This window comes from Cervus elaphus, chromosome 5 (genome assembly GCF_910594005.1).
Source record: "Cervus elaphus chromosome 5, mCerEla1.1, whole genome shotgun sequence".
In the NCBI taxonomy this organism is placed as follows: Eukaryota; Metazoa; Chordata; class Mammalia; order Artiodactyla; family Cervidae; genus Cervus; species Cervus elaphus.
This window is the reverse complement of record NC_057819.1, coordinates 21,483,912-21,624,855: the sequence shown is the minus strand read 5'-3', so window position 1 is coordinate 21,624,855 and position 140,944 is coordinate 21,483,912. Positions and strand designations below refer to the sequence as shown.

Genomic DNA, 140,944 nt, shown 5'->3' with positions numbered 1-140,944 from the left:
CACTTGGATTTTACATTTAGACAGACTTTGCCAAGTCCCCCTTCAAAGAGGTTACTCAAATTTACACTCTGCCAACAATAATCAAGAACCTGTTTCCCACAGCCTGGCCAGAACTGGGGCTTCAACCTTGGATCTTTGCTTGTCCACTAGGTGAATAATGATATCTTATAATAGTTTTAATTTGGAAACTAAGTTTCTCCCAGCACCATTAGGACCTCATTCATTATTCCACTGACAAAAGTGCTTTCAATATGACAAACATTTTTCCAAGTCATTTGTATCTTAGTTGGGGACTTTGTCCTTCAGGACAGTGTCTACTGTTTATATTGATTGCCTCACCCATCACTGGTTTTGAACTGTGTGCTGCTAATTATTAGCTATGGTGGATGCAGAGGGAAAGGCAAAATTGGATATGGAATGCCCAGAGCTATGAAACTATAAAAGGGCCTAGCTGTCACTTAAAAAAAGAAGTATGATGTTTCTCATAAGAGACTCCATTTCACATACAGCTTGTCCATTTAACTGGACAGATAAGGGGCTATCACCTGGTTCTTATCCTCAAGTGGTTGACTGACTTGCTCTTGGAATGCAAATCTGCAGAGACGTATACATAGGACTGTTGTTGATTTTTAGGACTGTTGATTCTTAAACTGTATAGGGACTTCCCTGGTGGTCCAGTGGTTAAGACCCTGTGCTTCCAATGCAGGAGGGGTACAGGTTTGATCCCTGATTGGGGAGCTGGGATCCCACACGCCAGTCGGTCAAAAAAAAAGACCCCAATGAGGTGGATGAACCTAGAGCCTATTATGCAAAGTGAAGTAAGTCAGAAAGAGAAAGACAAATATTGTATGTTAACGGATGCATAGGAACCCAGAGAAATGGTACTGATAAACCTACTTGTAGGGTAGCAAATGAGACGTAGACATAGAGAACAGATTTGTGGACCCAGCGAGGGAAGGAGAGAGGGGGACGAATTGAGAAAATAGCGTGGAAACATATACATTACTATATGTAAAATAGATAGCAAGTGAGAATTTGCTCTGTAAACCAGGGAGCTCAACTCAGTGTTCTGTGACAACCTAGAGGTGTAGGATGGGGTGAGAGATGGAAAGTGGGTTCAGGAGGACGGGACATATGTATACCTAAGGCTGATTTGTATTGATGTGTGGCAGAAGCCAACATAGTATTGTAGGGCAATTGTCCTCCAATACTTGCATTTGGTTCTATACTTCTCAATATTGTACAATTATAATCTTGATGATTATTAGTTACTCAAGATCAGTTGCTTTATGAGTATTGTTCAATTGTCATCACCAATAGAATGATACTCAAATGTGTTCTTTCTATAAAACTTTATAAGTAATAAAAAAAGACCCCCAAACTGTGTAACATTTAAAGATAGTTATGAAAAAAAAAAAAATAAAGATAGTTATGGTACACCCGTGTCCATAGCAGCAGCATTCCATAGCCAAAAATGTGGAAAGAATCAAAATGTCTATCAACAAGAAAAATGGATAAACAAAATGTGGTATATACATACATTAGGATATTGCTTAGCCATGAAAAGGAAGAGGATTCTGATACAGGCTGCAACATGGATGAATCTGGAGTGCATTATGCTCAGTGAAGCCAGTCATAAAAGGACAAATACTGTACAAGTCCAGTTATATAAAGTTCTGCTGCTGCTGCTGCTGCTGCTAAATCACTTCAGTTGTGTCCGACTCTGTGTGACCCCAGAGACAGCAGCCCACCAGGCTCCTCTGTCCCTGAGATTCTCCAGGCAAGAATTCTGGAGTGGGTTGCCATTTCCTCCTCCAATGCATGCATGCATGCATGCTAAATCACTTCAGTTGTGTCCAACTCTGTGCGACCCTATGGACAGCAGCCCACCAGGCTCCTCCATCCACAGGATTCTCTAGGCAAGAATACTGGAGTGGGTTACCATTTCCTTCTCCAATATGAGGTCCTAGAGAGGTCAAATTAATAGACACAGAAAGTAGAATGGGGGTTTACCAGAGACGGGCACGGGGAACGGGGGGTTGTTGAAGTAAGACAGTTTCAGTTGTGGGGAAAAGGAAAAATTATGGAGATCATGGTGATGTTTCATGAAAAGTGTGAATGTACCTAATGTCACTGGACTGTACACTTGGAACATGTTAAAATGGTTATTTATATGTGTGTATATACATGGAAAAGTGTTTAGGAAATAGGTGGAAAAATAGAAAATAGTCATAGAGACTCCCGCTTGGGAAGATTTTTTTTTCCTTTCCTTTGGACAGGCCAAGTGGCTTGCGGAATCTTAGTTCCCTGACCAGGAATGGAACCTGGCCTTGCAGAGAAAGCACTGAGTCCTAACCACCGGACAGCCGGGGACTTCCCTGGGAAGATTTTTAAATGTTGTCTGGAAAATGAACCATCTGTGATTATCCCAATGTATAGGTTTCTCCCAGATGCTCAAGGGGATGGAGCATCGGGGTGGAAGAGGGTGCTGGTGAAAAGCTTTGCAACCTAAATGGAGAGTCCAGTTCTCTCCAAGGCCAGCCCCAAACTTCAGCAGCCCCACCAGAGGCCATGGTAAGGGGCTTCATACCACAGTACTCAACACCACTGCCCTATACACTTATAAGTGGTTAGATGGTTCATTTTATGTTATGTGTATTTTTAAAATTACAATTAAAACTTTTAAAAAATGTACTTTCAAAGAACAAGCACAGCAAACATGTTGTACTAAAGGTTTGAGCTTCCCAGGTGGCACTAGTGGTAAAAGAACCCGCCTGCCAATGCAGGAGGCAAGAGATGCGGGTTTGATCCCTGGGTCCCGAAGATCCTCTGGAGAAGGAAATGGCAACCCACTCTAGTATTCTTGCCTGAAAAAAATCCTATGGACAGAGGAGCCTGGTGGGTTACAGTACATTGGGTCGCAAAGAGTCAGACATGACTGAAGCAGCTTATCACAGAGCAGATTGAGGTTTGTTAGAGATGGGTGCTGGTTATATTCTCTGTCCTTTCTTGAATGTTTAAACTATTCCATAATTAGGAAAAAACTCTCAAAGTAGTTCTTTAGGATACATGGGCCAAAAACTGATCTAGAATCCTTTTAGTTTTTATGCAAATCCTTAGACTTTAAAAGGAGCGATAAGGCTTTGATTATCTTTTTCAAGTTAAAAGCCTATGTATTCTCAGGTGCTGCAGTGGTAAGGAATCTGTCTGCCAATGCAGGTGGCAAAAGAGGCATGGGTTTGATCCCTGAGTCAGGAAGATTCCCTGGAGGAGGAAATGGCAACCCCACTGAAGTTTGGCAGGCTGTAGCCCATGGGTTCACAAAGAGTTAGACACGACTGAGGACAGTGGTGGTCCAGTGGTTAGGAATCCGCCTTGCAATTCAGGGGACGTGGATTTGATCTCTCCTCAGGGAACTAAGATCCCATGGGCATGGGCAACATGCCATGGGCAACTAAGCCCATGCACCACAACTAGAAAAACCTGTGCACCACAGGAAAGATCTAGCATAGCAACCCGCACCCATCCACCCCCCAAAAAAAAAGATCAACAGTATGGCTTTGATTATCTATTGCTGCTTCATAAGCTATTCTGAACTTAGTGGTGGAAAATAATTATGATTGTTTATGATGATATCGCATGGTTTTTGGGCTCAGCAGGGCAGTTACTGCAGGAATCTCTCATGTGCTTGGGATGGAAAATGGCTAGAGGAATCAGGGAAGCTTCCTCACTCACTCGTCTGACATTGGGAGCTGGTTTTGGCTAAGACCTCAGTGGTGGCTGTTACCAGAACACTGCATGGATCAGCTTCATGTGGTTGGGGGTTCCTCCCAGCACGGCAGCTGGCTTCCAAGAACCAGCCACCGTTGAAAGCCAGGCGAACAATGCATGACTTCTACCACATTCTATGCATTAGAATCAAGTACAGCTAGAAGGTACAACTTCAAGGTTACATTATTAAAAAGGAACTGATTGTCTTCCACTCTCTCTTTCCTTCTTCCCTTGGGCTTGAAGGTAGACAGGGTGCCAGTGAGCCAGCTTTGACCTCAGGGAGGGAGTGGCAGAGCTGCGAGACAGCTCTGCCACATTCAAGGGCAGATAATTCAAGGGGAATTCACATTCAAGGGGAAGATAATTAGTTTCTACATTTTTATTCTGGTTTTTGCCTCCCCTCACCACCACAATGTGGTTAAAAAACACATAACATAGAATGTACCATCTTAACCATTTTAAAGTAAGGAGCTCAGTACTGTTAACTGTATGCACATCATTATAACAGAATCCCAGAACTTTTGCATCTTATAAAACTAAAAGTCATTAAATAACAACTCCCCACCCACTTCCACCTAGCCTTTGGTAACCAGCATTCTACTTTCTGTCCTTAAGAGTCTTGGCTACTCTGGAGTCTTCATGTAAGTGGAATCTTACAGTATGTGTCTTTTTTTTGTAACTCTCTTATTTCACTTAGCATAATATCATCACGTTTCATCCATGTTGACAGGGTTTCTTTCCTAATTTTTAAGGCTGAATGATACTCCATTTTATTTGTATACATTTTGTGTATCTGTCTGTCAATGGATACTTGGGCTGCTTCTGTCTCTTGGCTGCTACAAACATGGATGTACAAATATCTCTTTGAGATCCTGCTCTGAATTCTTTTGGGTATATTCTCAAAAGTGGAATTCCTGGATCATATGGTAGTTCTGGGCTTCCCAGGTGGCCCTACTGGTAAAGAACCTGCCCACCAATGCAGGAGACATAAGAGACACAAATTCGATCCTTGAGTCAGGAAGATCCCCTGGAGGAGAGCATGGCAACAAACCACTCCAGTATTCTTGCCTGAAGAATCCCATGGACAGAGGACCCTGGCGGACTATAGTTCATAGGGTCCCAAAGAGTTGGATACCACTGAAGTGACTTAGCATGCATGGTAGTTCTATTTTAATTTTTTGAGAAAGTACCTTACTGTTTTCCATAATGGCTGTACCATTTTACATTCCCACCAACAGTTCCCAAAATTTCCAATTTCTTCACATCCTTCCCAACACTTGTTATTTTCTGTTTGTTTTTTTTTTAAATATAGTAGCCATCCTAATGGATGTGAGGTGGTATCTCACTGTGGTTTCGATTTCCATTTCTCTGACAGTCAGCGATGCTGAGAATCTTTTCATATGCTGGTTGGCTATTCGTATATCATCTTTTCAGAAATTGCTATTCAACTCCTTTGTCTACTTTTAAACTGGGTTATTTGATTTTTTGGATGTGGAGTTGGAAGACTCTGTATATTTTGGATATTAACCCTTTACTAGATGTAGGATTTGCAAATATTTTCTCTCCCGTTCTATAGGTTGTCTTTTCACAACCTCTCCCATCTTTTCATGGAGAAATGTCCAAGAATTTACAAATATGTTTTAAAGTCACCACAACATGAAAGGGTTTGGGGGAAAAAAATTCTTTCTGTGCTCTGACTGCCCTACCTAGAGATCACCTCTGTTACTGGTTTATTGTGTCGCTTTCCAGAGATTTTCTTTGAGGCTTTGGGATATCATGTCTCTATAGAAATTGTGCAGAGTTTGTATTTATGCAAAGTGAACTGTGAATGACACTGGCTTCTCTGGGACAGGTTTCTCCGAACCTCATAATTCTGATTTGTAACATAGGACAGTTGGAGTGGGTGATTTGTAAAGACCCTACATCCTGAATGAACATGGGCCACATGCTGGGGAAGAGTGCTTTCTCACAAGCTTTTGGGCCCTCCTTCACTCAGTTGATGGAAGTTTGGGCTTGTCTTGGAAGGTGATTTCTTAAAGGAGAAAGCATTTACTCTGAGCAGAGTCTGAGTTGCTGTTCTGTGAGAATCTGAGGCTGTGTTTCATTTCTTTTAAATAAGAAAACAGTTCCTCTTGTCAGTTCTTCAGTTCTGCACTGGGCGAAACTCTCATTTCAGTTCTTATTTTTCAGAAATTACAAAGAATGTGAAATGTGGCACAGGAAGAAAACAAATCTGCTGCTTCACCCTAAAATTCTTCCTCAATCTGAGATTCATAGTGTTGAATAAAAAGTTTCTCAGACTCCAGTCAGGGAGCATCACCTTGGACTGCATCTTGGATTAACAGTGCAGAATTCTTGGAGTTTTGACTCAAACCTGCAGAATCAGTCTTTGGACTTGGCTATAAATATACAATTTTACTAATCATGAAAGAAAAGATCCAATTTGCAATAGCAACCATAATGATGAATATTTAGTGGCAAACTTCTCAAGATATGTGGAGGATATAAATATAGATGATGTTAAAATTCTACTATCACATATAAAAGAAAGCTTGAATGAATAGCTAGATGGTCTTTGTTCTTAGAGAGGACGAATCAATTTTGGAACAATGTTGGAGTTCCTTAGATTTAGCCAGAAATTGACGCAATCCCAATTAAATAACCAACAGAAAATTATGGGGGAATTTGAGAAAATGATGCTGAAGTATAAAAAAAAAAAAATGAATGCATAAGGATTGCCAGGAAAAGTGGGAAATGGAGAATAGTGAGGGGAAATTCGCTTTACAGAGCAAAGATTTAAAAATAGAAACACCAACTAAACACTGGAAGAGAATTCTTGGTTTGGGAGCTTTTTCTTTTCTTTAGCAGACTGTCTTTCAAAACGTTTTCTTTCTTTCTTTCCTTATGGCTGTGCTGGGTCCTTGTTGCTGGATGCAGGCTTTCTCTAGTCGCAGTGGGTGGGAGCTACTCTCTTGTTTCGCTGTGCAGGCTTCTCATTGTGGTGTCCTCTATTGTTACAGAGCACCACCTCTTGGGTTCTCAGGCTTTAGTAGTTGCAACATGTATGTTCAATAGTTGTGATGCATGGGCCTAGCTGCTTCTTGGTGTGTGGGATCTTCCTGGAGCAGGGATTGAACCCGTGTCCCCTGCATTGCAGGCAGGTTCTTAACCACTGGACCACCAGGGAAGTCCTGGAAGGAAGCCTTATCTGAATGTAATCCAAAACTAAGAATTCATAGCAATAAATCTGATCATGAGAAAATAAAATTTTGTCTTTTGCAAAATATCAAAAGCAAAGCCAACTTGGAAAATATATTCAGAATTCCTGTTTCAGGCAAAGAATTGTATATGTCCTTCATATACAAAAAGTGAGCACTAACAAACAAGCCAGTAGAAGAAATAATCACGGGAGGTCAAAGTGAACTTCACAAATGGCTGATAACTATATGAAAAAATGTTCAGCCTCATTTATAATGAAAAGAAGTACAGAGCAAAGCAATTAGTAATCTTTTGTGTATCCAGTATGTGAAAATAAAGAGTTCGATGATAACTCAACTGTTGAGGATACAGAGAAAACACTGCATATATTGTTAGTGGGAGTATAAATGGTGATACTTTTTGGAGACTGGCTTGGGAAAGTTTTTCAAAATGAAAAATCCAAAGTGCATACTTTGGATTCAGTGGGCTCACAGTTGGGTATTCAGCCCAGGTGGCATTGATGGTTGCCCCACCAGAATCTTTCTTTTTTTTTAATTTTCATTGGAGTATAGTTGCTTTTTTTTTTCCCCCTGCCAGAATTTTTCTCCTCCTGCCTTCTCTGGAGCAGAACTCTTTCCTCTACAAGGCATGTATCTGTGTGAATGCCGATGTGCCCATCCAGCGAGACATAGGCAGGGCCTCCAACAAGCCCCTAAAAGAAGACTTTCTGGTGACTTTTAAACACAGGCTGAAATAAAAAGAATGGGGAAGCCACAGCTGATTGGAGAGTGTTTCCAGGCAGAGGGAATAGTGTGTACAGATGCTCATGGTTGGAAGGAGTAGTAGCTGTAGGCATGTGGGTTGCAGGGCTGTAACACTTTGAGGGCTCTGAGTGGCAAATAAGAATAAATCCAATCAAAATTGACTTGAGGGACTTCCCAGGTGGTCCACTGGCTAAGACTCCATGTTCCCAATGCAGGGGGCCCAGGTTTGATCTCTAGTCAGGGAGCTAGATCCCACATGCTACAGCTAAGACCCAGCGCAGCCAATAAATAAATAAAACAATTTTTTAAGAGACTTGAATAACAAGAAGCCAGAAATGAGGCTGCTCCAGTGGGGGTTAATTTAGTATCTGAATATCACCACAAGGACTCAGGTACTGGTTTTTCTCAGTTGAATGTCAGGGCATAGAATTGAATGAACCATAATTCATGGTTCATAGCACAGTTTCATCATTTGGCCCATACAAGGTCTGTTTATATTTTAAGAGTTAACTGGATGCTATTTATATTAACTGTGCAGAATAAGCAAATCCACAGAGAAAGAAAGTAGAGTGGTGGTTGTCAGAGGATGGAGGAGGGGGAGCAGGGAATGACTTTGAAATGGTATGCTGGGGTTTCTTTTTGAGGAGATGAAGATGTTCTGAAATTAAATGGTGGTAATGGTTGTACATCATTATGAATATACTAAAAGTCACAGAATTATACACCTTAAAAGACTGAATTTTATGAATAAAATTGTTTTTTAAAAGAGGAAGTTAAGGGACTTCCCTGGTGGTCCAGTGGTTAAGACTCTGTGCTTCCACTACTGGGGGCACAGATTCAATCCCTGGTCAGGGAGCTAAGATCCTGAATGCCATATGGTATGGCCAAAAAAAGGAGAAGAAAGAAAAAAAAAAGTTGATTATTTTATTTAAAAATTTAAAAAAAATTTGCCCACACTGTGCAAATGCACATAAATATACAGATATGCAAACTGTGTGTATGTGTGTTTTAAAACTTCCATTGTTTTTAACAGGGAGGGATAAATTGGGAGTCTGGAATTGACATACACACACTACTATATTTAAAATAAATAACCAACTAGGATCTACTGTATAGCATAGGAAACTGCTCAATATTCTGTAGTAACCTAAATGGGAAAAGAATGTGAAAAAGGATAGACACATATATACATAAAACTGAATAACTTTGCTGTAACCTGAAACTAACACAACATTGTTTATCAATTATAATCCAATATAAAATGAAAATTTAAAAAAATTCCATTGCTTTTACCTCGGCATTATAATGGTTACCTATAATATCATAAGGATGCCAGATCCTAGGCCTGTGGAGGGCTCAGCAAACTCTGCTGGTCAAATACTGTCAGGATTCTGTGAGATGGGGAGGAAGGGAATGAGGAATGGCTACTGGGTAGACCTCTGCTATTGGAGTTTGGAGTGAAGCTTTTGGAGGTTTTAAACTCTGAAAAAAATTATGGCCAAAGAAGTGATTCAAAATAACCCCATGGTTTAACAGTAAAGTGAGTAAAGCAAGTTTAACAGCTGTTTTTTTTTTCTTGTTTGTTTTCTCTTTGGCTCTACCTTGTGGCATGTGGCAGGTATCGAACTTGTGTCCCCTGAAGTGAAAGCCCAGAGTCTTAACCACTGGATCTCCAAGGAAGTCCTCTAACAGCTTTATAATAATCTCACGCTGGCCACCTGGTTGTGTTTTAAAAATAATAAATACCAAATTCTTCAGAATTAGAAAAAGATATTTATTGGTTGCACTGGGTCTTTGCTGCTGCAAGCAAGATTTCTCTAGTTGTGGCCAGCGGGGATTACTCTTCTTTGCAGTGTGCGGGCTTCTCATTGTGGTGGCTTCTCTTGTTATGGAGCACAGGCTCTAGCACCTGCGGGCTTTATTGGTTGTGGCTCACGGGCTTAGTTGCTCCACAGCATATGGAATCTTTCCACTAGGGATTGAGCCGGTGTCCCCTGAATTGGCAGGCAGACTCCTATCCACTGTACCACCAGGGAAGTCCCTCAGAATTTGTAAGAGTGGAACAAGTAGCTGGGGGACAGGCAGGGGAGGGGACTGAATTCATCAGATAGGCCTTTCTGTTTATCTTGAATCTTGTAGCACTCAGGCTCTAAAATCTGAAGACTTGGCTTCCAATCCGGGCTTGGTCACTTCTTGGTTGTGTGACCTTGGACAGGACACTTCACTGTTCTGTGCCTCAGTTTCCTCATCTGGAAAGTAGGAATACTGTGGGTTCTGACATCAGAAGGTCAGTGTAATGATTCAGTTAGCTAAGATCTAAAGCATTCAGAATAGTACCTGGCACAGTCCAGGGTCCCTAAGTGTCAGCTATTGTTATGATCAACATCTGTTATGCATTGAAGTGTGTGCTCCAAGAAACCATATGAATGCCCTAACCCCAAGTACCTCAGAATGTGACCTTATTTGTTTATTTATTTGGGGCCAGTACTGCACAAGGTAATGCTGAAAATTCTCCAAGCTAGGCTTCAACAGTACATGAACTGAGCACTTCCAGATGTCCAAGCTGGATTTAGAAGAGGTAGAGGAACTGGAGATCAAAAGCCAACAACTGTTGGGTCATAGAAAAAGCAACAGAATTTCAGAAAAAACATCTGCTTCATTGACTGTGCTAAAGCCTGTGACTGTGTGGATCACAACAAACTGTGGAAAATTCTTCAAGAGATGGGAATACCAAACCACCTTACCTGCCTCCTGAGAAACCTGTATGCAAGTCAAAAAACAACAGTTAGAACTGGACATGGAACAACAAACTGGTTCCAAATTGAGAAAGGAGTATGTAAGGCTGTATATTGTTACCTTGCTTATTTAACTTATATGCAGAGTACATCATGTGAAATGTTGGGCTGGATGAAGCACAGGCTGGAATCAAGATTGCAGAGAGAAATATCAATAACCTCAGATATGCAGATGACACCACCCTTATGGCAGAAAGCAAAGAGGAACTAAAGAGCCTCTTGATGAAAGTGAAAGAGGAGAGTGAAAAAACTGGCTTAAAACTCAGCATTCGAAAAACTAAGATCATGGCATCTGGTCCCATCACTTCATGGCAAATAGATAGGGAAACAATGGAAACAGTGACAGACTATTTTCTTGGGTCCAAAATCACTGCAGATGGTGACTGCAGTCATGAAATTAAATGACATTTCCTCCTTGAAAGGAAAGCTATGACCAGCTTGGACAGCATATTAAAAAGCAGAGACATTACTTTGCCAACAAAGGTCTATCTAGTCAAAGCTACAGTTTTTCCAGTAGTCATGTATGAATGTGAGAGTTGGCCCATAAAGAAGGCTGAGTGCCAAAGAATTGATGCTTGATGCTTTTGAATTGTGGTGTTGGAGAAGACTCTTGAGAGTCCCTTGGACAGTAAGGAGATCCAACCAGTCCATCCTAAAGGAAATCAGTCCTGAATGTTCATTGGAAGGACTGATGCTGAAGCTGAAGCTCCAATACTTTGGCCACCTGATGCAAAGAACTGACTCAATGGAGAAGACCCTGATGCTGGGAAACATTGAAAGCAGGAGGAGAAGGGGACAACAGAGGATGAGATTGTTGGATGATATCACCAACTCTATGGACATCAGTTTGAGCAAGCTCTGGGAGTTAGTGATGGACAGGGAGGCCTGGCATGCTGCAGTCCATGGGGTCACAAAGAGTCTGACACGACTGAGCTACTGAACTGAACTAACTTGGAGGCAGGTGGGCTCTTAGCTGCCAGACCAGGGGTTGAAAACACATCCCCTGCACTGGAAACACAGTCTTAACCACTGGACCACCAGGGAAGTCCCAGAATGTGACCTTATTTGGAAACAAAGTCAGTGCAGATTAGTGAAGATGAGGTCATACTGGAATAGGGTGGGCCTCTAATCCAAGGTGACTGATGTCCTTGTGGGAGAGGAGACAGACACCTTTTATCAAATCTGTGGGTCAGCACTCTGGTACAGCTTAGCTGGGTGTTTTGCTCAAGGCCTCTGAAGACACAAAGGGAGAAGACAGCTACGTGATGAGATGTGTCTACAAGTCATGGAACACCAAGGAAGCCAGCAACCACCAGAAGCTGGAAGAGGAAAGGAGGGTACCTCCCCTAAGAGCCTTCAAAGGGAGTGAGGCCGAGCTCACGCCTTGATTCCAGATATTAGCCTCCAGAATTACATCTCTGTATTTTAAGCAGCCCCTTTTGTGGAAAATACTTTGTTACAACAGGCTTAGGAGAGCAATACTGTATCTATTTGAAATTATTTGATAAATTCAAAGAAAAGTGATTCTTTATCTATTTCTTCCTATGTCTGGGGTGGGTAAGGTTCTGAGTTCTCACAGCTGAGACCAGGTAGTGAAAGTGGCTTTTGAAAGTGTTTGGATTTTGTCCTGAAGGCCCTGAGAAGCTCCTGGGGGTTTTAAATTAGGAAATGACTGTTTCTGAGGTGAGTTTTAAGAAACTGTCTGCCTTCGGGTCGAGGGCGGAGGAGGAGACAGTGTAGGCCAGTTGGGGGATGAGTCTGTCATCCAGGCAGCATGACTTCAGTGATGCTCAAAAGTGTGGTCCTCGAAGTAACAGCACCAGTGTCTCCCAGGAACTTGCTACAAGTGCAAAATTATAAGCTCATTAAAACCTACTGAATTTGGCACCCTGGGTAACGGGGGGGCAGTACTCTCAACCCTTCCCCTGCCCCCAGCCCCAGGTGACTCTTCTTTTTTTAATTTATTTTATTTAAAAAAAATTCTTTTTTATTTATTTAATGAATATATTTTGCTGTGCCAGGTCTTAGTTGTGGCATATGGGATCTTAGTTCCCTGACCAGGGATTGAACCCAGGCACCCTGCATTGGGAGCATGGAGTCTTAAGCCAATGAGCCACCAGAGAAGTCCCCCTCTCCTCTTGTGTGAACACCAGTCATTGGATTTAGGGCCCACCCGAATCCTGGATGACCTTATCTTTACTTGATCACACCTGTAAAGACGCTGTTTCCAAATAAGGTCACACTCACAGGTCCTGGGGGTTAAGACTTGAACATAACCCTTTTCAGGGCACACAATTTCACACACAACTGATGGGGAGAAATGAAAGGATTCGAGAAATATCAAAACGAGAAATCTTAATGATTATTTGGGGGGAAGAAGGAGGGAAAACAGAACAAAGAGTAAAATGACTCAAATACTGTTACATAAATAACAAAGCCTGGAATGATGCTGTCTTTCTCCTCTCTGAATGAGTTCCTTAGGGTAGGGTTTCAGGAACTTGATTCCAATATATTGGGATCAGTAAACATCTTGCTGAAATAAACTTTCTGCCTGAGAGCCTGTCTCCCTCACCCGTGGGGCAGGTCTGGGGAGGGAGGAGCTGGAAGGGCACATGCCGTTCGCCCATGGAGTCCCCAGCTGATTGCACTAACTTCAATTCAGAACACACTGGAGAGCCGAAATCAAGATCACAGGGTGCTGGGGATACCTGAAGCTGCTCCATGTCTTAGCAGCCTCAAAGAAAGGATGGAATGGGAGACCATGGGCCTTTCTCTAGGAGGAGCGTCTGGAGGACTAGTGGATGCGGGAGTCCCTCCTTCCTGACTAAGGCTGGACTCAAAGCATTTACTCTCCTGGAAGCTTCTTTCCCTCCCTTCTTGCAGTGCCCAGAGGTTCTGATCCCCTGGAGGACTTGGGAAGACACAGATCACTGGGCCTCACCTCAGAGTGTCTGATTCAGCAGGTCTGGGGTAAGGACCCAAAGTTTGCACTACTGTGTTGTTCCCACTTCTGAGAATGGAGAACTGCAGGCAGAGATGAATGGCTCTGAGCCCTGGTTGCAAGTGGGGGTCGCTGTGCTGTGCTGTACTTGGTTGCTCAGTCGTGCTGGACTCTCTGTGACCCCATGGACTATAACCTGCCAGGCTCCTCTGTCCATGGGGATTCTCCAGGTAAGAATCCTGGAGTGGGTTGCCATGCCCTCCTCCAGGGGATCTTCCCAAGCCAGGGATATGGGGAGTTAAAAATACTAATGCCAGTCCTGGACCCCAGACTGCCAGAACCTTCAAGGATGGAGCATTACTTCTGACTTTAGAGCACCCCAGGTTGGTGTTTTCTAGTACTTTCAACTGAAAGCATTGCAATCGCTACAGATGTGAAATCTTTTGGCAAGTAGCCAGCAGCCACAATCAACAGCTTTATTGATTTCTTTATTCAGTGAAAGTCTACTGAGGGCATTCTGTGTCAGGATGGTTCTGGGTAGTGGAGAGCTTGCAAGAGGGCCTTGCTCTCATAGAGCTGTGTTCCAGTGGGTGAAGACAGACACGAAAGTAATAATTTCAGATAACATTCAAGAAAGAAAATAGAGTGGTTTGAGAGTGCGGGAGACTGGGGTTTCTCTGGGAAGGTGACATTTGAGCAGACAACTGAATGAAGAAGAGCCAACCGTGTGAACATGCCTGCAGGAAGGATTCCAGGTAGAGACATAGCAGGTGCAAAGGCCCTGGGGTGGGAGTGAACTTTGTTCAAGCATCTGAAATGTGGGTTGTGAAGGTGGCATGATTATGGCAGAGGTTTTCAGGGAAGTAGCTAAAAGCACACAAAAGCTCCACAGTCCAAGTTTCTGTCTCAATTTCTTAGGGCTTTTGTTCTTAGGCCCAAAGTGTATGAGCTCTGGTTTGCTGAAATCTGAGTGGAGTTATTCAGGCTTCTCTTCCTAACTCAAGAGAACCACTTAACCTCTCACTGTGTGTGGTCTGCTGTACACTGGTTTTTTTCAGTGAAAGCCAAGTGTTTGTGCTTCAGCCTAACTAAAACGACTCCATCTGTAGTAAGTCTCCATCTGTTTTGCTATTTTTTCCTGCCAGAGCAACATTTTCTGTCTTGCCCAGAAAACTTCAGCTCCTGTCATGGCCCCTTCTTTCCAATACCCACCTCCTTTGCCTGGGGCCTGCTGAGGCCTGGGGACATATCCCACAGCATCAGAGCAAGAGGATGGCCAGGGCTTTCCTGGTGGCTCAGTGGTAAAGAATCTGCCCATCAATGCAGGAGACACGGGTTCGATCCCTGGTCTAGGAAGATGCCGCATGATGTGGAACAACTAAGCCTAGCTATTGAGCTCGAGTTCTAGGGCCCAGGAATGGCAACCGCTGAGCCCACACACTCTAGAACCCATGCTCCACAATAAGAGAAGCCATTGCAATGAGAAGCCTGTGCATCACAACTAGAGAATAGCCACTACTCACTGCAACTAGAGAAAAGCCTGTGCTGCAACGAAGACCCAGCACAGCCAAATATAGATAAATAAATAAAATTATTTGAAAAAGAAAAAAAGAGGATGGCCCGGCAGGAATGTTGTTGAGGCCAATGTTGGTACAAAGACTCCTTTAGGATAGAAAAGTCCTTTGCCCTTTTAAAAAATTCATTCAACTTCAAAACAGCAAAGTCGCCAGTTTCTTTCCTAAGGGGGACATTGTTTCTGGGCACCAGGCTGAGATGTGTGTGCCAGAGGTGGCTAAACCTGGATACAAGCAGGTTCCAAAAATATTGTTTGGCAACCAATGGATGGCGACACTATTCTGCACATTGCAGCCAGCTGCTGAAAATCCTTTAGGCGAGATGTGGTGGTGCCAAGGGGGACCAGTGTACACTCACTCACAGGGCTTTTTAACTGTGTTTGCTGAGAATCTCCTATGGGCGAGGGGGACACAGTCTCACACAGGTCCCAGACCTGTGGTGACAAAAGTATTATTTTCACATCAGTGAGTCTATAATGCCATCTGAGAAAAATGCTCTCAGGGAAAGAAATCTGCTTCGGGGAGGGTGTATTACAGAGGTCACAGAGTGGACCTGTTTCAAAGCAAATAGGATCAAGTTACTTCCTGCTTAAATCCCAGGGATAAAACCCAGACCCCTCCCCAGGGCTCACAAGGCCCTGAAGCTCTGGCCCTGGCCCAGGTCCCCCACTTTTCCCCCTGCCACTCCCTGAGATTCAAGCTTCCTAGCCTCTTGTGTGGATCATCTGTTGTGTTCAGGCTGTGCTCACCCCAGGACCTTGTTAGGCGCTGTGCTGACTGCTCTAAACACTTTTCACAGGTCTCCATTAAACTCTGGCTCCAATGCCACCTTCACAGAGAGACCTCCCCTGGCCGATCCATCTCAAATAACTCTCCTGTCGACGTCTTCTTATCTTCTTTTCATGACACTCTGACTTTACCCTGCTTGATTGCTTATGTCTGTCTCCTCCACTGCTATGAAAGCACCACGAAGGCAAAGACCTCTCTTGTCTTCACAGCAGGGCCCAATGCAAACCCATTCCATGGTTTGAGGAATGAATGATGGAGGTACCAGACCCCATCTGGACCAGCCAGGGAAGGCTTTCTAAATTGACATTTAGTGGACAAGGAGGGCCTCTCCTCTGCTTAGTTTTGTTTTGTACTGTGCAGCATGTGAAATCTTAATCTTCAGATATATGAGCTTATTTGATTCATACCACAACCCTCCAAAATAGGTATTATTAGCCCCATTTTACAGATAGGACAATTGAAGCCCAGAGGAGTAAGTGTCAAGTTGAGCCAAAATTTGAACCTGCACTCTCTGGATACAGACTCGCTGTTTTTCACGACGATGCTTTCTTACTTCCAGGCTTTTCCCCTCAGAACATTGTCTCTAGGATTCTCTTCCTCTTTCCTAATTAATTCCTTTTTCACCACAGTATCAGTTCCTGTATCTGTAAGTTTCCAAGACGGAAGAGAACAGTGCACCTCAGATAGAAGATTTTGAAGAGGGTTTAATACAAGGACTGTTTTAAAGCTATTAGGAAAACAAAAGGGGTCATGAAGCTGTTCTCCCTCCTCGGGCTGAAGATTGGAGGGGAGGGAATGATCTTGGAAACTGGAAGGAGAGGGTCTGCCTTGCCCGGAAAGGATCACTAGCAACCTGAGTGTTTCTGTTATCTGTTGCTGCTAAAAAAAAAAAAAACAAATAAAAAAAAACATTCCAAAATGTAGTGACTTTGAAGCAACAAAAATTTAGTATTTATTATCCTCTGGGTTGAATAGTTCTGGAATGCTGAGATGCCTGACAGGCCCACAAATGCTCCTTGCTAGCTGGGAGTTCAGCTGGGCTGTTGTCTGAATGTGAGGTCCTCACTCACAAGGCTGGGGCTTCCTTACAACATGGTGGCTGAGTTCAAGAAGGAGTGTTTTAGGGACTTTCCTGGTAGTCTGAGGTTAAGATTTCACACTCCTAACACAGGGGGCCTGGGGAACTAGATCCTGCATGCCACAACTAAAGATTCCACATGCCACTAGTAAGACCTGGCACAAACAAAAAAAAATTTTTTTTAAGGAATATTTTAGGAGGTGAAGGCAGAAGCTTGTAATGGCTTAAGGTCCACTCTTGGAGGCGATACAGGGTCACTTCTGCCACAGTTCAACCTGTGACTGAAACCAGCCACAGTGTCGACCCAGATTCTGGGGGAGGGAAAATAGATTCTCAATAAGAGGAGTAAGAAGGGGATTAGCAGTATACATTTTTAAAAGTATTTATTTGTATTAGCATGGATAACAAGCTGTCTGTTAAATTCAAACCTTTCATTTTTATTGTATTTATTTATTTATTTTTGGTCATACCATGTGGCTTGTGGGATTAGTTCCCTAACCAGGGATCGATCCCACATCCCCTGCGTTGGAAGCATGGAGTTTTAACCACTGAATCACCCCGGAAGTCCCAGGGTGACTATGGAAATACAGCTGGAGGAGGCTGGAGAACATCTCATTTTCCATCACTCACCTTCTTGGGTCAGAACCAACTAAAAAACAGAGGAAAAGGGAGCTTGCTGACCTGGTTCCTGTGGGTCATCTTCTTAAGGAAGAGATTAGGGTGGAGAAGCAGAAGGTGGTTTTGAGGGAGAGGATAATATCCTGGCATAGGACCTCCCACTTTCAATTCTTCAAGAACTCTTTTTCCTTTGTTGTGCAATTTGTAATTCTAGACCTCTGTGATTATTTGTCTGTCATCAGTTTTCAGGACCGAGAGCTCCAAGAAGACTGGAACCATGGCTGCTTTGCCCACCGTTGGGTTCCCCCAGTCCAGCACTGTTTTCACTCTTGACTTTCAAGTAGCAATCAGGGAGATGTATTGCTATTATTACTATTTTTAAAAAGGAAATTATCTTAGACTGTTCAGTCTGCTGTAGCAGAATACTACAGATTGGGTGATTTCTAAACAGCAGACATTTATTTCTCACAGTTCAGGAGGCTGGAAGTACAAGACCAAGGGGCTGGCAGATTCTGTGGCTTGTGAGAACCCCCTTCTTGGTTCATAGATGGTTACAGGTTTCCTGGTTCTCATGTGGCTGAAAGGGTGAAGGAGATTTCTGGGGTTTCCTTTATAAGAGCATGAATTTCATTCAAAAGAGCTCCAACTTCACGACTTCATCACCTCCCAGAGGCCCCATCTCCAAATACCATCACTCTGGATGTTAGAATTTAATATTTGAACTTTTGGGTGGGGAGCGGGAGATGGGATGCAAACATTCTGTCTATAGTAGGAACATATACAGAAGTAGAGAAAATTGTACCATGAACTCCCATGTACCTGTTTCTCAGATTCAATTATTATCAACTTTTTTTGTTAAAGTTGCTTCATCCATTCTTTTCTCTTTTAGTGAATTATTTTGAAGCTAAGCTTAATCATTATGGCCTTTCCCCCCTACATCTTGCAGTATGTACCTCTAAAAAGTATGAATAGGGACTTCCCTGGAAGTCCAGAGATTAAGACTCCACCCTTTCAATGGAGGAGACATGGGTTTGATCCTTGGTCGGGTAACTAATCTTCCATATGCTGTGTGGTGTGGTCAAAAATAAATAAATAAATAAATAACCACAATGCAGTTATCACCTCTTCAAATTAGCAGTCATTGAAATATATATATCTATATATTGTAGGCTGTGTTGTGTGGCTTGCAGGCTGTTAGTTACCTGACCAGGGATCAAATCCATACCCTCGGCAGTGAAAGTGCCAAGTCCTAACCAGTGGACCACCAAGGAATTCCTGAAAGATATTTTAAAACCTAAATCAGTTCAGGTTACTCTTCTGCTATGAGACCTACATGACTAAAAATTGGAATTTTTTACCATGGCCTAAGGAAAACATGACAACTTAATTTATTGCACAAACTTTGAGAGTAAAAGGGGGGTGCTATCAGTAATGATGTTGGGACAAGAGATATAAACTTGGTGGTCGTGCTGAGGGGCCAGCCCTTCATGGCACCATCTCTGTTTATCTGATCCTTGTACAGATGGGACATCTCCTTGCCACAGGGCCTTTGCACTTATTGGCTATTTTGCCAGAATGTCCTCCCTGGTATGTCTCATCCTTTTGTTCTCACCCTTCCACCCCCTCATTTCTCTGTAGTGTTACATCATTTGTTTCTCTCACTGGCACTTTAGCATCATCAACATCCTTATTTATTTGCTTAGGCATGTTTTATTTTGTTTTAAGATCTCTCTCCCCTATTGAAAAGGAAGGCCAGGCCAGAGGGAGGACTGTCTTGTTCTTTGTTCTGTTCCAGTTGTTTGTACACAGTAGGCCTAGCACAGACGGGGTGCTCGCTGAATGTTTGCTATATAAATGAATGGATGGATGTAGATTCCTTCTCTGGGCCAGTCCAGCAGGACCAGGTGACCTCAGAGGAACCTTCTGGGTCTCAGGACTGGAACCATCCTCATGTCTCCAACTGTTGTGGGCTATGGGACTAGACAAAGGCTCTTCTCTTGCAATCTGGCAGAAATAGAGCAGAGTTATTAGCCCCTGGCATCTGGTTGAGCCCTCCCACACACTTATACCTTTGATCTGGAAGGTGGTTTTGTGTTGGAGGCTTAGCTCTTGCCAGGGAGACATGCCTCAAGTGCTGAGAGGCGGGAGCAAGGGTGTTCAACTGCCAGCTCTTTCAGAAGGAAGGTGTCTGGAGATGCCCAAGGTGGTGGATGATTCTGCAGGAGGTGGGGCTTGAATGAATCTCCTAGGGGATATGGGGGGCAGTGGTTTGGAGACCTCCACTAATATTAATATTCATACAATTGCAAGAGTCTGTGTGTTTCCAAAATGGTGTCAGTGAAGTAGGTGAATACCCAGGGTGACATCAGCATCAGCTTGGGCAAGAAACACTTTGAAGTGCAAAAGGGGAAGGTGGGAGTCCTCTGAGCCTGGGTTATTGTGGTTGGTAACTGTGCCACCAGCAGGAACCATGTTGTGGATCCTTGCATAGAATGTCAAGCCAACCAGGTGTCTACTACTTCTGAAGAGTGCACCGTTGCCTGGGGAGTCTGTAAACACTATCACTGTATCTCCTGCTGGTTTAAACACAGCAGGTGTGGGACTTCCCTAGCAGTCCAGTGGTTAAGGATCTGAGTTTCCACGGCAGGGGGCACGGGTTTGATCCCTGGTGGGGAAGTGCAGCCACAAAAATCAACAAAACACAGTAGATGTGTTCATTAGACAACAGAGAGTGGAAATCACAAGAGTGTGGGCCCTAGAAAAAGGGAATTCTTTCATGAAGCTCAACTGTTATGTTATTCATTTAATGACTTGTCCCCCTCCTCCCCTCCACCGTTACTTAATTATTCCATAGAACTGTGTCTCTCCTCCTTTGTTTTTTCAGTTGGCTATTCCTGCAGCCCTATTGTATTGATAAATACAATAATAATCTACTTTCCTAAATTCTAAATAAGTGTTTTCAGATTGTTAAAAAACAAAACAAAACAAATGCAGGGGTCATTTTCACCTACTGAAGAGAAACAGCTCCTAAGAAGTCATTTGCAGCACCATGAGAAATCAGCATCTTAAGGAGAATCTATCCAGACACACTTCTTCCTCAGGACCTTAATGACCGTTGCCAGGGCCTGGAAAAGCATTTCCCCAGATATCTACATGGCTCGTTCCTGCACTTCCTTTAGGTCTTTGCTCAAATGTCATCTCACAGAGGTCCTCCCCCCAACCACTCCCCTCCCCACTGGGAGCACTTATCCTGTATTTTTCCTTCTAAAGCATGTGTCATGCTCTAACACAGTTCAGTCCAACAGAAATGAAATTTAAAAAAATTTTAGTAGCTGCATGTATATATATATATATATTTATATTTTGGTCCATGCTGTGCAGCCTGGGAGATCTTAGTTCCTTGACCAAGGATCAAACCCAGGCCTCAGCAGTGTGAGCTCAGAGTCCTAACCACTGGACTACAAGGGAATTCCAGTAGCTGCATTTTAAAAAGGAAAAAGAAACAGGCAAAATTCATCGTTATAGTATATTTTTATCTAGCCTAACATATCTCAATGTTGTCATTTCACTGTGTAATCACTATAAAAATATTGAGATATTTTGTGATCTTTCTTCCACAGTAAGTCTTTGAAACCTGGCGTGTGTGAAGGACATAGCAATTCTCATTTGGGGCAAGCATGATTTTGAGTGTCCTGTCACCATGCATGGTCAATGGCTATCGTATTGAATAGTGTGGCCCTGGCATGTTATATAATTGACCAGTGATTATGTTTACCATTTACTGATCTTGCTTGTCTCCTGGAACAGAAGATCCACAAGGCCAGGGAGTTTTGTCATGTTCACTGCTGGGTCCCTAGTCACTAACAGAGTGACTGACACATAATAGGTGTTCACAGTAGGTGTTCATCAACTGAGTGACAGACTGCCCTGATGGTCCAGGGGCTAAGACTCCGAACTCCCAATGAAGGATGCCCCCAGGGGTTTGACCTTTGGTCAGGGAGCTAGATCCCACATGCTGCCACTAAGAGTTCCCATCCTGCAAAGAAGATCCCACGTACCGCAGTGACATAGGCTCCAGATGTGGCCCAAAGTGATAGTTTTCGCTTCCTGGTTGACTTTTTCTTTCTCCCCTGTGCCTTCTCTCACTCTTCCCACCATCTACCCAGCTACTTCCTCTTTTCCCTCTCTCCACTTTTTCTTCAGCAAAGAGAGTAGTAATTCACATCTGGGCTCTGGAGCCAAGCGACTTTTTCCATCCTGCCTCTGCCACTCACTGGCTATGACTCTCTGAGTCAAGTCATTCAGCTTCCCAGCAACACTTCTCATGCTTTGCTCTGGGGGTTAATGATTCTTCCTGGGCTGGGGTGGAGCAGACAACATGTGACAGCCTGCACAAAGTGTTGATCCCCTGTATTGCTGGCACCGTGTTAAGCATGTAACCAGGATAAACTCACACCAGGCAGTGGGCACTGTTGAGATGATTTGTACTGCCTAGATAAGGAAGAAGCCAGGGCACATAGGGAGAAGGTAATGGCACCCCACTCCAGTACTCTTGCCTGGAAAATCCCACGGACGGAGGAGCCTGGTAGGCTGCAGTCCATGGGGTCGCTGGGAGTCGGACAGGACTGAGCGACTTCATTTTCACTTTTCACTTTCACGCATTGGAGATGGAAATGGCAACCACTCCAGTGTTCTTGCCTGGAGAATCCCAGGGACGGGGGAGCCTGGTGGGCTGCCGTCTATGGGGTCGCACAGAGTCGGACACGACTGAAGCATCTTAGCAGCAGCAGCAGGGCACAGAGAGGTTAAGTGACTTGCCCAAAACCAACCAGCTATGCAACCTGGCTGCAGAGGTGTGTGCATGTGTGCGAAGTTGCTTCAGTCCTGTCAGACTCTTTGTGACCCCATGGACTCGAGCTGGCCAGGTTCCTCTATCCATGGGATTCTCCAGGCAAGAATACTGGAGTGGGTTGCCATGTCCTCCTCCAAGGGATCTTCCCCAACCAAGGACTGAACCTGAGTCTCTTAGTCTCCTGCATTGGGAAGGAGGTTCTTTACCATTAGCGCCAGCTGGGAAGCCCAGGTGCAGAGGTATGTTAATTTACTTATTTATTTGTCTATGCTGAGGGAGAGGAGAAAGCTAGGTCGGGGAGATGAGGGTAACCTTGTGGGCTGTGATGAGGACTTTGACTTTTACTCTGAGTGAGGTGGGAAATGTAGGAAAGTTCTGTTGTTTGCTTTGTAACAGCTTTATTGACATATACTTCAATGATGCTATAGTTCATATAGCATACAACTGACTCATTGAAAGTGTACAATTCAATGAATTTAGTATTCACACAGCTGTACACCAGCCCCACAATCAATTCTAGAACATTCTATTACCCCAAAAAGAATCCTTAGCAGTCACTCCTGGTTTTTTCTGCCCCCCACCTCCCCTCCCCTGCAAGCATAGGCAAACACCAATCTGCTTTCTGTCTCTATGGATTTGCCTATCCTGGACATTTCACAGAAATGGAATCACAAAGTACATGGTCTTTAGTAACTGCCCCTTTCACTTGGGGTAATGTTTCCAAACTCATTCCATGTTGCAGCCTGTATCAGCACTTCATTATTTAATGCTGGTATTCCACTGTGGGATATTTCATATTTTATTTATTTATGCATCAGCTGGCAGACATTTGGGTTGTTTCCACCTTTCAGCTATTGTGAACAGTGCTGATGTGTGCAAATTTTGGTGTGGACACAGTTTTCATTCCTCTTGTGTAGCCCCAGCAGAGGAACAATGGGGACTTATGGTAATTCTGTGTTTAGTTTTTTATTAGAAAATTAATTAATTTATGTTTTGGCAGTGCTAGGTCTTCATTGCTGGGCTCGGAGTTTCTCTAATTGCAGCGAATGGGGGCTACTCTCTAGTTGTGGTGCACAGGCTTATTGGGGTGGTTGCTCTTGTTGCGGAGCAAAGGCTCTAGGGCACGTGGGTTTCAGTAGTTGCAGTTCCTGGGCTCTAGCGCATAAGCTCAGTAGTTGTGGTCCATGGGCTTAGTTGCCCTGAGGCATGTGGAATCTACCTGGACCAGGGATTAAACCCCGCTCCCCTGCATTGGCAGGCAGATTCTTAACCACTAGGGAAGTCCTGTACTTAGTCTTTTGAGGAGCTATTTCCAGACTGATCTCCACAGTGGCTGGGCCATTTCACAATCCCACAAGCAGTGGATGACAGTCTCAATTTCTCCACGTCTTTGACATCCTCACCAATTGTCTTTTCTTCATGGGAGAGTTTTGAGCCAAGGAGGAACATTGTCTGACTTGGTGTTTACAGGTTGTCTCTGAAATTGACATCGATTATGTTTTGTTGCTGTTGTTCAGTTGCTGTCTTGTCCAACTCTTTGCAACCCCATGGACTTCAGCACACCAGGCTTCCCTGTCCTTCACCATCTCCCAGAGCTTGCTCAAACTCATGTCCATTGAATTGGTGATGCCATCCAACCATCTCCTCCTCTGTCACCCCCTTCTCCTCCTGCCTTCAATCTTTCCCAGAATCAGGGTCTTTTCCAATGAGTTAGCTCTTCAGATCAGGTGGCCGAAGTATTGGAGCTTCAGCTTCAGCATCAGTCCTTCCAGTGAATATTCAGGATTGATAATACTGTACTGTCTTTTATCTTTCTTTTTCTCCTGCATCTTTGTTTTGCCTTGTCCTGGCAAAGCCTCTCCCTGAAACATTATGAAACATCTTTTCTCCAACTTCTTAGGTCACTGCCCACCTCCCCCCATCGGATGTGACTACCCCCTAGCAAGGTCATGGCTGGTCACGTGTCTCAGATATCCTTTCATCTCTGTCTTTCTCTTGTCAAGTGACAGTGTGGCGTGACATGAAAACACTCTTGCTGCGGCCTTGGGGGCTCTCTTGGGTAAGCGTCACGTACATTTGGACCTTGAAGATTTGAAAGTTAGATTGGGTGAGATGGTCAAGGCGAGTCAGTCCTTGCTGAGGGAAGCTGGGTATCAAAGAAGAGGGTGGTGTCAGGCTAAGGACAGACCCCAGATTGTAGTTAGTTAGTTAATTTCCAAGAACTCCAAAAATCAGCAAACATAAGTCAATCCCCAGAGCTGATGGCCGCTGAAGGCCTCAAAGATTTCAAGGCAAGTGTATTAACTAATTAATGAGTTGGTCGATTAATTAAAGAAGTAATTATTGCAAGTCTTTAATGAGTATGTACGAGATGGGAGGCATTGTTCCAGGTGCCGGGGATACATCCATGAGCAAATATGTCTCTTTTGGGAGCTGGAGAGAGAAAGAGGCAAACAGATAAATGAAGAAGACAATTTCAGATAAAATGGGGTGAGTTGACAGAGAGTGATGGTACACCTACATGGGAAGGAAATCCAGAAAAGAGGGGCTATACATATATGTACAGCTGATTGACTTTGCGGTTCAGTAACAAACACAACATTGTAAAGCAGCTATACTCCAATAAAAATTAATTTAAAAAAAAGAGTGACTGGTGGGTTGGGACTTTCGTTTTGGACAGATTCAACAGTGAAGGTCTCTCTAAGGAGTGAGGTTTGAAGTGAAACCTGGAGGAGGAAGAGTCACATCTGGGCAAGGGCAGGCAGAAGGAAAAGCACATTCAAATGCCCTGTGGCTGGAACAAGCTGTTTAAGGAACAGAAAGAAGGGCCAGGAGCCCGGGGTACGGAGAACAAGCTGGCGAGGTTGGGAGATGCAGGCAAAAAGGTGGGCAGAAGCCAGAACAGTTAGGACCTTGGGGCAGCAATAACAAGAACAGTTAACTTTATGATGCTTTCATCTTGGGGCACTGTTGTATGTCCTGTTACATCTTCCCACTCATTTAATCCTCATAACAGCCCTTGAAGAGAGGCTTTTATTTTTATTTATTTATTTAGTATTCTTTTGACATGGACCATTTTTAAAGTCTTTATTGTATTTGTTACAACATTATTTCTGTTTTACATTTTGGTTAGGAGGCATATAAGATCTTTGTTCCCCCACCAGGGATTGAACTCACACCCCCCTGCACTGGAAGAGGCAGTCTTAACCACTGGACTGCCAAGGAAATCCTGGAGAGAGGCTCTTATCCCCATTTGATAGGTGAAGGAACTGAGGCGCAGAAAGGGCCAAGCCACTTTTCCCAGGACCCTAGAGTAGGAAACTCTATAGCCACTTGATGCAGCCACTTCTGCCCCAGCCACCCTGATCTAGGTCAGGGGCTGGGTCTCTGTTCCTGGTAACCCGAACAATGGTGGGTCCCCTGAGGAGAAGACAGTGCTAGGCAAGGCAGTCACAGCAGGTGCTTGATATATACTGACTCACGTCACCCTGTGTTGCTTAAGGATGGGCCTGGGAGAAGGCTGTTTCCTACCAGGGTTGAAGAAGAATTTCATTCTGAGCCCTCAGGGACTGGGCTGCCTTACCCACGTGTTGGGGCTCCCTGCGTGACCCCCAACTAGACAATGAGGGGACTGACCTACATCAGGGGTCCAGGACTCAGTGCAGGGTAGGGGTGCTGCAGGTACTCTGAGCAGGTGGGGGCGGAGGGGCTTGTGGAAGACGGCAGGGGGGCACATGCCCATGTTTTACTATTTTGGAGGGGGTGTCAGTAATCCATTGTTCATTTCCTCACTTGCCCATCCTCTGTCTTCCTGTTCATTAGAAAGCAGAGACTTGGATTTGTTGACCTAACCCGCTGTGCGTGTTTCCTTATCTGCAAAATGGAGTCGGTGAGGGCAAGGCTCTTAGCACAGAACTTGGCTCACAGAAGGCTCCTCACCGCTTCATTCTAAAAGGTTCCTTGTGAGCAGACATTCCTAGCCAGGCAGCAGTGAAGCTACTGAGAGGGGGAGGGCGGGGGCAGAGAGACAAAGCTTCGGCCCCATAGCATTTTAGGGCCTGGCAATGGTCTCAAAGCAAGAACAAATGAATGTGGCACATGCCTGGTGGCGCCCCTTGATAAAGGTGAGGGGAGAGCTGACGCTATTCTATTTCACACAGGGTGGCTGGGAAGGCCTTTCCGATAAGGTGGCCCCAGCAGTCCTGAAGGAAGAAGCCAGGCAGATATCTAGGGGCGGGTGGGGGGCAGAAAGAATTCCAAGTCGTGGTGGGTATGAGGTCCTGAGGCAGGAGTCTGCTAGGCTTGTTCCAGGGAGAGACAGGCTGGAATAGAACGTGTGTGCACGTGTGTGTGGGGGGGGATGGGGTGGGGGTGTGGTGGGGAGTGGGAGCATGGGGCCAGCTGAGGACGGAGAGGTGAGTGCGGGGGTGGGGGGGTGGGGAAGCTCTGGAGTTCCTGCAAGAGTTGGGAAATTTCTACTAAATACCAACAATGATGACGGTCGGGACAGAGGAAGTGGGAGGGGAGAAGGGGCGAAATGAGGAGAGAGGAGCGGGGGAGGGAGACAGCGGGAGGAGGGGGAGAGAGATGCGGAGAAGAGAGAAGATGGGGGTGCTCATGGAAAGGGATGAGCGGGGAGCAGGCGGGAGTGAGGAAAGCGGGGAAGGGTTAGGAAGTGGAAGGGAGCCAGGTCCAACTTTGCACGCGGGCCACGAGGCCCCCGGGGCTCCCTCCGGCAGAAACGGAAGCTAGTGCGGCGGGTTCCCGGCGATGGCCCCGCCCCAGTCGGACCTTCTGATCCGCGCCCCGCCTCGGACACGCCCCTTGCTAACTTAGGCCCCGCCCCCTCGCCCAAGCTCGCCCGCGCCGGCCCGAATCCCGGTGCCCAGGGCGTCCCGGGGGGCGGTCCGCCCCGGTGATGGCGCATAAAACCGCTGGCCACCTGCCGGGCCGCTCCTCCGTGTGCTGCGGGCCTCGTCCTCGGAGTCGCTGCCTCTATCACCTCCGTCCCCGTCTCGGTCCCTTCACAGGCGCGGAACCCCGCGAGCACCGCGCGGGCGCCGGGGCGCGCAGACATGGGCAACCTCTCTAGAGCGCGCCGGGTGACCGCGGCGCTGGGTTTCATCGGGCTCCTCTTCGCCGTGCTGGGCATTATCATGATCGTGATGGTGCCCTCAATCATCAAGCAGCAGGTCCTCAAGGTGGGTGAGGGGCTTGGCCTGGGACCCGTGCGCGGGATACCGTCCGAGGCTGGAGGGCGTTGGGAGCCCGGGAAGGCCAGGCGCGCGGCCGGCGGGTCGGCGACCCGGTGCCGGGATCCGCGTGGCCTGGGCCCGGGCCGCTGAGCACCGGAGAGACCAGAGGGCATGAGGCGAGCCAGTTGGCCATCTTTCCTAGGAACCTCCCCGACCCAGGACGCAGGCTGAGTTTGGGGGCCAAGGAGGGCCCCAGGGCCTTCTGCTGGAGGCACTGGACTGGGGTTGGGGAAGCCTGAAGGAGAGACCACTTGGGAGCCTGACCTCACCTGAAGGGTCTGGGATCCAAGACGGGAGTGGAGTGTGGCCGTGTTTCTGATACCGCCAGGAGAAGCCCAGGGGCAGACTCCCATGCTTCTTTACCGTACAGCAGCCTCTGACGGTGGGTGGTAGAACTGGCACTGCACTTTGCTTGCTTCCTGTGAGCGCAGGCGGACAGGAACCCTCCAAGCATGTGCATGTGAGGCTCACATGCGTGCCCAGGCCGCCACTTGTCCCTGCTGTCCAAAACCTCCCCATGCAGACCTCTTCTTAAAGGCAGAATGGGTTGCCCTCTCGTCCCCTTCCGCTGCCTTCCTGATGCAGATTGGCAGTGATAAGCGGCTTTACTCCCCAGATCCACGCATGAGCAGGAATAAGCCCAAGGCTGCATAAACAGGGTCCTTCAGGAGCCCACAGCCTGAGAGTTTTCTTCTGATCCTAACCTTATACACCACTGCCCTTTCAACCAGGGAGACTAATGAAGGCTGTCAGCTGGCCTTCAGACCGGCAGACTCTGCCCTGGGTGTCCGGGCAGCATGTTTGAATGAGCCTGGAGTTACTGAAGGACAGGCAGATTCCAGGTATCACATTCGAGCTAAAAGCATTCAGAGCTTTGAGGCCAAGGCCACGGCACCTGCAGGGCTCGGAGGGGAAACTGAGGCTTACCTTGGCGCCTCCCAGATCCAACCAAGATGCAGAGCTGGGATAAAGATGTGGCTTTTGTCACTTGCTAATTGATTGCTCTTTCCCCCTGCTTTAGACGAGTTTCTTGAGAACGGGGACTGGGTCACATTTCTTGTCCATGCCCCATGCCCGATGCAAGATGCTTGAGAGATGAATGAATGAATGAAGGCTGTATCTGCTTAGACCCAGCGGCCATTTTTTTGGCTTTAAAGATGGAGGAACACCCGTCTGGTTTTTCTCGAGGTCTCTGGGCAAGTGGTTGTCTGAGTCATCTTGGCCACACTGTGTCCTTTGTTTTGTTCTCAAATCTTGTCCCATTAAGTCCTGTAATCTGATTGCAGGGAGGTCCTGGCCAATGGTGACATTGAGTTCCGAGTTCCTCTTAGTGGTTTTTTAATTTTGCCTGTGAAGTGGCGGGAAAGAGTTTTGTGGGGAGACCTCAGAGCAACAGAACTAATTCTTTTTATCCCATGGCGGCCAATGGGTGTTTTTGCTTTGCTTTTCAAAGTAGCTGTAAGAAAAAAAAAAGTAACTGTGAGAGCTTTATCTCAGTGAGAGCCAGCTGTAAACGCCTGCCGATTTTGTAGTTTCCATGCCGTGTGTGCCCTGGAGGGATGGTCACTCGCGTGCCGCATGTATGGTGAACCCTGTCATGATCCTGTGCAAAGAGCGTCTTGCTTTGGGATCCGGGGAATGGGGATGAGTGGAATTTATAGTTGATGAAGAATCTTGTCAACCCAGTCCTTCTTGGACTTAATGCAGGTATTTGGTATTTTCTTTTTATGGCAATCAGATGAAGGATGTGTGTGTGTGTGAATGTACATGCACACATGCATGCCCTACCTAATTTCTCATTCCTCCTCTGGGCTTCCAGACAACTGCCCTCAGTTGTCCTGGAGCTAAGATTTCCAGGAGGGAAACTTGAGGGAGAGTCACCCAGCATCTAAGATTTCCAGGAGGGAAACTTGAGGGAGAGTCACCCAGCATCTACCATAAATATCCCAAAGGTGATTGGTCTGTGACTGAGTGGTGTGAAGACACGGAGGCGAGCCCAGCCTGTGACAGCTTCTTGGACAGCTCAGGCCAAGCTCTGGCCAAGAGCCTTCCGTCAGAAGAGTGTCTGTGTTCAGGAGACTGAGTGAGTGGTACGTTAGGAGAGGAAGGGACGGCCTGTTGGTGTTTGCTTTGGCTTCATGTGTCCATGTACAACTTGAATGGGAGGACTTGTGTTTTGATTTCTACTGTTTTATGCTTTGAGGTTAATGAAAGAAGTCCATGTATATAAAAGACATGCATTCTTTTTTAACCGAGAAACTATCTTTTCTTTTTTAAAATATAATTTTATTTATTTGTTTTTTGGCTGTTCTGGCTCTTCACTGCTGTGCGGGCTTTTTTCTCGCTGCGGTGAGCAGGGGCTCCTCTTTTTGGTGCACAGGCTCCTCACTGCGGTGGCTTCTCTTGTTGCGGAGCAGGGGCTCTAGGGCACTCGGGCTTCAGTAGTTGGGGCATAAGGCCTCGGTAGTTGAGGTTCCTGGACCGTAGAGCACAGCCTCAGTAGTTGGGGTGCACGGGTGTAGTGGCTCTGCAGCATGTGGGATCTTCCTGGAACAGGGGTTGAAACTGTGTCTCTGGCATTGGCAGGTGGATTCTTTATCACTGAGCCACCAGGGAAGCCCCAAGACATGCATTCTTGTTTGTAAGAAAAATTCAAGTTGAGGGAAAACAGGGTCTTCCCCCCACCCCGCCCCGCTCCTTTTATTCCCCTTTTCGATAGTACCATCATCATCCAAGATTATCTTCGTAAGAAGACTTTTATAGAGCTACACATCATGGATGTGTATTTAGACATAGTAATGTATACTTACAAGTATTGAACTAAACTATGTCTAAACAGCCTGCAGTTTGCTTTGCAATTCACAGATACCATTTGAAAATTTTTCCATGTCTGAACATAGAAATCTGTCACATTTTCACGGTTGCATAGTATTTCTTTGAATACTGTACACCTACTTACCTGTTTCTCCATTGACTGATAATTTTCTCATACATACTTTTCTGTGTACCTGTATAACCACTTCCACTGGGTGCATTTCTAGAAGAGAAGCCTCCAGACCAGAAGGTCTGTCTGTTTTGAATTTGGTCACAGCCTAATGACCCTCCTGAAGGTCAAGAGCATTTATAGTTCCATCTAGAGTATGAAACTACTCACTCCCCCACATCTCTGCCATTATTGGTGATGACCAATTTATTAGCATCTTGAATAATTTTGGCGGGTTAATATGATGTGTATAATTTACATTTCTCAGGTTGCTGTCGGGGTTGCACCCATTTTGAAACTGGTGTCAGTTTCCAGAGCTCACGGTTTGCAGACCTGGCTGTGCCCTTTGCTTGCTGGGGACCTCAGGCCAGTTACTTCACCTCTGAGCCAGGGATTATGTCTTCAGCTCTGAGGCAGGAATCAGATCTAGTTTGCCTACTGTCAAGATGATGAAGTACAAAGGCGATGATGACATGTGTGATGTACCTGTTTTCTCATTTGAAGGTTATCACACTCTTGTAAGCTGTTGTGGTGTTTTCCCTTCCTACAGATAAGGAAACTGAGGCATACAAGGCCCAGAGACATGTCAGGGTTCACACAGCTCATGGCAGTTATGGTCAGGAATCCTGACCACAAATCTGAGTCTATACTTCAATAGGGGAATAGGAAGGAAAGCAGAAGTCTTTTATCCAGTGGATTTCTGGGCAGAGATTAGAGAGAAGGAACTAGATCTTTATATATTTGGGCACAGAAAAGCAAAGCAGACGAACACATGACTAATTGACAAAAAGCTATAAGGTTCTTTGTGTTAAAAAATAAACCAAAAACTCCGCGAAACTCTGTATTTTCACTAGATTTCTATCAGTGCATGTAAAAGCACAGAAAAAGGTGTGGAAGGGTGCACCAGACAGACAAAAGTGGTTACTCAGGGAATTGGGGGTGTGGTGGGGGGAAGCATGCTTTATCTGTGAAGTTCATACTTCTTTTTTTAATAATTAATTATTAATTTGTCTGGGCCAAGTCTTAGTTTTGGCCTGCAGAATCTTTTTTCTTTTTCTTTTTTTAGTGGCAGCGTGTGAAGCCTTTTTTAGTTTCGGCATGCAAACTCTTAGTTATGGCATGTGGGATCTAGTTCCCTAACCAGGGATTGAATCTGGACTCCCTGCACTGGGAGTGCGGAGTCTTAGCCCCTGAACCGCCAGACTTTTTCTTTTTAAACAAGGAGAATATATTCATGTATTATGTGTTTAGTTAAAGGTTAGTTACGAATTCATAGCTTTCCCCCAAAGAATGGCCAGATGAGTTAAATACAGAATGTGGGAGGCACACAGCGGAGGGGCCCTGTGGATGGAGCTCCCTGGGAGAGGCCTTGAGGGAGAATAAGACTCATTTCTTCTCCTTTCTCCCCGTCAGTGGTGGTGGGGGGGAGGGGCGGTTTGGATGAGAGGTGTTCAGACTGAACATATTTAGGAGTGTAATCAAGGATGACTATGTGCCAGGCATCTTTGTATGTGTCAATCATCTCAATTAGTCCGGGGAGAATTCTGGGACACACCTCTCATTGTCATTGTCTACAGTTAGGGAAACAGAAGCTTAAGAGAGTAATTTGCTGGTGTGTGTGTATGTGTGTGTGTGTGTGTGTGTGTGTGAAAATATCCTGAGGCAAATCCCAGGAGGACGGGCATGCTTGTATCCATAGCCTCGAATGGAACCTGGCATGTGTGGCCCTCTCTGTTTGCATGGATTAGGAACCCTGGTCTAGGCATTCCCAAATTACTGGCTGTCTCTGGTCCACCAGGGAGGTCCTGCTGGGCCAAGGGGAAGGGGCTTATCTGCTGGGCCACCATGCATAGTGACGGACCTGGTAGCCTTCTCCACGGCTGAGGGTGGGGCGGGGGGGAGTGGGAAACTGAGTCTCTCTCTCTCTCTTTTCTTTTTAATATTTTATTTATTTTGGCTGTGTCGGGTCTTAGTTGAAGCATGTGGGATCTAGTTCTCTGACCAGGGATCGAACCCGGGCCCCCTGCATTGGGAACTCAGACTGTAAGCCACTGGACCACCAGGGAAGCTCCTTCTCTGCCATCTTTAAAGTTTTCTATTTGGAATCAGCCTTGGGTGCTTTATCCACTCATTTTTCCAGCTGCCAAATTCTTCCCTTACCTGTGTCTCCAGCTCGATAATTGACACCTCTGTTTGTTCCCTCCAAGAATAGAGGCACAAACCTTGGGTTTTCTTGGATGCTTTTTTGTGGTATCCTTGTATCTGCTCCATCAGCAAAATCTATTAAGATTACCTTCAAAACATATTCTGACACCTTCTCAATATCTTTACACTCTGGCCTCCTCCATTCACCACTTGGACCGATGCCGTAGTCTCATCTCTGGTTTCCATAGACAACCTGATCACGTGTCCGTTCTGCTCACAGCCCTTTGAGGTATCCCCATTTCACTCTGAGTGAATACCAAGGTCAGTTTGGTGACCTGAACTCCCTGCCACGATCCAGCTCCTGTTACCTCTTTCACTGCACGCCCTGTCTTGGCCCCCCTGCTCACCTGCCACAGTGTCCCCGGTCTTCAGCGTCCTTGAGCCACTGAGCCTGGTTCTACCAAACTCTGGCTTGCTTTCCCCACTGCCCTGAAGGCTCATCCCCCAGATATCTGCATAGCTCTCCCCTCATTGTCCCTAAAAGCCACCCCCCACTTATGTTACATGTTGATTTGTGCATTTTCTTTCTCCCTCATGGGCAGGAGCGGGGGCTGTCCTGTCACTCTCCCTGTAGTGTCCCCAGGACCAGAGCAGCGCTTGGGTTCATGATGGGATGGCGGGATGAACAGACCCTGAGTGCTTTGAGGTTGGGCTCTTTCCTTGGCCTTTCCCCACCCCCACCCTCAGCCTCCCTTTTTTTTACCCCCTCTCCCTCTGCAAGGGCCATCCAAAGAACCTTCAGGACACCATGCTCTGCCTCACTTGCTTCTCACCAAGGTGTAAATGCTCAGTCGTGTGTGACTCTTTGTGGCGCCATGAACTGTAGCCCACCAGGCTCCTCTGTCATAGGAATTTTCCAGCAAGAATGCTGGAGCCAGTTGCCGTTTCCTCCTCCAGGGGATCTTCCTGACCCAGGGATTGAACCCACATCTCCTGCGTCACCTGCATTGACAGGTGAGTTCTTTACCAGAGAACCACCTGGAAGCCACCAGTTGCTTTTCATCCTCTGGCAAATTTCTTTCGTGCGGCAGTTCAGAGGTGGGGGTTGGGGAGAGAGAACAATCGGTAGACACTGATTAAGCACCAGACACTGTTCTAGGTGTTTTACGTGCAGTCACTTCATTTAGTATCTAAATAGCTTCCGTTGCCTCTTTTTTATTGAGGGAAATGGAAGCATAGAGCCGAAAAGACACTTGCCCCCGGTCACACCGCTGCAGTGGCAGCACCAGGATTCTAGCTGGGCGGGCTGCCGCCTGTGGGCCCTCTCTTCCCCACTCTCCGTATCCCTGAGAGCTCGACTGGGTGTTTTGGAGGCAGGGCAAACCCTTCCCCTGGTCTCTGCTTGGGTCCAGTGTCCCTTGTCCTTTTCCTGCACAGACAGTGGGGCGGTGGGGTCCTTTCCAGGCTTTTCTCCTGATCATCACCTCCCTCAAACTGTGAGTGCAGGATGCCTCCCGCCGCCTTTCCTCCATGTCTGTCCGATAGGCCTGGGTGGGCTCTAGAATCACTGATACCAAGGGAAGCTGGCCTGTGGTCCCAGCGATTCTCAGGGTGGCCCCGCTGTCATGTAGGGTCTGCTTGGCCAGGTCTGTTCCCTGTCCCCTGTCTGGGGCTCCAGAAAACCCCAGGGGTCGTGTCTCAGAGGGTGTCAAAGTATTGAGGGCTGACTGCATCTGGCTGCCTCTGGCCATGGAGGACAAGGCTGTAGACTTGACCCATGGCCGCAGATTGCAGGGGACGCACTCCCTTCTCGGGGCAGTGGGGTTGCAGGTGTGTTCCAATTTTGTTGTGTTTTTCTTCCTCTTTCCTGCCTGGGGCTTCCTACCCCTCTGGTGTGTGAGAGGGCGGCTTCCACTTACTCCAGAGCCACGATGAAAAACATGGGCTATTTTTAGTTTCCCTGAGTGTCGGTTATTTTTGTTTCCCTCTTTGCTCCTCATGGATTTGCTTCACCACTGTGTGTGTTTGAGAGTGTGCTGCATATACATGTTGATGTATGTATATGCATGCCGGTAGTACACGTGTGACACATGAACACGTGTTGGCATGCACCCATGCACACTTGTGTGTGACCATGTGCACACATTCATGTTGCGTGTTGGCATGGGGGCACAGTGTCTTTGTGATAGCGTATGTGTGTATGTACATGAACACATGTGTACACATACATTGACATGTGCCCACACTTGGTTCTTGGCACACATGGGTTCACACGTATTATTGTTATCCATGTTTATATGCGTGGGCTCACATGTGTGTTGACACATGCTGGGCGTATAGTTACACATGTGGACACACATGGTAACACATGTTCTGAGTGTGTTGGGGTGTGTATACACACACACGTGGCCATGTGTCCTATTGCGGTCTGGCCTTCTGGAGGCCTGGCCCGGGGCTGTGTTCAGTGCTCCGAAAGAAAGAAAGAAGGAAAGAAAGAAAAAGTGAAGTCCCTTAGCTGTGTCCGACTCTTTGCGACCCCATGGATTGTAGCCCGCCAGACTCCTCGTCCATGGAATTTTCCAGGGAAGGATACTGGAGTGGATTGCCATTTCCTTCTCCAGGGGATCTTCAGAAGGGCTTCCCTGGAGGCTCAGATGGTAAAGAGTCTGCCTGCAGTATGGGAGACCCGGGTTCAGTGTGCCTGGCTTTTCCCATTTGATGACATGTTCCCCAAGCCTTCCTAGGATGACTCATACTTGCCAGGCGTTCTCTCCCTGACCCATGTGATTAGCTAGAATTTAGAGAAGCTCAGCTACCTGGAATTATCCTGTTATGACTTCAACATGTAGCAAGTGGGAAGGAACTGAGTGGATGTCAAGGACTTGCTCGTTGAAGATTTTCATTTTCCCTTGGACAGTTTTGTTCTGCTGGAACCTGGGCCCAGGCACGTCTGCTCCGTCAGTAACTGTGGATCTTGGTGCCTGGAAGCATGATCCTACACGCTTGATCAGCAGCAGAGAGGCCCCTGGGCAGAGAGACCCCCCCAAGGCAGGTTTCAGTCACAAGGCTGACTTCTCTGGCTCATAATCTTAGAATTAGAGAATTTGGTTACAAGAGCACCTACTCCCACTCTTCCCACCCCTCTTCTGTGCCATGGAGGTCTAGCAGCTTCGTCCCCATAAACACATTTAGAGTGCAAAGAATTCAACTGTAGGTAGGACTCAGCCAAAAAAAAAAAAAAATCAGACAAAAGGAGAAGTTCTTTTATGTGCCTCATCTCCTGCCCCCTGGTTCAGATGTGACCTTGGCCTCCACTGGCCCTTGGAGGGGCCATGGGAGCTGAAATGCAAAAAGAAACAAAAACCAACACCAAAAAACTCATATTCTTGGCTTTGGGGCTCTCTGGGGCCCTGGAGCTGGCGAGTTACAGGCTCCGGAGGTGCCTGGGACCCACATTTGAAGCTCGGAGTCATTCTGCTCAGAACCTCCCTGAACCCAGAGGTCCGGGCCCCTGGTGACCCTGGGCGCAGCTGGCTTCATTGTCTGGCTTCCTTCCCCCACCTCCACCCCATCGTTTCCTCCTGTGCCCCGATTTATTGCTTCGTGCTGGGTAGGAGGAAGGAATAGGAGTGGCCCGACCTGTGCTTGCTTCCTGGCATTTGGGGTGAAGTTCCTTCCACCTTTTCTGGAAGCTGCCAGAAGGACTCTTGAGACACTTTGATGTGTGGTCTCTTGGGCTGCTCTTGAACTCAGATGCTGGTGTCTCCTTATCTCCCTGACCGCCGGCCATTGGCACGTCCCTGCACTAAACCTTTTCCTGGCTGAGGTCACACGATCTCACACGTCTAATGCCATCTTTGTCTGGGCCCCTCCCAAATTGATATCCTAGGCCCAGGCCTTTCCCCTTGAACTCCAGTCTTGAGCATCCACTGGCCAGCTCCGTGTCTTAACCTGGGTGTTCAAAGGCATCTCAGGCTTACTCTAGCCAGCGCTTGACTTCCCATCACTGCCCCTGCCCCAGAACCTCATTCCTCTGGCCACGTTCCCATCTCAGGCTGTCGCTCCTCCATCCGCCAGCTCCCCTGGCCGAAAGCCTTGGAGTCAGCCTTGACTCTCTCACTTCCCACGTTGGACATTTTGTTTTTGGCCTCATCTTCAAAATATATGCAGAGAGACCTCCCTGGTGGTCCAGTGGCTGAGACGCCACGCTTTCGATGCAGTGGGCCTGGGTTTGATCCCTGGTCAGGGAGCTAGATCCCACAGGGCGCAGCTAAAATTCGCATTCCAGGACGGAAGATCCCGCATGCTGTAATTAAGAGATTTCGCATGTCACAACTTAGAAAAAAAAAAGAAAAAGGTCCCTCATGCTGCAATGAAGATCAAAGATCCTCTGCACCCCAGTTAAGATGTGGAGCAGCTAAATAAATAAATAGATAAAACTAAGATACTAAATAACCCCAAAAACACAAAAGCAAAAATATATCCAGAATCCAGCTTCTCTCCACACCCATGGCCACCACCCTGGTCCAAGGCACCATCAACTTTGGCCTGGATTCCTGCACATCTCCCTGTGTCCACCGTTGCTCCCTGGCTAGGCTTTTCAGCACAGCAGCCAAAGGGATCCCAAGAAATCTGCAATCAGAGCACCACCCTCTTCTCCTTAAATAAAGCCCGGCAGTGGGCCCACACCATCCCCTCTGAGTCAAGGTGAGACCTTATGTTGGCCCTTGAGGCCCGTACCACCCGAACCTCACCCCTTTCTGTCCTCCCCTTCAGCTTGACCTTGCACCCAGCCCTGCCGGCTGTTCCTAACTGACACATTGGCCTTATTGAGTTCTTCCCTTTGCCCACAGCTCTTTCCCTGATGTGACATGTGCGTGATTCTCTCTCCTGCCTCCTTTAGGCCTTTGTTTGGATCTCACTTTCTCATGAATCTTTCTCCTTACAGTTTTTTTTTTTTTTTTTTGGTCTCACTGTGCAGCATGCAGGACCTTACTTCCCCTACCAGGGATCGAACCCGTGCCCCTTGTGGTGCAAGCATGGATTCTTAACCATCGGGCCACGAGGGAAGTCCTTCTCTTTTTGAATATTGCAAGTTTTCTTCCCTTTCCCTGGTGCTCCGAACCTTCCTTACCCTGCTGTTTTTCTTCTGTCGCCCCATCATCTGCTGAGATACTGCAGAATTCACCTACGCATCCTGTTTATTGCTTATTGTCTGTTTCTCTCCGTGAGAGTGTCAGGCCCATGAGGGCAGGGACCTTGGTTTTTGTTCATTGCTGTGTTCCAAGCGCTTGGAATGATGCCTAGCACATAATGGTAGGTTCTTGAATAGTTATTGAACGGATGTTTAGAAGACGAGAGTGGTTTCACAGGGAGGTACGTGACCAGTGGCAAGTTGTCACCCTCTATGGTGACATGGGGGGCTCCCCTCACCCTGTGTGTGGTTCCACTCCGCCTGAAGCTGTCGCATCTCTCACCTACTGCAGGAGCTCCCTTTCCGGGCCGTCTGCTCCTACTCACGCCAGTCTCGTCAATTTTCCCTGCCACAGTAGAATGTTCTTTATTGTTTTTCTTCTTATTTTGGATTATTTGGGATATTTCTTTCTTTCTTTGGCTGTACCTCACAACCCGCGGAACTTCCTTGACCAGGGATTAAACCTACACCCCCGGAAGTGGAAACATGTCTTAACCACTAGACCACCAGGGAAGCCCAGCTGCACTTATATATGTATATCGTTCATTTATTTATGGCTGTACTGGGTCCTCATTGCAAGGGTTGTTTCTGGTTGCAGGGAGTGGGGGCTACTCTCTAGCTGCAGTGTACCGGCTTCTCACTGAGGTGGCTTCTCTTGTTGTGGAGCTCAGGCTGTAGGGCGCATGGACTTCAGTAGTTGTGACCCACAGGCTTAGTTGCCATGCAGCGTGTGGAATCTTCCCAGACCGGGGATCGAACCCAGGATCCCTGCATTGGCATGTGGGTTCTTAACCATTGGACCATCAGGGAAGTCCCCCTATGCTCTTAAAAATAATGTAAATTGCATCATTTCACAATACTGATTAAAACCTTCTTGCATGTGGTATGAAACCCATCTGCTCCTCATGGCCTGTAAGCCCCTTTCCTGCCTCCACTCCCTGCACTTTACTCTGTTGCAGCCTCATAGACTTTTCTTCTTCCTGTTTTTTGTTTTTGGTTATGCCACACAGCTTGCAGGATCTTAGTTCTCCGACCAGGGATCGAACCTGGGTCCTAGGCAGTGAAAGCATGGAGTCCTAACCACTGGACAACCAAAGAATTCGCCTCATGAGCTTTTCTTTTCCTCCCATGCACAGGTGTTCTTTCCTGCCTCAGAGCCTTTGCACAGGCTGTTCCTTCTTCCCAGAAGCCTTTTTCCTCCTGACTTTTGTGCTGGATTCTTTTCATGTTTAAGCTCAAATGGTACTCTTGACGATTACCCCTCTCCTCCCCCCCTCACCCTATGAACCTACCCTATCTGTGTTATAAGCATTCCATGTTATTATCTTCTAAGCTGTCACCATTCTGGAATGATACTGTCCACTTGGTTGAGGTTTCCCGAGGCAGGGGCCTTGTCTGTCTTGTTCATGACTGTATCCCGTGGTTGGGGACCCTGGTCTAGGGCAGAGACCTGGCTGGGGAGGGACCTCAGGCCGAGGCAGTGAGAGGAGTCCAGTCGGGATCTTCAAATTCATGGATTTGGAAGGCAGACTCCTTGGCTTCAATGCTGGCTCTTCCCCTCCTTCGCCTCCTATCTCCCACACCAGAGAGGACCTGGGAGCCTGGTCTTTGTGGTGTGTTCATGGATTCAGGGCCTGAGTCTCAACAAGTCCTGCCTGTGTTCCAGAGATATCTCTCTGACTCCAGTGACTGGGTGTTTTTCCTGGCTGAGCGTTGGTATCTTCTGATTGATTCCTCCTCTGCCCCAGTTCGAAGGTGGAGTGGCCAGAAGGAAGGGACACCGGTTTATGAAAGCTGTCATTGGGGCCATCTGGGGGTGGTAAGTAAAGAAACAGCACCTGTCTTGGCCCAGGGACCCAGGGAGGTATGGAGTCTGGCCTGGAGCCACCTTACTCTGTCTCTCAGAGGGAGAAGGGATCTTCCTGCTGGCATCTTGGCTTCAGCTGGGTGGCTTGGATTGGGGGAGGTCCACTGCATTGAAGCCCTGGTTCATCATTAAAGTGGAATTGTTTACGTTTCTTGTCCCCATGGGCAGAAATGGCGTGAGGCTGGAGTTGGGAGACCCAGGTCCAGTTTGCTGGTGATATGTACTTCCTCTGTACGTACAGGATCTCATGTCGTCTCAACCATGCAAAATCATTTACCCGCACTCAATAAACCACAAGTCGACTGGGTTAGTATTGGCCTGGAGGGTGCAGAGAGAGGGTGGGGAGGGAGCTTCCTGTGGCCCTGTTGTTTCTCCCATGGGTCCTGTAAGGGATCCAGCCTGAATGCAATCCAAGAGTTAAACATTCATTTTTAAATCTAGGGCTCAGATAGCCACCTGTGCCACATGGGGGAGAAACTGGTTGCTTTTAATTTCCCCACAGGTCTCCAAAAGGAACTTTATGGAGGGACCTTCAGAGGTAATTGGAGACTTTTCCCAGTGGCTGGGCAAAGTTGGGCTTTGATTGTCAGGGCTTGTCTCATATGCTTATCCCTGAGCCAATCACTGTAGGTTGAGAAATGGACTGCTCTGATGGGTCAGGCTTGGATTAGATGCCCATCCTTGGAGTTGGAGAGGGAGCTCTTTTTTCACCCTAAAGCAGGGAGGCTGAGGTGGGGTGGGTGGTACCCTAAAGGAAAAGGGAGGGAAGGACTGTTAGGAGAAGGAGGAAAGGGTGAGAGGCAGCAGAAATGATTGATGGATGCTTTTCTCCAGAATAGCTTTCTCACTTCATCTCATTGCCTCTCACTGCCCCTGCCTATTGTAGTGTTAGAGATTATTTTCTTTGTCTCTACCTTGGACTGCTTGGGAGGGTGGTAACTGATCAGCTAATTGTTTCTGTCAGGGAATGTTTCATAAACTCAGATTGTTAGATCTGGCACTCAGTTCCATCTTTTATGCTTTGAGGAAACAAAAACCCAGAGGGAGCAAGGATTTAAGTAAGGCCAGAGAGCAAATTAGCAGTGAGTACTGTCCGGGAAGACTGTTGTCAAGTGGGCAGGGAAAGTGGGTGAAGGTCAGATGGGCTGGGGGCGCAGGGCCTGGGAGAAGCCAAGTAGTTGTGAAAGCAAGTCATGAGCTAATGTTTTTCAGGTAGAAAGTTCCCAGGGTCCCTGTCTGCATGCCTGCCCACCCACCTCCTGGAAGCAAGATTGGGAGGAGGTGTTTGTTGGAAAGTGGGAGAAGTGTCAGGGCTGGGGTGTGCCAAAGCACAGGCTTTGTCTGTCCCGGGTGGGAGCCGCCCTTCGAATGCACTGGAGGCGATGGCGTGGAGGGATAAGCCAAGTTTCTCACCTTCATCAGAACTTGCCCAGGTACAGATGCAGAGGAGTTGACCAGGAATCATTGTAGCTAGCCGGTATATTCTGCAGTGTACCAGCACACCTGTCATCGGATGAACTCCTGACACCCTTGTTGATCCTTGTCCCAAACCCAGGACATACCCTTCTTCACCTAGGACAGTGAGGGGGTCTGTGTGGGAGTGACCCACCTGGACAGCCAGGCCCCCAGGGCCTCTGGGAGCATCCCCTTGTTCACAGAGAGTGCCCTGTGTGCCCACGTGAGAACCTTCCACCTGAATGAGAAGCATGGCACAGACTGGAACGGGGAGCTGGAAGGCAGTGTTGACATGTCACCATCAAGGTCAGGCATGGCTTCTCAAACCCCCAGGATTCTCTCTAGGGTCTGGCCAGAGTTTTGGCATCCAGGAGCTAGGTGGACCTAAGAGCATAGACTTTGGAGCCAGGTTTTTCTGCCATTTCTTAGCTGTATGTCTTTGGACAAGTGACTTAACCTCTCTGTGCCTTATTTCCGCCTCTGTAAAATGGAATGAATGAAAGTATCTCCTATACAGGGCTCTTATGAAGACGGAGGAGTGGGTACCTGTAAAATGCTTAGAACAGTGGTCCCAGCCTTTTTGGCACCAGGGACTGGTTTTGTGGAAGTCATTTTTTCCAGGGACCCGGGTGTTAGGGGGATGGTTTTGAGATGATTTAACGCATTACGTTTATTGTGCACTTTATTTCTGTTTTTCTTACATCAGCTCCACCTCAGATCATCTGGCATTAGATCTTGAAGGTTGGGGACCTCTGACTTAGAATAACAGCTTGGCAAGTGTCACCTAAGTTTTTTCTCTTGTCATCATATTAACCTTATACACATACCCATAGTGGGATTAGTTAGTCTGTCACTTTACCAAAATGGGATCGCACTATGCCCACTTTCCTGCATCTTGCTTTTCTGACTCCATCTCTTCTCTGAATTTTCCCCAGGCACCTGGGTAGCTCTCAGTGGGTATCTAGATGACTGAACATCCCACGGATGTACCAGCCATTCCCATGAGCAGTCATGAGTGTTCTTTTTCCACCCTGATGTTTCAATTTGAAAAATTTTGCTTTGGGAAAGTTGCGAACACAATGCAATGAATTTTTGTAAGCCTTCTCTCAAGCTCCACTGACGCTGACAATTTGTAGCATTTGTGTTCTCTGTCTCTCCTGGCCAATCCATCTGAGAGTTGCTTTGAAGGTGATGACATCTTACTCTGGAACACTGCAGTGTGTGTGTCTTAAGGACAGGAATATTTTTTTCTGTAACCACCAATCACCATCACATGCAGGAAAGCTTGTGATGGTTTGCTTGTTTGATCTCACGCTCAGATGACATTCAGAGTCTCTTACTGTCCCAAGAGCCCCATTACAACAATTTTTTGTCTTTATTGTTTGAATCATGTCCTGTGTTTGGTTGCCTTGTTTCTTTCTCCTCCTTTAATCCAGACTAGTCCTCCAGCCCTGTTCTTTTTACTGAACCCTTCACAACATTAGTGTTTATAAAGGGACAGGCCAGTGTTTTGGCAGGATGCCCTTCAATTTGGATTTGTCTGTTTCTGCGTGAGCGCACGTTTTCTTCTGACAGATTCCTACACAAAAGTCTCCTTGTTTGAGTCAGATGGGAGTAGAGCCCTCCTGGCTGAGTTGGGATGGATATCGGGACTCCCCTCTCTCACCCCCAGCTTGGCAGCCAGCCCCCTCCTGCAGCCGGCCTGGGCCCCCCTGGGTGAGTTTGAACCTACCCTTGGACTGGAAGAAGCCCCTGATTCCATCTGGCTTTGGCTCTTTCAGCTGTTCCTCCATCTGCTTCTTAATTTTCTTAGCTCTGATTCCTTGCCCTCATACCCAGGTGTGTGGATCCTTCCAGCCACCCTCAGCCAGCCTGCCCGCTCCCCTCCAGCCCTCCTCTTCTCCCAGGACCATGGAAGCATGATGGCCTGTGGCCTGGGAAGGCGTTGCAACTCTGGGGTGCCAGAGCCTGTCTGGTGGAGATAGGATGGCAGGTGAGGGCCTTCTTGTCTTCCCCGCCTGTCCCTCTGAGCCTTACAGAAGTTCTTGTGCCAGATCCCCCTGACCCCATCTGGCCTCTTGGCTGGTGAATGAAGGTCACTCTGGCTTTACTCGGCTCAGAGCCCGCTGCCACCGGAATCCCTTGGCAGCTTTGAAAGACCAACTAGGCCTCGGGACTTCCTTTGACTGCCTGTTCCCAGGGTCCCTGGATTCCACCCGCTGCAGCCTCCTGCTTTGGATTTTCAACTTCGAATTTTATTTTTTCTGCATTTCTCTTGTTGCGGTGCACAGACTCTAGAGCACAGGTTCAGTAGTTGCAGCACATGGGCTTAGTTGCCCGAAAGCATGTGGGATCTTAGTTTCCCGACCTGGGATTGAACCTGAGTCCCCTGCATTGGAAGGCGGATACTTAACCACTGGACCACCAGGGAAGTCCCCTTTGATTTCTTTTTATTGTGAAATATTACATACTTGAAAGTAAGTGCCTAAGACACACGTATTAAATAAATATCTAAGATAAGCATCAGTGTGATCATCTTCAGATAAAAAAGCAGAACCTCGGCTGCCCTCCAGAAGCCCCTGCAGAGGAACCTGTGCTTGTCTCCAGCTTGCACTGGGATTAGTTTTGTCTGATTGTGAACTTTACATGAGTGGAATCTTACTGCTGTGATCTGACTGCCTGTATTCTCTCAAAATTCATACTTTGAAATCCTAATGTCCAAAGTGATGAAGTTAGGAGGTGAGGCCTTTGGGAGGTGATTAGCTTATGAGGGTGGAGCCCTCATGAATAGGATTAGTGCCCTTTAGAGGAGGAACCACCCCCTCCGCCCCCAGCACAGAGAGCTCCCTTGCCTCTTCTATAATGTGAGAATGCTGTCAAAGTCTCTAGCACAGAAGAGGGTCCTTACCCAACCAAGATCTCAGACTTCCAGGCTCCTGTTTTTGTAAGCCATCTAGTCTATGGCATTTTGTGAGAACCACCCAATGGACTAAGGCAGAAATTGCTTCCAGGAGGGGCTCCGCAGTAATATACTTAAAAACGCAGAAGTGACTTTGGATCTGGGTGATGAATAGAGGCTGGAAGAGTCTTCAGGTGCCTGCTGGCAGAGCCTATTACTGCCACGAAGAGATCATTAAAAGCAATTCTAAGGACTTCCCTGGTGGTCCAGTGGTTATGACCTCATGCTTTCAATGAAGGGGGCATGGGTTCAATCCCTGGTTGGGGAACTAAGCTCCCACATGTCACCCTCATGCTGTGTGGTGTGGCCAAGAAAATATATTTTTTTAAAAAAAGAATAAAGTGATTCTATTGGGGGTTCAGATAGAGAGGAGAGTTGTTGAGAAAGCTTCTGGTTTGTTAGTGAGGACATTCTGATGATATCTCAGGTGAAAAAGAGGAACTTGCAAACTGGGGGAGAGGCAGTGTTTGTTGTGAAATGGCAGAGAACCTGGCTGAGTTGTGATTGTGTTGCAACGTTTTTGGTAAAATTGGTGGGTGATGAAAGCGGCCGCCTGCCCGCAGCTGGTTCTAAGCACAGTAGCTCTGGAATGCTTATGATCAAATGCCAGCAGAGGGACAGGACTTACAGATAGAATTGATACTCAAAGGGGAATCTGATCTTTAAAAATTTGGAAAATTCTCAACCTATCTGTATTGGAAAACAAAAACAAAGAAAACAAGACTGCCTGTTGGGAAGAGAAGACCAAGGTGTGGCTGATGACAATTTGATAAGATTAGTGTGTGTGTCAACAAGACAGTCTGCCACCTGAGCAGGAAAATAGCCAGATTGGACTGAAGGAGAAGAAGGGAAGGCATGAGCTGGGGCGTCGGGATTCTTAGATTTCCCAGGACAGGACTAGGAAGCTATTTGACTGGGAAAGTGCTGTTTTTTTTTTTTTTTTAATTAGTTGGAGGCTAATTACTTCACAGCATTTCAGTGGGTTTTGTCATACATTGATATGAATCAGCCATAGAGTTACACGTATTCCCCATCCCGATCCCCCCTCCCACCTCCCTCTCCACCCGATTCCTCTGGGTCTTCCCAGTGCACCAGGCCCGAGCACTTGTCTCATGCATCCCACCCTCACCTTCTCCCACAGAGTTCAAAAGTCTGTTCTGTACTTCTGTGTCTCTTTTTCTGTTTTGCATATAGGGTTATCGTTACCATCTTTCTAAATTCCATATATATATGTGTTAGTATGCTGTAATGTTCTTTATCTTTCTGGCTTACTTCACTCTGTATAATGGGCTCCAGTTTCATCCATCTCATTAGAACTGATTCAAATGAATTTTTGACGGCTGAGTAATTTCTGGTGCGTGGAACTTGATTTCTTCTCTTTGGAGAGCAATGGAGTGCCCAGTAATGAGTTTTGAGATGGGTCTATGTGTTAGGTGTGACCTTGGGCAGCCTGTATGTTGACGTTCAGGGCTATGTTCCTGCGTTGCTGGAGAATTTGCGTGGTATGTCTTGCTCTAAAACTTATTGGCTCTTGGGTGGTGGTTGGTTTCAGTGTAGGTATGGAGGCTTTTGGACGGTCACTTATTACTTAAAGTTCCATGTAGTCAGGAGTTTTCTGGTGTTCTCAGGTTTTGGGCTTAAGTCTCCTGCCTCTGGATTTCAGTTTTATTCTTCCAGTAGTCTCAGGACTTCTCCAACTATACAGCACTGATAATAAAACTTCTGGGTTAATGGCGAAAAGATTCTCCCCTGTGAGGGACATCCAGAGAGGTTCACAGAGTTACATGAAGAAGAGGAGAGGGAGGAGGGAGATAGAGATGAGCAGGAGGAGAGAAAGGGGGACTCGAGAGAGACAGATCTACGTAGTTGTCTGTTCCCAGAGTGTTCTCCGTAGCCCAGACACCCACAAAGATTCACAGAATTGGATTGGGAGGAGAAGGGGAAAGGAGGAAATAGAGGTGTTCTGAGGTAGAAAACAGTCAAGATTGGGAGAGAATAATCAACACACTCCTGAATAAAAATGGGAACTGAATATTGGGAAAGTGCTGTTTAAAACAAGGGATGAAGGACCAGAAGGCCATTCAGAGATCAACCAGGGCTTCCTCCTCAAAAGTGGGGTCGTCGCCCAAGTTTCAGATGACCTCTGCTCATTGGAGCCATGAGGCCCGGGCTGCCCCCCACAAACCCAGGCAGGTGGAGCCTCCAGGGTGCAAGTATCGCCTGGGGAGCCGTAGGCCTGCAGCTACCCCCGCAGAGCTGTGGGGGTCCAGCCACAGCCCCAGTGGGTCTGGAAGACAGGACATCAGCCCAAAGGTGGGTTCTTCTTGAGCCTTGGAGTATATGTTGATTGCCCTATTAGGTTTGTGGGTCACCTTGCACCTGTTCCTTTTTTTTTTTTTTCTATTTCTCCCTTTGGAATGGGAGTGCCTGTCCTATGCCTGTCTCACCACTGCATTTTGGAAGCACATAACATATTTGATTTCACAGGTTCACAGCTGGGGTCTCACCTGTTCTTTTTAAAATTTTTTGAAATTTATTTTTATTTTTTTATTGGAGTATAATTCCTTTACAATATGTTGGTTTCTGCTGTACAATAAAGTGAGTCAGCTATGTGTATACATATATCCCCTCCCTCTTAGACCTCCCTCCCACACCCCTCCCTCACTCATTCTTGATTTATATAGTTGGATGAGACTTTGGACTTCAACTTTTGGGTTGATGACTTGTGAGAGAGACATGGATATGGGGCAACATTCATTATGGCCTGAATGTTTGTGCTTCCTGCCCCACCCCAAATGCATATGTTGGAAACCTAATACCCTCGGTGATAGCATTGGGAGGTCAGGCTTTTGGGAGATGATTTGGTTATGAGAGTGGATAGAGCCTTCCTGAATAGGATTAGTGCCCTCATAAAAGAGACCTCAGAGAGCTCCCTCACCCCTTCCACCATGTGAGGACACAGCGAGAAGTCTGCATGCCAGAAGAGCGCCCTCATTGGACCACGCCAGCACCCTGATCCTGACTACCAGCCTGCCGCCTTATGAAATAAATGTCTGTTGTTTATAAGCCACCCATTTGGTGATGTTTTGTTACAGCAGCTCAGCCATGATGGAATAAGACACGTACTCTGTATTTTTTTTTTTTTTAATTTTGTCTTGTTCTTGCTTCCCATTATGTTTGTGAGACCCATCCATGTTGTTACAATAAACCACACCCCATCTTCATATCTGTAAAATATTCCATGAGGCTGTCCTGGTTTCTCCATCCTGTGAGCATCTCCAACTCCAGGTTATGAACGCTCTTGGCCCTTGCCCTCAGAATGCACAAGCCTGATTTCCTCTCAGGTCCACAAGAAGGGGCAAACCTGCTGGTTCCCGGAAGTGCCAGACTTCCGAAGTGATTGAATCAGTGTTCAGTTTCATTACAGGCTTTTTATTTAATAAATTATAGAGGTGAAATTGACATAACATTAATCGTTTAAAGTGATCCATTCGGTGGCAGTTAGCACATTCACAGTGTTGTATAACCATCACCTCTGTCTGCTTCTAGAATGTTTCTATCACCATCCTTTCTTCCTTCCAAGTCCCCTGTTCCCTGGCAGTTCTGCTTGCAGTCTCTAAGGATGTATCCTTTTGGACATTCCCTATAAATGAAGTCCCACACTGTGTGACCCTTTGTGCCTGGCTTCTTTCCCTCAGCATCATGTTTCCAAGGTTCTTCAGGTTGTTGCCTGTGTCAGCGCTTTACTCCTGTTTATGACTGAATCGTATTTCACTGTGTGTGGGTGAAACACATTCTGTTTATCCGTCTATCGGTGAGGGACACTTTGGTTATTTCCACCTTTTGGTCACTGTGAATAGTGCTGTTGGGGATTTGTGTGTACACATGCCTGTTTATTTTCCCTTTTAAAATATTGTCTCCTTTTAAAAAAGTTAATTATTTTATTTTATTTTTGGTTGTGCTGGGTCTTCGTTGCTGCACGTGGGCTTTCTCTGGTGCTTAGCCTTCTCATTGTGTGGCCTCTCTCGTTGTGAAGCACAGGCTCTAGGTTCTCGGGCTTCAGTAGTTGCAGCTCCCGGGTTCTAGAGCTCAGGCTCCGTACCTGTGGTGCATAGGCTTAGTTGCCCCAAGTCATGTGGAATCTTCCCAGATCAGGGATTGAACCCGTGTTCCCTGCATTGCAGGGCGGATTCTTAAACCCCTGGACCACCAGGGAAGTCCCTTTGTCTCCTTCTATTTCTCCTCCTCCTCCTCCTCCTTATGTTTCACTCCTCCCGGCCCCTGCACCCACCCCCTGGGGGATATGTCTTTGAATAGGACTTTATGTCCTTGTGCCACAGATGGTGCCAGGGGTCTGCTCAGAACAGTGGTCCGGAGCTCAGTTGTGAGCCAGGTAGGCGTGGAAGCTCATCCTGGCTCTGCCTTTTGCCTGTGCGTGACCTGGGGCAGATTTCTCAAGTCTCTGGGTTTGGTTAGACTCCCATAAAATGGTACAAACCACACCTTCCCAAAGGGTTGAAATGAAGATGTAATGGGCTAATAGGTGGAAAGTGCTTTGAGCTGGGCATGGCCAGGCAGGTCCTACGCCTAGCACATGGGCTGCCAAAACTGGGAAGAGAGCAGACCTCTTTCTTGGTACCCGACTCCTGCTCTTAGCCCTACTCTTGTCCCTTCATCATTTGGAAATCTGTCCACGTATTCTTGTCTGGCCCATGGCTTCTTCTAATGCCTGGATTTCCGAGTTTATATTCCTCTCATTTTATTTATTCCTTTCATGACGGGTGTCTGGTTCCGTCCACTCCTACCTCCCCAAGCAGCAAACGTCCTGGAACTTCCCATCGTAAAGTTCTCACGTATTTCCTTGGGAGGTGCAGGGCCTGGGGCAGCCAGGTCGTAGGGCAGGCATGGGAAGAGGGAGGCAGGGGAGCCAGAGTCATCAAACGTGCCTTCCAGAAGGGTTCTTGCTGTGTCCTCCCACATCTCCTCCAGCGCCTGATACCATCTGGCCTTCTAGAATGCCAGTGGTTGCCATGGGTGTTGTTTTGTTTTGCATTTCTGAGTTCTGTTTGATCCTTCTTCCTTTTGTAAGCCAATGGGAGGACAGGGTCGAGGCTCAGAGTTTGGGGGAGCCTGTGGCGGGGGCACACAGTAAATTGGGGATAGACCCCAGGATTTGGACTTGGTTTAATCAGAAATCTTTTGTCCCCAGTGACCGAAGTCAGATGCAGGGAGAGGATAGAGGATGTAAGGGACATCTGTTCAGCTGCAGAGGCTCAGAGTTCAGCCTTATTCAGGATGGGGAGAGATTGTGGCTGACCCCACGTACCCTGTGCTATTGTCTGCGGTCAGCGTAGGGGTCCCCTCCTGCTAAGGGTGCCTGTGGTCACCTTGCTGTGTAATTGTCACGGGTGTCTTAATTTCTGAGGGTTTTGTCTTCACGTAGTCATCCCCTCTGTATGCCTCTGTGTCCTTGTCTCTTATTTTATTTAACTTTTGGCCACACTTTCTTTTTTTTTTGGCTACACTGTGCACATTCAGGATCTTGGTTCCCCTACCAGGAATCACAGCCATGCCCCCTGCAGTGGAAGTCTTAACCACTGGCCTGCCAGGGAAGTCCCCTCCCTACCTTTTCTTATAAGGACATCTGTCACTGAATTTAGGACCCACCTCAATCCAGAAGGACCTCATCTGGAGATCTGTAACTTATTCACATCTCCAGAGACACTGTTTTCCAGTGTCACCTTCTGAGGTTCCAGCTGGGCATGGCTTCTAGGGGATACTCTTTGACCCAGAACCAAGTGTTTGTCCAACCTTCCAACTGGCAGAACTCCAGGATCAAATCTAGGCCCTGGCTCTTGGGTTCTCTAGGAACTTGATTTTCTTCTGAAAGTCAGTGTCCTCTTCTGCAATTGGTGGCTGATTTTCTCAGCTCCCACAAACTAAAATACAGGTAGAGCAGCCTTGGGTGTCATGCCACTTAAGACAGCTGGATGGGATGTGCTTGGCAGGCTGGGCACTTCTGAGACAGCCCTCACTGGCACCAGAAATAAGGAAAATAAAATAGGGGCACAGTGAAAAAGATTGAAAGTGGGGACTTCCCTGGAGGCCCATTGGTTATGACCCTGAGCTCCGAAGTGCAGGGGTCACAGGTTCCATCCCTGATCGGGGAACTAGGATCCCACATGCCATGCATAGCCTGGATCTAAGACAGGATAAATAAAGGTTAAAGTTTCTTAAAAAAAAAAAAAAAAATTGAAAGCATACAGAAAGAATCACAACTGCAATAAAAAAAAAAGAAAGAAAAGGCAGTACATGAAAAGTCATAGCTCCCTTGCCCCACAGCGGGTCCTGACTCCAAAGGCAACTTGGGTTAATAGTTCCTTCCTGACAATGTTTGTGTTCACGGGGAGCGGGATATCTTCCCGTCTCAGGCCCACCCACCAGGACCCCGCATGCCTTTCTCCACCTTGGGTTTGGCACCAAGGGGAGTATCTTGGAGACCTTTGTTCTAGCCCGGAACTCACCCTCCTGTTCCTGGGCTGAGGGCCTGTCTCTGTGTGTACAAAGCTGTGGGCTTTGTATACGGAGCACTGCAAAGGGTGGGGCTGTTTCTCTATTTACTGCTGAAGCAGTGACCAAAGGCCTTGTTCCTTGGGACCTGACAAAGGAAGACGCAGGTTGGGATCCATTCTGAAGAAACCCTCCTGCTGGTGATGGCCATGTTGTCTTCTGGAACTTTCTTAGGGCGAGTGTGTTTCCTGGGACTGCTGTAACACATGATCACAGATGTTTTTTATTTTATTTTTTGGCCATACCTCGAGGTGTGTGGGATCTTAGTTCCCTGACCAGGGATTGAACCTGCGCCCCCTTCTTTGGAAGGTGGAGTCTTAACCCCTGGACCAATGGAGAAGACCCATACAGATGGGTGGTTTAGAATAGAGATGTCTTCTCTCTCAGTTCTGGAGACCAGAAGTCTGAAGTTGAGGTGTTGGCCATACTCTCACTAAGGAACCTTGTGTCTTTTGGTGACTCCAGACACTCCTTGGCTTGTGTCTACATCCCTCAAGTCTCTGCCTTTATCTCCCATGGCGTCTGCCTCTGTGTCTTTGCTACTGTGGACACTCATCATTGGATTTAAGGTCCACCCATATAATCCAGAATGATCTCATTTTGAGATCTTTAATTACATCTGCAAAGACATCTTTTTCTGGGATTTCCCTAGTGTCCCAGTGGTTAAGACTGTGTGTTCTCAATGCAGAGGGCACAGGTTCTGTTCCAGGTTAGGGAACTAGATCCCATATACAGCATGGCGCATGCAACCAAGGAAAAAAGACCCTTTCTCCAAATAAAATCATGTTCACAATTAAAAAAAATTAATTTGGCTGTGCCAGGTCTTTGTTGTGGAATGCAGAATCTCTTAGTTGCAGCATGCAGGATCTTCAGTTGCGGCACGTGGGTCTAGTTCACTAACCAGGGATTGAAGCCCCCTGCATTGGGAGTTTGGAGTCTTAACCACTGGACCACCAGGGAAGTCTCCACATTCACAGGTTTGGGGTAGAACTTCCTGTGTGCTAGGCACCAGGCTGCAGGTATAGGCTCATTGGATCCTCATAACCTCTTCTGAGTTGCAGTAATGTTTATTTTCCTGCTGGAGTAATGGAGGCTCAGAGAGGCTGAGGCACCTGCCTGAAGTTACCACAGCTGGTGTAGATATAACTTGGACCAGTGCCTGAGCTCCTCACTTTTGTCCCAGGGTTGCAGCCCAGCCTCTCCCGGAACTCAGACCAGGTTGGAGACGTGTTTTGTGTGGTCGATGATAGATACAAATCTAGATTTCTAGGCAATTGTGACAGTTTGGAAATTGTACAGGGCAGCCGTTAGCCAGGGCCTGTCCCTGTTTAATGAGGTCTGTTCTTCGGTAGGCCTCATTCTTGCCTAGTTTCCTAGTTCCATGGCCGTGGGGAAGTGACTTGGCCCTTCCAGGCCTCAATTTCCTCATCTGTAAAATGGGGATAATCATAGCCTTGGCCTCATGGGCTGTAGCTGTGAGGGATAAATGGGTTGATAAATGGGAAGTGAGTAAGTGCTGTTGGCTGCGGTTGTGAGCTGTGAAGTGGCTGCATCAGGCTGGCCTTGTAGCTGTTAATTGTGTGTGCATGCGTGCGTGCTCAGTCGTGTCTGACTCTTTGTGACCCTGTGGACTGTAGCCCACCAGGCTCCTCTGTCCATGGGATTTTCCTAGGCAAGAGTACGGGAGCAGGTTGCCATATACAGGAGATCTTCCCAACCCAGGGATCAAACCCGTGTCTCCTGCATTGGCAGGTGAATTCTTTTACCACTGAGCCACCAGGGAATCACCAGCCTTCTTTTGGAATAAATTCAGACTTAGTTCATGGAGGTCGTCCAGGGTCCTGGGTGTTGGAAGCGTTGGTTGTAGTGGGAAACTGGGCAGTCGAGAGCCCCTCAGGGTTCTGGTGCTACTTATGGTCTTAGGCCTATTGTAAATCTCGGTCTCCTTCTCTCTGACAACACTTGTGCTTTCTGCCTGCTTTAGTGAGGGAATAATGAAAATAATTAAAAAATATAATTTATGACTATAATTATTCTATTCATAGTATACGTGGCAGTATATATATAGGGAGGGCGAGGATTCAGAAAACTGGCCATACTTGGGCAGCGATCTCATCTTCCTGAGTCTCCGTTTCCTCAGGTGTCAGATGAGATGATGTTAGTGTCCACGGCATGGAGCTCTCAGCGGGATTCAGGGAGCAAAGTGCTTTCCCACTCTTACGGAGAGCCAAGGGGATGGTGGTAGGGGTGGTGGATGGGGTGGGGATGATGGGAGTGGTGGGGACGGGGGGTGGGGGTGCTAGGGATGGGAAAGAAGGGTGTGTGTCAGGGCACATGGAATAGTGTGGCCTGGGGAAGTGGGAGCCGAGGTGGCTGCGGCCACGGGCCTGGGCTGGGGCTGGAGCTGGAGCTGGGGCCTGTCCCTGGGGGCATCCGGGTCCTCCCTGTCCTGTCTTGCAAGAGGATGACATCACTGACCTCCATGTCCCCTCGGGCTCCGGCAGCTGTGATGTGTGGCCTGGGAGCCCAGATAAGAGGGGCAGAGCTGTCCGCAGTCCCGGCCACCTGTGTCCTTGGTAGGGGAGGGAGAAAGGCCGGGGACTGGGGCAGAGTCCAGCTGAGGCTTTCAATGTCCTTTCAACCCGGGGGAGGGGGAGCGAGTGTGGGGAGGGTGTTTTTTGAATCCTCTTTGTGGTTTTGGACTCGAGCAGCCTTCAGTGTGTGTTTTCTGAGCAGGTGCCGTGAACCGGGCATTGTGCGGGGCAGGGGAGCTGCAGTTGTGGACACCCCAGGCCAGGTCCTTCTCCTTCGGGTGGGTGGTCGGGAGGGCCTCCCTGAGGAGGGGCCGGTTGAGGTGATGAGGAGTTGGGCATAGGAACAGCAGGGCGGACCGAGGGCATAGCATGTGCAAAGGGCTGGACGTGGGAGGTTGCTTACCACACTGGAGGAAGAGGGAACCGCGGGCTCGGGGAGCAGTGACGGGGTGAGAGGGGAGAGGCGGGCTGAGGGCTTGTGGGACCTGGGGAGGGGTTTAGATATGGTTTTCAGTTCCTTGAGGTGCCAGTGTTTCTGAGCAGGGGAGCCCATGATCTGATGCGTGTTACAGAGCCCTCTGGTGCTGTGAATAGAAAGCGGGGGTGGGGTGGGGGGGAGGGCTGGGGGGCTCGGAGAGGAGGCAGGGAGGCTGGCGAAGAGGCAGTGTAATTGGAAGGAGGGAACAGAGTCCGGATTCCTTTTGCAGGGAGAGTCAGCCACATGTGCTGACAGATGAGACTTGGGGTGCGGGGGCAGAAGAGAAGTCAAACTCTTCAATTTCTATCTGAGAGACTCCATGGATGGTGGAGCTGTTTTCCCAGATGGAAATATCCAGGAGGGCAGTCAAAAGCAGAGGGAGGGACTTCCCTGGTGGTCCAGTGCCTCAGACTCCATGCCCCCCATGCAACGGGGTTTGATCCCTGGTTAGGGAAATAGATCCCACATACTGCAACTAAGAGTCTTTGTGTGTGCATGCACAGTCACTCAGCCATGTCCGACTCTGCCACCCCATTGACTGTAGCCCGCCAGGCTCTTCTGTCCCTAGGATTTTCCAGGCAGGATACTGGAGTGGGTTGCCATTTCCTGCTGCAGTGTATCTTCCCTCCCCAGGGGTCGAACCACGTCTCCTGCGTCTCCTACATTGGCAGGTGGATTCTTTACCACTGAGCCACTTGGGAAGCCCCAGCTAAGAGTCTGCATGCCACAACTAAAAAAAAAGATCCCGTGTACCACAGCTAAGACCTGGTATAGCCAAATAAACAAGTAAGTGTTTATATATAAAAGGAGATGGAAAGTGTGGGGCATAAATCATGGTCTTAAAGTCTTGGTAGAACAGCTCAATCACACCAAAAAACAACCCAATTAGAAAATGGGCCAAGGACTTAGAGATTTCTCCAAGGAAGATATGCAGGTAACCAACAGGCACAGGATGAAGTGCCCTGCGTCACTCATCATTGGGGAAATGCAAATCCTAACCACAGTGATGCCTGATACCTGTGAACTCATGCCTGATGGAAGGGCTGCTATAAAAAAAAAAAAATTGACAGTGATTGGCCAGGACGTGGAGAGACTGGAAGCCTTGTGCAGTGTTGGAGGGACTGTAAAATGGCGCAGCTGCTGTGGGGTAAGCCTGGCAGTCAGTGCCTCAAAAAATAAAAACATAGAATTGCCATGGGATGCAGCAGTTTTACCAAAGTATTATTTATATAAATAATAGTATTTATTTTCAAAATAAATAAATTGCCATTTCAAAATAGCAATTATTTTCAAAATAATTGAAAGCAGGGACTTGAAGAGATAGGTGCACACCCATGTACATTGCAGCATTATTTGCAATAGCCAAAAGGTGAAAACAACCCACGAGTTCCTCCATAGATGGATGGATAGACAGAATGTGGTTCATCCATATTTTGGAATGGGATTCAGCTTCAGAAAGGAAGGAAATTCTGACACAGGCTACAATATGGATGAACTTTGAGGATATTGTGCTGAGTGAAATAAGCCAGTCACGAAAAGACACATATTGTATGATTCTACTTTGGGAGGTCCCCATGGGAGGCAAACTCATAGAGACAAAGGGTAGAAGGGTGGGTACCAGAGGCTGATGGGAATACAGTTTCAGTTGGGGAAGATGAGAAGTTTTGGAAATGGGTGGTGGTGATGGTTACACAATGATGTGAATGTACTTCATGCTGTAGACTTAAAAATGGTGAAGATGGGACATTCGATGTTAATGTGTATCGGAGCACAATTTTATTTTATTTTATTTTTTTTTTTCGGAGCACAATTTTAAAAAGTCATGATAGAGTTTAACCTGAGGGAGGGTTGGTACCTGTCCCCTTCCTGCCCCCCAACCTCCTCCTGGTGGCATGGATCGGGTTCAGTAGGTGGTAGACCGGGTTGCCCAGCTCCCAGGGTGATTACAACATGCCCAGCTGCTTGCAAAAGATGAACCCTTTGAAGGAGGCAGCCCTGAGCCTCCGATTCTTCCAGGCTCACAGCACCATTGCGCCATCTTACGAGACCTTGGCAAGTTTCCCCATGCGTTCTTGAACCCGGGCCAAGGTGAATGGAGGAAGCCTCATTTAGCAACCATCGTTGTGTGGCCTGTCTGCACCCGGGTGCCTTCTCCAGAGCAGTGCGTGTCCTTGCTCACTTGATTCTTGACGCTGCCACCGAGGAGGAAGGGGAGGTACTCGCGTCTCCATATGGACTGAGGGGGAGGGGACAGGGGTTGCCACGTTAGTGGTAGAGGACAAATAGTAAATATTTTTCGGCTTTAGAGGCCAAACAGGTTCTGTCTCAGCCTCTCACCTCCACATGGTCCTCTATGTGGACATCTTTGAGACATCCCTGAGCGGGGGCTGTCTAAGTGCCACAGCAGCTTTGCTTGAGGACACCAACTTGTGAATTTCATGTGTTGCCAATAAATATTCTTGTGTGTTTTTTTTTTTCTTCCTTCAAACATTTAAGAAGGTACGGATGGGAGGAGAGTTTGGGGGAGCATGGATACATGTACATTTATGACTGAGTCCTTTGGCTGTCCACCTGAAATTATCACAACGTTGTTAATTGGCTATACTCCAATATAAAATAGAAAGTTAAAAAATAAGATAAAAATTTAAAACCATTGTTAGCTCCCAGGATGCCCAGAAACAGGCACCAGGCCAGATGTGGCCCACGGGCTGTAGTTTGCTGAGCTGTTTCATGCTTGAGAAATAGCCCCGTTTCTTATTGGGGTGAAATTGGGGTGTTTGAAGGAAGGGCTATCCTCTGCCTGATTTATGTGGAAAAAGTGGGGCCGAAGTCAGTCCTGGGGGAGATTGTGTTTGTCTTAAAGACCAGGGTCAGTTGCACTGCCTGGAGTTCCCATCATGGCGTAGTCGGTGGAGGATGAGATTGTGCCTGATTCGCCTGGGGTCCTAGAATCGGAACTGTGTGTGTGTTTCAGCAGTCTTCTCCCTTCCCTGTGATCCTTTCCCATCCACACCACAATGAGCCTTTACCAAGGCAGTGGAATGTTAGGGCCCAGGCTCTGGGTGCAAACTAGAGTTGAAGACCCTCTGTCACTACTGCGTTTGTGCCCTTGGGCAAGTAAGTGGTTTAATCTCTGGGTGCCTCAGTTTTCTCATCAACAAAACAGAGCAGATAATGGTACCTACCTCATGGACTATCAGGCTTAAATGAAAGCATTGCTTCAGATGGAATCCTTTGGGCTGCAAGCAACAGAAAACCTGCTTCCAAGTGGGTGGTATAATAGGGAGCTTTATTATCATGCTTCGTGAGAGACTGGAGGTGGTGGATGTTTCCAGCTTTATTCAGCAGTTCAGTTATTTCAGGGCACTGGGTCAGTGTCTGTGTGACTTTCTGAGCCTTGCCCTCAGAATCTCATGATGGCTGCCACAGTGCCAGACATCACACTATTATACACATCATTCAAAGCCAGAAGGAGGGATGGTACAACGAGAGGGCTCTGTTCAGTTCTTCCTCTTATTGCAAGAGAATTATTTTTTTTTTTCTCAGAAGCTACCAGAAACTAGACAGGCCTATGGGCCTGGACTACAGTTGGGGCCCATCTTCTCTGAGATTTAAGGCTTTGTTCCCAATACTGGAAGCAAGTCAGGGTTTGTTTTGTGGGAGGAGGGGATAAAGGTGACCTTTGAGCCTGGTACCCAGTAAATGCTGGCATCATCATATCAGACAGGCAGAACTTTCACAACTGAACATCCTCAGGTAACCAGCAGCATCTTAGAATCCCCTTGTGCTCCCCACTCCCTTGCTACCCAGCTGCAAGAGTGACTGCTACCCTGACTTCTTCCAGCATAGTTTAGTTTTACCTGGTTTAGTACTTTATCAAAATGGAATCACACAGTGAGTACTGATATGGTCTGGCTTCTTTGTTCAACGTTAGGCTTGTGAGATAGACCCACATTGCATGTGGCTGTTCTTCCTCACTGCTGTGTAAATATACCCTTGTGTGAATAATGCAGTGATGTCCTGGTTAATAATTGGATTGTTTCTGGTTTGGGGTTACCAGGATTAAAACTGCTGGGAGCATTTGTGTGGACATGGATTTTCATTTCTCTTAGTGAATACCCAGGAATGGGATTACTGGGGTGTTGGGCATGGATGTCTGCTTTAGTAGCTAATGCTCCAATAGTATTGCAGAGTGTATACCAGAGTATCATCACTCATACCAGAGTTTGCTTTAGTAGCTAATGCCCCAATGGTATCCCAGCCTATTGACAGTCCTGCCAATGTTTTATTTCTTTGGCCACATCATGTGGCATGTGGGGTCTTAGTTCCCCAACCAGTGACCGAACCCATACTCCCTGCAGTGGAAGTGTGGAGTCCTAACCGCTGGGCCGCCAGGGAAGTCCCAGTCCTGCCAGTGTTAAATGATGTTCCAGTGCCAGTAAATATGCTTAATGAGCTGAGCTCTTCCTTTTGTGTGTCTGAGTGATTTGTGAATAACCTGTCATTTTCCTAATCCCTGCTCAGCTCTGTCTGATGAACTTTGCTTCCCCATGGCACTTGAGGGCCAGTTGTGAGCGTATTAGATGCTTAGGCATGGTTGGAATGAATAAGTGAGTACCATGTTCTCATCCTGTGTTATTGTAGGTCAGGGCTTACAAACTCAGATCCCTGGAAGGGCCATGCTGACAATGCCAGTGAGTGAAGCAGCCTGGTGTGAGGTGTTAGGGAGCCGTGAAGCCTGTGGCGATCCGGATTGCAGGTCCTGTGCCAGGAGCAGCTGCTGCTTAACTCAGCACGCTAGGCTACGTGGGGATGCAGACCCAGAGCCAGCACACCTGCCAGTTGTTTAGAAGAAGCTGGAAATCCGAAACGTACCTGCCATTTTTAAGATGTTGTCAACAAATTCAAGTATTTTGAAATACAACGTGATCCCAAACTCATCCACTGGCCAAATCTGACAGTTTGTGGAGTTGGCTTCAGGAAGACAAATCTGTTTCTCTGGGAGTGCAGTAGGGGTTGCGAATTTTAACTGGTTTAAAAAAATGTGTTATGAAATTTTCAAATGTGCATTTTAAAAAAGAGCATAGCAAGATTGCCATGTGCCCTTCGCCTGCTTTAATAGACATCGAGTCCCTGCCTTCCAGTTTCATCTGTACCACCACCCACATCCATTTCCCCTTTCCTGAGTTATTCTGAAGCAAGTATCTGACACTGTGGTTCTTTGTCTCATGTGGCAGGAGCCCCAGGAGGGCTTGTTAAAACACAGATGTCTGCGTCCCTCCCCCAGAGATGCTGAGTCAGCAGGTTTGAGAAGGACCTGAGAATCAGCATTTCTATCAGGTTCCCAGGTGATGCTGCTGGTCCGGGGACCACACTTTGAGAACCACTGCTCAAACAGGCCCATGGTAAGCAACAATGATATAAAGCAAAGGACCCCTGCCTCTGAAGCTGCCACGGGGCTGTTATCCCGTCAAAAAGAATTCCGAGGTATAATGAGGAGTTTTCAAAATGATGAACTTGTTCAGCTGTTCAGAAATGCCCTGGGCCCCCCCACCTTTGGGTCCCTTTTGCGGGGCTGAGGGAGTGTGGCTCAGTGGTCACTTGGTCCCTGCCCAGCCAGGAAGCTTCCTGAGATCCTTAGGACCCCAAGTCTGTCTGTCCTCTGACCATTGCTCCCCCATCTGTCCTGTGGGAACCTGTTGGCTTTTGGAGGGTTGCTTTGGGAGACACCCCTCTCCCCAGTTCTGATGCTGCCCTGGGGAGAGGGGGAGGCTGGCCTTTTAGGCTCTCAGCTTTCTGGCTGACAGTGCAGCCGGCCGAGCTCTTTGGGGCATGTCTCAGTTCCTGTTCCGATGGACACCCTGTGTCACTGTCAGGCCAGGCTGTGTTTTGGTCTTAGAATTTGGGAGGAGAAAGGGACCTGTCTGAGGCCCCAAAGGGGCTTCTCTCAGACCTGAGTTTTGAGAACAAAGTCCCCCCCCCCACCCCCGCCCTGCCCCACTGCAGCACTTGCAAGAAGACCCACCCAGACTGTGTTCTGCTCCGTGTTTTTTTTTTTTTTAATAATTTTATTTATCTATTTTTGGCTATGCTGGGTCTTGGTTGCTGCACGGGCTTTTCTGTTCTTGTGGTGAGTGGGGACCTCTCACTGCGGTGACTTCTCTTGTGGAGTACAGGTTCTCGGGCACTCGGGCTTCAGTAGTTGCGGCATATGGGTTCAGTAGTTTCAGCTTATGGGCTCTAGAGCGCCGGCTCAGTAGTTGTAATGCATGGGCTTGCTCTGCAGCACGTGGGAATCTCCCATATCAGGGATTGAACCCGTGTCTGCTGCATTGGCAGGCGAATTCTTTATCACTGAGCCACCAGGGAACCCTCCCCCCACTGTTTCTTTTAAGGAAGTTCAGATTGCAGATGAAGGGTGGAGGTTCACACATGGAGGGGTGGGCTGAGCCTCCTGGGTGCGGGGCTGCACTTCAGGAGGACAGTGGGCCTCCCACGGCGGGAGCTGGTCCACCTTGTCCTGGCGGGGGCCCTGCTTGGTGGCTGCAGACAAGGATGCCCTGGAAAGGAAGGGGCACATGGGGAACAAACGTTACCCTGCCCCGGCAGTGGGGTGCTCCTGGGTGTGGATGGGGCTGTGTGGGAGGAGGCCTTGCATCTCTGAGTGGGTGTAGGAGGCAGGATGATGGCCCCTCAAAGAAGTCCTAATCCTGGGACCTGTGGATATGTTACCCCCATGTGACAAAAGGGGCTTTGTAGATGTGATTACATTAAGGAGTTCAGGATGGGAAGATTGTCCGAAGTTATCTGGATGGGACTAATGTCATCATAAGGGTCCTTGTAAGAGGGAGGCAGGGAGTCAGAAAGGATGTGATGATGAAAGCTGAGGTTGGAGTGATAAGGGGGCCAAGGAATGCAGGTGGATTCTAGGAACTGGAAAAGCTAGGCGACTGGATTCTCCCAGAAAGCCTCCAGGAGGAACCAGCCCTGCAGACACCTTGATTTTAGCTCTGTTATGGTGTGTGCGTGTTAAGTCATTTCAGTTATATTCGACTCTGTGTGACCCCATAGACTATAGCCCTCCAGGCTCCTCTGTCCACGGGAATTCTCCAGGCAAGAATACTGAAGTAGGTTGCCATTCCCTTCGCCAGGGGATCTTCCCAACCCAGGGATCGAACCCATGTCTCTTAGGTCTCCCGCACTGGCAGGCGGGTTCTTTACCACTTGTGCCACCTGGGGCCCGTTTTGGACTTCTGACCTCCAAAGCTGTCAGATGGTAAATGTGTGACATTTTAAGCCCGTACATGTTTGATAGTTTGTTATATGGCAATAGAAATAGAATGCAATGAATTTGCTTCCATTAAAGCTAGGGAAGTAAAAAAAAAAAAAAAGAAAAGCCAGGGGTAAATTTATAATAAATTCTGGTTTGGGTTTAAATAAAATATTTAAAATGTTGTTTTATTTTTTTCTTAAATTTTTTTTTTTTTTAAATTATGCTGGGTCTTCATTGTGGTGTGTGGGCTTTCTCTAGTTGCAGTGCACATAGGCTTAGTTTCCCCATGGCATCTAAGAGCTTAGTTCCCTGGTCAGGGCTCCCTTGCATTGGAAGGTGGTTTCTTAACTGGTGGACCACCAGGGAAGTCCCAATATTGTTTTAGTATATCTACTTTTAAACATTTCAGTATTTACTCAATGAATGTAATGTTCTGGAGCACCACTGGGGTTCTCATTTTTCCTTTGCTTCTCAGCTCTGATGTAACTCAGCCAGGCACTGATGTGACCCTCATGGAACCCTGTGAGATAGGTCCTATTTGTGTCTCGATAGCTTCCTATGTTTAAAACAATTTTAGATTTACAGTTAAAAGTGGAGAAGACGGTACAGAGGTCTCCCTTGTTCCCCACACTTGGTTTCCCCTATTGCTAACATCTTTATTAGTGTAGTCCATTAGTGGTGATCCCTTAGTATTAACTAATGTCAGCACTTTGTTGGGATTTCCTTAGTTCCTAGCTCATCTCCTTTTTCTTTTCCCTTAAAAAAAGTTTTTTTTGGCTGCACCTCTAAGCATATGGGATCTTAGTTTCCCAGCTGAGGATCGAACCTGCGCCCCCTGCAGTGGAAGCATAGTCTTAACCACTGGACCTCCAGAGAAGTCCTTCATTTCCTTTTTCCTCTCCTGGGATCCCGTCAGACACCATGTCACACTTAGTCACTGTGTTTCCTTAGGCTCCTCTTGGCTGTGCCTGTTTCTCAGAGTGTTGTTGGTTTTGGTGACCTGGATGGTCAGGGGTTTGGTCGGATGCCCTTTCCATGGGGATTTGTCTGACGCTTCTCTTGTGATCAGATTGTGGTTCTGGGTTTGGGCAGGAAGAGCACAGAGGCTCAGTGCCGCGCTCATCTCATTATGTCCACATGACTCCCCAGTTGAGGTTGGTCCTCCCTATTTCCAAACCCTATTTACAGGTGAGGAAACCAGGCCACAGAAAGTTCTGGTAGATGGAGAAGGGCAGGAAGTTAGGAGATGGGGAATGGCTGACTGCAGACATAGAGCTGGGTCCCCTTGCTTGTAGGGAGGGCCTCCAGACCCGCCCCTCCTTCCTCCTGGGTCCCCAGTGGTCTCCTTGCTGGTCTCCTAGAGGCAGGCTGAGAGCTTCAGAGGTCAGATTGGATGGGATACAGTCTCCCTGTTGAGCTTTTGTGGGCTGAGGTGCCTCTTGAGGGAGTGCTAAACAGCTCAAAAGCCCTCACCCTTTATATTAAAAATTTTTTTGCTTTAATTTTTTTTCATTAAAAAATCTAAATTCCCTGGCAGTCCAGTGGTTAGGGCTCTGTGCTTCCCCTGCAGGGTACATGGTTTGATCCCTGGTCCTGAAACTAAGATCCTGCAAGCTGAGTGGCGAGGCTGAAAAAAAAATTCTAAATTGAGCATCAGTGCAGGAAAGTGTACAACCTTAGGTGTAGAGGTTGACTAATTATGTGGATGTGTGTTTGGCATGCTCACCTGGGGAAGGCTCTCCTGAATCCCTCCATGTCAGCTCTCATCCCAAGGTGCTGCAACCCCCGCCTCTAGCACCAGAGATTAGCTTTGCCCATTCCCTGGAATATCACATCAATGGGCATTGAGTTTCTGTTGGTCATCACTGTGCTCATTTAGGTCATCTGTGTCCATTCCTTTTCTTTGCTTGGGCGATGTCCCATTGTATGAATGTGCCATCTGTCATTCATTTGTGGACATGTGTGTTATTTAGCTTTAGGAGACACTGCCATATCATTTTCTGTACCGATTGTACCAAACTGCACTTTGACCAGTGTGCATTCTGGTGCCTCCACATCCTTGCTGACATTTGTCAGTCTTTTTCGTGGCAGCCCTTTTGGTATATGGTATAGGATCTCTTTGTGAGTCTGATGGACCCTTCTCTGAGGACTCACTGCCCAGGGCTGATGGGGTGGCCCCATTGAAGTCACGGGGACCGGGTTTCCTATCTTTCTTCTCTACCATCCTTTGTGTGTGGCTACCATTCTCACGGCTGCCTCATGACATAAGGTGGCTGTTGTAGCTCAATCTATCATGACTGCATTCCAGGCAGCAGGAAGGGGGACTTGTCAACAAATACATAGGAATTGCTGATGTTGATAATGCTGGGCAGATGAAACAGGTGGTGGGTGGAATGTGATGGGGGAAGGACTACTTTAGAAAGGATAGTCTCTTTGTCCATTTCGTTCACTGCTATAGTCCCCAGGACCTAGAAAAGAGCCTGACATGCAGTGAGAAATCAGCAAATATTGCTGATGGAAGTCCTCTTTGAAAAGGTGACTTTAGACTTGAGAAATGAAGGGCTCACCCATGTGGACCTTGGAGAGAAGATTGCCCTTGGAGGAGCAAACAGTCAATGCAAAGGCCCTGTGGCAGAATCTTGCCTGGTGGGCTCAGGAAGAGTGAGGTCAATGTGGCTGGATCAGAGTGAGTGAGGTGGACTGTCAAGGGAGCTACGATTAGTGTAGCTGCAGGGAGCCAGAGGGTGCGAGACTTTGTAGGTCACTGTTAGAGATTGGGATTTAATCCCTAGATAAGTAGGGAGCTGTGGGAGGTGTTTGAGCAGGAAAATGCCATGATCAGATGTACCTTTTAAACCAGTAGCTGTGATCTGTTTGGCGAACAGCCTAGGGACAAAGGCAAACTTGAGAAAATCAGTGAAGAGATGACTGCATTGGTCCAAGCAAATGATGCTAGGGGCCAGGGGTGGTGTTGGGAAAAAGTGGATGGATTTTGGGTGTGTCTTAGAGCAAGAGCAGCCAAGACTTCCTGATGGATGGTTTTTGGGTGGGAGAGAAATGGAGGAGTCAAGCATAACTCAACTTCTTAGCTTAAGCAACTCATTCTGCTGTTGTAGCAACATGCTTGGGTTTCCTGTTTAAAAAAAAAAAAAAACAACTTTTCTTTGATTTTTCTTGCCTTTAAAATCAAAGGAAGTCAGAACTTTAGTCAAGGGTATGGCATTCCCAAATCCAGACTGAATGAGCCCATACTATAGTCTTCCCTGAGTTGAGCCAACTCATTGGAAAAGACCCTGATGCTGGGAAAGATTGAGGGCAGGAGGAGAAGGAGGCGACAGAGAATGAGATGGTTGGATGGCATCACTGACTCAATGGACATGAGTTTGAGCAAACTCTGGGAGATTGGCGTGCCGTAGTCCATGGGGTCGCAAAGAGTAGGATATGACCCTACAACTGAACAACAACGACAACAAAATGGGCCCTATGGGGCTGGGGGTGTCTCTGGATCCTTGGATCCAGGAGGTAGAGAGTGACTGACTGGAGCGGGAAGAGTCTGGTCTCATCCCAGAACCTGGCCTCGTACAGGTGAATCAGAGTCTTGGCTCATCTGGTTATTAGAGGTGTGTTTCCTGTTACCAGTGGGGGCGGGATTGCATTTTGCAATTCAATGGGCAGACCAAATTAATGATTAATTTGTGAAACTCCTGTCCTGCGTGCTCCGAGCCCAGTGGGAGAGAAACGTGAGGAAACAGGCCTGCATGTTGATGCAAAACCAGGGGCTCAGTCTCTTCCTGCACCTGTGACCCCAGGTGATATTTGGCCCTCAGGCCTCAGTGTCTGTGTCTGTTCAATGGGCCTTTGAGAATATAATGAGGCAAGGTAGGCAGAAGTGTTTTGTTACTGGACCAGTGCTGTACAGATGGTGGATAGGATTCTCTGGCTTCCCTGCCCTGCCCCAGCTTCTCAGGGACCCCATTTTATTCATTTATCTTTATTTTCAAAAAATATTTATTTATTTATGACTGTTTTGGGTCTTAGTTGTGGCATGCAAGATCTTCCTTGCATCATGTGGGATCTGTTGTTGCGATGCACAGACTCTGGTTGTGGTGCACAGGCTTCAGTAGTTGCGGCACTAAGGGCTTAACTGCCCCTCTGCATGTGGGATCTTAGTTCCCTGACCAGGGATCGAACCGGCATCCTCTGCCTTGCAATCAAGGAGAATTCTTAGCCATTGGTCCACCAAGGAAGTCCCTTGTTCATCTATTTTTAAATTCAAAACATAGCATCTAGCATGGGATGGGGTGATTGTCCACGGAATGACCCAGGTCTTAATTAGATCAGAGCAGGCTCACCTTAGGTAGTTCCCTGAAGGCCTCCTGGAGGAGGTGGCACCTGGAGAGTGGAGTTTTGGAATTGGCAGTCAGAGTCATCCTGGGAGCAGGGAAGAATGTAATGGGAGGCAGTAGGCACTTGTGGTTCAAGCAACACCCTGATCACTCAGCTTTGCCCTGGCTTTTTCTCCCTGGATTGGGCTGAGCAGGGTCTCTCCCCTGCCCACCCCCCCCAAAAAAAGTATGTCCAAGTCCTAACCCCCATTACTGGCGAATGTTAATCTTATTTGGAAATAGGATCTTTGCAGATGTGATGAAAGTATGGATCAGATGGACCCTAAGTCCAACAGGAATGTCTTTATAGGAAGAGGATACACAGAAAGAGGGGGATGTGATGAAGGAGGCAGAGATTGGAGGGAGGTGGCTACAAGCCGAGGAATGCCTGAGACCACCAGGGGCTGGAGGAGCAAGTTAGGCTCCTCCCCTGGAACCTTCAGAAGGAGCCCACATCTCAATTCCGGACTTCCAGCCTCTAGAATTGAGAGAGGATAGATGATTTAAGTCATCCAGAGTGTGGCTTTGTTACAGCAGCCCAAGGAGCCTTACCGCTCCGGAGATGGGCAAGGGGAGGTTTCCTGGTGGGTGGTTTAACCGGGGTTGCAGACTTCCTGGCCCCAGTGACCCCTTGAGAGATGCTTTCCTGGCGTCTGTGAGCAGAGATCCTGTGATCTGCTGACTCCCAAGGGTGAGGACAGAGGCCCCTGAAGTTGTGGGGCCCCTCTCAGCCTCTGCCTGCTTCTCTGCTCCAAGCTCATCCCAGGCTTGTGCTGGAGGCCTGCCTGGCTGGCCTGAGTTCCCTGAAGGGACAGTTATGTGAAGCCTGGGCCTTTCCCCTGCCTTCTGTGGGCCTCTCTATGAAGAAGACTGGTCTGGGGTCCCACTCCCCTGCCCCTGGGCCTCAGGACATCTGCTCTGTGCCCCCTCTTGGCAGGGTCTTCACTGCCCCACCCAGAAAGGAAATGGGAGCTTTTGGAGGTGGACCACTGCTGATCTGAGTCTCAGCATCCATTCACCCCAGACTCAAGGCTGCTGCCTGGCCAGTGAGGTTGCAGATCACATTTTAATTAAAATTATAATGTTTGTTGTTGGTCAGTCACTCAGTTGTGTCTGACTCTTTGCAACCCCGTGGACTGTAGCACAGTGGGCTTCCCTGTCTTTCACCAGCTCCCAGAGTTTGCTCAAACTCATGTCCATTGAGTTGGTGATGCCATCCAACCATCTCGTCCTCTGTCATACCCTTCTCCTCCTGCCCTCCGTCTTTCCCAGCATCAGGGTCTTTTTCAATTAGTCTGTTCTTTGTATCAGGTGCCAAAGTACTGGAGCTTTAGCTTCAGCATAAGTCCTTCCAGTGAATATTCAGGGTTGATTTCCTTTAGCATTATAATATTTAAGATTTACTTAATTGAGAGATTTCTCTGGTGGTCCAGTGGTTGAGACTGCACTTCTACTGCTGAGGGCCTGGGTTCAATCCCTGATCAGGGATCTAAGACACTGCAAACCTCGAAGTGTGCCCCCCCCAACCCCTACCCTGTAGTACCTCAAGTACAAGCTTTCTAAAACATGCACAAAAGAGAAGGCAGACAGCCACTCCCTAGACATTTCTACTCTGATTCTATTTGTTCCTGAGCTCATATTGCCGAGTGCCTGCTGGGTGCCAACCTCTGTTCCAGGCCTGGGAGAGCCATCAGTGAATAAAGCAACTGAGGATCTGGTCCTGGTGGCTTTATGATTTGGCAGGAGAGACAGATGAAGAACAGTAGACATAATTAATTATAAGTGTGCTGGAATGTAACAATGACTATGGAAAACATAGAGCAGGTTAGGGGGTTCAGGGATTTGGGGGTAGATAGGGTGTGTCTTCCTGGGAGGAGGCATGTGAGGAAAGATTAAAAAGGGTGGGAGATTTGGCTATGCTGCTACCTCATGAGAAACACTGAGGGCAGAGAGAACAGCCTATGCAAAGGTCCTGGGGCAGGGCTGTGCCTACTTGTACAAGGGATGGCAAGGAGGCCAGCATGGCTGGGCTGAGTGATAGGGACATGGCAGGATATTGGATCTGGAGAGGCCACAGGGGCCAGGCCAGTTGGCTTATAGGCCAACACTGTGCTGGCAACTTAAATAAAATGTTTCATGTTATTTTGTGTGTTTGAAAAATTCATGTGAATAGGCAGTTGTTCTTCAGTCACTCAGTCGTGTCCAACTCTTTGTGACCCCATGGACTGCAGCACTCCAGGCTTCCCTGTCCTTCACCATCTCCCAGAGTTTGCTCAAACTCATGTCCATTGTGTCAGTGATTCCATGAACAGGCCATAGTGACGGTTATCTTTCTGCAGCTTGTCTTTTTTTCACTCAAGTTTCTGTCTGCCACGAAGCATGTGGGATCTTAGTTCCCCAACCAGGAATCGAACCAATACATTAGAAGCATGGAATTTTAACCACTGGACCACCAGGGAAGTCCCTCGATGATTGTTTTGCAGCCATCTTGCACACGTGTGGGAATCTGTAGGGCATAGTTGTCCAGCTCTGGGCTGCATGCGATCCTGTCTTGGGATGCGAGATGACTGGGGTGAGTGGGGACCAGCACTGTAAAGACAGAATGGGTAAGGAGAGAGTATTTGAGTAGCAGATGATTCTTTGGGAGTGTAAGTAGCATCGTGCTGGAAAGGCAGGTGTTCTTTCCTGAAGCATGTTTCCGCCGCCCCAGGTATGCAGGTAGTGATCCTGGGCGGGGTCAGCAGTGTCTGAAAGCCAGAGTGCCAAGCAGGCCACCGTAGGGTCATGGGGAGGAGGGGCAGTGTGCCCACATTCTTGGGCATCTCTGTCTCCCCACACCTTTTCCAGGGCTTGTTTTTCTCAGGTGACTTAATTTGCGTCCATCTTTTGGGAAGTGATCTTGTTTTAATTTGCAGTTAGTCTTTTTGTCTTTTTTTAAAGTTGTGTCAAGGCTTCCCTGATTTTGCAGTTGGTAAAGAATCTGCCTGCAATGCAGGAGACCCTGGTTCGATTCCTGGGTCGGGAAGATCCCTTGGAGAAGGACCCACCCAGTATTCTTGGACTTCCCTTGTGGCTCAGCTAGTAAAGAATCCTCCTGCAGTGTGGGAGACCTGGGTTCGATCCCAGGGTTGGGAAGAACCTCTGGAGAAGGGAAAGGCTACTCACTCCAGTATTCTGGCCTGGAGAATTCCATGGACCATAGTCCATGGGATCCCAAAGAGTTGGACATGACTGAGCAATTTTCACTTTCACTTTCTTTTTTCAAGTTTCACTTAATAAAAAACTCACCATTTAAACCATTAAAAACCATACGATTGAGTGACATTTAGGACATTCACAATGTTGTACAACCATTACACACATTTCTAGTTCCAGAATATTTTCATCACCCCAAAAAGAAACCCTGTAGCTGTTAAGAAGTCACTCCCCATGCTCCCCTGGCAACTCCCAGACTGTTCTCTGTGCCTATCAGTTCAGTTCAGTCGCTCAGTCGTGTCCGACTCTGTGACCCCATGGACCGCAGCATGCCAGGCTCCCCTGTTCTTCACCAACTCCCGGAGCTTGCTCGAACTCATGTCCATGGAGTCGGTGATGCCATCCGACCATCTCATCCTCTGTCGTCCCCTTCTACTCCTGCCTTGAATCTTTCCCAACATCAGGGTCTTTTCCAATGAGTCAGTTCTTCACATCAGGTGGCCAAAGTATTGGAGTTTCAGCTTCATCATTAGTCCTTCCAATGAATATTCAGGCTTGATTTCCTTTAGGATGGACTGCTTTGATCTCCTTGCATTCCAAGGGACTCTCAAGAGTCTTCTATAGATCTGTCCCTATAGATTTGCCTATTTTCTTTTTAACCATCTTGCACAGCTTGTGGGATCTCTGTTTCCCGACCTGGAATTGAACCCAGGCCACAGCACTGAAAGCCCAGAATCCTAACCACTAGCCTGCCAGGGAACTCCCTTGCCTGTTCTAGACACTTCACACAAATGGGATCATATAATACGTGCTTTTTCGACTGTCTTATTGCCTGTAGGAATGTTTTAAAAGTTCCCTCATGATGTGGCACATATGAGAATTTCTTTTTTTTTTTTTTTAAGGCTGAATAACCTTGGCTACACCACATTACATTCACCCATTCATCTGTCAGTGGACACTTGGGTCACATCCACCTTTTGGCTCTTGTAGATAATGCTGCCAGGAGCACAGAAAGGCTCATACACATCCTTTTAAGCAAGGCGTGATGAAAATGTCCCATTTCTTGTTGCCAGACAGGTGAGGTATGTACATTTGATAAAAGTCAACAAACTGGGACTTCCTCGTTGGTCCGGTGGCCAAGATACCTTGCTCTCATTGCAGGGGGCCTGGGTTTGATCCCTGGTCAGGGCACTAGGTCCTACATGCCGCAGCTAAGAGTTCACATGCTGCAACTAAAAGATCATGCATGCTGCAACTAAGACCTGGGGCAAACAAATTAAAACAACAACAAAGTCAGCAAACTACACTTTAAAAAGATTAATGACCAGGACCTCAAAAATATTTTGCTAAGTAAAAGGAGACGTATATGGTCTTTTGTATCTCTGCTTGTTTTCAAGAAATAGAGAATTATGGATACATTTGAAGACTTGTATGATTCTCTTTACAGGGCTTCGCAGGTCACTCTAATGGTAAAGAACCTGCCTGCCAAGAAGGAGACGTAAAAGATGCAGGTTCAATCCCTGGGTGGAGAGGATCCTTGGAGGCGGGCATGGCAACCCACTCCAGTATTCTTGCCTGGAGAATCCCATGGACAGAGGTGCCTGGAGAGGCTATAGTCTATAGCGTTGCAAAGAGTCTCTCAAGTCTTTTCTAGCACCATAATTTGAAAGCATCAGTTCTCCTTTTTATCTGTTTATTCCATTGTATAAACACAGCAGTTGATTTATCCATCATGAACATTTGAGTTGTTTTAAAAACGTATTTGAGATTGGTGGACTTTCAGGTAGGTCATGTTCTTAGAAGCTACCTAGCTTTTGCACAGGCTGTGTCCCCTGCCAGTAACACCCTCCTCGTCTTTTTTTCATGACAAAGCCCAACTCTTTCTTTCACATGGCGTCTCTTCCAGGCAGCCCTCTTGGCTGTCCAGAATGAGCTCAGAGAATCTGGTTGGATAAGAGGGAGCTGCGTCCAGGAAGGGATCACCTTGGCTTTCTCTCTTGGTCTTTGTGTGTGGGCTGTGATCTTTGACCTTGGGGGGTGGGGGCAGGGATAGAATCAGCTATGTTGGGCAAAAGGCCGTGAGCTTGGCCTGCGCACTGTTATCTAATCAGCTGCCTGGTCCTAATGCTTCTGGTCCAGTGTGACCGAAAGAAAGTTATCCCTCTGATTGTAAGCGGTGCAAAGTCCATCCCCCACCAGAGGTGGGGCAGCAATGGGGGAGGGGGAAGGGCTGGTCACTTTGTGCCAGGTGACTCTGCATGGCCGACCTGCTGGGTCCCTAGGTTCTACTTGCCCCTGTTCTAAGCATTTTACAAAGGCACTTAAATCTCACACCATACCTATGAGATGGATGCTATCATTACACTCATTTTATGGATGAGGAAACTGAGGCACAGAAAGGATTAATAACTTATCCAGAAGGCAAAACTGGCTCATGGGAGATTCCCTGTGCGTACCCACGAACGGAGTGGTGCCCTAGAACCCCACAGCCCCTTCTGTTGGAGAGAGAGATGTAAGCCTTCATCTGGTGATTCATTGATTTGACCTTGATTTATCCCTGAATTGGGTGGAAAGGCCAGGAGATTAGGAAAGCACAGCGGAATTCCGGAATTTCAAAGGCTTCTCCAGGCTTCTCTGGGTCACCGTACCTTTGCTAAAAAACAGGGCTGGGGGAGGGAGGCAGGAACTGGAAACTTTTTTTTTTTTTTTTTTAAATTTTAAGCCACTTTACTGCTGTATGATTGACGTAATAAATTAGTTGTATGTATATAATTATACAACTTTCCTCATGGCTCAGCGGGTAAAGAATCCACCTGCAATGCAGGAGACACAAGATGTGGGATTCGATCCCTGGGTCAGGAAGATGCCCTGGAGAAGGAAATGGCAACCCACTCCAGCATTCTTGCCTGGGAAATCCCATAAACAGAAGAGCCTGGTGGGCTCTAGTCCATGGGGTTGCAAAGAATCGTACATGACTGAGCGACTAAGCACGTCTACAACCGGATGAGTTTAGAGAGAAGTGAAGCCATCACCACAATCTGTGTTGTAAACATGTCCATCACCTCTGAAAGTTTCCTTCCTTCCTTTTTATTTATGGTTGTTGTTGTTCAGTCGCTAAATTGTGTCTGTCTCTTTGTGACACCACGGACCGCAGCACGCCAGGCTTCCTTGTCTTTCACTATCTCCCGTAGTTTGCTCAAACTCCTGTCCATCGAGTCGGTGATGCCATCCAACCATCTCATCCTCTGTCGTCCCCTTCTCCTCCTGCCTTCAATCTTTCTCAGCATCAGGGTCTTTTACAATTATATTTCCAATATTACATAATATTATTATTAGTCATGGTGAATAAAAGATCTACATGGTAGGGAATTCCCTGGCGGTCCAGTGGTTAGGACTCTGCGCTCTCACTGCCGAGGGCCCAGGTTTGATCCCTGGTTGGGGAACTAAGGTCTTACAAGCACAGCGAAAAATAGAAAACCCACTGTACTGTATATTTAAATATTTGCTAAGAGGTTAGATCTTATGTGTCTTATCACAAACATGTAAAAAGAAGGAAACTGGGTTGATGTGTTTTCTTCTGACCACTGTTCTGTGGATGAGGGGAGGGAGAGAGGGCACCACAGACTGCCTCCACGGGTGGGCCTGTCTTTGATCCTTTGTATTAAAATTTGAGGGTTTCCATCCGACCCCCAAACCCCCCAACAATCTCCAGGCTGAAGTCTGAATTCCACTTTCTTGGCTTCCTCAGTGGTTCAAGTGGTAAAGAATCTGCCTGCAATGCAGGAAACCCAGGAGATGCGTGCTTGATCTCTGGGTCGGGAAGATCCCCTAGAGGAGGAAATGGCAACCCACTCCAGTACTCTTGCCTGGGAAATCCCACGGACAAAGGAGCCTGGCGGGCCCGAGTCCATGGGGTTGCAAAGAGTCGGACGTGATGGGGCAAGCATTCACCTCATTCACCAAGCCCATGCTGAGGGGGTGGGTGGTGGGGCTGGAGAAGAGCCACACAGCCTCGCTGGGCCTCAGTGTCCCTGCCTGTGACCCAGAGAGGTCCCCCTTCTGGGAGATGGTCTGGCTGAGGTGCTCTGGCAAGTGTGGCAAAGGGGTCTCCTGGGGTCCAGTTCGTGGCCTGAAGATGAGCCATCTGCCTCCTGGGTGTGTTGATTTTGAAAAATACGGTGTTGCTCTTGAAACAATCAGACGCCATAGAAACATCTGGATTTCTAGCAGCTCACAAAATTTGGGAGGAGCTGGAAATACCTCAGCCCCAGGGACCTCGGGGCCCAGAAGGGAGTTGCAGCTGCTGCCTTTGTTTAAGGTGAGGGCCATGGCCCTCTTGGTTTGAGGGGTCATGGTGTTGGTTAGGGAGGTGACAATGATGTGAAGAGCCTAGAACGGCATCTGACACACAGGCAATCCCTGGGAAATGCTTGTTTGTTTTTTTTAAATTTTGTATTGGTATAAAGTTGATTTACAATGTTATGTTAGTTTCAGGTGTATAGCACAGCAATTCGTATATAGTAGTTGTCTGTGTGTTAATCCCAACCTCCTAATATATACCTGCCCCCACCCTTCTTCCCTGGCACTTATAAGCTTGTTTTCTGTGTCTGTGAGTCTGTTTCTGTCTTACAAATAAGTTCATTTGTATCATATTTTAAGATTCCTCATGTGATATCATAGGATATTTGTCTTTCTTTGTCTGACTGACTTCGCTTAGTGTGACCATCTGTAGTTTGATCCATGTTGCCACAAATGGCATTATTTCATCTTTTCTATGGTGAGACTATTCCGTGGTATATATGCCATAACTTCTTTATCCATTCATCTGTGAGTAGACACTTCGGTTACTTCCATGTCTTGGCTATAGTGAATAGTGCTGCAGTGAACATTGGGGGTGCATGTGTCTTTTCGAATGAGTTTTGTCCAGATATATGCCCAGGAGTGGGATTGCAGGATCATATGGTAATTTTATTTTTAGTTTTTTGAGGAATTTCAATACTGTTCTCCATAGTGACTGTACTAGTTTACATTTCCACCAACAGTGAAGGAGAGTTCCCTTTTCTCCATACCCTCTTCAGTAAGGAAATACTCATTTGTGTTGCTTTGTACAAAGCACATTTTCTAGTCACCTTTATTTGCATGTACTGGATGCTCAGGTTATAAAAATGATCCTGGATTTCCCTGGTGGTTCAGTGGTTAAGAATCTGCCTGCCAGTGCAGGGGACATGGGTTTGATCCCTGGTCTGGGAAGATTCCACAACTGAGCCTGTGGATCGCAACTACTGAGCCTGCATGCTGCAACTACTGAAATCTGAGCACTGCAACTAGAAAGTAGCCTCTGCTCACTGCAACTAGAGAAAGTCAGAACACAGCAGTGAAGACTCAATGCAGCCAAAGAGAAATAACTAAATTTTAAAAACCTTAAAAAAAAGTGATCCCTGTGACTCTCGTAGCTGGTAGGAAGATGTGTTCATCAATATAGGATTGTTACACCCGAAGGCAAGTCTCTGATCTGGTATTTTCAAGAGAACTTTGAAATCCAGATTTTATGTTAAATCGTTTTCTTTTGTTCTTGACAGTGAGTTCAACTTTTCTTCATTGAAGTGCCATGTAGATCAAATGAAGCACAACTGAGGCTACAGAGTCACTGGCCTCATTGCACAGATGGGAAAACAGGTTCAGGGCTGGCCCTCAGGTCTGACTCTCTTCAAACCCACTTCTTCCCAAAATCTACCAGTTAGGGACATGGGGCTGGGCCTGACCAGCCAGCTCCAGTCTTCTGCCTTCTCCAGAGTCCCTGCCCACTGGTTCTGGGACAGTCTGTCTGGGGACAGTGGAAGTGGCTGTCCTTGTCCTGGAAGGCCACATTCAAAGAAAAAGTGAAGGTGACGCAAGCTGTTCCAGACAGTCGGCTTTGCAACATGGAGCAACTACCTGATGGGCTGGTCAGGTTGGGAGCGGGGTTGGGTGGCAAGGGGTTTTTGCCAAGCTTTATAAACCTGGAGTTTTATAGTTCATACGGCGCTAGTGATAAAGAACCTGCCTGCCAGTGCAGCGGACACAGGAGACACGGGTTCGACCCCTGGGTCAGGGAAGATCCCCTGGAGGAGGACAACCCACTCCAGTATTCTTGCCTGGAGAATCCCATAGACAGAGGAGCCCGCAGGGTCACAAAGAGTCAGACATGACTGAAGCAACTTAGTACAAGACCACAGCGTGTAAATTTCTGTATTTCTGGCTTTTCATCGAAAATTGCTCTTGTTCTCCTCTCCTGCCCTCCCACGCGTAGGCTCTGCTCCCCCCTGGCTTCCTTGCTGTTCCCCATTGCTCTGTCTCAGTTCTCCCAGCCCCAGGGCCTTTGCACAGGCTGTGTCTTATGGATGAAATTACCCACCACCACTAAATCCACATGTTCCCTCCAGTGCCTTTAGTTTTTAATTTTGGTTTAGTTTTTTGTGCTTTGTTTTTCCTTACATTTCACCTGCCTGACTGCTCTGTTTAAAATTGCAGTCCTCCTCCCAGTCCCTCCTGTGTTTTCACCATGTCCTTTCATACACCACGTATTTTACCCTAATTGTTGATGACCTGTCTTTCTTCTACTGAAATAAAAGCCCCATGAAGTTAGAGATCTGAGTCTGTCTTGTTCACTTTTCTAACCCCAGCTGTTAGAAGAGGGCCTGGCATGTAGTAGGTGTTCAGTAAATGTGTATTGACATGGAGAACAAACTTAGGGTTACCAAAGGAGAAGGGGAGAGGGATAAATTAGGAATTAACAGATACACACTACTATATATAAAACAGATAAACAACAAGGACCTACTATATAGCACAAGGAACTATATTCAATGTCTTAAAATAACCTATAGTGGAAAAGAATCTGAAAAAGAATATGTATATATATATATATATAAAAAATTGAATATTTTGCTGTAAACCTGAAACATTGTAAATCAACTATACTTCAGTTTTTAAAAATGTGTGTTAAATGAATGAGTGAATGAATGAATGATGAATTTGACACATGGAGCCCACTTCCCACCAGGTGTTGTGAGCTGTGGTTGAGCAGTGGCCACCTCCCAGTCTCTTGATCAGGCTGTTGTTATTAAAACACATTTTAAAATAATGCATAAAAATAATATCAACTATTAACATTAATTATGTCTTATGTCAACTCTGGAGCAGCATGTGTCAACAGCTTTCCCACCTCCTCCTGCTCCTAGGGCACCTCCAGGGAGCCCCTTCCTCAATGACCCTGTGGAGTCTGTGATGCAGGCTGGCACCAAGCAGCCATTTTGGAGGCTTGTGGTAGGGCAGGTGGGTGGGTGGGGGCCCTGGCCCTCTTCCTCATGAGCTTGTTTGTCTCGTCCCCCACAGAATGTGCGCATCGACCCCAACAGCCTGTCCTTCAACATGTGGAAGGAAATCCCTGTCCCCTTCTACCTTTCTGTCTACTTTTTCAACATCCTCAACCCCGAGGAGATCATCCAAGGCCAGAAGCCACAGGTGCAGGAGCGCGGGCCTTATGTGTACAGGTGAGGATGGAGGGGGTTGGGCTGGGACTCAGGTCATCATCCCATTTTACAGATGACGAAACTGAGGCCCCTTGCAGAAGGGCTCATTCAGGGTCAGTCTGCTTGCTCTAATCCAGTGCTCCAGTGCTTGAGACTTGGAAGTGACTGCCTGGCTTTGCCACTCAGCAGGTCTCTGACTGTGGGCAAGGGCCTTTACTTTCCTCTGCCGCAGTGTCCCCTTCTGTAAAATGGGGATGACTGTCTCCATGGTGGAGTGGTTATGAGGATTGGATGAGATAATGGGGAGCCCAGCACAGTGCCTGGCATGCAGTAAGTGATCAGTAAATGATAGTTATTAACACATTATTGTTACCTTAGTTTGGCTGCTTGCCACTCAAAAGGTAAGTGTTGGGATTTCCCTGGCAGTCCAACAGCTAAGAATGAACACTTCCACTGTAAGGGACACAGGTTCGATCCCTGGTCAAGGAACTAAGAGCCCACATGCTTCGAGGTGTGGCCAAAAAGTTAAAAAAAAAAAAAAAAAAAAGGCAAGTGCTGGTTGGAAAGGAAAGATTGCTTTATTCAGGAGGCCAGCAATGTGGGGAGAAGGTGAATTCATGTCCAAAAACCAACTCTAAAGATTCTGCTCAACCATGAAAGTTTTTAAAGGGAGACTCATTTGGAGAAAAGGTCAGGGCCTTATCTTCTTCCACTGTGTGCAAAACTTTCTTCTGATTGGCTGGTGGTGCAGTTAACAGGGAGGTGTTCCAGGACTCTTCTGCTCAGCCAGAGAGGACCATCCTCCACCTTGATGGGGGCCTTAGTTCCTGCAGAAGAACTCAGAGATGTTGTTCTGTGTATCCCTTGAGGAGAAGCCAGGACCCTGCCCCAAGACTGCACTATTGTTTGCTAACTGCCCCTCCTTTGCGCTGGGCTGGAAGAAGCACAAGCTGGAATCAAGATTGCCGGGAGAAATATCAGTAACCTCAGATATGCAGATGACACCACCCTTATGGCAGAAAGTGAAGAGGAACTAAAAAGCCTCTTGATGAAAGTGAAAGAGGAGAGTGAAAGAGTTGGCTTAAAGCTTAACATTCAGAAAACTAAGATCATGGCATCTGGTCCCATCACTTCATGGGAAATAGATGGGGAGACAGTGGAAACAGTGTCAGACTTTATTTTTGGGGGCTCCAAAATCACTGCAGATGGTGACTGCAGCCATGAAATTAAAAGACGCTTACTCCTTGGAAGAAAAGTTATGACCAACCTAGATAGCATATTAAAAAGCAGAGACATTACTTTGCCAACAAAGGTCCGTCTGGTCAAAGCTATGGTTTTTCCAGTGGTCATGTATGGATGTGAGAGTTGGACTGTGAAGAAAGCTGAGCGCCGAAAAGTTGATGCTTTTGAACTGTGGTGTTGGAGGAGACTCTTGAGAGTCCCTTGGACAGCAAGGAGATCCAACCCATCCACCCTAAAGGAGATCAGTCCTGGGTGTTCATTGGAAGGACTGATGCTGAAGCTGAAACTCCAGTACTTTGGCCACCTCATGCGAAGAGTTGACTCACTGGAAAAGACCCTGATGCTGGGAGGGATTGGGGGCAGGAGGAGAAGGGGACGACAGAGGATGAGATGGCTGGATGGCATCACCGACTCGATGGACATGAGTTTGAGTAAACTCCGGGAGTTGGTGATGGACAGGGAGGCCTGGTGTGCTGCGATTCGTGGGGTCGCAAAGAGTCAGACATGACTGAGCGACTGAACTGAACTGAACTGAACTGAACTTGCTTCTGCATCCCCTCCCTCCCCTGATAAACAACTGTTTGCATCTGCCCCCTGGAACTCAGGGAAGGAAGGTCAAAGAGGCTGAATGAAGCTTATTCCCTACAAAAAAAAACTGGGGACGCGGAACAGGATTTTTACCTGGGAGGGCCCCACAGGGTCCTGCTGTCTTTCTTTATGACCACAGCCGTCACAGCTTCTTCATTGGATCATTCTTTGGGAGGGTGAAGCTCTCCAGTGGCTACTGGGCTCGTGGGGTTGGCTGGAGCAGTTTTCCAAGAGACGCTCTGCCACAAGGCTCCAGAATAGCTGCCAGGTGCCAGCCTGCACCACAGACTCCACAGGGACATTGGGGAAGGGGCTTCCTGGAATACAAGACCCGATTTCTGGTGCTGCCCATTCTGCCCTCAGGAAACTGCAATCCTGGCTTAGCTCATCCCCGAAAGGCTTCTGCGTCAAAGTTGAGCCTGGCTTGCCAAAGTTCTTACTTATATCTTCATTCCATAAGTGTTTATTGGGTATTGAACATCTCCTGTGTGCCAGGCACGGTGCCAGTTTACTGTTAAAGGCAGACAAAAGCCCTTGCCTCGCAGAGCTGACATTCCCATCAGGAGAGAATAAGCAAGTGGACAAGAGAGGGGAACCCAGGCAGCATAAGCGTGGTGAAAACAAAGCAGATCAAGCCATGGAGAGTGCTGGAGGCAGGCCTTGGCGGGGATAGGTCTAACAAAGACACTTCCCTAGACCCAGATGGTAAGAAGGGGGCACTGCTACGTGAGGATCTGGGGGGAAGCGAGTCATGGACAGAGGGAGCAGCAAGTGCAAAGGGCCTGAGGTGGGAATAGTCTGGTAGTCCAGGAGGGGAGAAGGCATGTGTGGTTGGCATGTTAGGAGTGAGGGGAGAGTGAGTGGGAGAGAGGAGACCTGAGAATTGGACGGGGCCGGAGGGTGAGGACCCTGGAGACCACAGAAGGAGCTCAGTTTTATCCTGTGTGTGAAGGAGGGTTTGGAGGAGAGGATGATGTGATCTGATTTCCCCCTTTCCAAAGATTCTTCTGGATGCTCTGCAGAGAATGGATTGCAGAGCATGATGGAATAAAGACAGCATAACAGCAATAAAAACTGCAGCTGATACATGCTTTTCTCTATGCATTAGGCAATCGTTTTAATTGCTTGACGTGCATTAGCTCACTCAATTCTCACAGGTAGGGACCTAATGACGTAGGCCTGCTTATTACTCCCATTTTATTTTTTTTCCTTGGCTGCACCTTGCAGTATGCAGGATCTTAGTTCCCCTTCCAGGGATTGAACCCATGCCCCCTGCAGCGGAAGCATGTAGTCTTAATCACTGGACTGCCAGGGAAGTCCCATTACTCCCGTTTTAAATGTGGGAAAACAGGCTTAAGTAGTAAATGATGGAGACAGGATTTGGGCCCCCTGCCTCCTGTCTTCAGAGTGCATATTCCTATCCACCATCCTTGCTGTCTCCCTCAGAAAAGCTAGGATGCCCAGGGGGAGGGTGATGAGGGGCGGAGGGATGGTGGCAGCTTGCCCAGGGGGAGGGAGCCTATGGGATTTGGTGACAAGAGGCTTCTGGGCCTGTCCGGCAGTGGGTGGGCTTCCCAGGCAGTTCAGTGGTAAAGAATCCACGTGGCAATGCAGGAGACCCAGCTTCGATCCCTGGGTCAGGAAGATCCCCTGGAGAAGGAAATGGCAACCCACTCCAGTATTTTTGCCTGGAAGATCCCATGGACAGAGGAGCCTGGCAGGCCCCAGTCCATGGGTCCCGAAGAGTCGGACACAACTGAGTGACTAACACTTCCACTTTAAGAGGATCCTGGCGGGCTGCATACAGTCCTTGGGGTCACAAAGAGGCGACTGAGCACAAACCACAGTGGGTGGGTGGTGGAACAGACGTGTAGGAGGCAGTCAGGCTCGGCACACAGACAGCCGAGGGCACCCCGGGCTCCTGGCAGCTGACCCACCGGCTTCCTCCCCCACAGGGAGTTCAGGCACAAGAGCAACATCACCTTCAACAACAATGACACGGTGTCCTTCCTGGAGCACCGCAGCTACCAGTTCCAGCCGGATAAGTCCCGCGGCCAGGAGAGCGACTACATCGTCATGCCCAACATCCTGGTCCTGGTGAGATTCCCCTGGTCCGTCTCTCCGCCTGCCCCCTGCGCTGGGCAGAGCTCAGCCTGTGGCTCCCGGGTTGACTCGGCGGGCTTCCTGGGTGCATCTTGGTCTCTGGTTGGGGGCATTGGTCAAAGTCATGGCCTTTCCCTTTTCAATCTGCAAATCTAGGGACTTCCCTGGTGGTCCAGTGGTTAAGACTTCGTTTTCCACTGCAGGGGTATGCGGGTTCAACCCCTAATCGGGTGCAACAACACAACAAAAAAATGCAAACCTAGACTCTCCAAAAGGGAGTACTTGTGGGAAGCTGAATGGGGGCGCTGTGTGCTTGTCTGTGGTGTTTGGAGGGAGGTTGTGGACAGGACATCCATTCTCTGCAGGGAAGAGTCATAGAAGCAGCTGGATTTACTGCCTGCCTGCCGTGTGTGTCGGGGTCCCCAGGACCACCCCCAGGCTCGCTGACTCACTCATAGGGCTCGCAGGACCTGGCATACATGGTTGTGCTCTTGGCTTTGGTAGAGTGGAAGGAGGCAGAAGAGAATCAGCAGAGGGAAAGGGCACGTGGGGTGGTGACCAGACGCAGGCTTCCAGAGCCACCTCCCAGGGGAGTCACGCTTCATTCCTTGAGCGGTGATTTATGACCACACACAGGTAGGTCTCCTCTACCAGGAATGCCCACTAGAGAGACTCAGCGCCCAGGGGGTGTTTACTGGGGGCTCGTCATGGAGATGCCCTCTGCCTGGCACGGATCCAGGTTCTGGGAAAGCAGGTGGTACAGTCCAGGCACAGTGAACCCCTCTCACCAGTTAGGGAGTGGTGGGAGCCCTCCTAACATCAGGATCTCAGACGCCAGCCAAGGGCCAGGGCTTTCTGGAGAGAACTGTCTCAGGTGTGCTAGGTGAGCATCTTGCTGACACTATGTGTTAGAACTTGTGTGTCAGGCTTCACACATACTACCTTGTTTACTTGTCAGCAATCCCCCGATCATTAGGTACTATTATTTTCTCCATTTGTAGAAGAAGAAAACTGAAGAACAGAGAGGCTAGGTTACTTATCTAAAGTCACTCAACTGACGGGTAGCAGATTAGGGTTTTGAAACTAGTTTGGTCTATGACTCTGCCACTATGAGGCTGCCACTCTGTGGCACTCAGCCTCCCATTCAATCCTCTGTCCACCCAGTTGAGGGTCAGCAGATGTGTGCTCCCGGACTGGCCCCAGGCTGGGCTCAGGATCAGATGTGAATGCACCTGTGAAGTCTGTTGGGTGGACAGGATGAAAGCTCAGATAAATGCAGCCTGAAGCCTTGCTGCTGCCTCTCTCAGAGTCAGATGTGCGTGTTTAGGCAGTGAAGTCATTTTCCCCCACCAATTAGGTTGGCAAAGACTGTGTGATAAATGCCCAGGGCTTAGGAGCGTTTGTGGGAACAGACACTGTCATTAGGAACGGAACTGGTATGAGCTGTTGGAAGGTAATTTTCAATTTAAATTGAGGTGATTCTTGATGTAAATTGAAACATAGGTAGGAATGTGTCCTCTTGATAGGATAACACATGTGGGCAAAGATGTTTGTTCTCAAGGATGTTTATTTCAGCAACGTTTTCAGAGCAAACATCTACGGATCATCATGTGGAGTTATGTTGTGATATCTACTGCAGACGAGCAGTGGACTAGTATAAATCCAGCAAAAGGAGGCAGGGCTGCAGAGGGTGTCATGGAAAGCAGTCTCTTAATTATGTCTAACTAGGGAAAATTGGACACAAGCATAGTGCCCCTACTTATTGTTTCCGAAGGAGAAATACTTGCAGGCATGCACACACCCACTTGACACACGTGCTTTTACATGCCTCGACCAGCTGGGCTTTTTCTATAAAGGGCCAGATAGTAGATGTTTTAGGCTTTGAGGGCTAGATGTTCTCTGTTGGAGCTGTTCAAGTCTGCCATTATAATGCAAAAGCAGGGGCTTCCCTGGTGGTCCAATGGCTAAGGCTCCGAGCTCCCAATACAGGGGGCCTGGGTTCGACCCCTGGTCAGGGAACTAGATCCCATATGCCATAACTGAAGATCCTGCATGCCTCACCTAAGACCTGACACAGCCAAATAAATAAATAAATATTTTAAAAATGCAAAAGACGCCCAAGACAAAAACATAGATGAGTGGGCGTGGCTATGTGCCAAGAGACCTATTTCGTGGATATACTGAAATGTGAGTTTCATATAATTTTCATGTTTTTCATATGGTCGTCTTTTGTTTTTCTTTCAACCATTTGAAAACCTAGGAACATCTTAGCTCCTGGACTGTAAAAAGCAGGCCTTGGTCTGGCTTTGGCCGATGGACCATAGCTTGCTGACTCCTGGTGTTGATGCTTCCTGCAGGAATACTCAAGAACCCAGAGCAGTGGTTTTTCTTGGGGGAGGAGATTAGGAAGAGGAGGGTCACAGGTTAGAGAGGGACTTTTACTTTATATACTTTTATGATTTTTAAAAACCATCTAAGAGACTTCCCTGGTGGTCCAGTGGTTAAGAATCTACCTTGCAATGCAGGGAATACAGATTTGATCTCTAGTCGGGGGACTAAGATCCCACATGCCATGGGGTAACTAAGCCCACACGCCACAAAGAAGATTCTGCATGCCACAACTAAGACCTGACACAGCCAGAAAGGAAAGAAAAAGAAGAAATACTGACTTAGAGAAACACGATGCCAGTGTTTATACAAAATAAAGAAAACCCATCTATTTATTACCCTAAAAATCATAATGTTAAGGAGACCCTTGTGAATTCTTATAGAATCAGACCTTTATGTTTAAGAAAATCCTGGTTCCCTTCCCTTTTCTACAGGTAGAGATTAGACACTGGATGTGCTTGTGCTTATTGTTCAGTCGTGTCTGACTATTTGTGACCCCATGGACTGTAGCCCACCAGGCTCCTCTGTCCTTGGGGATTCTCCAGGCAAGAATACTAGAGTGGGTTGCCATGCCCTCCTGCAGGGGATCTTCCTGACCCGGGGATCGAACCCAGGTCTCCTGCATTGCAGGTTGATTCTTTACCATCTGAGCCACCAGGGAAGCCCAAGAATACTGGAATGACAAGCCTGTTCCTTCTCCAGGGGAACTTACTGACCCAGGAATCAAACCAAGGTCTCCTGCATTGCAGGCGGTTTGTCAGCTGTGCTACCAGGGAAGCCCAGATATTGGATGAGGTGCCTTTAAAAAGTAAACCAAGTGCCAAGACGGTATCTCCAGAGGAAAACAAAAATTCGAAAATAAATTCACCCATATTCTAAGCACCCAGATGCTAGGTAGAACTGGTGCTTGGGGCTCTTGGAATTTGGAAGGGAGATGCTAAGGAAGTAGAGTACAGTCTACATGAAGATTCTTTGCTTATAAGGTTACAGTGAAAGGTACTCTAAATAGGCATAAGTAAAAAGGGCATTTATGGGCTCATGATACTGAAAGGGCAGGAGTTGGCCTGGTTTCAGGTGTGGCTTGATCCAGAGTGCAAACAAGGTTGCCCAGATCTGTGTCGGTTCCATGTTCTGTTAGATCCACCCCTCAGGGTGGCTGCAGCCTTGCACACACCACCTTCGAGGGCAGCCAGAGCCGCCTTCCCTCTCTACCCTGCAACCCCAGCTGATTTGCTCCTTGTGGCTTGTTGGTTCTGATGGGGCTGCATACATATTCCCAAACCAGTCACTGTAGCCAGAGAGAGGAAGGTTTCTGATTGACCAGGACTAAGGCACATGACTGCTTCTGGGGCTGGGGGTGGAGTTAACTCGGCCTGAACCCGACAGCACAGGTGGTCCTGTTACTGAAGGATCAGGGGATGGCTCTGGATGCCCCAGATGTCCACTGCAGGGATCCTTCTAGGCCTGACCATATCCCTGGATGGCTGTGCCCTGAAGCTTGGGTCCAGGGAGGGCAGACAAGCTGTGTCTCGCCTCTAACCTGTGGTGTCCCCTGCCTCTGCAGAGTGCGTCAATGATGATGGAGAACAGGCCCGGGATCTTGAAGCTGATCATGACCTTGGCGTTCAGCACCCTTGGCCAGCGTGCCTTCATGAACCGCACTGTTGGCGAGATCATGTGGGGCTATGATGACCCCTTAATCCACCTCATCAATCAGTACTTCCCAAACTCACTCCCCTTCAAGGGCAAGTTTGGCTTATTTGCTGAGGTAAGTGTGGCCCAGTGAGAAGTTCAGGGCCTCTGTCTTGTCCTCCACTGACACAGCCTGGAAACCAGTTACCAGCTTGCTTTTGGAGCTGGCAGAGGCCCCAGGAACTGTGGGTTGTAAATGACAGGAAATCTAACTTAAACTGGCTTAAGCCAAAGCCAGTTTCAGTTAAATTCTATTTGTTGATTTATTGGTTCATATAACTGAAAACTGTAGGGAGAGAGATTCAGGTACAGCTTGATCCAGGCTTAAATGATGTGACTGGGGCTGAGCTTAGAAGGTTGGAGGTTGGTGCTGGAAGAAAGGGGAATGGCTGCTGGGGAGGCAGGTCAAAAATATCAACTCTTGCTTTGCTCTGAGTTGCCTGCTTTTTCTTAATCTTGACCCCTCATAACCTAGTGGTGTCAGTGATTGGGATCCTGAGTCATGATCTGATGTAGAGTCAGATCCCTGACCTCTGATCCCTGACCTTGGCTCCCTCAATCACAGATTGTAAACAGCCCTCTGAGTTGCTCCAGCCTGTGCTTCCTTTTGGGGCTTTGCTGATCTGGTGTTGGGGGTAGTAGGAGGGAGAAATCATGATTCAGTTATGGGCACGTGATAGCTGCTCAGTACATTTTTGAGCAGGATGACAGGTTCTGGGTGTGTGGGTGAGTCAACAAGTTTAAGGTAAGTGACATGATTCTTGTTGAAGCAAATTGTAAACAAATGAAAGTTATTACAAATTGAGTCACATGCTTATAAACTATTTTTGGCTAGGTATAGTGGAAATCCCAAAGCAATAGTCCAGCAGTGTTGGTGTGGTGGCTTCCCACTCTTCAGGGATCTAGAATCCTACTACTCTGCTCTCCCCACCTTAGAGTGTGGTTTCCAGACTCAAGATTACTGCATGATCCAAGAGGCTGCTGGGGCACCAGCTATCACACTCACTTTCCAGGTAGCAGCAGGAAGGAAGAAGCGGTAGGGGATTTAGGGGCAGTCAGGGGAGTTGAGGACAAAGCAACATGTCCTGGCTGTTTCCCTCTTTGGGAGGGAGAAAACCAATTTCCGCTTGCTTTCCATTAGCCAGAACTAGACCTGTGGCCACACTTAGCTGCAAGGGAAGCTGGAAAATGTTAACTTATAGCTAGTATGTTGATACCCTAAGTAAGGTTTGAGTTTTGATATGAAGGAGAAAGGGGAGAATGGACTCTGGGTAGTAACTAGAAGTCTCTGATACACTTCGTTATAATTATTATGTTAGTATTCTTTTGGGTGAGCATTTATTAATCATAATAACAGCAATAATAAAAATAAAGGCTAGCATTTGGAGATGTTAATATTTCTTAGGCACTGTCCTCAACCGTTTTTACACATTAGGTCTTTTAATACTCCCAGTGTCTCTTTGTAGTGGTGTCTGTTACTGTCTCTTTATACTGGCTGAAGTTTGGGCTCTTTTTTTTTTTTTTTAAAGTTTGGGCTCTAGAAGCTCTGAATGGACAAGTGACAGGGCACACAGATATTAGGAAGCTAGAGCAGGCTTTGAATTTAGGCCCTGTTGGCTTGCCCAGTCAGTAATCAATGTATCTATTTGGCCAGTAAACAACCCCTATTGAGTTCCTCACGGGTGCTGTACCTTACATTATACAGCATCTTCAGAGGTAAAAGGGTGCCTTCTAAATTTTACCCAGCGGTCACTCATTTTTTGTGTGTGCTTTGCACAGTTTTGATAAACATCAAGTCCTCTTTGCCTCTATGTTTCAGGGTAGGCCAGGTTAAGCAGCCCCCAGATCTCCATGGCTTAGAATAGCAAAAGGTTTATTTCTTACTTGTATGCCAGGTCTAGTGTGGGTGACCAGGGCTCCTCTGCTCTTTGTGGTCACTCAGGGACCCAGGCTGAGGGAGGCTTCCGCTGGATACATGCTTCTCCAGTCTCGATTGCAATGATAGAAAGCACAGTGAAATTTGCATGCACCACCTCTTAAAGCTCCCACCTGGAAGTGACATTATCACTTCTCTCCTTTCTCATTGATTGTTTTCACTGATTGAAGAGGTCACGTGGCCATGCTTTCTTTTAATTTGGGGAATGGGATGGGGTGACCCCACCAATTCACCTGAGAGGAGAACCAGACTCTCCTGGAGTCAGGAAGGGAAAATGGGACGTTTTCTAGGACGGATGTGGTCTTCAGAGGAGTGTCCCTCCTAGAAAGCCCCCAAGTCCTCCTCCTCTTGACTCTCCCAATGCTGGGCTTGCAGCGGTGAACAAGACAATGAGGCCCCCATTCTCTGGGTGAAGGGGAAGCAGCCTGTGGGTGGGCCTGAGTATAGACTCGCATGTCCTTTAGCTCCATCCTGGGGCTTAAAGATGTCATTCTCTGCCGTTGTCTGCAGCTGAACAACTCCGATTCTGGACTCTTCACCGTGTTCACAGGGGTCAAAGACTTCAGCAGGATCCACCTCGTGGACAAGTGGAATGGAGTCAGCAAGGTGAAGGCAAGAGGCGACAGCCACCCTATGCAGGGACCGGTGGGGGTGGCAAGGGCTGGGATCCACCGCCCAGAGTGCCTCCTTCTCTTAAAACAGGAGGTTGGGATTGACATGTACACACTGCTATATTTAAAACAGGTAACCAACGAGGATCTCCTGTGTAGCACAGGGAGTGCTGCTCAATATTCCTTAATAACCTAAAAGGGAAAAGAATTTGAAAAAGAATAGATACATGTGTATGTAAAATGGAATCACTTTGCCGTACACCTGAAACTAACACATTATAAATCAACTATGCTTCAATTAAAGAAAGAAAACAACACAGAGGAAGGGATTGCATCTGTCGGGGAGATGCTCTTGAGTCCTGGACCCTACCTATGTTTAAGGCTCAGCTAGGACTTTCTAGGTGGCTTAGCGTAAACAATGTGCCTGCCAAGCAGGAAATCCCTGGAGGAGGAAATGGTAACCTGCTCCAGTTCTCTTTCTTGTCTGAAAAATCCCATGGACAAAGGAGCCTAGTGTGCTGGGGTCCATGAGGGTGCAGAGTCAGACGTGACTGAGCAAGCAGGCAAAGCCTCAACTAGGACTTTCCTGGCGTCCCGGTGGTTAAGACTCTGCCCTTCCACTGCAGCGGGGGTGGGTTCGATCCCTCCTGAGGGAAGTTCTGTCCATGTGTCCCAAGGTGCAGCCAAAACGAAACAAAAGGAAAACTAGTTCTTGGTTCCCAGTGGGTGGGTGGGGCATATGATTTATTTAGCACCTAATGTATGCTAGGAACCACATTGTTTCCTTTGGTGCTTCACTTAAAAGAATGCTTCAAATATTACACTGAAGATATAGCCATCCGTTGCACTGAAAGATTGTTGAGTTAAAAAAAAAATTGTGCCAGATACACAGGAAGACATTCACTTTAAAAAATAAAATAATAGAGACAGATATAAAGTGCACTTTGTACGTCTTCACACGTCCAGCCCCATTCCCACCCAAACTACAGAGGAAACCCACAGTTAATCAGTATTGGATATATTCTTCCTGTGTATTTTTATCCATTTGAGGTGCGATTTTTTTTTTCTTCTAGGAGCAGAATAAAATCATACTATGAACATTATTTTGCAACTTGCTTTTTTCACCTGAGCAGCCTTTCTTCATTTCTCATGAAAATGATTATGTAGTGGTGGTGCCCACATCTTCCAAACGCTCATCAGGGTGATGGTTGCAGAGACTGGACGGCTGGGGACAGGTTATCCCCCATCAGGGCTGGACTGAGAGGATTACCATCGCAGCCAGTAATAACCATTCTGCATGGACACTGTTGAAATTCTCTTTAGCTTGCTTTCTCAAGATAAAAATGTACCGGGACTTCCCTGGTGGTCCAGTGGTTAGGACTCTGCGCTTCCACTCCAGGGGGCCCGGGTTCAGTCTCTGGTTGGGGAATTAAGATCCCACATGCAGCGTGGTGTGGCCAAAATATGTGTGTGTGTGTGTGTGTGTGTGTGTGCATGTTGTGTTGTGTGTGTATGTTGATGTTGTTTAGTCTCTAAGTCATGGTCAATTCTTTTGCAACCGCATGGACTGTACCCACCAGGCTCCTCTGTCCATTGGATTTCCCAGGCAAGAATACCTGAGTGGGTTGTCAATTCCTTCTCCAGAGGTTCTTCCCGACCAAGGGATCAAACCCGTGTCTCCTGCATTGGCAGGTGGATTCCCTACCACTGAACCTCCAGGGAGGCCCAATATGATGTATACACACACACACACACACACACACACACACACACACACACACACACACGCGTGCGCGCGCGAATGAACATATGCTTAAAAACCTACTAGGACAGATGGGTAAAAAGTGAGAAGTCTGTTTTTTTCTGTCTGAGTGTCATTCTCTAGAAGCAGCTACTGTTTTGCAATCTCCTGGTGGCGACCATCATGATTTTAAACGTTTTACTTGGGGCTACCTTCTGACTTGATCTGTTTTGACGACGTGCCTGCTTACTTCCTGTCTGAGAGGCGATGACATCTGTCTCCCCCGCCCACTGTGCTCCTTGGAGGCCTGAGTGACAGGTCCATTTTACAGATGAAGTTACTGAGTCCCCAGCAAAGTTGTACATTCAGGGATCCACGGTTAGGGAATGGGGAACTGCCATGGACAGTCTGTTTGGCTGTCTGTCTACACAGCCTGATCTCCTTGCACCAGGACGTCTATCCAGGACTGGCTTCTCTCAATTGGGTGGTGACTTCACACGGTGTGTGAAGTCGGAGCTCCAAGTCACCTGGGCAGTGTCCAAGTCTTTATGAGTCCTTGCTTGACTAAGAGGCCGTGTTTAAATACTTCCCCACAGGTCAACTTCTGGCATTCCGATCAGTGCAACATGATTAACGGAACTTCCGGGCAGATGTGGGCACCATTTATGACCCCTGAATCCTCGCTGGAATTCTACAGCCCCGAGGCCTGCCGGTAATCGCCCTGATGTGTGACATTCCGGGCCTCCTGGGAAGTCTGCCTTGTGGATGCTCAGAGCCGAACCAAGTGGCTTGTGGTGTGTGCTTGGAGAGCGCCTGGCTCTTCTGCACGTCCGCTGGCCCCTGGCGCCATCTTGAATTCTCTTTGGCTGCACCATGAAGAGCCGAACTCCAACTCCTGGTGCTTTTGCAAGGCCCGGGGAAGCTGCTGGTGGTTGTTGGGGCTTGGTGGTGGTGATGGACAGGAAATGGGCAAGATGGCAAGGGGCCATGGAATAAGGCAATGATGGGCTCCCTGTGCCAGCTGCCCTGTTTCCAGTTGGGTGCTGAGAAGCCTGGATGCCTCGCTCGCAGTCCCTCCACTTTCCAGAGTACAGCCTCGGAGGTCAGCTTGGGGCTAAACAATTCCAGTCGCCCCGGCAGAGTGGCGAGAAGAGACAGCGGCTTCTAGAGCCCTTCTCTGGGTGTTTCCCTGTCCTCGGCTCCTCTGTTGAAGCTACTCTGGAAGAATCCTTTGCTTGGGATTTCACTGATGTGAACTCAAGAGACTCACCTGCCACCCTAGCAGATCTTGACACAGCCCTGTCTGCGCGAGGCGCTGGGGTCCTGGCAGAGAGAGGATGGCCGGGTTCTTGTTCCCTGGGGGTTGTGTCCTGGCTGGGGACTCAGGCCCATGGACCCGCAGGGGAGGGTCAGAGAGTGGAGGTGTTTTTATTCTGTGTGTGTTCACTTCCTGAAATTAGAAATTTCAACTTAGAGAAGCGTTCCCAGAAAGTGCAGTCTTCTCTGCATTTGTTGTTGTTTAAAACGTTGCTAAGTTGTGTTCGATTCTTTTGTGACCCCAGAGACTGTAGCCTGCCAGGCTCCTCTGTCCTTGGGATTCTCCAGGCAAGAATACTGGAGTGGGTTGCCATTTCCTTCTCTAGGAGATCTTCCTGACCCAGGGATTGAACCCTCATCTCCTACATTTCCTGCTTGGCAGGTGGATTCTTTACTGCGGAGCCACGAGGGAAGCCGTGTCTCTGCATTCCCTTCTCCAGTTTCCCTGATTGTTTCTTTTGCCCCATCAGCTTTATCCTTCTCACTTCTCTCTCTCCTTGTCTCTCTCCTTCCCTCCCTCTCTTCTTTGTGGACCCTTTGAGAGTATGTTGGACACCTAAATACTTCAGTGGGTGTTTTCTAAAAACAAGGGCATTTCCTTATGTAACCACATCACACCACCATAATGAGATAATTTAGATAATTTAGGTCAATTTAGATAATTGACCTGATACTATTGTCTAGGGCGGTAGTCTTCAATAAAAATATAATACAAGTCCCATACACAATTTTAAATTTTCTAGAGGCTGCATTAAAGAAAAATCAGTTAAAGTCATTTAATGATGTTTTATTGGACCCAGGAGATCCAAAATGGTATCATTTCACAGGGGGTAAACAAATGTAAAATACTAAAGATGGACTTGCCTGGGAGTCTAGTGGTTGAGACTCCACACTTCCACTGCAGGGGGCATGGGTTCTGTCCCTGGCTAGGGAAGTTCCACATACTGTGCAGTGTGGCAAAAAAAAAAAAGAGAAAAAATATTGAAGAGCTGTTTTCCATTGTTTGGGGGTATCAAGCCATAGGAATCTGGAGTGTATTTGACACAGCCACATCCCAAATTGGCCTGGCCCCATTTCAAGGGCTCTAAGGCCACGTATGCTGAGTGGACCCTGCGAATAGGACAGGTGGGGTGGTTCTGATCCACAGGCCATGTTCAAGTTTAGAAGCGCCTTTGAGAAATATGGCAGGGTGAACGGAAAGAGGGTGAATGGGGGTGGGTTATGGTGCTGCTCCCTGCAGAGGTGACAGCCGAAACGGGACCTGAGTGAAGAACTGAAGTCTGATGTGGGAATAAGAGGGAGGAACATTCCAGACACTGGGAGCAGCAGGTACAAAGGCCCTGGGGCAGGAGGGAGCATGTTGGAGGAATAGCCAGAGGGCCCGAGGGGTACAGTACACGGTGTTGTTGGGTTATTGTTCAGTCGCTAAAGTTGTGTCCGACTCTTTGCGACCCCATGGACTGCAGCATGCCAGCTTCCTCTGTCCTTCACCATCTCCCAGAGTTTGTTCACATTCATGTCCATTGAATCAGTGATGCTGTCTAACTATCTCATCCTCTGCTGCCCCTTCTCCTTTTGCTTTCAGTCTCTTTCCCAGCATCAGGGTCTTTTCCAGTGAGTTAGCTGTTTGCATCAGGTGGCTGAAGTATTGGAGCTTCGGCATCAGTCCTTCCAGTGAATATTCAGGGTGGATTTCCTTTAGGATTGACTGGTTTGATCTCCTTGCAGTCCAAGGGACTCTCAAGAGTCTTCTTCAGTTAGCAGGGGCTGAATCCTATAGAAGCTTGTGGCCATGGTGATGACGTTGGATTTTATTCTAGATTAGACTGGAAGCAGTTGCAGTCTTACGTGGGGTTGTGATATATTTTGTCCATGTTTTAAAGCTTGTGGAGAATGGACTGGTGTAGGTGGTAGAGGCAGGGAGGCACATAAGGAGGTTGTTGTAATTTGCCAGGGAGAGATGGTTCAAACTGGGACACGGTGGGGGGGGGGGGGGTGGCCGTGCCCGTGGGGAGTGAGTTTACTCAGGCCACCCAGTTCCGGCCACCGCCTTCTGGGATGTCATCCTACATCATCTGTCCCTGCAGGTCCATGAAGCTCATCTACAAGGAGCAGGGGATGTTTGGAGGCATCCCCACCTTTCGCTTCGTGGCTCCCAACACCTTATTTGCCAACGGGTCCGTCTACCCACCCAACGAGGGCTTCTGCCCGTGCCGGGAGTCCGGAATCCAAAACGTCAGCACCTGCAGGTTCAGTATGTGTCATCCCTGATGGGAGGGCGGGAGGGTGTGGCCCATGATGAGGGGTTTATCTGCCTCTTTAATTCCTGGCCTCTGTACCCTCGATAATTCCATTTGTCCAGAGATAATGAGGGCAGGAAGATAACTCAAAAAAAAAAAATATGCCATGTGTATCTGTTGCTGTCGTAATAAATTCCCACAAACTTGGTGGCCTGGAATAGCACAGGTTTATGATCTTAAGCACTCCTGTGGTTCAGAAGTCCGACACCGGCCTCCCCAGGCTAAGAGCTAGGTGTCAGCAGGCTGCTTTCCTTTCTGGAGGTGGAAGGGATGGCTTTGTTTCCTTGCCTTTTCCAGCTTCTAGTTTTTGTTGTTCAGTCACTCAGGCATGTCCGGCTCTTTGCAACCTCATGGACTGCAGCACTCCAGGCTCCTCTGTCCTTCACTGTCTCCCATTCATGTCCATTGAGTCGGTGATGGTATCTAACCATCTTATCCTCTGCCACCCCCTTCTCCTCCTGCCCTCAATCATTCCCAGCATCAGGGTATTTTCCAGTGAGTCAGCTTTTCACATCAGGTGGCCAAAGTATTGGAGCTTCAGCTTCAGCATCAGTCAATGAATATTCAGGACTGATTTCCTTCATTATTGACTAATTTGATCTCCTTGCATTCCAAGGGACTCTCAAGAGTCTTCTCCAGCACCACAGTTCCAAAGTATCAATTCTTCGGCTCTCAGCCTTTTTTATGGTCCAACTCTTACATCCGTACATGACTACTGGAAAAACCATAGCTTTGACTAGATGGACCTTTGTTGGCAAAGTGATGTCTCTGCTTTTTAATACCTTGTCTCGGTTTGTCATAGCTTTCCTTCCAAGGGGCAAGCATCTTTTAATTTCAAGGCTGCAGTCACCATCCGCAGTGACTTGGAGCCCCAGAAAAAAAAATCTGTCACAGCTTCCAGCTTCCAGAGACCCCTAGAATTCCTTGCTCAGGGTTCCCTTCCTCCGTTTTCAAAACCAGCAACATCACAGCTCTCTGATCCCACTCCTGTGGTCACATCTCTTTTTCTGATGCTTTTGGGCTTCCCTTTTCCAGTTTTAAGGGCCCTGGAGACTATATCTGGCCCACCTGGATAATCTAGGCCACACTCCTATTTTAAGCCGATTAGCAGCCCTCATCCCTCCTGTAGCCTAATTCCCTTTGTAACCTTTGTAATCCACAGGTCCCAGGGGTTAGGAAGCAGACATCTTTGGGAAGGGCATCATTCTGCCTCCCCGGCCACGATAGGTAGCTTAAAAATGAGGCATCGTAGGGAAGACCTTTTCCCTCATCTGGGGTGGAAAGGAAGCTGGCAATAGCCTGAGTTCCACAAATCTTGTTCAGTGTGGGACTTCCCTGGCTGTCCAGTGGTTAAGGCTCTGCGCTTCTGCTGCACGGGGCTTGGGTTCGATCCTTGATCAGGGAACTAAGATCCAGCATGCCTGTCGCACCGCATGGCAAAAAAACCAATAAATAAATAAGTTAAAAAAAAATCTTGTTCAGCGGTGTGCGGTTACCGGCTCGGGTGTGGTCACTGGTGCTGCCACATCCTCACTGTTTTCTGGTTGGGCGCCAGCCCTTGAGGCACCCCGCCTCACGTGCTTACTGTGGAGACTTGGATATCAGAGCAGCTTCCCTCTCCTGACCCTCCTCCAGGTCACTGGCAAGCCCGGCCTTCAGATTAATTCCTGAGTCCTTCCTCTCTTCCGGCTGCCTCATGGTCCAGGGCCCTTCAGTTGGCCTTCCTCTTGCATTGTGGCTACCCTGTGTGCCAACCATTTCTCAGACTTCCCAGTGTGTTCCCCTTATGTGGCTATTTAAACTGAAATCGGTGACTTCCCTGGCACTCCGGTGGTTAAGGCTTCCACTCCAAGGGGTATGGGTTCGATCCCTGGTCAAGGAACTAAGATCCTGCATATGGCATGACGTGGCCGGGAAAAAAAAAAAAAAGAAATAAATAAATTGAAATTGGTTTGATTGAAATCAAATTTAAAAAGCAGTGCCTTATTGCACTGGCCATATTTCAGATGGTCCCCACCCACATGTGCCGAGTCGAATGACTGTCCCATGGGATGACAGTGCAGCAAGAGAACATTTTCATTATTGTAGAAAGTTCTGTTGGACACGGTTCCAGCCAGCCGCCCAGGGGGCCTTTCTGAGGCTCCCAAACGGCACCCAGCCGTTTGCTTTAAGTGTCTAACCCATGCGGGTAGAGCGAAGTCCTTACAGAGGCCCCAGTGTTGTCCGGATGTGGCCTCTGCCGGTCTCTCTAATGTCATTTCTCCCCATAGTTTCCCCTTAACTATTCTTTAGCCCCGCTGCCTTTGCCCTCTTTCTAAGATATATCTAGTTTGGTCCTGCCTCAGGGCTTTTGTATCAGCTATTCCCCAGGCTGCTGTAGATCTCTCTGGATCTTTCCCTCACCCCCTCCTGTTCTGTCCCAATGCCACCTCCTCCAGCAGGCCTGCTCTGATTTCCCACTCTAAAGTTGCTCTCCCCACCCCACCTCCCAGATACTCTCTGTCTTTCCACCCTTTGTTGTCTTCCCGGTGCTCATCACCCCCTGAAATCACCGGAAGTGTCTCCACTGAACTGTAAGCACTGCAGGCAGGCCTGTGTCCTCAGCTTCTGGAATTGTGCTCGGTATGTAGTGGGGACTCACGCAGTGTGTAAACATATGGATGTGTGGGTGTATCCTACTTAGGAAATTGAGGCTCAAGGCTGGGCTGTGACTGAGCTCACAGGGCTGGTAGGACAAGAAGCCGTTCCTCATCTTTCTAGGTCTTGTCTTTTGGGGCCTGTTTGATTAGAGCCATGTTGTCAGCTGGAGATGGGGATTTGGGAGGGGTTGTTTGCAGGAGGGTTGGGAGGAGGGACTGTCAGCAGGTTGGGTGGTTTCCCCAAGTGCAGGCAGAATGAGGTACTTCATGGGCAACGTTTGAAGCTGGGACCTGGAAGTGCCCACCTCTGCCATGGCCTTTTCTGGCCCTCCTGCCCTTTCCCTCTGTTTGCTTCTTTCTTCACTGGTGTCTATGGGAATTTCTGCCTGTAGGGGAGCTGACAGTGCAGACCTGGTAGGCTGTGTGCTACACAGTTGCCATAGCAAGTGGCAGATGCTATACCAGCCTGATTAGGCCGTAAAGGGCACTTCTTGGTTTATCTTTGTATTAGGCATGGCTCCAGAGCTCAGCTGTGGTCCGAAGCTGCCTTTTGCCATGGGCCAGCTTGATTTTCCTCTGGACTGGTTTCATTGCCAGGCAGGCTTTTGGCTCCAGGGTCCAGGCTCACCTCCTCCCAGCAGAAAGGGGGCCACTGGGTCTTCTGTATTCCAGCAAAGGTGCCAGAGTTTGCTCTGATTGGGCTGGCTTTTATCACATGACTGGCTGTGAACCAATCAGTGGCCAAGGATGGGCTGTGCGGATTGGCCAGGCTGTATCACATGCTCAGCCCCTGGTTCAGTGAGTGGAGCCAGCACCCACATGGCAAGAGGTTGAAAGTAGGGGAGGGGCTTAATTGAAGCATAGGTTCCAGGAGATTGTGCATAGTAGGCAGCAGAAACAATATATCCATCCACTGCCAAGGGCTAGGCTTGAAAATTACACTGCCTCATCTTAGCACATGTGCCAAAAGAACTTCAGAAGTGCAAGGGAATTATATATGCATTATGTAAATACAATTTTTTTCTTTTATGTTGAAATAGACATGTATACAAGAAAGATACCCAACTGACACATGCACTTTGAAAGTCCACAAAGGGATGCAGAAAGAGAGCAGGAGTGATCCTCTCAGTCGCTGGCCTCACATCCAGCACCACGGCTTTGCCTGCCGTGGTCTTTATCTAAATGGAGTCATAAAGCATATATTTCTTTTTCTCTATTTCTGGCTTCTTTCACCCATTTGCAAACTGGTGAAGTCTGCCCCCGTTGTTGCGAGTGCTCTTTTCATTGCTGTATAGTATTTCAGTGGGACCACACTTCCATTTCCTTACCTCTTTTACTGTTCATGGGCATCCAGTAAGGTTCTGCTCATTGATCATGACCCTAGTAGTGCTAGGAACGTTCTCATACATGTCTTTGGGTGCACTTGTGTGTGTATTTCTGTGGCATTTTATCTGAAGATAAGAAATACCCACTCATTTCACTTTCTGGGCCTTGAGGAGTTCTTGGACTCAGAACTGTCTCTCCTCCAACCTCCATGCTGTGTAAGGTCCTGAGACTTGTTCACTAGAACCCCTTAATTGTAATCCACGGTGATCCTGGGCAATTAGGTCTGGTTAGATGTGTCGTAAAGCCATAAATTAATTACCACTTATTACCTGGGCGTTGTCTCTCTCAATCTGTTTGGAAGTAAAATAGAAAAAACACATACATGCATACATGCTATTAAAAAACCAAGCAAGCTGAAGCAAGAGCAGGTGATGGCAAATTGGTCTAGCCCATCTCAGTCTCCCCGCAGCCTTGCAGGCATGATGGAGCTTGTTTTGAGGTTCATCATCTTCTAGGGCCTGGCTTAGTGACTGCTTCCCTTACCGAGGGGGAGGGGTTCCTCGTGTGTTTGCTCTGTTGATCTCCTCTCACAGTAGAGATGGGAGAATGGGAAACAAGGTTTTTCAAATTGTGAAATGTTGTCCTTGGTGGTGCCTAAGACCTCAAAGATCCAAGGAGGCAGCTTTAAATAAAATTGACTTACATGGTACGAGGGGGGCTTCTTGGGTGGCTCAAGTGGTAAAGAACCCACCTGCCAATGCATGAGATGCAAGAGAGGAGGTTTCAGTCCTTGGCTCGGGAAGATCCCCTGGAGAAGGAAATGGCAACCTGCTCCAGTATTCTTGCCTGGAAAATCCCATGGACAGAGGAGCCTGGTGGGCTACAGTCCATGGGGTCACAAAGAGTCGGACACAACTGAGCATGTGTGTGCACGCGCGCGCACACACCCACACAGACACAGTGAGATAGGGCTTCTGTTTTCCATCCTTTTTGTCCTCCTGATTATCTCCAGGGGAAAGTGTTGGTGCTAAGAGGGCTTGAGTGCCATTCTAACACTCATCTCTCCCTTTTGACAGAGAAAGAGCAAGTCTCACGGTGCCAGCCTCTTTTTTTTCGTGTAGGTAACAGTCTCTGGATAGAATCTACAGCATTCATTTGTTCACATTGTATTTATTCCTGGATTTATTTTCTAATTCCAGCAAGTGTTTACCAGTTATGCTTCGGATAGCAAGCGTCTTTAAAATATAGCTGTTGAAATAAAGCAATAGCAGCTGCTTCAAAGAAGCACATTATGTAACAGTGAAGGGGGTATCCGGATATGGCAACACATCAGAGAGACACTGGGAAGAATAAATTAATGTTGAGAAACTTGAAGGCAGTGGATGGAAAAGGACTCTGGGAAAAATGAAGTCAGACAGCAGTGAAATCCCAGCTTTTATTTTAAACTGGTGCTTGGCTTTGCTAAGAAAAGCAGAAAGAATCTAGACATTTGAGGTTGCCAGACACACATAAGCAGTAATGTGGGTCACCTGGCTGGCAGTCCATGGGCTGCTGGTTTTAGGGGAGGAGGCCTTTTGAGTTTTGGTCTTTCTCTTTTTCGTATCAAGGTGAAGTCCATGTAATATCCAGTTAACCATTTTAAAGTTCACGATTCAGTGACATTGAGAACATTCAAAATGTCGTGCAGCCTCCACCACAGTCCAGTTCCAGAGTATTCTCATCAGCCCCAGAGGAGCCCCTGTACCCCTTAGCACTCACTCCCCATCTTTCCTCTCCCCGGCCCCTGTCACCGCCAGTCTGCTCTGACTCTGTGATTTGCCCATTCTTGACCATCACCAGTTTCTAAGAGAGGCTTATTCTTTTCCTCCTTGACTCATTGTCCATCAGGCTTGTTGTCTGTTGTCCTGAGCACATGAGGATGCCGTGGTGTTTGCCTCGCTTGGTCGGGTGATGGAGAGGTTCAGCTTCGGGTGTCTGGGTGTGAATTTCTCACTCGGAGGGACCCGAGTCAGTCTCTGTCCTCACACACTGGCGTCCATCCCACAGACCCGCTGCTGGGAGAGGAGGAACAGAGCAGGTGTGTCTTCTCCCCTCCCGAGGACATTAGGGAGACCTGAGGTGTGCACACCCGAACAGCTCTGATCATTGCATTGCCTGCAGAAGACAGTCCGGGCTGCTTGGCTTGGCAATCCAGAGGCCCTTCCTCTCACCCAAGTTCAAGTCTTTCTATCCTCAGTTCCCATCATTCCCTCCAGGCACTGTCTGCTCCATACGCACTGTGCATTTTCTCACCTCCTTGCATTGGCCCCTGCCATCCCCTCACCTGGAATGCCATCCCCTGACCTTCTCTGCCGGCGTCTTTGAGCCAGCATCTTCTCCTTGCCTTAATTTCTCCCCCTTTACCATTCTTACGGCGCTGAGCTTGTCCCTTGCTGGGTGGGTTCCAGTTCCTGGTGCCTCTTGGGTGCTTGGTAAATAATTACACACTGAGTGAGTTCTGTCTAGTTATTGTTGTTTGCATCTTGTCATCATCACGAGGTGGGTGCCCTGCGGGCAGTGGCTGTGTTTTCATCGCCTGTGCATCCCTTCACCCAGCTCAGGGCTTGACGTGAGCAGGTCTCTGGATGTGCAAACGTGCTGCCTTTGTCTGACACCCCCTCTCTGCCCCTTTGCTTTCCAGATGCACCCTTGTTTCTCTCCCATCCTCACTTCTACAACGCTGACCCAGTCCTGGCAGAGGCAGTGTCTGGCCTCCATCCTAACCCAAAAGAACATTCCTTGTTCCTGGACATCCACCCGGTGAGCCCCTGCCTGTCAGCCTTTGGGTGGGGGTGGGGGAGATTTCTGTTTGGTGCACACTCAACTTTCTCCTCTCCCCACCAGGCACCAGGCTGTTCCAGGGTGGGGGGGATGGGAAGCCTGGGTTTCTTTGGCATTGATAGTTTCTAGGCTATCAAGTCATCAAAGTTTGCCCCGACTCCATAGTGCAAGGACTTTATTATCTCTTTATAAGGGAATTGTCTCTATAAAAAGATCATAACACAGTAAATTAATTAGGAATTATCAACCTGTAAATTAGCCAGAGGCAGCCCTCTGGCTGTGCCAACATGCCATAAAGATCTTTAGGTACCGACAAGAACCTGGAACGTCTTGCAGATAAACTGGGCTCTGGGGAATTTGTCCTGTGTGATGTTTTGTCTACAAACAGGGACCAGGAGGCTATCAGACCTGCACTTGTGACCCTCCCGTGGACATGTCTTTACCCTGTTGCTTCTTCTCTTAGGGCCTCCATTCACTGCAAATTTGCCCATTTGGACTTGGTGGCTTTATCATTAATTAAAAAAATTCTTTGGGTTTCTGTTTCTGGAGTGGACATTTGTGGTCTCCCCCCCATAGGCCTTTTTGGAAGCTCTTCTTCTTGGTGCTTTTCCATGCTGTTTTCCTTGATACTACTCAGATTTTCTTAGCCACTGACTCAACTCACAGCCCCTAGCACTCCACCTTCTAGCTCTCTCTCTTTTGTTTTTTCACTGAAAATCCAGACTGGGAATTCCCTGGCTGTCCAGTGGTTAGGACTCCATGCTTTCGCTGCCGAGGGTGTGTCTTCAATCCCTAGCTGGGGAACGAAGATCCCGAAAATTATGTGGCTTGGCCAAATTAATAAAATAAAATAAATCTGGGTTAGTGAAGTCAGCCATGCTTGCACACATTTCACATTCATATTTCTAGAATGCTCATTATGCTATTATTATAGACATAATCCTATTCATTTAATTTTCACAATAATCAGAGAGGTGGGCATTGCTATTCCCATTTTACAGATGGGTAAACTGCAGCCCAAAGAGGTTAAGTGCTCCAACTAGTAAATGGGGTTCTTGTCCCCATCAGGGAAAGAGCTGTTCTGTCTTGTTAATTGCTTGAATTCTAGTGGTTAGCACAGAAGTACTTGTATTTCAGTAAACATGGGTTTGATTTACTGAGATCCTAGTGGTTGAGAGTGAGTAAGGGATAAGACTGACTTCAAACATAGGTCTTCTTTTTTAATTAAATTTTTTTTTATTATTTCAAAATGTTTTTTCTTTAAATCTGAGTATCATTTGCATATGTCTGTTTCTTAAAAAATTAATATGCTTTGTTTTTTGTTGTTGTTCTGTTTTTTGTTTGACTGCGTGGGATCTTAGTTCCCATGACCAGGGATCAAACCCTTGCCCTCTGCAGTGGAAGTACAGAGTCTTAACCACTGAGCCTCCAGGGAAGTCCCTACTTTGTTTTTGTTTTTTTTTTGTTTTTTAGATGAGTTTTAGGCCTGCAGATAAAGTGAGCAGGAAATACAGAGTTCCTAGACCTTGTTTTCCCCTGGCACGAAGTTTGTTACAGTTGATGAATGAATGTTATTATTAACTAAAGTCAGTAGCTTACATTACGCTTCACTCTGTGTTGTTCAGGTTTATGGGTTTTGACAAATGCATGATGACCTGTGTCCACCATTCAGTCTCCTGAGTGGCTTCACTGCCTTCGGAATCCTGTGTGTTCCATCCATTTATCCCCCGACTACCTTCTATTTTCACTCCCATCTAACCCTTGGCAGCAGCTGATCTTTTCTATCTCTATAGTTCTGCCTTTTCCAGAATGTCACATAGTTGGAACCATCGAGTATACAGCCTTTAAAAAAAAAAATTGAAGCATAATGAATATACCACGTTATTTAAGCAACAAGTGTTATAATGAATATACCACGTTATTTAAGCAACCAGTGTTATAATGAATATACCACATTATTTAAGCGACAAGTGTTATAATGAATATACCACATTATTTAAGCAACAAGTGTATATGATATGTGCTTGTGTCTGACTCTTTGCGGCCCCATGGAGTGTAGTCTGCCAGGCTCCTCTGTCCATGCGATTTCCCAGGCAAGAACATTGGAGTAGGTTCCCATTTCCTCCTCCAGGAGATCTTCCAGACCCAGGGATCAAACCTGGATCTTCTGCATTGGCAGGCAGATTCTCTACCACTGAGTCTCCTGGGAAGCCCCAGTATATAATACAGTGATTCACAATGTTTAAAGCTTATACTCCACTTATAGTTACTTAATTTAAAATATTGACTATATAAACAGGTCTTTTAATGCCCACTACCTTCTGTCCTGTATTAATATACAGTTGATGAAGTGGGTATTAATGAATTAAGTTGATCATAATTAATTAATATGATTCTATTACATGTCCTAGATTAAATTCAGTCTTTATTGTTAGACTTGTTAAGGCTTTTCCATATTGTCTTAAACTTTTAACCAGTTTTTAAAAGGTTTTTATTAGGGACTTCCCTGGTGGTCCTTTGGTTAAGGCTCTGCACTCCCAATGCAAGTGACACAGGTTTGATCCCTGGTCAGGGAACTGAGATCCCATGTGCCATGTGGTATGGCCAAAAGAAAAAAACAAAGACTTTTATTAGAAAGCTAACAAATGGTTTTCCACTTTATTTTTTAGTTCGTTCGTTTCACTGCTTCTCTCTCTCCATTCCTTTCTTTCTCTCCGCTGACTTTTCTCTGTTCTCACTGGTGACTTTCATTTTAGTGTATGGACTTTCTTTTTCTCTGCCACATTGAGAAAGAAACAGTTAAGTCTGGGAGGCTGGAGAGGTGCAAACAGTTGTTTTGCAGCAGTGCATCAGCAGATGCAGAAGTAGGCTTCTCCTAGTTCTCATTTCAGGCCAGAGGCAGACAGGGAGAGGAAGTGGCCTCGGATTTGTTGATTTGGGGAGGATGAGCGTGGGGGTGGATCTGCTGATTTCTGATCTCATTAGTTTTGAAAACAGAATGTCTCCTGGAAGCGGCTACTCTGTTGCCTGTGTTTATGCTCCTGAAACCAGGGGAGGGAGACCCTTGACAGGTGTGGGCTCATGGGGCAAATTCTGTTCTCTGGGGTTGGGAGGAGGGGGAGAGGCAGGGCTTTGCTCGAGAAGAGGTGGCCAGACAGCAGCTGGAGGGACAACCGGGGAGGGAAGGAGACACATTTCCTGGGGAAGGAAGTGGCCCGAGTAGAGACCCCAGCGTGTAGAGTCTGGAGAGCAGGATGTGTCGGGGTCTACAGGATCACCCTCAAGTGGGAGGATTTGCTGGAAGGACTCCCAGGACCCGGCAGGTAGTCACACTCACTTCTGTGATGAGTCACAGCGAAGGACAGAAAGCAGAGTCAGTAAAGGGGGCGGCACGTGCGGTGAAGGCTGCGGGAACCAGGCACAGGCTCCCAGAGCCTTCTCCTGGGGGGTCACACCGGGCAAACGTCGCTCCCCGTGTGAGGTGTCCTCAACCAGGGACGCCCAGTCAAGACTCAGCACCCAGGGTGTTTATTGCGGGCACCCTCTGCCTGGCATGGACTCCAGACTCCAGGAAGGAAAGCAGGTGTCAGCATAAACTAAACTGTTTTACAAACCCTCTAGGCCAGGGAGTCCCTCTTATCTGTCAGGGAGAGGTGGGAGCCCCCTGAAATCCAGGATCCCAGAGGCCAGACGGGGGCCACCATTCCAGGAGGGCAGCCTCAGGCCCACTGGATGAACGCTTTTTCAAACACGGGGGATCTTGCTCACATCCTGCCAGGTTCTCAAGTTCAAACTCTCCCCAGTCATGGGAGCGTGGCCTTTGGCCAGTTCCTCTGTGCCCTGGGGCCCCAGAAGACCTGAGGATGCCAGGCTACGCTGGAAGACAATGCCTGTTCCCACTGGTGTCTGTGATAACAACACAGCGTTTATGGCCCTGAGTGTGGCTGTCTTGCATCCCTGACTTTGCCCTTGCAGAAACCCTGTGAGGTGGGCAGAGCTGTCTCCACTTTTCAGATGAGAAAGAGTCTCAGCTGAGAAGCAGCAGTCTGTCCTCAAACCTAGGTTCCTTTCCATTCTCATTTCCTTTCTTTAAAAAAATTTATTTGGCTGCACTGGGTCTTAGGTGCATCATGTGGGATCCTTCATGGTACACAGATTGTCTAGTTGTGGCATGGGCTCAGTAACTGTGCCATGAAGGTTCAGTTGCCCCGAGGCCTGTGGGATCTTAGTTCCCCCACCAGCGATCAAACCCGTGTTGCCTGCATTGCAAGGCAGATGCTTAACCACTGGACCACCAGGAAAGTCCCTCCAGTCTCATTTCCTGACACCATTCTGGAACCACCTCCCTGGTTTTTGGTTCTAGATGTGTGTCACTTTATTGACTTACTACTTCAAAAACAAGATCTCATTAAAAAAAAAAAAAATCCTGCACAAAGGAAGCTTTCAAATTGGGAATTAAAAATTTCTCCAGGACTTCCCTGACCGTCCATTGATAAGACTCTGCACTTCTAATACAGGGGGCACAGGTTTGCTCTCTGGTCAGGGAACTAAGATCCCACAGGCTGCATGAGGTAGCCAAAAAAAAAAATTCTCTCCAAATGGAGAGCTCACTGGCAGTCCAGTGGTTAGGACTCCACTCCTTTGCTGCGGTGGCCTGGGGTTCAATCTCTGGTCTGGGAGCTAAGATTCTGCAAGCTGTGCAGTGGAGCCAAAAAAACAAAAGGAAAAAATTTTTCTCTAAGAAGATTAACATAAAATTAAACACAAAGAAGAAATATCACTAAACTCTCTCTAAAATATCATCCCCTGCCCTTGGCATGAGCTCTGTTGAAATGGAGATTCCAGAGGCACTAGGGACCAAGCAAGTTTCCCTGGTGGCTCAGTGGTAAAGAATCCTCCTGTCAATGCAGGAGAAGCGGGTTCGATCCCTGGGTTGGGAAGATTCCCCCGGAGAAGGAAATGGCAACCCACTCCAGTATTCTTGCCTGGACAGAGGACCCTGGTGGGCTGTGGTCCACGGGGTCACAGAGAGTTGGGCACGACTGAGCGAGTAAACAAGAGGGACCGGGCATGCTTCCCGAGTCAGACTGTCTCTTTCAGATGCTGGCAGGAGGGAATGGAGAGGGGTGGGTGATTGGAGAAGATAGGGACTTTATCAACATGCGAATCTATTTTATTTTATTTGGAGGCTGGAGGGAGGGGTAATGACTGAGAAATATCCTTCTGCACTCAGGAATGCATTCTCTGAGTGGAAAGATGGAAAGGATTATTTTTTCCTATCCAGAGAGAGTCTGGTTCCCTGGAGGGGATCCCGCAACGTTGTGGACATAAGAGCCATTTGGAGAATATGTATTTACCCATCAGCGGTTAGAGTGGGTAGAGGAGACCCCAGCAGATGGGCACTTTACCTGGGACATGCACCTTCTTGAACGGGACCAGGGAGAGGGGGATTAGAAGGGGTTCCCAGGGGTCCAGGAAGGGCTAGCCCCTCACTGCGCTTGTTGCTGCAGGTCACCGGAATCCCCATGAACTGCTCTGTGAAACTGCAGCTGAGCCTCTTCCTTAAGTCTGTGAAAGGCATCGGGTGAGTGGGGTCTTGGGGCCGGGGCTGCCTTGTGGTTGAGAGATTGGGGTCTCAGGGAGACTCTGGCCTTGTTTTGGGGAACTCAAAGTCTGGGGAGGGATATGGCATCTGGTCCCTGCCTCTTGAACTCCTAAGGGGAATCTTAGCTCTGAGCTGAGTCCAGGCCACATCCTGACACCCCTGCCCTTTTGTCTGTTGACGTTTGTCCCCCCTGTTAGTCAGAATGTTCCGTCCAAGCTGTTTCTCCCTTGACAGAGTAGCAAAAATTAAATCGTGCCCAAACTGAGTGTTTGAAAATGGAAACTTGGCCAACAGCATTCTCTAGCGAGACCATTCACCTGAGGGAAGGAAGATTTTTTTTATTTTTTTAATTGGAGTGTAGTTGCCTTAAATGTTGTTTTGCTTCTGCTGTACAGCGAAGTGAATCAGCTGTATGTATACATTTACTCCCTCTTCCTTGGCTTTCTTTGCGGTGCGGGTCACCATGGAGCCCTGAGTAGAGTTCCCTGTGCTATCCAGCAGGTCCTCATCAGTCATCTGTTTTATACACAGTATCAATAGCATATGTCAGCCCCAAGCTCCCAGTCCATTCCAGCTCCCTTCCCTCCTTGGTGTCCATACATTTGTTCTCTAATGTCTGTGTCTCCATTTCTGCTTTTCAAATAGATTCATCTGTACCATCTTTTTAGATTCCATATATACGTGTTAATATACAACATTTGTTTTTCCCTTTCTGACTTACTTCATTGTGTGTGACTGTCTCTAGGCCCATCCACGTCTCTGCAAATGGCACAATTTCATTCCTTTTCATGACCGAGTAATATTCCACTATATGTGTGTGTGTGTGTGTGTGTGTGTGTGTGTGTGTATATCTTTATCCACATCTTCTTTATCCATTCTTCTGTTAATGGACATTTGGGTTGCTTCTGTGTCTTGGCTGTTGTAAATAGTGCTGCAGTGAACACTGGGGTGCATGTATCTTTTTGAATTATGCTTTTCTCTGGGTGTATGGCCAAGAGTGGGCTTGCTGGGTCATATGGTAGACAGGAGAAATTTTTTAAGTGCAAGTTTTCTTTTTCTTTTCTTTGTTTTTCCAGTAACAGCTTCATCAAGATTTAATTCACACAGTCTAAAACTCACCCTTTGAGAATGTACAGTACAGTAGGATATTCACAGAATTGGGCAACATTACCATAATCAATTTTGAAACATTCCATCAACCCACAAAAGAAACCCCACACCGTTAGCTGTCACTCCCCATTTCCCTCAGCCTCAGGCAACCCTTAATTTACTTCCCATTTTTATGGATTTACCCATTTTGGCCATCTTATGTGAATAGAGTTGTATAATATGTGACTGGCTTCTTTCACTTAACATGGTGTTCTCAAGGTTCATCCATGTTGTAGCAGGTGTCAGCACTTTAGTCCATTTTATTGCTGAATAATATGCCATTGTCTGGCAAGACCATGTTTTTATTCATCCACTGATGGACATTTGTGCTGTTTCTACTTTTTGGCCATTATGAATAATGCTCTTCTGAATCTTTAAAAAAGTTTATACATTTTGTTTTTGGCTGTGCTATGTCTTTACTGTACTCAGAATTTCTCTAGTTGCAGTGGGCAGGGGCTGCTCTCTAGTTTTGCTGCACAGACTTCTCATTGAGGTGGCTTCCCTTGTTGTGGAGGACAGGCTCTAGGCGCACAGGCTCAGTAGTTGTGGTATACCGGCTTAGTTGTCCCTTGGCACGTGATGTCTTCCTGGACCAGGGATGGGACCTGGGTCCCCAGCATTGGCAGGCGGATTCTTAACCACTGAACCACCAGGGAAGTCCTGCTCTGAATATTTATGCCTGAGTATGTGGATGTATGTTTTCATTTCTCTTGGGTAGATATCTTACAGCTGAATTGCTGGGTTCTCTGGTGGCTCTACGTTTAACCGTTTGAGGAACTGTCAGACTGTTTTCCAGGGCGGCTGCACTGTTTCACACTCCCACCAGCTGCGTGGGAGGGTGCCAGCATCTCCACATCCTCGCCAACTCTTGTTATAACATCATTATAGAACAGAGCTGGTGGCTCAGATGGTAATGAATCTTGCCTGCAATGCTGGAGACCTGGGTTCGATCCCTGGCTTGGGACGATCTCCTGGAGTAGGAAATGGCAACTCACTCCAGTATTCTGGCCTGGAGAATTCCATGGACAGAGAGCCTGGCGGGCTACAGTCTACATACAGGCTTTGCCTGGATGGCAAAGAGTTGGACACAACTGAGCAGCTTTCACTCACTCATTCAGGATACAGCCGGGTGCGGGAGCGTGCTGATTGGTTGTTCTGTCAGGTTCTGTACTTAGTGTGTTTGAAATAGTTCCATTAAAAAAAAAAAAAATCCCTCAGAAAGATTCCTGGGCTGCAGGAATGTGAGCATCTGTTTGGCTTTGTGAGATGTTTCTCAGCTGGAAAGAATAACACTTTGAGTGCACTGGGGATCATTTGTATAGCTCATCCACACTCCTCTGCTAGCTTTTTTTTTTTTAAATTCAATTAATCAGTTTTTATTTTTTTGGCTTTGCTAGGTCTTCGTTGCTGTCTCGTTGTGGTGCATGGGCTTCTCACTGCAGTCGCTTAGCTTGTTGTAGAGTTCAGGCTCTAGAGGGCAGGCTCAGTAGTGGTGGTGTGCTGGCTTAGATGCTCGACGGCAAGTGGAATGTTCCCGACCAGGGATTGAACCTGTGTCCCCTGCTTTGGCAAGTGGACTCTTAACCACTGGACTGCCAGGGAAGCCCAAGCTTTCCATCTTTACCTTTTGAGTCTGCTCAGAGAATTTGTTCCTGAAGTGTTTGCGGCTGGTGAAGCAGCGCCACGTGGGCCTTAGGCGTCTGCTGCTCAAGCTGGAGTTCCGGAGGGCCCCCCATCACTCGATGCCTGGTCTGCTAACTTCATGCTCAGGGCGGGCAGGTGACTAGGACAGAGGAGCCGGAAAGGCTGGGTGGGGACGGGCCAAGGGCCAGTCTCTGTTGAGCACCAGGGGCCTTGGGCTCAGTGTGGCCACATCCGATGCATTTGCAAATGCAGGTTTCAGAATCTGGATTTTAACACCTGCTTTCTCAGTTTCACCTGTTGGGAGTTCATTCTGATTGTTGACAAATATTGCCCAAGCCAGCAGTCTCTCTGGGTGGCTGGATTCTGCCTGTTGGCGGCCACACACTGCTACTTTGATCTCTCTGAGCCTCTGTGTCCCCAGCTGTTCAGAACTGCCGTGGGCTGGGGTGATGGTCTCAAAGATGGTGTTTATCAACATCCCTGAGGGCTATTGAGGAACCCGTGTGGGAAAAGTCTAGAAACACAGCTGTTCCAGAAACAGAGCCATCTAGCTGTGACTTCTCTGAGGAACTTCTGTGGTGTTTGCTCACAAGATAGAGGCACGAGGGTTGCACAGTCTGTGCATTTAATTTACATCAGTTCTTACAAACTCCAATTAAAGAGGCCAAAGTGAAGGGGGAGGCCCCCCCGCCCCCGTATTTCTAGAATGTTTTCCATGTCTGTCTCCTCTGTAGGTGATACTGTGTAAATTCATTTCATTACCCAGCACTCTACTTAATAAGTGATCTTTGAGAATTGTGATTGAGGATTTGGGCCTTTTGTGCTGACTCTAGTGCCTGTCCCCCAAGTGGGTTCCATCTCCCCTCCAGCTGTGCCTTCTTTAAGCAGACCCAGGAATGTGAAGTTATGGAATATTTGTTTGTTCTATTGTTTGCTGGCATTTAACAGCTGCATGCTCAGTTGCTAGGTCATGTCTGACTCTTTAGGACGCTGTGGACTGTAATCTTCCAGGTTCCTCTGTGCATGCAATTTTCCAGGCAAGAGTACTGGAATGTATTGCCATTTCCTCTTCCAGGGGATCTTCTCAAGCCAAGGGTTGAACCCGTGTCTCCTGAGTCTCCTGAACTGGCAGGCAGATTCTTTACCATGGAACCACCACCTGGGAAGCCATTTAACAACTAGACAACAGTGATAAACACTGAACACTTTTTTATGCTGGGCATTTTTCATGTATCCACATTCAGTCGTCACTAGAGCCCTGTGAGAAATTCATTGTAATCCCCATTTTTCAGAGGAGGCACAGAGAGGGTAAGGAGCATGCCCAAGGTCACACAGCTTGTTGGTAACTGACTGTGTCAGGGGTTCCCAGGACCACTCTCAGGTTCAATGATTTGCTGGGAAGACTCAGCTGTGATTTATTACATAGAAAATATTCAAAACATAACCAGCAAAGGGGACAGGCTCACAGGGTGAAGTCTGGGGGAACCAGACAGAGGCTTCTAGAGCCCTCTCTTGGGGGAGTCACACAGGACATGCTTCCTCCTCCCAGTGATGACTTGTGATATGTGTGAAGTGTCCCCTACCAGGGATGCCCAGTAGAAACTCTCCCCCGGGGATGTTTACTGGGGGCTGGTCATGTCAGTGCTTTCTGCCTGGTATGCACCCAGATTCCAGACTCCCTGAAGGAAAGCAGGGGGTCAGCATCAACCGCCTTGTTAGCTGGGTACATTGCCATCCTGAGTAAAACTGGCATTCTGTTTCAAAGAGGAAGAAATGGACATCAGCTAGGTCCCTGGCAGCACCCACCACATAGAAGACATGAAGTTTTCATTTAAAAAGATATTGTCGGATTGTCAGGTTGCTTCCTGTCAGGAGATACCCATTCCTCAAGATCACGCCGATCTAGTCGTTGTAGAATCACAGGTCCAGAGCTGTCTGACATGAGGCACCGCAACAGAACTTCTCACTTGCTTGATCTCCCTTATTTCCAGACAAACTGGGAACATCCAGCCAGTGGTCCTGCCGCTAATGTGGTTCGAAGAGGTAAGACTGCCTCCCTCTCCCTGGGTACCAGGTTCCTGTGGTCGTGGTCTGATGGCTCAGTGAGGAGCTGATGTGGGCATCTGAGGCAGGAGGCTGTGTGTGGTGGGGAGGCGGGGCTGGCTAGCTGGACTCTGTGATGCAGAGCAGTCTATTAGAAATTTCGCCCTCTCCAGGCACGTTATGTCAGTTATGCCACTGGACTGAAAGGCTCAGTTGAGATGAGGAAGACCAAAGCTGCCTGAAATTGTAAAGTCCCTGGTCAGCGTATAAAATAATTTTGCTAATGCATGTGACCACTTCTCCAAAGATGAAGGGAAGTTCATTTTCACTGTGTCGGCTTTTTATTGAACTTCCTTTTCTCCCAGCTTTTCAAGATTCCTTCTAGCTTAGTTCATTTTAATTCAGGGTGAGCTAACAGCCAGAACAGCCAGATTCCAAATGTCAAATTCACTTCCTGCTCACATCACAGTCTGATGGAGAGGGGAGGTGGAGCTGTGCTCCATGCAGACATTTGGGGACATCTGGGCTCCTTCCATCGTTTGGTTCTGACCTTTCGGAGATCCTCAGAATCCATTTCCGTTCAGTAAATTGGCAAAGAGATGGAGAGAATCACGTGGGAGCCAGGCGTGGAAATTGTGATGTCCTTGTGCCCACATCCCATTGGCCAGAAGAAGTCAGTGGGCCTGCCTAGCTGCAAGGGAGTCTGGGAAATGTAGTCCTGTTGTGTGACCCTGGAGGACATAGAGGCTGGCCTAATGGCATGCTTTGGCCAGTGGACTTGGGATGGGGAAGGGATGGAGTGGCATCTGCACCCTCAGCTCATAGTATGTGGCCCTAGTCCATCTGTTTGTCCTTCTTCCCCAGAGCGGTGCAATGGAGGGTGAGACCCTTCAGACATTCTATACCCAGCTGGTGTTGATGCCCAAAGTGCTGCAGTATGCCCAGTATGTGCTCCTTGCCCTGGGCTGCATCCTACTGCTCATCCCCATCATCTACCAAATCCGGAGTCAAGTAAGTAGTGGTCAGAGCATGGCCTGGGCTGCGTGGTCCCTTGCCTGCTTGGGGGATGGAGGGGCTCAAATCAGATCCCCCAACTGTCCCTTCCTGCTGTGCCCATGGACACAGCCTGCACCCTCAGCCTGCACCCACTTGGAGCAGCAGTCCTAGGTCTCTACTTGGGCTGGGGAGCCATCCATCACTGCATCCTTGCCTCTCCTGCATCTTCTGTTACCACTTCTCTGCCTGTTTTGGGAGGCTTGGGGGCCCAACTTTGGAGGGACTGCAGTGGTTTTGGATCATCAGACCTGGTACTTGAATGGTTTGTTCATCCAGTCAGCAGCTGCTGGCTGCCAGGTTCTGGCAGGTACAGAGCATACAACGGTGAATAAGACAGTTCCTGTTGATGGGTGTGCGGGGACCAGCATTCTAGTTGGAAAGACAGGTGGGAGTCAAGTAACTAAACAGAAGAGACAATTTCACCCATGATAAAGATGACAGAGAATGTGATAGGCTCAGGGCAGTGCTGTCCAGGACAGATACAACACAGCCAGATGTGTGATTTTAAATTTAAATGTTCTAATAGCCACGTTAGGTAAAAGGGAATTAATTTCAATCATGTCTTTTATTTAACCTGGATATATCCAAAAGATTACCATTTCTATCTGCAATCAATATAAAAAAATTAAGTATTTTTGCATTATGTTTTTGAGTGAAGTCTTTGGAATCGGTGTGTATTTGACACTTAACAGCAGATCTTGATTGGGACTCACCCCATTTCAAAGCCTCCACAGCCACATTTGGCTGCTAGACTGGGCACCACAGTGTCCAGGGAGGTGGGGGACAACGATAGTGATAATGTTAGAAAAGGTTTCTTTGAAGAGGTTGAATTTAGGCTTAGAGGTGAATGCTCAGCGCAGAGTCATGGAAAGAGTGCTGCAGGTGGAGGAATGGCCAGTGCAAAGGCCCTGAGGCAGGGATGGGCGGGTCTGTATTGGAGGATCCTGCTGCAGTGGGTTGGCTGGAGGGAATGGACGTAGGGGCGGCAGGGGAGGTGGTATCTCAGAGGCAGAGGGAGGTCATGCCTGGCCCTATAACTCGGGAGGAGCAGCTTGGAACTGATTCCAAGGGATGACTGGAAGCTTTTAACTCATTATTGACCGGGGAATATTTGCAGAAACAAATACCTGTAGAAGGTGATTTTTATTTTGGCCAGCCAAAAATTAATTCTGTTATTTCACTGTGTGCAGGTTATTGCATTCAATTGTTACCCCTGACACACCTGTAAAGGATTCTCATTTTCATGAGATGTTGTCTTCAACTCACTCCTCTGTAGAAACAAAGGAGCGTTCTCTAGCATCATGAGTTCTATTTTCACTTTCCACATCAGAATCAAGCACTAAGGTTTTTTGTCTCTTTGTTGGTCTAATATTCACATTGTCTGAATCAGAACTATGTTCTGAAGAACTGTCATCTTCTGAGATACTAGTATATATGTTGCTCAGACATTCAGAGAAAGTATCTGCCTAAAATTCACCAAAAAATTCTTCTTCACTCAAAATTTCACAATGTGTCATTTTTGGGAAAATTTTACGTTTATAATACAAGATTGGAACAAAAACCTTAATGGAGCAAAACGTGAATGATGATGACAATCATAAGTTGTATAATGAGCCCTTGATCAATTTTAAGCTCTAACAACTTCACCTGGTGATATTAATTGTATTCACATGTGTTAATTCACTCTCTAAAAATATGTGGATACGTCTCTGGTCAATAATGGGTTTAAGGCGAGGGGTGACTGAGTTGGTTGACATGTGGCAGCTATTAATAGGTCTTCCCATGAGAGAGCAGGAGCAGGGGGACCAGTGAGGAGGCCCAGGTGAGCTCGGATACTGGCTTGGACCAGAATGGGAGCAGGTATTCAGGAACAAGAGCCCTGAAGAATCAGTCCAGGGCCATCTGCCATTCAAAGTCAGGAAGAACATTGGGGGACAACAAATACCCCCCTTTCTTTTTTTTTTCTTCCTTGGTCTTTTTTTTTTCCCTGCCTTGCAGCAGGGCATGCAGGCTCTTAGTTCCCCAACCAGGGATTGAACCTGTGCCCCCTGCAGTGGAAGCACATAGTCTTAACCTCTGGACTGCCATGCAAGTCCCAATGAAAACCCCTTCTTGATTTGGCATCATTCATTAATTCATTCATGGCATTCACTGACACTTTCACAGCTTATTTTGAAGGGACACTGCACAGTTAGGGGGGTACAGACATAAATAGGTTGTGAGGTCTAGAGACCAGGGGGCATTATGCAGGTTACTGCCGTCACATGGTGACAGGGGCCCCTGGGGCAGAGGACTTGGGTGAGTAGCTAGCTGGTAGACAGGGGACAGCACTCAGTGGCACAGTCTTGCAAGGCCGTATTGAATCCATGAACCAGAAACCCCCCCTTTGGGGCCCCCCACTCCAAGTTTTCCTGGAGCCCCAGGCCTGGGCCTTGGAGGGGGGTTGCCCAGCTTCCCTGCTGCCCCCTCGGGCCACCTGCAACACCAGCTTTCTTGCTTTAGCTTTGGTAAACAGCCTTTTCTCTTTTGCCTTTTACTCGGAGGCAGATTGCATGCTTGCTTGCTTGTTGGTAGCTGGGGCGATGATAAACCTTTCCAGGCTCTTAACCTGGGCTTTCAGACCTTTATCACCATTTCCCTTCCAAATTCCCCAACCTTCGGGGGAAAAGGTTTGCACTGATGTGAGGGTACCAGGGCCTCTGGTGTCTTGAGCCCCTGATGAACGTTGGGGATGCAATCCTCTGTCACTGCCCCAGCCAGAGCAGAAGGAACTCCCTACGGTGTTTGGAATGAATTATGCTGGGAGGACAGAGGGGACCAGAGGCCCTAGCCCCCAGTCTGTGGATGACTCCCCAGGCCCAGCATCACCGTGGGTTTCCAGGAGTGAAGACATACACAGCCACACGTGGGCAGGGGGTGGGGGTGAGGTGGGCGGGTCCAGGGGAAGCAGCTGGTGAGGGCCGGGGCCAGACAACCCCGCCGTCTGTCCCCTCTGTCTCTCTCCTAATGGTCCATCAGAAGGGGAAGGGGGAGGAGACTGAGGATGCAGGATGTCAACACTTCCCTGCTTCACCCCCTATCCTTGTCCCCCAAGTCCCATAAGATTATTGATCGTTTCTATTAATGATGGTGAGGCTCCCTCCCTGCAGGTTGTACTGGAGGCCCAATCAATGAAATTTATCCCATTATGTATTTTGAACAGAGGAGCCTGGCAGGCTACAGTCTATGAGGTCACAAAGAGCTGGACACAGCTGAATGACAAATACATGTATTTTTTGGTTTAGCAAGGGTTAGGCCTTTTGTATTTTTATATATTTCCCCTGGGAGAAAAAAAAAAAAAAAGAATGGCACATCATTAAACTCAACATATTTTAATTTCTCTTCAAAGACATTTTTTTTGTTCAAGTCATTCTTGAAAAAAAAATTATTTTAAACAGAAACACCTCTGTTTCTGGTCTATTTAAAATGCCACCTGCTAGCTCAGTCAGTACAGCATGAAATTCTTCACATGCCACTTGCTCACGTCTCTGAGTCTAGGCTGAGCCACCTCGCGCACCATGGCCCATCGCCACTCCTCAACTTGGCCTAAATTTTCAGGCCGACAGACCCTTTTTAGTTTGCCCATCTGATCAAATATGTTTCCTGAAGATGCCGGTGTATCTGTCTTCGGTGAAGGGCACTATCACTTCCCAGATCTCCCAACTGCAGTCATTCATGGTGGTTGGACGCGAAAGTTCTGTACCCCACCCCCTGCTTGTTGAAGAACCCTGCAAATTGAAGAACCCTATAAAAACCATGTGTGTTCAGCTGGAACGGCAACTATAAATTAGCTTGGTTATCTTCTAGGAGAAATGCTATTTATTTTGGATTAGTTTTAAAAAGGGCTCAAAGGATAAGGAGGCCGTTCAGGCCTATTCTGAATTCCTGATGACATCAGCTCCCAAGGGGACTGTACTGCAAGAAGCAAGACTGTAGGTGGGTACCAGGTAATGCCCCCGCCCCACCCCCGCCTCCTCCCGTAGTGAGTAGAACTCTGGCACCTCGAAACGCTTTGGATCTTATACATCTCTTCAGCCTGCACTTCACCTGTCTACAGATTGAAAATATGTACTTGTATACTTTGCTGTCTTCTTAACATTCTGAGTGATCCCAGGCGTGGTAGGGGACGGAGGGCGACTAGTGGGCTGGTGTCTTATTTTCAAGGTTGTCTTAAAAAGGCAGGATCAAGGTTTAGGTCAGCCGCTTCTCAGACTTCCGGTGCAATAGACTCTTCTGGGGAAGTCTGCTAAAAATGAAGATCTGAGGACATTCTTCTAAACCTCCTGAAATAGAATCACGGACAGGCCCCGGGAATGTGTTATTTTAATCCCATGGTGACTCAGTGGTAAAGAATCCGCCTGCCAGTGCAGGAGACGTGGGCTTGATCCCTGGGTTGGGAAGATCCCCCGAAGAAGGAAATGGCAACCTGCTCCAGCATTCTTGCCTGGGAAATCCCATGGACAGAGGAGCCTGGTGGGCTACCGTCCACGGGGTCGCAAAGAGTTGGATACAACTGAGTGCACACGCACCAAGGGGATTATGAGTAGATTGGTCTATTTATTTTTGGCTGCACCCTGCGGAGTGTAGGATCTTAGTTCCCCAACCAGAAATCGACCCCACGTCCCCTGCGTTAGAAGCGTGGAGTCTTGGCCTCTGGACTGCCAGGGAAGTCCCTGATATAGATTGGTTTAAGTGAATCTGGCATGACTGACCAAGAAAGAAACAATTTAGGCATCACCTGGGTACCCACTATATATCCAGAACTCAGTCTGAGGGAAGGGTTGCCAGATTGAGCAAAAACAAACCAAAAAAACTCCCAAGAAATGACAGCAGCAAAGAGGTGCTCAGTTAAATGTGAATTTCAGGTAAACAGCGAATGATTTTTTGCCTAAGTGTGTCCCATGCAGTTGTCAGGACACGCTTATACTGAAAACCTGTTTGTTGGTTACCTGAAATTCACATTTAGCCAGCTGCCCTCCCTGCATCTGACAACCTACCTACAGGAGAAGTAGGCTGGTGCCTTGTGGGTTCACCTTCCTCTGGGTTGTGTTCCTTTAGGTCTGAGGTCTTGGGAGAGCCAAGTCCAGCCAAGGGAGGTGACAGGCAGCGCTCTGAGCCCTACTGTTGGGGTTTGGGCAGCAGTGAGTCAGTCACACTATGGCTGTGCCTCTGATCATAGCTGTTATTTTGGTTTCTGAAAAATGTGCCGCCCTCGCCAGCTTCTGGGGCTGTGCCTGCTCGGGTTTAAATAGCTTTCTTGAGAGCTAAAGCCTGAGGATGAGTCGACAGCCCTTCTCTTTGGGGCCAGTTGGCTGCTCCAGTTTGCTTCGACTGCCAGGGTTGGAGGAGGAGGGAAAACGGAACACGCCAAGTGCTGGGCGTGGGTGTGTTTGCTGGCAGGCGCCGCCAGTCCCTGCAAGGAGCAGAAGGGAGGGACAGCTGTGTCCCCAACTAGACTCTGGGGGGCTCCTCCTGCCGATCTGGGGATAAGAGAGCCTGGCCACGTCAGGGCTTAGTGTTAAGGGGGTGTCCTCCTGAGTTTGGGAGCAGGACATCCTAGCCAGAGATGGGTACCCCGCTTTCCTTCCTGTCTCCCAGAATTCCTCTGAGATGCCTTCTTAGGTACAGTTTGGCCCCTTGGATACCCCTCCCCCATCCAGCCAAGATTCCCTTCTGCAGAAACTTGTTTGCTGTTCTGGGAGTGTAAGGGTAAGGTCTTCCTAGAAGGGGGTTATTGGCTTTTAGCACAGATAGAACTGGTGATCTGTGAGGTCTCAGCCCCGTGGTTATGCCTCCCTGGATGCAGCCAGGATATCCTGCCTACTGCTCCCTCCCCCCTCCAAAAAACCCCCCCACAAAACACTGTAGTCTCCTCTTGACTTTACCAACAGAATTCAAGCTTCAAGTTATCAGGGAAGGCTTTTTTTTTTTTTTTTTTTAATCTTTTGGCCACACCACACAGCATGTGGGATCTTAGTTCCCCGACCAGGGATTGAACCTGCGCTCCCTACATTGGCAGTGTGGAGTCTTGTGGACCACCAGGGAAGTCCCAGAGAAGTTTTTGATTAAAGAGATTCTATTGCCTTGCCTTCTGGAAGGCTCAGCCCAGATGAGACCCCTATCCCCAGTCATGTGTACTTGGGGAAGGCAGTGTCCTATTGGTGCTGGTTTAGGAGACCAGGCAGGCACTTGAGAAGTTGCCAGTGGTCCAGAAGACCTAGAATCCCTTCAGGGAAGCCTCTAACCTGTTTTGAACACCTAGGGGAGATCCCACACCTTGCCTTGCACTTGGGCATGGGGTGGGCTTGAGGAGCTGCTAGCCCAGAAAGATGTCTTTATGTGAGTAAGAAAAAGACAGCCCCTCTGTGCAGACGTGGCCTGCTTTAGGACCGAAGGTTTAGAACACAGAATACAGCCCATGTATAGCCCCCTTGGCTGAGTGCCTTTGTGCAGTGATCAACCTGGACAACTGTACTAGGCAGCCCTGCAGGGACATGTTCCTGGATCTTTCTTACCTTCTCATGAGTCTCATTAATTCCAAGTCCTCATTCCACAGTTAAAGGACAGTGTTAGGGAACAGGAGGAGGAGGAATCTGTCTCAGGTTCTGGTTCCTTGAGGGTTTGTTACATGTGTCTTTCTTGGAGAAGCAGTTTCCCCTTTGCACTTTTTTTTAAAAATTTTAATTGGAGGCTAGTTACTGTACAATATTGTGGTGGTTTTTGCCATACATTCACATGAATCAGCCATGGGTGTACGTGTGTTCCCCATCCTGACCCTCCCTCCCACCTCCCTCCCCATCCCATCCCTCAAGTTCATCCCAGTGCACCAGCCCTGAGCACCCTGCCTCATGCATCGAACCTGGACTGGCGATCTATTTCACATATGATAATATACATGTTTCAATGCTATTCTCTCAAATCGTCCTACCCTCGCCTTCTCCCACAGAGTCCAACAATCTGTTCATTACATCTGTGTCTCTTTTGCTGTCTCGCATATAGGGTCATCGTTACCATCTTTCTAAATTCCATATATATGCGTTAATATACTGTATTGGTGTTTTTCTTTCTGACTTACTTTGCTTTGTATAATAGGCTCCAGTTTCATCCGTCTCATTAGAACTGATCACTTTTGAGCGAGGCTGTCTGCAGTCGTAGCTCTTTGGGTCCACATTGCTGAGAATATGCCCCCCGCCCACCGCCCTGACTGTCACCTGCTGCCTGCATGTGAGGGTGTGGGTCAGCAGTGGGCACTGGTCTTGCTCTGACACCCCTGCCCCCCCCACCTCCCCTCCTCACTCCTGGCTGGAATGTGGCTCAGTCTGGGTAGCCTGAGATCAGTCCCACAGGAGAGGCAGGAGTTTCACCTTCCGCTTGTCCTGCCCAGAGTGGAGTTTGATTTTTCCCCACCCCACAGTGAAGCAGACCTCTGGGCTTTGTGAGCACGGTCCAAGCAGGCAGGGGTTTTTGGGGTTTTCCAGCCACAGCTGCTGGGCAAGAAGGCATCTCTCTCCATTTTCAAGGGGAATGAAGATAGAGGGCTTAGGGGATGAAAAGTTACCCCCAGTTTTTATTGTCACAGCTTACCTTAAATTTTCTTTTTGTTGGAGTATGATTGTTTTACAGTGTTGTGCCAGCCTGTGCTGCACAACCAAGTGGGTCATCTGTGTGCATGCGTATATCCCCTCCCTCTTGAGCCTCTCTCCCACACCCCATCTCACCGTCTGGATCATCCCAGAGCCCCGAACTGAGGTTTCTCTGTTCTACAGCAGCTTCCCACTAGCTATGTTTTACATATGGCAGTGCCCACATGTCAGTCCTAATTTCCCAGCTCGGCCCACCCTCCCCTTCCCCTGGGTCCACATGTCCGTTCTCTACATCCGCTTCTCTATTCTTGCCCTGCAAATAGGTTCATCTGTTCCATTTTTTTCCCTAGATTCTACACACATGCGTTCATATACGATGTTTGTTTTTCTTTCTCTGACTCACTTCACTCTATATAACCAACTCTAGGCCCATCCATGTCTCTTTAATTTCATTAAATTTCCTTAAATTGTGAAATTAAAAAAAAAAAAAGTAAAGCTAGATGAACTACCCTGAGTTCCCTCTTACCCAGACTCAACCTCAATTGTTCACATCTTGTCCTAGTTCTCCTTTTCACTGTGTGCCCTTTGCCCCCACCCCACCAAGCCCCACAGCCCTCCCCCTATCCCGAGACAACCATTTCTAGGAATTTGGTGTGTGCCTGCTTTCCCCCTCTAAATCTGTATCCATGAGTAGTAGATCAGTTTTTGAAACGTTGTCTCTGGAGGACATGCTACATGAGTCACTCTGCGGCCGATTTTCCCTTTCTCAATTTTCTGTTTGTGAGAGCTATGTAGGTTGACTACCACCTTGCGACTCTGTTTTAGATGCATTATGATATCAGTGGACATTTAGGTGCTTTCCAGTTTTCCTGTGTCGACAGTATTGCTTATATAAGCCCTGAACTCCTTGCTCTGCCCTTCTCTCTCTATTAGGCGAGTCCCTTTGGACCTCAGTTTCCCCATCTCTAAAATGGGATGAGAGCAGGGCGGGATGGTGTTTCATGAGATGGGGAGACCCTTGCAGTTGCGACCCAGGAGTCTGTAGGTCACTCCAGTCTTTTCTCATTTCGAGCCTGATTGGTGGGGGCTGCTGATGGGACTCCCAGGGGGGGTTTCCATGCTGTTGGAGGATGTGCAGGGGCGGGGCGGGGTGTGGGCGGGGCTTGGCATGGGCGGGGCTTGGTGGCCGGCCTTAGTGATGCAGCGCGCCTTGCCTTTTCTCCACAGGGTTCCAAAGATGCCATCAGCCAGCCCGGTCTGGCCACTCAGCCAGACCAGCTTCCCAGCCCCTACACCCCGCTTCTTCAGGACTCACTCAGTGGACAGCCCACCAGTCCCAAAGTCTGAGCCCCCACCTCCTGCACATTGCACGCACGCACACACACACACACACACACACACACACATACACACGCATGCCCCTGGCACGTGTCCACACGAGTGCACAGGTGTGTGCAGACACTCAGGGATGGAGCCGCTGCTGAGAGACTTGGGGGAAAGACTGGTCAACAAGGACTGTTCTGGAAACTTCTCTCCACGTAATCCACAGGCCTGACCATAGGTGCTATGGGCACGGGGTCCCCTAGCCCAGGCCCTTAATAACTCACGTCACCTCTCTCCAGCGGTCCGCTCCATCTGTCTTGAAACACTGCAGCCCCTTTCTGGTGGCTCACCCAGGCAGGACAGGGCGTTTACCCTGAGAGGCCGCCACTGTCCCCAAATCCAGCCCAGGAGTGCTGACTTCCTGTGCCCGAACCTGGTGGGCAAGGTTTTGTGGTTCAGCACCCAGCCCGGACCAGAGCTGTAGCCACTGGACTCCCATCTGGGCCTCAGAAATGGAGATGCATCGTAAACCCCCCGCAGGATCATGGGTTTGGGTGTCCAGGTCCCTTCCCTCCAGCCTAAACTGACATCATCCTGTATACTGAGCCAGTCACTTCCTGGCTGGGGTGGCGGAAGGCTGTGCCCTGAGCTGCCCGCCACCAAGGTCTGCAGCTATCAGGTGCCAGGGCAGAGGTAGAGAGGCTCCGGGACGTCAGCCTGGGTGTCTGGTCAGGAGACCCATCCGTCTGGGACTCCTGGTCTCTGGGACAAGCAAGCCTCTGTCTCTTTTCTACTGGAAGAAAAACTGAATATCATCTTTTAAAAATAATTCATCATTGAAGTAATAAACCTTTTTAAAAAGTGATCGCCTGAGTCTGTAACAGCCTGTTTGTGGGAGGCTGGGTTGGGGGTGGGGTGCGGTTCCTTGGGAAGTTCTAGGCTCTTCTCGCGTGCTAAGCCACTTCGGTTGTGTCCGACTCTGTGTGATCCTATGGACTGTGGCCTGCCAGGCTCCTCTGTCCATGGGGCTTCCCAGGCAAGAATACTGGAGCGGCTTGCCATTTCCTCCTCCAGGAGATCTTCCCGACCCAGGGATCGAACCTGCATCTCTTGCATCTCCTGCTTTGGCAGGCAGTTTCTTTACAGCTAGCGCCATCTGGGAAGCCCCAGGCTCTTTTTAGCTAGTATCTCATTTCTGGTTACTGCCATCATGAGTGTCTCTCAGAGACTGGGCTGCAGGCCTGCCTTTCCATTGTTATTTAAGAATTCCAACTTGTGTATATTTAACACTTTATATAAATTCTGCATGAATTCAGTTCTTCTTAAGAAAGAATAGCATCCATGGGAACAATTATCCCTTTTGATTTTTGAGCAGAATTCCCTCATAGGTACATAGCACAGGTTTCCAACCATTTGTGAGTTGAAGGACATTTCACATATTTCCAGTTTTTGGTGATTATGCATAGAAAGCTGCTACAAACATGAATATACAGGTTTTTGTGTGAACATATATTTTTTCTTTTCCTTCTTTTTTTTTTTGCTCTTGGGATCTTAGTTCCCCAATCAGGGATTGAATCGGGGCCCACGGCAGTGGAAATACAGAGCCCTAACTACTGGACCACCTGGGAATTCCCGATTTTCATTTCTCTTAAGGAAAATACGTAGGAGTGAGAGTGCTCGGTCATATGGTAACACAACATAAGTTTGTGTTTAGCCTTTTTCACAGTAGTTGCACCATTCTACATTCCCACCATCCAGGTATACCTTGCTACTTTCAGGTTTTTAAAGAATTGTCATTTGTAGTGGTATCACATTTTTGTGCGTTTTTTTATTTGCATGGAAGTACATTTGCTAATGAGATGGTGGTTTCCTCTTCACTCTCAGCTAATTTATGTATCCATGAATGACTGTGACTGCCAGAATGCGACCAATTTTGTCATCAATCCTATTCTTGTTTTGCATAAGTGCAGAGAAGCCTTGTTTACATGAATAAATAGCTGGAAGTAGAAGGAATATTCTGATAGCAGAGTCACTCAATTCTTTTATTTAAATTTTTTTATTTTTAAAAGATGAGGGTATTTTTATCTTAGATTGGAGCATAGTTGATTAGCAATGTTGTGTTAGTTTCAGGTGTACACCAAAGTTATACACACACATACACGCATTTTTTTCAAATTACTTTTCCTGTTAGATCATTAGAGTATTGAGCAGAGTTCCTCATGCTATACAGGAGGTCCTTCACTCAATTTTTAGACTGCTGACCAAAAATGGGGTGGTGATCTATCATCAAAAAAGTATTTTTACTGATCTATCAACTGACACTTCCATCTGACCTTTCTTCACATTCATAGAAGGCTACAAAGTGGAAATCACTGACTTGCAAAAAGTCTTTTAGATCAGTTCTCGAAACCAGTATTTGGGACTGTCCCTCTTGGCCAGGGAGGGCTGCACCTGCCTGCTTCAGAGTGGGGGGGGCTCATGAAGGGGCCCAGGGAAGAGAGCTTGCTGCCTGCTTTTGGGGAGACTCACAGGTGACAAGTGTTTGAGGACCACTGAGATGACTGCTGACTTCCCCGTGTCCAAGCCTCATCACAGACACTTGCAACTTTTGCATTCAGCCCGGCCTGCTCATAAAGGAAAAAAGAGACAGTCTCCACAAACCACTGTGCTGTGTGTGTGAGTGTGTGTGTGTGTCCCCAAGTGATCACAGGATGGAAGAGGTGAATTAAGCCTCCAGGCATATCATTATGTGAACATCTTGCTTCTGAGTATCTTTTTTTTTTTTCCAGTGGGTTTTGTCATACATTGATATGAATCAGCCATAGATTTACATGTATTCCCCATCCTGATCCCCCCTCCCACCTCCCTCTCCACCCGATTCCTCTGGGTCTTCCCAGTGCACCAGGCCCGAGCACTTGTCTCATGCATCCCACCTGGGCTGGTGACCTGTTTCACCATAGATAATATACATGCTGTTCTTTCGCAACATCCCACCCTCACCTTCTCCCACAGAGTTCAAAAGTCTGTTCTGTACTTCTGTGTCTCTTTTTCTGTTTTGCATATAGGGTTGTTGTTACCATCTTTCTAAATCTTGGTAAAGTTCAAGCTAATTTGTTTTTTTGGTACAAGCTTGGTCCTTAAACCCAGTCACTGACTTCATTGGGGGTTCAGAGAGGAATTGCCCTCTGGCCTCACAGGGGAAGGACGGGCTTCGAGGCCACCTTAAGAGACATGGCATCAGGCTTTAACACGGCCCTCGGGAGTTCTTGGAGTACCTTTGACTCTTATTCCTACCCTATCACTTTACACTTTACCTGCCCACTATGTGACTCAGCTAACAATATTTTTCTTCAATTTGATCCACTTTTTTGACTTAAAAGAAATTTTCTTTAAAAAACTTTGTTTTTTTAAAAACAGTTTTATCTGAACTTGTGGGTGCAACAGGCAAGTTAAATTTTTCTTGCTGTTGTTGTTAGTAGTTTAGTCGTGTCCAACCCTTTGCGACCCCATGGACCTTAGACCGCCAGGCTCCTCGTCTGTGGAATTCTCCAGGCAAGAGTATTGGAGTGGGTTGCCATTCCCTTCTCTAGGGGAGCTTCTGACCCAGGGATCGAACCTGGGTCCCCTGCATTGCAGGCCAGTTCTTCACTTTCTGAGCCACCAACAAAGATGTAACTGTGTGGAATCTAAAAAATAAAGCAAACTAGTGAATATAACAAAAAAGAAACAGACTCTCAGATGTGGAGAACAAGCTAGTGGTTACCAGTGGGGAAAGGGAAGGGGGGGGAGGGGCATGATAGGGGTAGGGAACTAAGAGGTACACACTATTTTGTATACAAAAAACTAGTTGCAATGATATACTGTACATACAGCCAATATTTGATAATATAGCCAATATTTGATAATAACTATAAATGGAATATAACCTTTAAAAATTGTGAACCACTCTGTTGTACACCTAAAGCTTACATAATATTGTATCTGAACGGTACCACAATAAAAAAGGAAAAAAATATTTAAAAATACTTAACTATTAAAGCTTAAGGTGTTCATCCAGTTACCACCAGACCTGCCCCATTCAAGAACTCTGTACTGTGCCTTATTGTGTCCTCCACTTCCTCCTCTTACCACTCTGCCTGAGGAATAAGCGTCTGGCTCAGTCTTGGCCATCATCAAAGACTCAATTCCAGCCATGTCTCCTCTTCCAGGAAGCCTCCCTGATCTCTTCTGCTCACTCAGCTCCCCCCTCAACCCCCTGCTTGGGATTCCTGGGTTGCTGTGTCTGTACCTTAGAAGATACTAGGATGTTCTAGAATACTGGAAGTCCTAACCCCAGTTACTGGAGTCCCTAAACCCCAAGAGCCTGTAATGTAAGCCCTGCCACCTGCAACTGCACCAGAAATTAGTTTTAACCAAGATGCTTACTCACATTCCCATGTATTCCTTTGCTCACTCAGATGGTCACTCTTTCAACCAATATTTATGGAGTGTTTGCTACACCCTGAGAATGAAATTATTGAAAATTATTGAAAAAAAAAAAAAGAAGAATACCTGCTTGGCAAAGTCAGTGCGGAGCTCAAAAAAAATGGGCGGACCCCATTGGTGGGTTCAGGGCTGGGGCCCCTGCGTTCAGCTCCACATTTCCAGGGTTGTCCCAGTTGATACCCTTGGGGTCTCTCGCCTGGAGGAGGCTCTGGCAGCCTGTCCATCTGGCTCCCACGCTTGTCCTGTGCCGTCCCTTCCTCAAGCAGGGCCCTGAGAGGTCTTCCTGAAATGTAAACTATCACCAGGCTCATCTTTTGTTTAAATCCTTACTTGGTTTTTCCCCACCTGGAAGGTCAAACCCCTTCTCGCCGGCTGATGGGAAAATCCTTCCCCTTTTCAGGCTGCGATGCTAGGCTTCTGGGCAATTACAGGTTTGGCCACTGGAGGGCGAGCTGCGCACACAGGTTGTTATGAGGTCTGGGTTCTCGTTCTCAGAAGTGCTGAGATCACCTCTTAAATTCCTTAAATTGAAAGGGGAGAAACGCGGGGGTCACAGTCTGGCTTCAGGAACTTGTAACCTCCAGAAATTTCATTTTATGCCTCAGTTTCAGTCGCTCAGTCGTGTCCGACTCTTTGTAACCCCATGGTCTGCAGCACGCCAGGCTTCCCTGTCTGTCCATCACCAGCTCCTGGAGCTTGCTCAAACTCATGTCCATGGAGTTGGTGATGCCATCCAACCATCTCATCCTCTGTCGTCCCCTTCTCCTCCTGCCTTCAATCCTTCCCAGCATCAGGGTCTTTTCTAGTGAGTCAGTTCTTTGCATCAGGTGGTCAAAGTATTGGAGTTTCAGCATCAATCCTTCCAATGAATATTCAGGCTTGATTTCCTTTAGGATTGACTGGTTGGATCTCCTTGCAGTCCCAGGGACCCTCAAGAGTCTACTCCAACACCACAGCTCTAAAGCATCAATCCTTCAGCACTCAGCCTTCTTTACGGTCCAACTCTCACATGACACTGGAGTCATGTGAGTCTCCCATACATGACTACTGGAAAAGCCATAGCTTTGACTAGACGGTCTGCATATTTTCTGGGAAGCGTTTCCTTAATATTCTTCAGCTTTTCAAAGGGGTCTTGACCTCCAAGGTTCCTCTGAGCAAGAGTGAGACTCCTAAAATAAAACTAGGTTCATGGGATATTCATGCTTCCTTAACATGAAAAGGAAAGGGCTCTGATCTTGGAGGCAGGTCACCTGCGCACGAGTCCAGTGGTACTAGTGGCTGGGCAGCCTTGGAGAACTCTGTAACCTCTCTGAACCTTGAGTTTCCTGCCCTTGGGAGTGAAGATTGTTGCTCTATGAATACCTGAGAAGCCTTATGAAGGTGGAATAGAAATGAATGTGTGAACATACAGGGTCCAGGACTATTGTGAAAGATCTCAGATACTGGGCCTCCAGCAAGCATTTATTAGATACCTACTGTGTGCAGAGCACTGGGTGGGCACTGGAGGGAGTCTAACTCAAAGGGCTGTGTGGATGCATACATTCAGTCAGCTAATATTTTCTGGGTGCCAACTGTGTGTCAGATGCTTGAGTACACACATTGGGAGTTGTCTTGGGTTGGAGATGCTGACACAGAGACTCCTGGCCAAGGGGTGTCCCAGGAGGGCAAACTGGGGTCCAGCAGCCTGAGAGGGTGTTTTTCAAGGAAGATCAGCAGGCACTGGGCTTTGGGGGGAATGTACCCAGAAACCAGGGGGAACACAGAAACAGTCAAAAGGGATCTGTTGGGATCTGGGAGAGTACCAGTGTTATCTGCCTCAGAAACAGTGGTTGCGGGTTCCCTAGTGGTAAAATAGTTAAGAATCCATCTGCCAATGCAGGGGACACAGGTTTGATACCTGGTTGGGGAAGATTCCACATGCCGTGGGGCAACTAAGCACATGAGCCGCAACTCCGGAGTGCATGCACTCTAGAGCCTGTGCTCTGCAAAAGAGAAGCCCCCGCTCACCTGCAACTAGAGAAAGCCAGCAAGGAACATCCAGGGTATCAAAAATTATATGTATGTGTGTGTGTGTGTATAGTGGTGGACAAAGCGGAAGAGGTCCTGCCCTTGTGGGTTTATATTCTAGTGGGGGCGACACTGAACAAGTAAGGGAGTAACATAACACCAGACAGTGATAGGTGCCAGGAAAGAACTAAAACAGGCGACATGAGGAGAGGAAGTGTTTGGTGTGTGTGAGTGCTACTTAGATGAGAAGGGTACTACTTAGATGTGCTCTGAGAAGGGCCATTTATGCTGTTTCCAAAAGGATTTGAAGGGATCAGGAAAAGAGCCCTTTAAGAACCGAGAACTGCATGTGCAAAGGTCCTAAGGTAGCAGCATGCAGACAGGAAATGAGTGGGGCCTGGCTGGAGTGTACTCAACACAGAGGCAGAGGAGGTTGTAGAACTGGGCAGGGGCTAAATCCGGCAGGGCCCTGGAATTTGGATTTTAAGTATAGTGGGAGTCATTGGAGCATTTTAAGCTGGGCAGCAATGTGATTGCTGATTGGCTGTGTGGGGAATTACGGTGGGGGCACAGGTGGGTGAAGAGACAGGTGGCAAGAGGCACGCTACAATTTATAAAAGCTCCCCTGCCCCCCTGCTCTTGCCATGGAACCCTCAGAGCACACGTGGAATGGCCTGGGCAGGAGAATCAGGCCGGATTTACCAGTGGGGAAACTGAAACACATTCCTTACTTCTCTGTCTTTTTTGCTTCCTGGGTGATCCCTTGAGGGGAGGCTGTCTGCCTTTGGCTTTTCAGTCTCAAGACCTTGCCCTTTGCAGTTTGATCTTTTTGTGTGTGTGTAAGCATTTGGTCACGCTCTGCCTCCCTCCTTAGACTCTAAGCTCCTGAGGGCATATACTAGGTCTGTAGGGGGTACCGGCTGTATCCCTGGAGCCTGGCACAGTGTCTGGCAGGAAAGTGGGTGCGCAAAGGCTTTGTGGAATAAATGAACGAATGATGGGGGAGTGGTGACCGTAAGAGATGTGACTGAGGGAGGACAGTGCAGAGCCCGCGCACGCCCAGCTGCCTCGCTCTGCACCCCTCCCTTCTCCTCTCGCCGATCCCCACCTTGTGTTCAAGCCCCAGAGCCCGCCGTGGGCCCCGCCAGATGCTGGAAATGCAGAACTTGACCACCAGGGGGCGCCATGGGCCCGCCCTCTGAAGGGCAGCTCCTGGTTAGGTGTTCAAAGATCTGGGCTCAACTTGGGCCTTTCTGGCAGTCTAGAGGGGCCTGAGCCACGTCTATTATTATTATTATTATTTTTTCGTTCAAGAGTTAAAAAAAAAATAGAAGAAAGATCGACAGATCAGCGCTGCATAACCTATGCTCCTTGTGTTTCTCCATTGTACATATTAAGAGTTTCTACACATAAAAAATGCTTTGCAGTATTCTCGTGTGAACTTACAGGGTCTATAAAGTTATTAATTAGCAATGTCCGCAGAGGGCCAGATTGGCTGACGGGTAATAACTACGATTCTCTCAATCTGGGTGGCCGGGTTCCAGGACAGTGCCTTCAATCTGGTCTGGAGAGTGGCTCCTGCTGGCTCCGGGCCTCGTGGCTGATCCCCCCGCCCCGAGATGGGCCTGAGCCTCATCAAAATTGCAGATGCTGAGCTCTGGTCAGTCAGGCGAGAGTCGGGCTCTGGTGGACTGGTTTCCTTTCCTAAAACAGGTTGTTGCTAACATTAACTGAATGTGCCATGCACTGTTTTAAACTCTTCATACAAGGGCGTCTCATTTTACTCATAACCCAGGTGAACGTTCTTATCATCACCATCTTTTTACAGATGAGGAGACAGGTGCAGAGAGGAAAAGTAAACATCCAAGGTCTTATGACTGGTAAGTGTCAAAGTCCAGATTTTAAGCTCAGCGACTGGGTCCAGGGCATGTGTGCTCATCTGTCACCCAGCGCATCTCCTTGTGGTCCAGTTAACCAGGACTCATGACTGTTGTTGTTTGTCGGAGACTCCTACTCTCTTTTAATTAAAAAAAAATATATATATTTTTGGTGGTACCATGTGGCAATCAGGATCTTAGTTCTCTGAGCAGGGATCAAACCTGGGAACTCTGCACTGGAAGATCAGAGTCTCAATCACTGAACCACCAGGAAAGTACCCACCCACCCCAAGCCCCACCTTTTAAGATATGAAAGTAAACTGAAAGTGTTAGTCGCTCAGTTGGGTCCAACTCTTTGCGACCCCATGGACTGTAGCCTGCCAGGCTCCTCTCTATGGAATCCTCCAGGCAAGAACACTGGAGTGGGTAGTCATTCCCTTCTCCAGGGGATCTTCCTGACCCAGTGATTGACTCCAGGTGTCCAACATTGTGGGCAGATTCTTAACTGTCTGAGCCACCACGGAAGCCCCTTTTAAAGATATGTGCATCTTTATTTTTATTTTATTTTTTTGGTTGCACTGTGTGGCATGTGGAACTTCCCTGAGCAGGGATTGAACCTGGGTTCCCTACATTGGAAGTGTGTAGTCTTAACCATTGAACCATCAGGGAAGTCCAGAGACTCCTGCTGTCTTGTATCCTTTCTGGAAATCACGCAGGGGAAACCAGCTTTGAGGAACGTCATTTTCAAGCAAATATACAGATGGGTCCTGATTCTGGAGCATCTGAGATTGAAAAGTTCGTTTACTTCTAACTCAATCCCAGCTCCATCCAGAAAGAGCCCCTGCACACCAGCACGTGCCCCGCGATACCAGAAAAGCCCTTCGCTTAGCGGGGGAACATCTAGGCTCGTTCCAGAGAGGTCGAGAATGGGAGGGAAGGAGAAGAGTAAGAATAAACATTGCTAAAAATAGTGCTTGGCTCTCTCACACCCACAAGACTGCAAAGGGAGGGCAGAGGAGACTGGAGGAAGCCGCCCAGGACTTTTGCCAGAGGGAGGGCTAAGGGCCACTGCTTTGGTGGGGGCTGTTTCTCAGACTGTTCTCTCCCAGGGCTCGGGTGCCAGCTTCTGAGGGTTCCAGGCCTGGCATGCCTCCCCAGAGGGTGAAGGCCAAGTGGCCGTGTCTTGGAGTCTGGAGTTGTGAATGTTCCCAGATCTCACAGGCACTTTTGCCATGAGGCCTGAGCCGCAGCAAACTTGACAACATCCAGAGGTCCTCAGCTGTGGATGAAGGGGGTCCTTTGAGATGGAGATGTTTGTTTTCAAGTTTAAGTGACAGATGTTTGAGGAACATCAGTCATGATGCACATTTCTGCACACTGACTCTCATCTACCCCCTCAACTTCGGTGATGAAATGGGACTTCCGCTCCCCCGGGGAAGACATCTCAGCAGATGGAACAATGTGGTGTGGAAGGCATCCTTGTGGTGTCCCGGCCTGTGGCAGGCTCTCAGAACTGTGGAACGTTGTTCTGGTCCCTGGGATCTTCCATCTGTGCCCATGGCCCACCCCATCTGCTCTTCCCTGGGCTGCTGGAATTTCTTCCATTTTAGGGGACAGGAACTCCCCGAGGAGACACTAAGAGTCTCTGGTCCTGTTCGTGGTGACCCAGCCCCTGTGGTCTCTGGCTGTGGCAGCTGCAACTGTTTGGGGGAAGGACACGGTTTCTTCCATGATATCAGACCTAGAGGTTAGGCAGCCAGTGGGCTTTGGAAGCCAGAGCTGTTTGCAAAAGAGGCCCTGACACGCTGTGTTCTGCAGGCAAGTCACTCTGACCCCTTGGTGCCCCTGCCCTCCTCTCTCCAAAAGACACTCCAATTCCTACTGCACTATTTCACAGGTCCTCGTGATGATCCCACAGAGGACTTTTCTTGCTTTCTTTGGCTGCCCTACGTGCCATACAGGATCTTAGTGCCCTGATCAGAGATTGAACCCACACCCCTTGCAGTAGAAGCACATCTTAACGACTAGACCTCCAGGGAAGTCCTGAAAAGACTTTTAAATGTGTCACAAAGTACTCTTGGATCAAACATTCAGTTTACCTAAGTATCTATAAGGTCTAGTAGAGGTGAGCTGAAAAACCATACATCACCGGGAGGTGTTGCTGTCACACATGGCATGGGCATTCTCCCAGGTGAATCACTGGATGGATATCTATCGTGTAAAATGGCAACCTACTCCAGTACTCTTGCCTAGCAAATCCCATGGACGGAGGAGCCTGCTGCAGGCTACTGTCCATGGGGTCGCAAAGAGTCGGACATGACTGAGCGACTTCACTCACTCACTCACTCAGCTTCTTTAAACGGTATGTGTAGATCAGTGGAAGTGTTAGTCATTCAGTCGTGTCTGACTCTTTGGGACCCTGTGGACTGTAGCCTGTCAGACTCTTCTGTCCATGGAATTCTCAAAGGCAAGACTACTGGAGTGGATAGCTGTTCCCTTTTCCAGGGGATCTTCCCGACCTAGGTGCTGAACCCAGGTCTCCTGCATCGCAGGCAGATTCTTTACTGTCTGAGCCACCGGGGGCAAGTTCAAATGCCCACAGGACCAGGCAGCAAAGTCAATATGCCTAAAGGCCTGGTGTTTGGTCTCTAAGTGGTAGGGTAGCTAGTGGGAGAAGGTTTTATCTGCCCAAAACTTAATAAGAGAGCTACTGGGTATATGCATTCCCAAAGTGACACCTTCTCAACACTTTTTAAAGGTACACAGATGACACCATTGTTGCTAAGACTTTGATGAAATTATGTTAAAGTGTGAAAGTGAGGCTGTTACACCTGTAGTTAAAGAGAGAATGTCATTTTGTGTCTGGGGTTCTGGGTTATTTGACACCCTGCCTTCCAGACTCCAGTCCAGGCTGCCTCTCTGTCATCTGAGAACCTGGCTTTGTCTTCAGTCACGCTGACGACTGCCTGATCTGATGGGAATGCAGGCTCTTGTTCCAGGTCTTTCAATTTTTTTTTTTTTTTTTAGTTTCAAGAGAATTTTTTTAAAAGTGAAATCTCCTGATTTTTAATTATTGGACACATATCCCAATTAAATAAAATACTGTGTGGGCCGAAGCAAGCATGTCTTGAATAGGACTTGGTCTATTTGTTTTTGCTCAGTATTTGCCTTTGCTTGTTAGTTGTGTAATTTAAATACAAGTGACTGTGGTGATATGCCCCTTTCTGGAGGTGTGTAGAGAGGTGTCTGCATGTACGTGCTAAACCACTCAGTCTTCTCCAACTTTTTGCGACCCCATGGACTGTAGCCCACCAGAATCCTCTGTCCATGGGATTCTTGTCCAGGCAAGAATACTGGAGTGGGCTGCCATTTCCTTCTTCAAGGGATTTTCCTGACACAGGGATCAAACCTGGTCACCTGCATTGCAGGTGGATTCTTTACGTGTGAACCACCAGGGAAGCCCCTTAGAAAGGTGTCCTATATCAGCCTAATTCCCTGAACATGTTTGTTTTTTAACTTTTATTTTTGGCCACACCAAGTAGCTTGTAGGATCTTAGTTCCCCAACCAGGGATCGAACCCAGGCCGATGGCAGTGAAAGCCTGGAATCCTAACCGCTAGGTCACCAGGAAACTCCCAGAATGTGTTTGTCTTATGTACAAATTTATAGTTGAACAGGTCATACTTTGGAGTTTATAAGTGTTTATGGCCGAGATACTAGTTTCCAGAGTTAGAAAGAACTGGGTGTAAATCCCTGATCTGCTATGTCTTAACTGTGTGATCTCAGGCAAGTCACTTAACCTTTCTGAGCCTTGATAGCCTCATCTATAAAAATGGGGATAGCAAAAATACAACTGTGGTAGCCATTAGTGGTCTGTACACCAAATCTTTTTAACTTTCACCTTCTGGGCATCTGGGAGGAAGATATTTCCTGACCCTCACGTGGTTGGTTGGGATCACTCTGGCCAATGAGATGAGGGTGAAGTGTCACTTGTATCATTTCTTGGGCTGCAGCATTTAATTGTAGGGGTGAGAATCTCCCTTTTCTCTCAGAGAGGCCACTTAACCTCTCTGAGGTTGTATACTCTCTGGTGACAGGCAATGTCTGAGATTTTGGGTGCTCCATCAGCTCGGGTCCCAGAATGAAGACGCCACAAAATATGGCCCCATGCTGACTTCTATAACGTGAGCAAGAAATAAACCTTTGTTATTTTAAACTCCTGGGATCTAGGGGATTATTTGTTACTGCAGCATAACTTAAACCATCCTGAGTGATACAAACCGCCTCCTGGGGAATGTAGTGAGGATTGAATGAAATGAAGCATTGAGGGGACTTAACAGTATCTTCTACAGAATGAGGGCTCCATGAAAGATAGATTCCTCTTAGGTCATTCAACAAATATTGACTGAGGACCTACACCTTGCCAGGCCCTGGGAGATACAGCAGTAAATAAAGCAGACCAAAATCCTCGACCCACCAGACTTCCATTCTAGTGACCCGGTGGCTCTTTCCTCTAACTGGGTACATGAGTTAAGTGGAGTCATCTGCTTTGTTCTGGGCCCATGGTGGACCGAAAGCAAGCCTGCAGATACCATTGGTGGCAGGCAAGCAGGGACTGGGGGAAGATACCATTGGTGGCAGGCAAACTCTCTGGAGGAGGTAGCAGGCAGGTTGTGGCAATGATGAATGTTTCAGGCCAGGCCACCCCAGCCTGCCCATGGTGATGTCAGTAACAGCCAGACCTTGGGCAGAGGTCAGTATTGACTTTCCCTGGGGAGCAGGAGACACAGAGCTGGTACAAGACACATCCGCATCAGGCTGGGGAGGAAGGCACCGCACATCTTAGAAAACCTGAAGGTGTCAAGCTCCGCCCCATTCAACACCTGAACCAGGAAGTGGGTGAAAAGAGGATGCGGGGAGTTTCTGAAAGGACACTAATTTTTTTTTTTTTAAAAAACCACATTCCTAGTTCCCTGACTAGGGATTGAACCCAGGCCCTCAGCAGTGAAAGTGTGGAGTCCTGATCACTGGACCACAAGGGAATACCTACAAAAGTTATTTTGGAATAATATTAAAGTAGGGTAATCTTTTTAAGTCTCTTAAGATCTTTTCTTTCTTTTCTTTTTTGGCTGCACTCTGTGATTTGTGAGATCTTAGTTCCCAGACCCAGGAAGATCCCCTGAAGGATCCCCTGAAGGGGGGCGTGGCAATCCACTCCAGTATTCTTGCCTGGAAAATCTCATGGACAGAGGAGCCTGGTGGGCTACGGTCCCTGGGGTCACAGAGTCAGACACGACTGAAGCAACTTAGCACCCACACAGTTCCCAGACCAGGGATTGAACCTGGGCCCCTGTAATGGACAGGCAGAGTCCCAGCCCCTGGACCACCATGGAATTCCCATCAAGTGCCTTTCCACATGCCTAGTGCTTGGTTTTCTTCCCTGGTGGCTCAGACGGTAAAGAATCTGCCTGCAACACAGGAGACCTGGGTTGGATCCCTGTGTTGGGAAGATCCCCTGGAGAAGGTCATGGCAACCCACTCTAGTATTCTTGCCTGGAGAATCCCTACAGACAGAGGAACCTGACAGGCTACAGTCCATGGGGTTGCACAGAGTTGGACACAACTGAATGACTAAGCACAGCACAGTGCTTGCCTTATCTTATGGTTTCAGTCCCTACAAATTTCTCCTACAAGGAGAAATTCACCCCAGATTATAAGTGAGGAAACCAAGACTCAGGTTGAGTAAGCTGGCAAAAGCTGCACAGCGAGGTAATAGGGCAGGTGGTATCCAAACCCGGGTCTTCTGACCCCAGTTCCTATGCTAACCTCTCATGATATTCTTGGGAACGAGAGGAAAATACAGACAAGACAGTCTTGGGCCCCCTTCTCCAGAAGAATCCAGCCAAGGATGTCTTTTATTGTTCTTTTTGGTTTTGATAATTTTTGCCCTGATGACTGAGAACCACTGTGATGGGCCTTGCCAAGTGCTCCATCTGGACTCCCTCTCCACGCTCACAAGGCTCCACAGAGGCCCATTATACAGATGGGGCCGCTGAGGCTCAGGGACCTGATTTAACCATGTGGCCAGCTGGCCTAGGGCGTCTGTGGAAATGATTTGGCGCAGAGCTCTGGCACCAAAGGGAGGAGTCAGGGGCAGGTAAAGGGTCCGTAAGCTTCAGGTGCACGTCTCCTGGAGCCCATTGGTCAGGAGCCGCCATGGCTGTGTCTCTGGCTGTGACCCCGAGCAGGGTGAATTCTAGGATAACTCCAGGCGGGCGTGACATCATCTCCCAAAGGAGAGGAATGACTGTGGACCAGACCAGAGGGTGCTAACCAGTGGCCTATAGACTTGTTGACTTTGGCTTAGACAGTGTTTGAAGGGGGAAGAAAAACCCGCATTACTGGCCAATATTGAAAAATCAAGGGATTTCATGGAAAAATCTGTACTTCAGCTACTTTCGCAAAAATCTGAACATCTGGCCACACTGAGCCCTCATGCCTGCCTGGCAGCTGTCCCCACCCCCTCCCCCGGGGTGGTGGCTGCTCCAAGCAGGGACACATTCTCCGCGCCACTGCCCAGGTCAGCCACACTCGATAAATGCTGACGTGCCCTGGTGGCATCTGAGCCGGCAACCTTGCACTGAACCCGAACTCCTGGATCAGGCTTCTTGAAGCTGACCGAGGGCTGTCCAGAGCTCCGGAACACGTTCTGAGGAGCCCGTCAGTGGTGCGTGGACCCGCAGCCTGGCAGTCCCTCATTTCCATTCTGCTGCCACCTTGCAAGTGACCCCTTGACGCTCCAGGTTTTCTCTTGAGAAGCAGCGTGGAACAGCAGGAAGCGAAGCAAATGAAGATGGGGGATGGTAACAATGAAGACTGTACCCCTCCCCTCCCCCGGCCATGATGTCCACGTCCTTATTCCCAGAGCCTGGCTTGGTCGGTCCCCTGCCTCCAGGCATAATATTTCTTCCCCAGCCCCTTCCCCTATTATTCTGGCAGCGGTTTCCCACCGGTGCCCACCCCTGGGTACCTCAGGGCCCTTGTCCAGCATTGCCCATGTCTCTGTCCATACTTCCTTTGATTAAAATCCCTTACGCCACTGGACTTGGATTCTATTTCCTTACATCTAAGGGCTATCTCGGGCTTCCCTGGTAACGTAACTGGTAAAGAATCAGCCTGGAAAAAAAAAAAAAAAAAGAATCAGCCTGCAAGACAGGAGACCTTGGGTGGGGAAGATGCCCTGGTGAAGGGATAGGCTACCCACTCCGGTATTCTTGGGCTTCCCTGGTGGCTTAGACGGAGAAGAATCCACCTGCAATGCAGGAGACCTGGGTTCGATCCCTGGGTTGGGAAGATCCCCTGGAGGAGGGCATGGCAACCTATGCCAGTACTCTTGCCTGGAGAATCCCCGTGGACAGAGGGGCCTGGTGGGCTACAGTCCACGGGTTCACAGAGAGTTGGAACGACAGTGACTAAGCACAGCACACAGCAAGGGCTGTCCCAGCTCATTCCCTGGACAACCTGATGGGGCAGGTTTATGAGCCCATTTCACAGACGTGCAAACAAAGGCCCTGAGAGGTCGAGTTGCTCACGTAACCTGACCAGCTGGCAAAGGATGAGGCCAGGTCCTGAGCCCAGGCCACCCTCTTCCCTGACCCCTTCGTCTCCCTAACTGCTATTGTGACTGGGCAGCCCACCCTGGGAGCTCCACTTCCTGGTCTGTAAAATAAAGAGGAAACATAATAATGTTCTCAAAGGGCAGATGGGAAAACCTAACTGAGGCAGGGTTGGTTTTTGTGGTTATACTCCAGGATAGGCTTTTTTTGGGTGTGCCATGAAGCAAGCAGGTTTTAGTTCCCCAGCCAGGGATCGAAACTGTGCTCCCTGCAGTGGAAGGGTAGCATCCCAACCACTGGATCACCAGGGATCAACCACCAAGTGCCTTTTCATTTGCTTGCTTTATCTTATGCTCATCTGTCCCTACAAATTCTTCTTACAAGGAGGAATTCACCCTAGATTACAGAAGAAGAAACTGAGGCTCAGAGAGAGGTTGAGTGAGCTGGCAAAAGTTGCGCAGCAAGTCTTAACTGCTGGACTGCTAGGGAAGTCCCAGATAGGCTTTCACTGTAGGTTGCATTCCGTCCTTTCGCTGGCTACCCCTGGATGTTTAAGCTACATATCTGTATATCTTCTTCGCAAAGTGGGCAGCTATGCAGTATTTCTAGATTCTTCTCAACCACATCAAGGCCTTTTGCCTTCTTCAACAAACTCACCAACCCCTTCCCCTCTCACAAGCATCCGTGTTGACCTTTGGGCTGGATGCTTCCTTGTGGTGGGGGCCGTTCTGGTCATTGGAGGACGTTTGGCAGTCTCCTTGGTCTCTACTCACTAGACACCAGTAGTGTTCACCCCTTGGTCTCCAGACTGTGCCAAGTGATCCCCCACCCAGAGCGGGGGAGCTAAGTCACTTCTGTTTGAGAGCCACTGGTTTAGACTTTGAGTATTCACCGGTTTGAGTTTGGAGCACTGAGGCTTTCAAAGCGTGAATTCAGTTGGCCCCTCTTGCTCCCAAAGTGTCAGGTTCGCATAAATGTTAATGTTATGACTCTGACTTTTGGTTGACCCCTCTCCACTGTCCACTAGTTCTAAAAGGGTGTCCAGATTGCTTTCCCGAGCCATCTCAAAGCCTCTTCTTGCCCTGTCCCCAAGCAACCCCCCCCCCCCCCCCCCAGAACCCTGTTCACTCTGAACTTTGGCAGATGTTTCTTCCGCTCTTGAGGACCCAGAGGAGTTGCAAAATGGGATTTCCTCCAGAAGCTCTTCCCTCGACCTCCCTGCCCCTGAACGGAATTAATTTCCTGGGGAAGAAAAAGAGCACTGCCTGTCTCCTTTATGCGACATAGCAAATCGTTTTGCAGGACTAGAGTTGGAGGCTTATTAATTGTGATGGGGTGAAGCGCCCTCTGATTTGGGGGGATGGAGATGGATGGGAGGGGGAGGTGGGGGGAGGCGGAAGCCCAGCTGATGCCCTGAAATCATCACCTCCCTGCCACCTCCCGCCACCCTGGGAGCTTTGTCATTGACGAGGCAGGACACACACAGAGCCCCCATATCCATTTGTCTCTCCTCATTTGCAAGAGCTGAATGAAATCCTTCAGTGTTTCCCCGACAGGAGAATGCAGCAACTCCAAACGAGCTATTTATGGGCCATTTTTTTCAGCATTACTTGCATATTATAATTAAGAGATAATGTCAGTGGAATAGAACATTGTCACCGGGTAATGGTCTCCCGCTGCTTCCGAAATGTCAAGGCAAAGTCACAGCATTTATCAAAAATAAATGTTGGCGGGAAGACGCGACGTTTGTTTTCACAGCAGGGACATTAATCCTGGGACCACGAGAGGGTAACGTCTTTATTTCTTTTCTCCGATGATGATGGATGCCAGCGGATGGTGGTGTTTGACGGATGTGGGGTCTTGCCGGTACAGGGGGGAGGCCAGCTGGGGCAGGGGTGCCCGTGGCGGGGCCAGGTGGCCACATTGGGATGGGGTTGGCAGGAGACTGCTGGCTGCTCTGTCTTTGCCCAGAATCAGCCAATTCACTCCCCAAGGATGCACTGGAGGTGGCCTGTGGGGGTGTCCTGGCTCCCGATTGGACGGGGTGTCTTCTGCAGCTGCTGGTGGCTTGCTGATTGGGTGGGGAGAGGGCGGACATTTGGCAGAAGGCCTCTTCTCTGACTCTGCATCATCCCTGGGGACAACCTCAGTTTCTGCATCTCGTTTACTCCAGAGGGAGCCAGCCCCGGCAACGGGCAATTGAAACAGCCAACCGCTGGCGACTCCTGATGATCCGGGCACCGTCTGCAACACATTTTGGCACAGGGACCTCTGACTCTCCAGGCAGCCTTCACGGCCGGGCTTAATTGCATGTGAACGTCCCTTCCGCACCACTGCCTGAGTGATCTTTCTCAAGTGCACTTCTGATCACGCAGCAATACGGCCGAAATCCCCACCCCCTCACCCCAGCCACCACCGCACTGCCCCAGGCCCTCAGGATAAAGTCTCTGCTCAGAAATGGCTCCAGCACAACTTTCTCAGCATTCCTGACTTTCTCCCAAGCAGCCAGGCTCTGTCTCCGCAACCAGCCCGGGCCTTTGCTCTTGTTCCTTCTGCCTGGGATATCCTTCTCTGCTCCTGCCTTCACATAACCCTCACCTGGCTGTCTCCTACTGCTTCAGGCCTCCATTTCAAGAACTCCTCTTCCAGGAAGCCTTCCCTGACCTCCCAAGCCTGAGACATGTGCCCTTCTCATGTGCTTCTCCCACAGCCCCTATACTTAGGCCCTTCACAGCACTTAATTATACCGCTGTAAGCACTTTGGCCGGGAGAAGGCAATGGCACCCCACTCCAGTACTCTTGCCTGGAAAATCCCATGGACGGAGGAGCCTGGTAGGCTGCAGTCCATGGGGTTGCGAAGAGTCAGACATGACTGAACGACTTCACTTTCACTTTTCACTTTTATTCATTGGAGAAGGAAATGGCAACCCACTCCAGTGTTCTTGCCTGGAGAATCCCAGGGATGGGGTCGCACAGAGTCGGACACGACTGAAGTGACTTAGCAGCAGCAGTAAGCACTTTGGCCACCTGATGCGAAGAGCCAACTCATTGTAAAAGACCCTGATGCTGGGAAAGATTGAGGGCAGGAGGAGAAGGGGGCAACAGAGAAGGAGATGATTGGTTGGCATCACTGACTCAATGGACAAGAGTTTCAGCAAACTCCAGGAGACAGTGAAGGACAGGGAAGCCTGGAATGCTGCAGTCCATGGCATTGCAAAGAGTCAGACACGACTGACTGAACAACAACAGTGAAGTACTTGGATTATAGTCCGTCTCCCCTCTCTCAACTGTGGTCTCTGAGAGGGTCTTACCAGCTGTTCTGTCACTGGATACAGAATAGGGGCTTAGTAGTTATGTGTTGGAGCAGCTGAATAAATGAAGGGCTAGAGGCCTTTTATGTGAGTTTGTATCAGTCATCTATTGGCAGAACAATGCATAACAAATTGCCCCAAATATGGATGACCTCCATCAATAAGAATTTATGTGGTTCATGAGTCTGCAGGTCAGAGGCTGGGGCTAGATTTGGCTGAGGGGCGGGGCGCGTGGTTCTTCTGGCTCAGCTGGGCTCAGACACACATCTAGGGGCCGATGGCTGTTGGCTGATCGTGGGGAGCCTCAGCTGGGATTGTTGGGCGAGCTCTGCTTCGCGTGTGTCTCCTCCAGAAGGCTAGCCCAGGCGTGACCCACAGTGAGGGTAGAGGGGCAGGAGGGCAAGCAGGAACCTGTTCATCTTGCAAAACTGGAACTCTGTACCCAGTCAACAACTGCCTCCCTTTCTTCTTCCTTCAGGCCCTGGCGACCACCCTTTTACTTTCTATCTCTGTGAATCTGACTCCTCCAGGGCCTCATAGGAGTGGAATTATCTTTTGGGGATTGGCTTATATTATTTCACTTAGGATAATGTCCTCAAGTTTTATCTATGCTCTAGTGTGACAGGATTTCCTCCCGTTTTTAAGGCTGAATAATATTCCATTGTATGGATAGACCACATTTTGTTTATCTACTCATCCATTGATGGAGATTTGGATTGCTTCCACCTTTTGGCAATTGTGAATAATACTGCCAGGACCATGGGTGTGTAGCTATCTTTCAAAAACCTGCTTTCGATCTTTTTGGGTATGTAGTTGACCATTGAACAATGTGGAGGTTATAGGGGTGGACCCCCACTCCCAATCTTAAATCTTAATATAACTTTGTAGTCAGTCCTCTGTATCTAAGATCCAACCTGTATCCACGGATTCAATCAACTTCAGACTGAATAACCTAGCAGTATACATGGTGCATGCGTGTGTGCTAAGTCGCTTCCATTGTGTCGGTTTGCGACCCTATGGACTGTAGCCAGCCAGGCTCCTCTGTCCATGGGATTCTCCAGGCAGGAATACTGGAGTGGGTTGCCATGCCCTCCTCAAGGAGATCTTCCAGACCCAGGGATCAAACCTGCATCTCTTATGTTTCCTGCATTGGCAGGTGGGATCTTTACCACTAGTGCCACCTGGAAAGCCCAGTATACATGATACATTTATTGGAAAAAAAAAATAAGCATATAAGAGGACTTGTGTATTTCAAACCCATGTCGTTCAAGGTCAACTATATACCCAGAAGTGGGATGGCTGGATCACAAGTAGTGTGACTTTTTAAATTATTTATTTATTTTTTGGGCCACATTTCATGGCATGTGGGATCTTAGTTCCCTGACCAGGGATCAAACCCCTCACTCCCTGCTTTGGCAGTGTGGAGTCTCAACCACTGGACCACCAGGGAAGTCCCACAAGTGGTATGACTTTTAGCCTGGTGGGCAAAATGTTTGGGAACAGAGATCCACACATTTTGATTGGACAATCTTTATCCTGGGGCCTGACTGTTTGGTTTGGATCCCAGCTCTGCTGCTTCCTAACTGTGTTTTCTCAGCTGAATCACTCCTTCTGAGCCTCAGTTTCCTCCTCTGCAAAATTAGAGTAATATGAGCATCTATTCAGAGAGCGAGATTACATAAGAAGGTATTTAGAGAAGAGCCTGACACAGAGTAAATAATACCCATGTGTTGTTTTATGCAAAGTTCTTGCCCTAGATCCTGCTTTTGACCCCGCCCTCTGATGGGGTCACTTTGGCTAGAAGTGATGCTTTTCTTGGACTTCCCTGGAAGTCCAGTGGTTAAGAATCTGCCTGCCAAGGCAGGGACATGGTTCGATCCCTGGTCTGGAAACATTCCACTGCCTTGGAAACAGCCCGTGTGCCACAGCTACTGAGGGCCTGTGCTCTGCAACAGAGAAGCTACTGTAACGAGAAGACCCCTCACCTCAACTAGAGAGTAGCCTCTACTTGTCACAACTCGAGAAAGCCAGGCACAGCAACGAAGACCCAGAGCAGTCAAATCAAAGTGATGATTTTCTGCTCTTTCTGAACACAACCTGGGGTTATCTGTCCTGGGCAGACCCCAGGAACATCTGTGTTAATTCTGGGTGACAGGCGTTGACACATCTCCCCTCTGCTAGGGTGTTGGGTTCGGACCTGGGGGGCCGAGGGGGCCAGTGTTGCTGCGGGGTGAGGGGTGGGGGCCTTGGGCAGGGTAGTGGGGGTGGGGGGAGGTTTCCTGCCAGAGCTGTTCAGCTCCCCAGTTCAGGCCTCCGTCTC

General features: G+C 47.9%; 1 protein-coding gene and 1 long non-coding RNA gene across 6 annotated transcripts; one reads left to right on the top strand and one right to left on the bottom strand.

Moving 5' to 3' along the window:
* Nucleotides 1-24,101: 24,101 nt before the first annotated feature.
* LOC122693994 lies at nt 24,102-28,840 on the bottom strand. Its single transcript, XR_006341078.1, has 3 exons — nt 28,563-28,840; nt 27,905-28,054; nt 24,102-24,813 (listed from the first exon to the last, which is right to left on the bottom strand). It is a non-coding gene; the product is annotated as an uncharacterized LOC122693994 (long non-coding RNA).
* Nucleotides 27,218-120,194, top strand: SCARB1 (scavenger receptor class B member 1). 5 transcript variants are annotated; one of them, XM_043902083.1, is made up of 13 exons: nt 27,219-27,581; nt 76,048-76,205; nt 79,970-80,111; nt 84,070-84,273; nt 86,644-86,739; nt 89,082-89,197; nt 91,890-92,056; nt 98,748-98,866; nt 104,398-104,471; nt 109,277-109,328; nt 110,193-110,339; nt 114,231-114,370; nt 119,234-120,194. In XM_043902083.1, exons 1-12 carry the CDS (start codon nt 27,456-27,458, stop codon nt 114,357-114,359), a joined length of 1,530 nt encoding a protein of 509 aa, XP_043758018.1. In that variant the 5' UTR covers nt 27,219-27,455; the 3' UTR covers nt 114,360-114,370; nt 119,234-120,194. The 5 variants fall into 5 exon arrangements, with proteins under 5 accessions (XP_043758015.1, XP_043758018.1, XP_043758019.1 ...); XM_043902081.1 differs by having other exon boundaries at nt 27,221-27,581; nt 114,231-114,359; XM_043902085.1 differs by lacking the exons at nt 114,231-114,370; nt 119,234-120,194 and adding exons at nt 39,706-39,776; nt 114,033-114,224 and having other exon boundaries at nt 27,457-27,581.
* The last annotated feature ends 20,750 nt before the right edge of the window (nt 120,195-140,944 follow it).

Excerpts from the sequence above, each read along its gene's own strand:
- SCARB1 (XM_043902080.1), top strand. The coding sequence starts at position 27,456 with ATGGGCAACCTCTCTAGAGCGCGCCGGGTGACCGCGGCGCTGGGTTTC. Across the intron at positions 84,274-86,643 it reads AGTTTGGCTTATTTGCTGAG|CTGAACAACTCCGATTCTGG; the intron begins GTAAGTGTGGCC and ends CGTTGTCTGCAG. Across the intron at positions 110,340-114,032 it reads TCTACCAAATCCGGAGTCAA|ATGCCGGTGTATCTGTCTTC; the intron begins GTAAGTAGTGGT and ends TGTTTCCTGAAG.